Source organism: Oncorhynchus mykiss, chromosome 19 (genome assembly GCF_057628025.1).
Source record: "Oncorhynchus mykiss isolate SJ-2025 chromosome 19, ASM5762802v1, whole genome shotgun sequence".
Lineage (NCBI taxonomy): Eukaryota > Metazoa > Chordata > Actinopteri > Salmoniformes > Salmonidae > Oncorhynchus > Oncorhynchus mykiss.
Genome location: NC_143040.1, coordinates 28141134 through 28285312, shown reverse-complemented (window position 1 = coordinate 28285312; position 144179 = coordinate 28141134). Strand labels below are relative to the sequence as shown.

General features: G+C 43.4%; 6 protein-coding genes, 2 non-coding genes and 2 pseudogenes across 22 annotated transcripts; 3 read left to right on the top strand and 7 right to left on the bottom strand.

The window, feature by feature from the left end:
* Positions 1-12875: 12875 nt before the first annotated feature.
* LOC110497519 (uncharacterized) lies at positions 12876-16732 on the bottom strand. Its single transcript, XM_021573659.3, has 2 exons — positions 16314-16732; positions 12876-16059 (listed from the first exon to the last, which is right to left on the bottom strand). Exons 1-2 carry the CDS (start codon positions 16468-16470, stop codon positions 14747-14749), a joined length of 1470 nt encoding a protein of 489 aa, XP_021429334.2. The 5' UTR covers positions 16471-16732; the 3' UTR covers positions 12876-14746.
* Positions 16733-26280: 9548 nt separating this feature from the next.
* Positions 26281-33632, bottom strand: LOC110497521 (mannosyl-oligosaccharide glucosidase-like). The gene is given in 6 exon segments (XM_090210722.1): positions 26281-29875; positions 30793-30891; positions 30893-30981; positions 31232-31455; positions 33277-33535; positions 33538-33632. Coding segments are annotated over 6 exon segments (2526 nt in total). The 5' UTR covers positions 33631-33632; the 3' UTR covers positions 26281-28113.
* A 6349-nt stretch (positions 33633-39981) lies between these two features.
* Positions 39982-74838, bottom strand: LOC110497520 (programmed cell death protein 4). Its single transcript, XM_021573660.3, has 12 exons — positions 74493-74838; positions 74262-74361; positions 57068-57367; positions 56729-56826; positions 54582-54695; positions 54146-54367; positions 53760-53857; positions 52762-52876; positions 48131-48238; positions 43019-43129; positions 42449-42588; positions 39982-41771 (listed from the first exon to the last, which is right to left on the bottom strand). The coding sequence occupies exons 2-12, from the start codon at positions 74305-74307 to the stop codon at positions 41720-41722; spliced, it is 1404 nt and encodes a 467-aa protein (XP_021429335.1). The 5' UTR covers positions 74308-74361; positions 74493-74838; the 3' UTR covers positions 39982-41719.
* A 1270-nt stretch (positions 74839-76108) lies between these two features.
* Positions 76109-76200, bottom strand: trnar-ucu (transfer RNA arginine (anticodon UCU)). The gene is given in 2 exon segments: positions 76109-76144; positions 76164-76200. It is a non-coding gene; the product is annotated as a tRNA-Arg (tRNA).
* Positions 76201-77174: 974 nt separating this feature from the next.
* trnak-uuu (transfer RNA lysine (anticodon UUU)) lies at positions 77175-77247 on the top strand. Its single transcript has one exon. It is a non-coding gene; the product is annotated as a tRNA-Lys (tRNA).
* Positions 77248-78276: 1029 nt separating this feature from the next.
* LOC149975163 (D-dopachrome decarboxylase-A pseudogene) lies at positions 78277-78633 on the bottom strand (annotated as a pseudogene).
* Positions 78634-80233: 1600 nt separating this feature from the next.
* On the top strand, positions 80234-81063 carry LOC149975162 (uncharacterized; annotated as a pseudogene).
* A 4617-nt stretch (positions 81064-85680) lies between these two features.
* Positions 85681-110187, bottom strand: LOC110498679 (protein PAT1 homolog 1). 14 transcript variants are annotated; one of them, XM_090210729.1, is made up of 20 exons: positions 110031-110135; positions 108564-108666; positions 101698-102197; positions 101212-101292; positions 99174-99386; positions 98656-98763; positions 98299-98385; positions 97385-97480; positions 97101-97209; positions 95062-95285; positions 94709-94853; positions 93626-93743; positions 93307-93404; positions 90975-91034; positions 90387-90532; positions 87495-87654; positions 87208-87333; positions 86916-87007; positions 86458-86607; positions 85681-85972 (listed from the first exon to the last, which is right to left on the bottom strand). In XM_090210729.1, exons 10-20 carry the CDS (start codon positions 95190-95192, stop codon positions 85951-85953), a joined length of 1248 nt encoding a protein of 415 aa, XP_090066855.1. In that variant the 5' UTR covers positions 95193-95285; positions 97101-97209; positions 97385-97480; positions 98299-98385; positions 98656-98763; positions 99174-99386; positions 101212-101292; positions 101698-102197; positions 108564-108666; positions 110031-110135; the 3' UTR covers positions 85681-85950. The 14 variants fall into 14 exon arrangements, 11 of the variants coding, with proteins under 11 accessions (XP_090066855.1, XP_090066851.1, XP_090066854.1 ...); XM_090210725.1 differs by having other exon boundaries at positions 96260-97209; positions 110031-110117; XM_090210728.1 differs by lacking the exon at positions 97385-97480 and having other exon boundaries at positions 110031-110147.
* LOC149975161 (uncharacterized) lies at positions 110044-113988 on the top strand. The gene is made up of 3 exons (XM_090209693.1): positions 110044-110065; positions 111093-111589; positions 112254-113988. Exons 1-3 carry the CDS (start codon positions 110044-110046, stop codon positions 112494-112496), a joined length of 762 nt encoding a protein of 253 aa, XP_090065819.1. The 3' UTR covers positions 112497-113988.
* Positions 113989-120791: 6803 nt separating this feature from the next.
* Positions 120792-138417, bottom strand: LOC110497523 (SLAM family member 5). Of its 2 annotated transcripts, XM_036954431.2 has the most exons (6): positions 137884-138417; positions 127578-127892; positions 127109-127390; positions 126869-126985; positions 125158-125228; positions 120792-124400 (listed from the first exon to the last, which is right to left on the bottom strand). In XM_036954431.2, the coding sequence occupies exons 1-6, from the start codon at positions 137942-137944 to the stop codon at positions 124281-124283; spliced, it is 966 nt and encodes a 321-aa protein (XP_036810326.2). In that variant the 5' UTR covers positions 137945-138417; the 3' UTR covers positions 120792-124280. The 2 variants fall into 2 exon arrangements, with proteins under 2 accessions (XP_036810326.2, XP_036810327.2); XM_036954432.2 differs by lacking the exon at positions 125158-125228 and having other exon boundaries at positions 126865-126985.
* Positions 138418-144179: the final 5762 nt, after the last annotated feature.

Below are 144179 nucleotides of genomic sequence, written 5' to 3'. Positions count from 1 at the left end.
CAGACCACTGCATTTTTAGCATGAGCCATACTGTCGATGCTGCCATGGTAACAGAGTATGTCTTATCAAGTATGGCTCTTGTGTGAATTTTTTCCCCAGTGGAACTTATTTTGGGCCAGCTTTCAGTGGTGTAGGTATGACAACAGGCTGGTGAGTTGCATTCATTTGCATATTAATACTGCTAACAGCCATTGTGTGTTAGTTTAACCCTTGCCCGAGGGACCTCGTCAAATCACTGTCACATTACCTAGAACTTGGGCTATATAGAGAGGCTTTTACGTAAATGGTGTAAAACACTTGGAAACTATAAATAGGTGGTCGTTCAGATACAGATGGTGATATCAACACATTGTTTTCCTGTTCTGATTCAGTGAGGCTCGTGGAGGGTTCCTATTTATCACAAACCACGTTGAAGACCATGTCATCTTCACACCGTATATCTCACACAACACTATTTGACGTATGGTGTAATTACTTCATGGCAGAATTACGCAAATCCCAAAAGTGTACAGAAGCAGAGGGGAGACACAGCAGGAAGGGGCCGACATTGGGACTGAACCCTTGTCTCCAGTGGGGAGGAATGTACAGTGTATACGCTACCACTAGACCACAGGCTCTGCACCAGTATTTTCTGTGTTAATAATAACTACTTTTATCTCCACTGACAGTCTGACAGGCTCTCTGCCTATAGAGATGGGTGGCCTGTCGATATAGCGTGCATAGCATAACCACAAGGTTCAGATATTATTTGAACTTCAGTCACTTTGTAGCCCCCGCTTCGTCATCTCTGTGTACTTCGCGTTTCCTCCCTTGTTGAAAATAACGAGCAGGTTTGATGCAGGGCTACTATAGCCGATAATGAGAGGAGTGTTGCTGTTCAGACGACTTGAAAGCTCTTCAGTCTATCTGGTCCCACAAGCGGCGGCCATTATGGAGCCGGATAGAGCGGTTAAAGCCACCATGGAGTTCTAGTTGCAGACTTTATAGTGTGGGACAGCAGAAAGTGACCAAGGCTACAGCTGGGAACATGACCCCTTTTAAACTATACTGGAGGGATGGAGCCGTAATGCTCAAATTAGGTTATACTAGGAAATCCCACCTAATTTAAGTGGGCATTGTGTCAAGAAGCAGTGTGACTTGGTTGGATTGTGTTTCGGAGGACACACGGCTCTTGATCTTCGCCTCTCTCGAGTCCGTACGGGAATTGCAGCGATGAGACAAGACTGTAAACTACTAATTGGATACCACAAAAAAAGTGCTAAAAATATATGTATTTTTTTTAAGTAAAAAAAAAAACAGGCCTCCTGGGTGGCACAATGGTCTAAGGCACTGCATCACAGTGCTAGCTGTGCCACCAGAGACTCTGGGTTCGTGCCCAGGCTCTGTCGCAGCCGGCCGCGACCGGGAGGTCCATGGGGCGACACACAATTGGCCTAGCGTCGTCCGGGTTAGGGAGGGTTTGGCCGGTAGGGATATCCTTGTCTCATCGTGCACTAGTGACTCCTGTGGTGGGCCGGGCGCAGTGCATGCTGACCAGGTCGCTAGGGGCGCAGCGTTTACTCTGACACATTGATGCGGCTGGCTTCCGGGTTGGATAAGTGCTGTGTTAAGAAGCAGTGCGGCTTGGTTGGGTTGTGTATCGGAGGACGCATGACTTTCAACCTTCGTCTCTCCCGAGCCCGTACGGGAGTTGTAGCGATGAGACAAGATAGTAACTACTAAAAACAATTGGATACTATGAAAAAGGGGGGAAATTCAAAACAAAAAAAATCTAATTTGATAAAAGTCTGAGAAAAAAACAAAACAATGCAAGCTGTTGTCAATAAAGTGGTTGTCTTGTGTACACAGACTTTGCAGTGAGAGTGGGGGTTTTCATTCATAGGAGTATGTGTGCTTTTGCTATGTGGAGATGATCATAAAATACAAATGTATAGCTTGTAAAATAACACATCCACTCAAAGCCATGTCTAAAAGAGGTATATTGTGGTACTCTTAAAACTATATGGTAACATTTATTGTCACATATATAAATGATATGGTGACAACTTCTTAACAATCATAAAACAATGGTACGGCAGGTAGCCTAGTGGTTTGAGTGTTGGGCCAGGAACCGAAAGGTTGCTGGATCGTATCCCCGAGCTGACAAGGTAAAAATCTGTCATTCTGCTCCTGAACAAGGCACAGTTCCCTGGTAGGTCGTCATTGTAAATAAGAATTTGTTCTTAACTACTTGCCTAGTTAAATAAAATGACAAGCTCTGTTGTTTTCCCTTGGTGAGTGTGCCTCCATCCAGTGAGAACGACGAGTCCATAAATTCTTCAGCCATGTAGAGTAACAGGAAACAGCACGTTCGTCAGCTGTCAGATCAATCTATCCGTTTATCCTTATCATCCGCGTGTCGGGGGACACAACTGTCCTCTGTGGTGAATGAAAGAGGGATGAACAAATAAAGAGGAGGAGGGATGGTGATGGAGGGATCAGGGATCCCTCTCTATCTGTCTACGGGACGAGATGAAGGCCCCGGCGGTGACACGGTTAACGGTTAACCACCTCGTCCTGGGGACCATGTGATCTATCACCCCCCCAGAGCAGCGCAGGAAACTGGCTCCCCTGCCCCAGTGTCATGTACCTGGTTAATGATTAAACCCAGCATCCTGACACCAGCCGTCATTTTGGATCCATAACAATAGAGGGTTCCTGGACCTGGATGGATCTACTGTGGAGGAATGGAATTCTCTCGTTGTCTGTCTCCCCTTGGCACGCAATGGCTGTTCGGTTAATGGTTAATGGGGGTACGCATGAATCAATCGGATGGACTGTCAGAGGGCACAAATACACACACGGGATACTGAGGATCGACTCATCTGATTGTACACGGATCATCCAAATAGTTTGTTAACAGGAAGTGGACCCTATGCTTACAGTTGTACTTATAGTCATGAATCATCAACATGTCATTACGTCTCAGCCTTTCTAGGTTTTGTCACATCATGATCTGTTTCACCTGTCTTTGTGCTTGTCTCCACCCCCCTCCAGGTGTCGCTCATCTTCCCATTATCCTGTGTATTTATACCTGTGTTCTCTGTTTGTCTGTTGCCAGTTCATCTTGTCAGATCTTACCAGCGTTCTTTCCCGCCTTCCTGTTTCTCTAGTTCTGTTTGCTAGTTTTTTCTGCCTGCCCTGACCACGAGCCTGCCTGCAGTCCTGTATCTGCCTGACTCTGACCTGATCACAAACCTCTGCCTGCCCCGAACCCGAGCCTGCCTGCAGTCCTGTATCTGCCTGACTCTGACCTGATCACAAACCTCTACCTGTCCACAACCTGCCCCGTGTTTCTAATAAATCATCTGAGAACTGTACAATCCGCCTCCCGTGTCTGCATCTGAGTTGTGATAGGTTTTGTGAATTTAAAAAATTATTGGCCTGCACACGGACACTGTGAACTAGATTGTATAGTTTAACTATATTGCAAAGTTATATTGTACCAATGCCATGTATTATTTAAACTAGGGGGGAAGGATAATGCATATTCAACTTTGGCTCTTCAAACAGCCTTGTGGCTCTTTAAGTACAGTCCACGGTCTGTTATTCAACAGAAACATTACTTTTTTAACACATTTTAAAGCACACATTTAAAAATACACATTCTCCTTTTTAGAATTTAGAAACCGGTTTAATTGCCCCCTTTATATCATTTTCATTTTCACCTAAGTTTATCTCATAATCACCTTAGCCACAAAAGTAATTACCCAACCGAGCATTAATTCACATTGTCCCATGATCCATGGGAGTGCTATTAGAGCAGCCCAAGACAAGGGAATTAGCAGCTATAACAAGAGAAAGTGTTTTGATTTTCAAATGGCCAGCGATGCTCTGAGTCATTCATACGAAACCCCCATTTAAAAAGAACAAAGCAAATAACCGCTAAACGTCTCTTAAGGGGCTCAAAACACTCCAAGGGGATCACATCCAGCGACAGTTTCCGTCTGCGATACTGCCAAGGTCTGGGCTCTGGGTCAACTGAGGCCTTTTGAGGGGCCCCTGTGTGGCCCCAGCATGGCGTCACTACACTCAGAACAGAGAGAGACGTCACTCTCCCCTTCCTCCCCCAGGTGAGGGGGACAATCCATCACCCGCCCAAAGGCCACGGCACTGGGGGAGCGGGGAGGGAGGAGCAGCTCTATTATGCGTCATTGAGGGGAGGAGAGGAGTGAGGGGGTTGTGACTTTGTGTGATGCTATACTTTTAACCGGGGGGGGGGGGGGGGGGGGTAAAAGAGCAGGTACAAGCCAGGATGGAGGAACAGAACAGGGGATTCTCTAGCTAGCTACTACTACTCCACAACAGCCTGCTACTGTTCTCCTACGGAGGTGTGTGTGATGCTGGCAGAGGATGAGTCCTAAATGGCCCACAATTCCCTATATTATGCATTTGGTACACAGCCACAGTGTTTCCATATGGAGGTGTGTTTGTATGACGCTAGCTGAGACTGGAGCAAGCCACATGTGACGTTACACTATTGCCTGGGGGGCTGCAATGTGGTGTTTCGACTGGACAGGTTATAATGTGTGGTGTATCGATATGACAGACAGGTGACGTCATACTGTGTAGCCTACCTTCGCGCCCTGAGCACGATCAACTTCGATTACTCCGCTTTGTCTCAACGACTGATTGGGTCCCATCAACTCCTATCATAACTGAGTATGAGATTATGAAAAAAAAAAAAAAAAATCCCTATATCATGCACTACTTTTGACCAGGACCCGTAGGGCTCGGGTCAAAAGTAGTGCACTATGTAGGGAATATGGTGCCCGAGACACAACCAATGTAATTTGGCATGTTTGCCTCTGAGCAATTAGTAGATGACAATAATTCAGAGAAACATGTAATTCAACATAATCTAAGAATGGATCATTTGGTCCTTTGTAGTCGGTGGAGAACGCCAGCATAGTGGGTTCAATTACCAGGACCACCCATACAGTGCATTCGGAAAGTATTCGATCGGGTTCAAGTCCGGGCTCTGGCTGGGCCACTCAAGGACATTCAGAGACTTGTCCCGAAGCCACTCTTGCATTGTCTTGGCTTTGTGCTTAGGGTCGTTTTTCTGTTGGAAGGTGAACCTTCACCCAGTCTGAGGTCCTGAGCACTCTGGAGCAGGTTTTCATCAAGGATCTCTCTGTACTTTGCTCCGTTCATCTTTCCCTCGATCCTGACTAGTCCCCTAGTCCCTGCCGCTGAAAAACATCCCCACAGCATGATGCTGCCACTACCATGCTTCACCATAGGGATGGTACCAGGTTTTCTCCAGAAGTGACGCTTGGCATTCAGGCTAAAGAGTTCAATCTTGGTTTCATCAGACCAGAGAATCTTGTAGGTGCTTTTTGGCAAACTCCAAGCAGGCTGTCATGTGCCTTTTGCTGAGGAGTGGCTTCCGTCTAGCCACTACCATAAAGGTCTGATTGGTGGAATGCGGCAGAGGTGGTTGTCCTTCTTGAAGGTTCTCCCATCTCCACAGAGGAACTCTGGAGCTCTGTCAGTGTCCATTGGGTTCTTGGTCACCTCCCTGACAAAGGCCCTTCTCTCCCGATTGCTCAGTTTGGCCGGGCGGCCAGCTCTAGGAAGAGTCTTGGTGGTTCCAAACTTCTTCCATTTAAGAATGTGTGTTCTTGGGGACCACTGTGTTCTTGGGGACCTTCAATGCTGCAAAAATGTTTTCGTACCCTTCCCCAGATCTGTGCCTTGACACAATCCTGTCTCGGAGCTCTATGGACAATTCCTTCGACCTCATGGCTTGGTTTTTGCTCTGACATCCACTGTCAACTGTGGGACCTTATGTAGACAGGTGTGTGCCTTTCCAAATCATTTCCAATCAATTAAATTTACCACAGGTGGACTCCAATAAAGTTGTAGAAACATCTCAAGGATGATCAATGGAAACAGGATGCACCTGAGCTCAATTTCGAGTCTCATAGTTAAGGGTCTGAATTCTTAGGAAAATAAGGTATTTCTGTTTTGTTTTTTATACATTTGCACAACTTTCTAAAAACCTGCTTTCGCTTTGTCATTATGGGGTATTGTGTACAGCTTGATGAGGAACATGTTTTATTTAATCAATTTTAGAATAAGGCTGTAACATGAAAACGTCAAGGGGTCTGAATACCTTCTGAATACACTGTATATAAAAATATGTATGCACGCATGACTGTAAGTCGCTTTGGATAAAGCTGTCTACTAAATTGCATTTATTATCGTTATACTGTCAAGCCACAAAGGAGAATGACTATGTTTACATGGTTAGATTTTTCAAAGTCCCCCGGCTAATGGTTATAATTCACTGCTATAGCAACACAGTATTTGACATGCACACCATATCCCTTGCTAGATGATCGATGCTGTTACTACTGTAGTAGGTACGTTTTGCATACATTTCATGCTGCTCAGATGTGCGATGCTTGATTTGATGGTTAATTCAGATGCAGGAAACAGAGAGCTGCGTTGAGCCTGGTAAGCAAATGCAAATCCTCACCCTGCTCAAGCTGAAGGTTCAGTGTACTAGCAGAGCCCGCGTTCCGTTCAGCCCACTCATTTTATACTGCTATTCTTTATGGCTCAGGCTTCTCTCTCTCGCTCTCCCTCTCTTTCAGGCTCTCTGATTCCATCTTGCCCGTGACAGAGGGATTGTCATTAACACACATGCACATGCACGGACACACACACAAAAATGCCCACACGCACACACGCGCACACACACACACGCACGCACGCACACACACACACACACACCGAGTTTTCTCCAGGCCTCTGCCATTTGCAGTGATGCTCGGTGGGTGAGCCATCGTTAGAGGAGAGCGGTGCACCGGTGCCATCGCTTGGCCACAGTACATCTCCTTACCCAGTGTTCGTCTGAATCGCGACAGTACAGTAAGAGAGCAAACAGACGGCTCGTAGTGACACAGCTGTCACAAGACATGCCTCATTAATGCTCCTCAAATGTCCTCCACTAAAGTCATCACTCAATGCACACACTGATCTGCCGGGCCTGAACATACGTGGCGCTTTATTTTAGGAGAGGACGTTGTGTGATTGTGTTTGTAAGGCATGGATATTTGTAGATGTTTATTAAATTGGAGAACTTGAAACAGGCTGCCATAAAGCTGAATGCTTTGAGAGCCAGTTGGAAGAAATAAATGGGTCTCTGGCCAATAAAGTGTGGCTAAATGTAGTCGCATATCTATGACATGGTTGAAGTCCAACTCCAGCATTCTGGTACAACACTTCGCTATTGTAACTCGTTTCCACTAAGAACAATGTATTGCAAGGTGTGAACTACACAAACACACTGAAATTTCGACTCTTCAGACACTAGGAGTGCATTGCTGAATCAGCAGAGTGGTGGAGCCGATCCATCCATCACTGGGCGTGGCAGGAACCAGCCATCACAGGGGCCCCAGTGCACTACAGCTCAGCCCAATCTGGGGAAAACAGGGGAGGTATCCCGTAGAATCTATACACAATGACGGCCATCACAGACTGATCCATCACACTAGACTAGAGGAAGTTGAGCCGCTGAGAGTCGCTGAGCCTGTTGCTGTGCTTCCAGTGCCACCGGCTGGACCAGGTTAATGGTTAACCCATTGCATCCTGTCATCCATCTTGGATCTGCTGGATGCCATCCCATGCAGGCGGAGCCACTGTCAGGGCCATTGTTATGGCCAGGGGGGCTGATAAAGTTCCAATGCAAGCTAAGGCGACAATGAGAGAGAGTGGGAGGGGGGGGGGGTTGTTGTCGTAACAGAGTGCTCTTGTCTTGGGTTCTCGCTTTGGGGTTTTCCTGGTCATTTCTTTGTTTCTAGTCTCATTTAGTTCCGAATCAAAGATCTTCTTAGAAAACCTTACGTAATGACATGTCGATGACTCAGGGCTATCAATACAACTGTAGGCATTTATAATCCAAAGAGTATCAACTGTAATTGAATTTACTTAGATATTCCACAAAATCAATCGGTTTGACATCTGGCAAGAAGCCACAGGTATACACAGTGAGTAATCTCACATTTAGTCATTTAGCAGATGCTCTTATCCAGAGAGACAACTAGTGCAGTAGAGTACACCTAAGATATAATTTACATTGGGACAGTACATGATGGTACTGCACATTGGTCATGGGGTTGGTCATTGCCTGGTAATTCGTTCACATTTCCATTAGAGCTGTGAATCAATAAATTGGCAATAAATGAATCCCACCAGAAATACTAGGAAACTGCATTATCCCCCTGTGTTAACATGATGTGTGTCCAAAATGGCACCCTATTCCCTTTAATTGTTTGATTGATTGATTTGACCATTTTAAACACAATACAACCACACATGGGGCTCTGGTCAAAGGTAATGCATTATATAGGGCAGGGATGGGCTCCCCTTTTGAAGGCACTGGGATCAATTTCCACAAGAAAACTCAGTGACAGTCTCAATTTACTGTTGCAAGTTAGAATCGTAGAATGCACAAGGTGTAAGTTAGCTGGCCGCTAAACTATCAAAACGTGTTATCATGGTGGAATTACCGGCTGGGGGCCCCCACTGATTTTGTTAGTCAGTCTAACTCCGATATCATATTAAAAACTGCAACATTTCTCTCCACCCTATGGCAAAATGTGTAGAATTGCACGAAATGAACTCTGAAACTTGAAAAATTATGCTCTCAGCTGTCAAGAGGGAGGCCACTCAAATGTTTTGCATACAGACCTGGGAGCAACTGCGGTGAGTTCAGATTTTTTTCTGAGTTGCACATCCCTGATTTAGGGAATAGGGTGCCATTTGGGACTAAACAATGGTAAAAGTAGAGAAGACACTGCCTGTCAGGATCTTCAATAAATATTTTTCTCCAAGAATGCCTGTCATGGCAGATGCACAGCATACTAACGATCCAGGGTTATTATGACGGCCTTTGCTTTTTGACGGTTTGCATCAAGGACAGCGGTGAATTGTCCAGTAGTGATTGAATTGCCTTGAAGTAATTTACCTCACGCCAAGAAATATTCACCTTTCCATTGCCGTGCACCTTTGAATGAGTTACCAAGGAGATGTTGTGTGCGGGAATAGAACAGCAAACGAAGACTCCTTGACCCTTTGGTTTGACACGCAATTTGTCAGGGAAGAGATACGAGAAATGAGTACAGTGCGTTTCCCCTCCCATCCATCCGCTATAGTGCCTCGCCTGATCAGTCATATTAATGAAGAAATTTGGCGCCTCCGGAACAATGGGAAAGAATTAGACACTTGGAGAACAGGTTTGCATAACGAGCTCCTTCGCCGTTTTCAACAGTTTCTAGTCTTAATCACCTGGCACTCTCCAGAACACCTACACCCTTCTTCAGGATCAGATATGGGGACCACCGGACCGGGAAATGATCTGAGCCGCGGCATTAATCCGCTAAACCTGATTGCTATTACCGCGGTGTGATTATGCAGCTTGATTACCGAGCCCACCAGAAGGACCATGGCGCGCCTGCTTCTACGCGTTCTCTAGATGCGAATCAAATTACGCAGTGATTACCTTGTAACGGATCAATCGAGACGTGTCGGCCGGTGTGGTCATACACCATGTAGACGTGCGTCTGAAGAAGGGTGACTGTGATTATTAATGGATACTTGAGGAGGCCTGAACGCTGTAGACTTGAACCGTTAAATCGGACCCTGATGCGTAATATAAGCAAATGCATTCATAATACGTTTCAGAAGAGTGATTATTGGATTATTGCCGTAGACCGAAATGTTTGGAGTTCAAGCATAGACAATGGGGTTGTTTTGTGCTCTTGAGAGGCCCAGGGCAGTAACTACTTATACAGGCGTTTCAGCCCCACAGTAGTGGATAGCTTGCACAGCGGATGGAGTGCAACTTTTCATCCCTTATAGGCATTTTAGGAGTGAATGCTTTTTTATTATGGAGCTGTCTGTACCTAAATAATACCCTGACCTTAACCACACAGGGGTTATTATCTAACCTTAGCCCTTCTAGGTTATTGCATCCTTCAAGTCATGATGTTTGCAGATGTTGGATAAATGCCAAGAACAGAAGTGTGCTTGTGAGATGAAGTTGGGCTGCAACTAACCACATGTACATGGAATTCTTTGACGTTCCAATAGACCTAGTCCACAAGGCCAGAAAAGGGGGATGATAACCCTAACCCGAATTCGTAACATGGGTGTCAGAGGTGGGATGGCAGCCGTGGGGATAGGCGTGTACACGAGAGTGGCTTAGAATAGAGAAGCATGCGGACACGCTCTCCCAAAGGAAGGAGTAATGTAGCGAACTTAACCCAACACATACCAACCTCATTAACAAGGCGTAACTGGCATAAAGGATAAGGTGTTGGCTTGACAGTCGCTGGAACCGGGTTCAAGTCTTGGCTACCCCCGAATTCACTACAATATCTAATCCTTTAATAGGTTTCATTCCCAGCCCTGGCTCTTCGTGTAATCTTCAACCAAAACACGAATATGGTTCAGGCAGATAAATAGCCAGGTTGACTTCATATCCAGTTGAAATGCGATTCAATGGAAAACACAACCGGACTACGTTTTTTTTTTTGTCTCACTGGCCCCTTAGAAAGCGTCAATCACACAGACATTGTATATGAATTGAATTACTGAATCTCATTACCCATCACAGAACATTGACTTGAATGGGGATTTCCGTTCTAGTAATTTTACTTTTATGACTCTCCCTTTCTCCTGTGGTTGTTGCTTGTCAACACTATGCACTACGGAGCTGACGGCTGGGGTCTGATTGACACAATGAGTTGTCATCACCGTCGTGCAGGGCCTACCCCGGTGAAAACAGGTCTCCGCGGGGCTCGCCAGCTTTTTCCGACAGGGCTACTTAATGGCCTTCATATAATTATTAACAACCACCGTGCGGCTACAGCTCCATAAATGTCAACCTGAAAGTGGAGTTGATGCATTGCGGGCTGGACTCTCATCTCCATGAAATATACATGGTTTGAAACAACATTAACATATATCTGAGAGCAATTCGTGATCGGCTATTTAGGGGGGGTTTGGTAATCACAGCTGATATGGTTGAGGCTGCAGTCACGGGGTTCACAGGAGTCATGTTCTAGATCTGAATGCGGAAGAAGAATACCAGTTTGAGCTGCTCCATGCGGGATTCCATCAGTGGCACAGTTCAACAGCTCTTCAGACTTCAAGTGTCTGGATAATGAATCACTGTAACTGCACAGCTATGCAATTCAGATTTCAACCATCCTCCACTGGACATGTTGGCTACTTAAACAATGTGCTATACCACTGAATATCCCCCCCGTCCCCTCTGCTTTTGGAAGTGGTGAGGATGGATGGAAGATAACTGTTGCCATCCATAAGTGATGATGGACAGGAGTTGGTAATATACGTTGAGCTCCCTGTGGTGTGGGTCACATGTTTCACGCTGCCTGGTATGGTGCGTTGTGTTGTCAGAGAGACGGGGAGAACGCAGGCTCTTACACACTGGTGTGGGCAATGGGCAATGTTCTGCCAGGCAGCCACGTCACAGGCACACAGGGGGTTCTAAATTGCCTGCCTGCCGATACACTACCAACGACAGATTGCCTGGAGAGAGTCCAAGCGAGTTGCCTACAGAAGGAAGTGTGCTGAAGATCTCGACTGTCTCTCCAGTGTTATCCCGATATAACTCTCTCTTGTCTCCTCTCTTGGTAATCCCTACTCCCCTTCAGTGGGGAACACAACGGGCTGAGTTGCGTTAACCACCGTCAGGGAAGACCCTGCTCTACTCTGCTCAAATGTGGACCAACAGGCAGAAAGACCATGCATAGAATAGAATAGAATAGAATAGAATAAAATAATTTTTCTAAGTTGTTAATGCAGGCCTTTCACATGCCATTGTTGGGAATTAAACTTTCAGGGCACAACACTCAACACTATATGATGTGCCTGTGATACAGTATAAAGTATTGTATGCAAATAAGTTGGTTGTTAAAACCTCAAGTATAGCATAATTATGAGCATAATAATGGGCAATAACGACACATAGAAAATGCTTGTTTCTGTTCGGGAACAATCTTATCAAGTCTGATCTAACTCATGAGTGACCAATGAGATAACTGATTGCCAGCTCAAGAATACAACAGCCCGATGAGAGTGCAATCTGTCATTTGCATAGAAATAACATTAGACATTGAAATATGCTAGTCTCTTGCCTTCTTTTTTTTTTTAAACCTCTGACACATTGATTCAAATGGACCCAGTTGCATTTAGTAGACCTACTGCACACTGGTAAAGGAGCAGCACCACACAAAAGTCAAAGTACCATTGAATTAGCAGGATGTGATCTCTTGGAAATTGCATATCCTTTGTGCATATTAATTTTGATAAGTGAAATGAAGGATATGAATGATGAGCGAGTCAGATCAACAACTGTCAATAGGTAACATTCTCTCGACACAGCCACTATGAAAAGGAGGAGGTGAAATGGGACGATTGCAGTGCTACTGGGTCACAAAGTGCCAACTAGAGAGAAACAAACATCATTGATCTCTTATCTATCAGCATTGTGGGAATGAATGACAGGTCAGACAGAGGAGAGGCTAACCATGGAGACATGCAGTATTTCTATGGGTCCATTTGAGGCTAACAACATACAACAGGCCATAGACCTCCATGGAAATAGGAAGTATTGTTAAGGTCTCTTTCTGATGAAGGTCTGTTTTAGACTGAAACATCTGCAGCCGAGGTTATACCAAATAAATACCAATTATAATGGTGTCATCCCTCACCTAATGTGAGTATCTCATCTTTTGGTAGCTATAAACCTGTGATCTTTTTCCTGTCAGATGGAACATTATCACAACAATGAGTAATCGGGTATTCACTTTAATGAGTTGGAGTCCAAAGCCTTGTGAGTCAACATTACATAGAACTGTGATGTCAAATGTTAGGATTCCACTATCTGCTGGTGCTAGGATGCCCCGTTAAGAACGTGTATTTTTAGGAACAGCCGCAATAGTCATCCATATGAGTGTGCCACTTACATAAAGGAAGTTGTCAGCATAGGGAGGAAGGACTGAGGAATTTCTATGCATGGACAAATGACTCTTGCAATGTTTCCAGAAAACCACACATTTTATTCATAAACATTTGTCATAAAAATAACAACATCAATATTCAATTTATCGAAAGTATTTTCATATAAACTGTGTATATATACAAAATTCATTATATACCCAAGCAGTTAATATAACTTAAGGCGAGTTAAAAGTTTTTTTTTTTTACAGTACCCTGACTGATTGGTGACATTCTCGCCAAGTCATAACCATTGTTTTTTTTTTGCTAAAGTGAATAGCTTCCTCATCAGCAATGCCTTGTCAAGTCTTAAATCATCTCATCTGAAAAGTACATAAACTCGCAGCAATGTGTGCTACCTGATTACTCAACAGCAATGTTTTAGTGTTGTGCTGCTAGTCAATTCTGGCTTGACAGTACAATACAGTACATCGTACTGTACCTGAGCCATGTATAATGACTTACTAGTTTAACACTATAGTCCTCATCACGAACTGATTAGCAGTGGAATCAAATGAGATTTCGAGTCACTATTATAGGAACAGTTAGGTCATCTTTTACTTGTCTTAGAAATATATTTGATATCAAATGACAATCTCTCTAAAACACTGTTTGCTACCAGCCCTCCAAAAGTACACGTAAAACATTGTGAGTTTGTTTAAAAAAGCCTTTTACACTTTAACAATTCAAGGTTAAACAGTGGTCTTTTGAAATATGTATATACACAGCTATAAAAATACAAAGTACAGTCATACAAATATATTTATTTTCCATTTATGGTATAACTTCCACGATTTAATAATTCAACCAGTTTTCTTTAAATACAACACAAAGACCAATCAATAGAATACTAATAGCAAAGCAAAATAAATTCTCAAAACCTTGGCACAAATGGACTGCTTTGTGACTAAAGCCAAGAACAATGTGTTACATTCATGTCATTAAACGAAGTCTTTTTCACTTCCATTCGGTATGTGGAGGACTAAGTTATTTGTTGGCTATATTTAATAATACCACATGAACATAAACATGCATTTGAAGAACCACTATCTGACTGGTTGCAGTGTTCGTGTTATAAAAGCCTCGAAAGCAAAAAATATACGACTTTCTAGTGGATAGAGGATATCTCAAATTAGGTATATAAGTGCAATATAGCCCAGCAATTTCGATGCAGTTCGTTGTCTTAATGGTATATTTCTTCGTCGAGGTTTGACGTTGGAGCTGTCCAGACGAAAGGGTACTGAACTGGTGAAGACATTTGTTATGATGTCTTGGTGTTTGGTTTGAAATAATCAAATTGGTTGATTGTAACAGAGAAACACAATACGTGTCTGTTGAGCTGTCAACTCGGGAAGGTTTTACAATCAAGTCATGCATGATCTTGCATAGAGTCAGCAGCAGCAAGTAAACTAGGGTCGAAAGAGCAGACCCTTTTCACAATTCGCTCCCCGATATAGCACTATGCAAATCTAACTCGTAAAACATCCTTATTCTTAGACTCCCTATAGAGACTTTCACAGTCAAACCAATTTCACTCGACCTATTTGTCACACCGCAAACGTTGATACGTCGACCTGTAATCAGCAATGAACTGTTAAGCGTTTTATCTTCGACGGAAAGATTGTAATGTTGTGTGGACAGAGCTACTCGTGTGCGTAATGGGGTCTCTTCAAATTCCCTCGGGAAGAGTAAATGGCCACGCACTGATCACTTGTGGCTTCAGCTCCATTTTTTCTTTCTGTTTCAGGTGCACGCGACCGTGCCTTTTCCTCTCGTCGCTCCGAGCGAACCTTTTGCCGCATACGTCGCAGGAGAACGGCTTCTCTCCCGTGTGAGTCCGGGTGTGGGTGGTGAGGTGGTCGCTACGGCTGAAACTGCGCAGACAGATGCGGCACTGAAAGGGTTTGTGTCCCGTGTGGATGCGGATGTGCCTGTTGAGTTCATCCGAGCGGGAGAAGCGCCGGTCGCAGTTCTCCATGGGGCAGGTGAAGGGTTTCTCTTTGGCAGGCCCGGTAGAGGCGGCGGGGCTTTTCCTGACACGCGGTGCCTTTTGCGCGCGCGGCGTGTAACTTTGGGCAAAGGAGTCTGGCAACAAGGAGGAGTAAAGAATTGAGTCTATAGTACTGGGTAAAGCTGGCGAGGTAAGCTGGCAAGACGAATCGCACTGATTAGATAATGGCGGAAGTTCAATGTTGGGAAACATAGCTGGCTTGAGGAGGTTGTTGGTTGACTGGTCCATGACTGGCACTGGGTAGTTGGGGTAAAGAGAACTGCAGAAACTCTGAGAGCAGGTGTCAGAATAGCACCGCTCCTGCTTGATTCCACCTTCAACTTTGAACTCCATCTCTGGGTTAGGACACATGGGTGAAAATGAGTCCAAAAGTTCCTTTACATCCACTTGTTGGTCAGACGGGAAGTCACTGGACATCGGGAACGTTTCTGATGTTTGGAAGCTCGTTTCCAAATAGGCGTCCGATTTATTGAACGTGCCCCATTCGTAACAGCTGCTATCGAATTCATTCTTGACCACCACTGGAAAAGACGCAGCTTCTGACTGCGGAACGGTGGTGCTGTTTTGGTTTCGGACTTGAGCGGGGGAGCCGAAGCTCACGTGGGGAGAGGTTGAATCTTGAGCTTGGCCGCCGGACTGACCGTCGGGGTAGCTGGGGCATGTCTGCCCCGACGAGTACAGGGGCGGGGTGGCGCTGCAGGTGGATGATTGCCTCTGGACGCCCGCGTCGCCGAAGCTGCTGCTGTCCATGGTGCTCAGTTGAACTTCGGAGATCGGTAACGTAGAAATACCGACAATTTCTGTGATCATGTTGAGCAATGTCTCAGTGCTGCACGGGCCCCCCTGAGTCGCCTCGACATAGAATCTGCCTGAGTAGGCGAGGGAGGAGGAGGTGCCTTTGGGCCCCTCACAGGGATTAAAGGCGAAATCTGAGTTGGAGGCCTCAGTTTTCAGGGTTACAGGTGCTCCATCTGAAAAAGAAAGAGGGAAAGTTTGTCATTACAAAGGTTGATTGTATTCTGATAATTGCACATAAAGTAAAGTCGTTATGTAATCAATAAGCATAAATGCATAACATGTACGCTGCAAATGGACCAAATTAAATCCATGGGATGTTTTTAATAAATCACAATGTGCAACCACAAACAATCTTATTTAAACTGTCAATGCATGCATATTGATTTAGCATATTATGCAATGCAGCAAGAGGCTACTGCGAATTTACCAGGGGTATACTGGGCAGGTGCTCCTCTCTCTGCGTCCAAAAACATCTCCTGGGTATCTTTCCGAGCGCTATTTTCCACCCCCAGGGAAGAACCGTTACAATTCTCAAACTGTGGGTAGAAGGAATCTTTAGAGTTCAAATCCATGTTGTTCAGCATGATTGCGAGATTGATTTCAAGTCTGTCAATCCAGGTAAGTGTAGGTAGATAAAAATAAATAAAACAAAGCAGATGCAAATTATGCGTCCTTTTCCCTCGGATGCACGGGGTCGTCGATTATCCCCGAAAATGTGCAGATAGTCGTTTGAGGAAAAATGTGTCAATAAATAATTCGAAATGTCCTTTTTGTCCAGATGACTGCGTGCTGTATCGCTTTGTAGCTTTTCGGCTATCTGTTGCTGTGGCTATGTTTCACACCAGTGGCTTCCCTTGCCTCTCCTTATATACACTCTGGCGGGTCGCTAGAGCCCTCCCCACATTCATCGGCTCCAGTGAGAGGATTCCCTGCTGCGTGTAAACTTCATGCCCATACATGGACAGAGGATGTGACGGGCTTCCCCCAAAAAAGGAGAGTTACGATTCTGACGTTGCAACAAGTCTCTTGGATCTGCGAGAGAGACTGCCATTGATATACCATCGGGAATGTTTAATGTTATGCGTGATAATAAACGCTTGATTTGTCAAATCATGGTAACAAGATATCATGGCAGTGGCATGGCAAGTGTTCTTATGTTTAACTCGGTCGACTAATATACATGGTAGCTTGTAGACAGTCATTCTATGCCGTGTGGAGATGTCTAATGCCTTCTGCCACCAACCAACACACCAAGACACCAAACAACTTAATTTCTCATCAATTAAACATATGAAGTTTAGGAAGGCTTTAGGGCATAACACGTTGTGTATAGGCTACTAAGCCAGACGAATCAATTTCAATTGTCTGTATGATTCATAGAAGAGAGATTTTCCAAATCAAGTTAACTGTGATGTCGAGAAGGAAGAAGCAATCCCTCCCCCCAATTAGAACTTTCCATTGTGGCAGCTGAAGTTACTGCACACATCAATATTTAACTGGTTATGAAAGTTTGACCACGGTCTTGAAAAACATAAAAAAGTAACAGTTGTAGGCAGTTTACTTTGTAGTGCACTGCTTTTGACTGGAGCCCATTGGGAATAGGGTACTCTTTAGGATGCAACCTGTAGGCTAAGCTAAGCTATGCACTTGCTCACATCAAAAGATGACAGACCTTAAACTCAAAAGAGAGGCATTGGATTACCTGATAACAGAGGGGCAATGGGCCTAATCCTCGAAACATTTGATATTTTTGTTGTACACTTCATGACCAAAGGTATGTGGACACCTGCTCGTCGGACATCTCATTCCAAAATCATGGGCATTAATATGGATTTGGTACCCCCTTTGCTACAGACTCCACCCTTCCGGGAAGGCTTTCCACTAGATCTTGGAATATTGCTGCGGGGACTACCATTCAGTCATAAGAGCATTGGTGAGGTCGGGCACAGATATTGGGAGATTAGGCCTAGCTTGTAGTCGGCGTTCCAATTCATCCCAAAGGTGCTTGATGGGGTTGAGGTCAGGGCTCTGTGCGGAGTTTAGGTCTGGTCTCTGTGCAGGCCAATCAAGTTCTTCCACACCGATCTTGACAAACCATTTCTGTATGGACCTCACTTTGTGCATGGGGGCATTGTCATGCTGATACAGGAAAGGGCTTTTTGCCACAAAGTTGGAAGCACAGAATCATCAAGAACAAGGATGGGCAATTCCAGTCCTCGGGGGAATGATTGGTGTCATTCTAACACACCTGACTCCAATAATCAAATAATCACGATCTTCAGTTTAGAAAGGAATTTGATTAATCAGCTGTGTTTGCTAGGGTTGGAGAAAAAGTGTGACACCAATCATGCCCCCGAGGACTGGAGTTGCCCAACTCTGATCTAGAATGTCATTGTATGCTGTAGCGTTAGGAATTCCCTTCACTCGGACTGCCAGATGGTGAAGCGTGATTCATCACTCCAGAGAACGCATTGCCACTGCTCCAGAGTCCAATGGCGGCAAGCTTTACACCACTCCCGCTGACGCTTGGCGTTGAGCATAGTGATCTTAAGCTTGTGTGCAGCTGCTCGTCCATGGAAACCCATTTCATGATGCTCACGACTAACAGTTATAGGGCTGACATTGATTCCAGAGGAAGTTTGGAACTGGGTAGTGAGTGTTTCAACCGAGGAGAGACAATTTTTACGCGCTATGTGCTTCAGCACTCTGCGGTCCCGTTCTGTGAGCTTGTGCAGTCTACCACTTTGCGGCTGAGCCGTTGTTGATCTTAGATGTTTCCACTTCACAATAACAGCACTTACAGTTGACCGGTAGAAGGGCAGACATTTGACGAACTGACTTGTTGGGAAGGTGGCATCCTATGACGGTGCCACGTTGAAAGTCACTGAGCTCTTCAGTAAGGCCATTCTACTGCCAATGTTTGTCTATGGAGATTGCATGGCTCTGTGCTCAATTGTATACAACTGTCAGCAACGGGTGTGGCTGAAATAGCCGAATCCACTAATTTGAAGGGGTGTCCACATTCCTTTGTATATATAGTGTAGCTGCTGCTACTTCAAACTCGGTCAGTTCTAATGCCTGGCCCCACTGAGCACATGTGGGCGACAGAAAGGTAGGCCTGGATGCTGTTTTCTTTTATAAATGAAACTCAGGAAAAGTGCTTGCTGGTAATTGCTTCCTACACGCTGCTGCTGCTCAGCACTGAACTGTTTTCACTCATTCACTTCCATCGTTGTCTAATAGCAAGCGTGACCGCTGTGGTGGCGTTGTCACTGCTGCGAGCCTAAACTACAAAACACTAGGCTATCTAAAGGGTTGGCCTTTCAGGTATGCAGGGGAAATCGATCATACCCCGAAGTGTTCAGTGGTTGAGCCAACCTGTTCACACAGACGTTGACATTTCAAACAATAAAAAAGGCGTTTTATTTTCACTATCTGATGCTGGGTCCATAGAGGCGATGTAGCACATGTCCCTATGGGGAAAGTTGTTTAAATCGAGTGGACAAACTGTTATGTGCATGAGTCTTCTTTCCATGATATCAAAAACTCGATAAACACTGAGTGTACAAAACCTTCCAAATATTGAGTTTCATCTGGTTAGTCTATGTCATGGAAAGAGCAGGCGTTCTTAATGTTTTGTACACTCAATGTACACTTTCAGCAGCGGAAATCAGTCGTTGTGCTGTCCATGGTCCTGAAAGGACCCACACCATGTATAGCCACACTCCGTTGCGCTGATAGGGGTGATTTCAGGAACACGGACAGCGCCAGTGCTGATTTTAACACTGTCACCATATAAACGCAATGGAGGCTTGATTGCATCATATTCCCTGCTTAATTAATTTCACATGTAATCTATATTATTGCACAAGTGTATTGAAAACGATAGTCGAGGCTACTTACTGCAATATGATGACAATTGGTCATGGTATAGCCTACCTAAACGCGCTAAAGAGAGGGGGGGGGGGGGGGGGCTCTATGTAGAACTTATTTGAACTGTATTTCACATGGTTTGCTATCTCTGTTGTGTTCTCCTAGCTCACAAATGACACCGATTTGGAGAGCAAGAATGGATCTTCAAAATCGTTGCCATAACTGCATACGGAGAGAGGAGCACTACCCGTCCACTTTTTAAGTTATGATAATATCCTAATGCGCTACTGGTCGCGCCAGCCAGCGAGGGGTTTGACATTCTCTGGAACAAATCGTTTTCACCTTAGTGACGTGCCTCTAGCTGCTCTAATTCTAGGGCCTTGAAATGTTTCGTCTCTCGGATATGTCTTCAAGTAAACCCCTTGAAGTCTATTAAAACAGATCTGATCACACAGGGGTATCCATCCCAAATAGCACCATATAGTGCACTACTTTTGACCGGGCCCTGGGTCGAAGCTAGTGCACTCTAGTGAATAGGGTGCCATTTAGACCCACGGAGTTTAGAACGCTGTTAAGATAACTGCAGAGTGCGCGCTAACCTCTCCGCTCCCCGGCGAAATACCACAGGGCCAAGAAGCCTAATGGATTTGCGTAATGTCAGCACTTACCGAGATTATTGCACGGAGCCCAATTTAGTGCCTGTAAAAGTTTAATGAGACACAGGTGTTATTGTATTCTGTGTAAAAGAAGTCTCATTTCTCTTATGGAATTTGGTAGGCTAGTTTTAGGATTGGATGTTCGTTCTAGATCTTAGCATGGGTGTTGACATCAAAGAATGATGTTCAAAGTGTTTGCTAGTGCTAAAATATGAAAAATGGCTGGAATGAAAGGATATCGTCCCAGGCTCATGAGGCACACTTTGACTAAGGGTTGTCCCAAATGGCACCCTATTTCCTATATGGCACATGGTCAATAGTATTGCACTATGTTGGGAAAAGAGTGCCATTTGGGGCACAACCTAATGAATCCAGCTTTAATTAAGTAGAAGTACAACATAATTACTTCTACATCACTATTAATAGAGTTACAGATGTTGAAACACACTTCCTTTACCAGGACAATAATGACCTACATATTGAATAATGACCTTCGAAAACTGTCCTAGCCTGGTCAACTCCTATCGTCATTGTCAAGTTGGCGAGACAGCACAAACAGATCTGGGACCAGGCTATTTCCTTTACAGTGAACCATTTTTAACCAGAAGCCCTTGTCAAAAGTATTGCACTATGTAGGGAATAGGGTGCCAGTTGAGACATATCCTGGATGACCTGCAGTAAACATTGGGCTTATACCATTGCTGAAAGAGGACGCAAAGCAGGATGCTTGAGGGAAATTGCAGAGCATGCTGAAAGGCCTAAAATACCTATATAAGGATATAGGATAAGGGCTAAGGATATGCTCTCTCTTTGGCCAATTGAAGGTGCCAATTAACTCTCATCAAAGTAGAACATCTGTGGTCATTGGAAGCTCCCCGTGGGATATATACAGTTTAGATACAATTAATGTATGCAGAGCATAGAGAATCATTCTGAAACCATCCATATGGTAATGAAATGATATCATACTGTATAATGCAGGACTGCGTCCTAAAACAGCACCCTATTACGTATTTAGTCCCCTACTTTTGACCAGGGTCCATAGGGCTTGGTCAAAAGTAGTCCACTATAGGGAACAGACATAATCATTTATATCCCGTATCTAGGCTTGAGCTCAAGAGCAAGATAGGCTCTTTATTCACCGATACATCTGCATTTATATACACCTAGATACAACAGGTTTTTGGAGGCAATACCACAAAAAGAGAAGGAGAAATCCTATACGCAACCCATTTCTGACAAGAAAGTCCCCCACATTAAAAATATGAAATACCCCCTTAGGCAACGGATGAGAGAACATCTCCGTCTAAACCTGGATGGACGTACAATAGGGCTTCTGAAGAGAACTGAAAAAATGGATTGGGAGTGCTAACAACGGAGAAACCTCTGCCGGAAACACGACTCGCTATAAATACAAGATGCTCGCCTCGGCTGCCAAGTTTTTTCTCTCTCCCTTCTCTCTATCTCTCTCTCGTTGGGCCACGCAGTTACATATACCAACATTCAAAACGCCGGGCGACAGAGAGCGCATAGAGAAAGAGGGAGAGAGAGAGAGAGAGAAAGAGAGGAGCAGAAGCATGGCTTTTCTTTTGAAGGAGCAGCTCTTTCTCTGTTGGAGTGATGGGTTAGGGAAGCCCGGGTAACTAGGCCCCTGTCTGTTGGTCAGTGTGGCAGGTTTCCCTTGTGTTCTTAAAATACACCCCACCGCTCGCCCACCTCTGCCCCTGCCCGGCCGCCCCTTGCCTCTCTTCTCCCCTCTATTTTCCTCTCCGGCAGCGATGGGATTAAAGCCTGCACTTCTTTCTCCAATCAGTGACTGCAGATGGTGGCTCCAGCTCCAGCAGTTCACCCAGCCCTCCTCCTCCCCAAACACCCCGCACTCATCCGGGCCCCTACCCTACCCTGCACTCCTCTCACCACAGGATCCCCGCTCGAGTAGCACTCTGACAGGCCAACTTGCTGGTCCCATGCCAGCTACCTGCCGTTACCTAACTACTCAGATGCTTGGAAGTTAAAGCGGCGTAATGGAACGCAGAGTGAAATTATAAGAGTGAAATCATACCCTTTGTGGTCGATGTTGAGGGTCGGGGCAATACTTAGCTTGGTTGGAAGTTACTTAGGGTGAAATAGAACCTGAAGTGCTACGCTGTCGTCGTGATGTGAGTGACAGAGGGCCTTGAACAGTGAAAATTAGATGTACAGTAGGGTGATGATAATACAGTTGAAACCAAGCTTAGGAAAGCTGAATGATTTTCTCTGCAAGACGCAACAACTACCTCCAATGGCTACCCCACTTAAAAACCATCTGTACTATTCAAAATCAATAGGGACCAAAATTCTTCATATTGGTGACTGCCTTCGACTGCCATTTCTGAGATATTCTACAAGCATATATTAACTGTAACATTTGAAGCAGGCTTGCTTATTTGATACATTGACAATATGCAACAGGGAGAATGGGTTATGATGACAGTTCACGCTCTAAATAAAGAATATCTGATAGCACAAATGGTGATTCAATCACCTTTTCGATGCACAATCGAGAGAGAAAGAGAGACAGCTAGATAGAGCAATAGATAGCAAGAGAGAACACTGAATTCAAACAAATAACTTGCAGCTGTTCTGAGGCAACAAGACTGAGAGAAAGCTAAGCCTTGGTCGGCTAACAAAAGTAACTATGGTTACGGCCGCTCGGCATGGCACTAGCTTTCCACAGCTTCACTCCAGAAATAAAACTGTTGGGCTAAGAGCGAAGAGCAGGTAAAGACAAAAAGATCCTGGCCGAGCACTATTTATAGCGGCCAGGCTTTACATAACCAGCGCAGAGGGCAGTGTTGGTACTGTAGAGCTACTGGGTGGAGTGGCTGCTGCTGGGTGCTTCTGGTTGCTGGAATGCACTGCTGGTTTCTGAAAGGGGCAGAGGTGCTGGGCATGAGGGAGGGGAGAGGGCCACGGAGAGAGGCGAGAGCCAGTCCTGGGGAGAGGGAAGGAAGGGAGGGGGTGAGTGAGTGTGGTGGCATACCAGGGGAGCTCTACATTAAAAGATAAGAAAGTGAGGAGGGCATTTGTTGCTGGTGGTGATGAGGGGTGAGGGGAGGAGAGGGGGTACTACGCAGAAAGATGTTGTTTTGTTTTGCTGACGGACGGATGGATGGACACACACACACAAACGCTATACTCTTGCGTCTATCGTCATCCCATGCTCCCCTGGGAGAGGCAGTGATGTCAGCGGAGAGACGACACCAGAATGTCCACCCGCCGCTTGGCGTCAACATCAGCATTTACATCATTGGGCGACGCGTTAACGAGTGTTTGAGAGTTGGGAGTGAGAGAAATACATTAGCCGAGCTCAGAGGGGCCAGCTTAGCCACGGGGTGTGGAATCCACACACAGTCACACACACACACAAACAAAACCTAAACGTCATAGCGTGAGCTCATAGACAAAGCCAGAGGCGAGTTAGGTGATTCCCCCCACATTATCATATCACCCCAGGACAAAGCCCTTACAAGTCTCCCCTTGTTATCCATGAGAACGTTCTCTTTTGGCTCTAATGTCCATGCCAATGTGAAACAACGAACGAGGGTCTACGCAACTGCCTAGAGATACTCTTCATGACCACCACCAGATCTTACACAAATTGAACTATTAGCATAATTACCCATTTATATGGCTCTAATGTACTGCACTTCTCAATTGTAAGTGTAAAGCGATAGTCAAACTGAATTCAAAAATAGCTTTTCTCCAACGGCAGATTGGATTAATTGATTAATTGGAATGGTGCTTGATTTTGTATGGTGCCTGACGTCGGTCAGACTTAATCATATGCCTAACCAAATCAAATCAACATTTATTTACAGTGTATTTTACAACAACAAAAAATGTGTCACAATACTCATTACACACACAAAAATGAAAGAGGGAGAAGAAAGAAAGAAAAGAGACAAAGGGCAAAAGGTAAGGGAAAACAGTCAACTGTGACCATAATTTTTACCCTCAGCCCCATTAACCTAACTCTAACCTTTAACCCCAAACATATCCTTAACACCCCTATGTACAAATCTACCAGCTGTACAATGTTCAATTCCAAATGGACCCCTTATCCTACAGTAGACACTCCTGTAGATCTGAAAGGATTGGATAAGCAAAACTCCACCCAACCTATCAGAGGTTAAGGTAAAGCTATTTACCATATTGCTTATATTTACCCAAGCTTTCCATGTCGACAGGAATTCCTAAGGGGTAGGGGATAAGGGTCTATTTGGAATAAAGGAACACACTTGGTTATTAAATCAGCTCCCTCTAGCATAACTTTCTAGTCATTGCATTCTAGATAGCCGTGCTGAAAGAGTGGTTCTTAATTTCTATCTCCAACCAGCATTATTTTAATGATGCTCTCCATATGTAATTAGCTTTTTTAAAGGCAAACTTTATACAATAATTGAAATGTGAGATTTTGCCCAACACATAGCTTCCGTCTAAGAGGGGTATTGGGCAAATTCTCTAGAGGACGCTCACATGTTGTTTGGCTGTAAATCCATACAGAGAAAACGCACCAATGAATAGGCCAACACCACGGGCCTGACTCATCTGTTTATTATGCAGCCACATTAGTGAGCTCCGGTGCCATTTGGCTATTATCCCACTTCAGCGTGAAAAAAGGGGTCTTCGGAACAGGGTGAATGCTCTGTGAATGCTTTAGTCACACTGATGGGTCGCTCTCTTCAAAGGAATTAATGCATTTGTTTTCTGACTGACTGCCATTGCTTTGAGGGGAAGTGGAAATGTGGAATACATTTCCTCATTGTGTGTGAGTGAGTGAGTGAGTGAGTGAGAGAGAGAGAGAGCGAGAGAGAGAGCGTGGTGTGTGTATGGTTCTACCATATGTTACACTTACTCAGGCCCAAGGCCCATGATGACCAGATTTGCATTATCTGGTCAAGGGGTCAAATTCTAAGGCAACAATATATTACCCACGCACATTTACCCAGCAGTACAGCACTAAACCAGTGGTATTCAAAGTTGGGGTCACGTGGGAACTGCAGTGGTTTCACCAAAATGTAATGCAAATATATATACAATAATTAAGAGTACAGATTATTGTATGGGACAATATAGATATGTTTTTTAGAAAGATAATTTGAAAGATACAATGTTATTGAGTAAATGTACTTATTAGTTTCTTTTCACTTTGATAAGAGATGAAAATGCAATGAATTGAAGGTTATTTGTTGACATAAAAATCTAAATTTAGCTAATTTAAGGACGTGTCATTTGGGGTGGCGGTGGGGTCGCAACAAATTCATGAGGGAAAAAAAAAAATTGGGTTACCACTGTGCTCCGCTGAAAAAGTCTGAACACCACTGTGCTAAACCCTCTGTACTTGCGGCCTCTCCTGTGGAGCCTCTGACACACCAGAGCGGCAGGTAGCCTAGTGGTTAGAATGTTGGATTAGTAACCGAAAGGTTGCAAGATCGAATCCCTGAGCTGACAAGGTTAAATCTGTCATTCTGCCCCTGAACAAGGTACCCACTGTTCCTAGGCTGCCATTGAAAATAAGAATTTGTTCTTAACTGACTTATCTAGTTAAATAAAGGTAAAAAATAAACATCAACCCTCCCTACTGGACAACAGAGTGAGCTATCACTTCCACACTCAACTGTTGGTTGCTAAAATTCCCAGGGTTTCTAGATGAGAAATTACATTTGGAAGATTTCAGGAGTCGGGGGAATGTTACAGGAAATTTGGAAACCGATTCTACATTGGAACTGTTGTGGGCTAACGACAATGAACAATGAATGTCTCTGTAGATCAATAAAAAGGACAACTCACCATTGGCAGAATGTGAAATAAAGACAACAGCAGTTGTGCTTATGTTTTTTAATAAAACATTTCCAGTTGCCTATTTCCCAAAAGTGAGGCAAATTACATCAATACATAAAAGATGTCTACTTTATGTTGGTGATGATAGTTTAAAGATAAATACTGAATGTTGCATTGCTAGGTTTTTCACCTTTTACAGTCATTCTCTAACTAGCTACAAGCCCGCGCTGCTTCCTCCTGAGCATTGGCCTATTTATAGAACTGCAAACCTGACTGTGACAAGACAGACCTTGAACTACACATCTATTCAAAAGGCTGTAATAACATGAAAGCCAGAAAGATTTCGGTCCCAGGGTCACGCGGAAGCTGTAAACCAACATCAGTGCATTCAGGAGCCAGGCCCTCTGTAATGGTGTACACACACTGCTGTGTTAATAAAGATCTGAACTGAACACTATGCTCTTGTCTTGTTTGTATGCGTCTCGACTCTCTGCATGTCAACGCTTGAAAAGAAGTTGACACTGGCGATGCACTCCGAGCCTCTCCATTTTATCCAATTCAGCATTGGGCCCCTTCACAACGATGCCTCGCCATGGTAACCGGGCGCCGTAGAAACAATGACTCTCGGCGGATTGACGTCAGCGGCTGTCCTTCGCGTGTCGCAGTCTGACAAAGGACCAGGATCAGGCTCTGACAGTGGCTCTTTCTCAATTCATCTTTCCTCAATTCCTCGCATCATCTCTCCTCGCCTTTCTTAAAACCCATCGAAGGAGGAGCTCCCAGGGAAGGGGACCATCTCGTCCAGTATGGTTGAGAAGGAGGCTGGCTAGGAGAGAGGATGCAAGAAATCAAAGCAAGACAAATTGACCCAGTCACCGGTTACTGATCTGGAGGGTCACTCCTATCAGAAGTGTACATTATCAGCTGTAGTTTAATACATCTTAATAAGCACTGCTATAAAACTATACAAAAAATATATACTTTGATTGAATTTCTAATATTTCATGATTGGTTACCAAAATCAGAGGCTAGAGTAACAACACCACACAACAGTACATATTGAGAAAATAAGCGTCTTCCTAAAAGGCGATAATGACATCCTTCCCACAGATAAAAAGTAATCAGCACAAGGCTTTGACATATTTATTGTTCTTTCCACTGAAGATGTAACAAACCAACGCATTGAAGTTACTCGTGTTATTCCGTGCCACTCAGGATATCTGCTACCAGTGGAGATACATCTGTGACTTGTTTTGCATTGATAAAATTAACAGGAAACCGTTTGTTTGCAGCAAAACATCTGGCAAAAAAACTAAACTTATTTCTCAATTTTATACGGGTTTAAATGAGATTGTATGAGGGGACAAAGCAACCCGAAACAAAATGACCCTAGGGATCAAATATTTGTTAAGACGGAATATACTATTTCTCAATAGGTCCACCAATTGTAGGTATTATTTTGTTCAACAGAAAATGCATCCCCGGAGACTAAAAAAAGTTTGAATGATCGACTTTGAAAAAGTGCATTATTTCCTAGTACGGTAGTCTTGATATGATACTGTATGAATGATTTATGTCAAGACTATTCTTTACTACTACTATTGTTACTATAGTTCTTAAAAAGGTTTCTGCCATCAAACAGACTTCTCTCAGTCAGGCGGCACTTGGGGAGTTCATTGATAAGTATATGGGGTATTCAAAAATAACCTTTCATCTGTTCTTTGGGGTATGGGCTTTGCACAAACACTCACTGAGACAGCCAAAGGGGAAAAATTGGAACATTAGAGTTGGCCCATAGACTTAACATCTATTGACGTTAAAAATGGCACATTTTTTGAGAACATCTTACAAAAAGCGAGATGAGATTTTTCAGTGTCAATACTGCTCAGCCATTATCAAAACAGTTAGTGCCGACCAGCCAGTGAAGGGGTGGCTCCCTTGCCCACTGCCCGTGCTGTCATTGTACTGTTCCCAGATATACCCAGTATCTGCATACTGTCTGTAAACATTGTTCATGATATTAGTTCTGAGTTCCTGGTAGAGGGCTGCTGCCTTCTCCTGATATGGCCCCTCAGTCTTGCCATAGTGGTGCAGGGCCCTGACGACCAGGTAGTTGATGTTGATCCATATGGGGCCCCGCCAGTAGGGGGCGTCATGCTCCGTGTTACGCTTCATGTAGAGCGGGTCGGCCCTGGACAGAGAGCGAAGGCCGTAGGGCGTCCACAGCTTGTCCCCGTCCCTCATGTCTTTGAAGATGTGCTCTAGCTTGGGCGAGTCAGGCGTCAGGACGTGTAGCAGGAAGGGGAATAGGCTGATGTAGCCCAAAGCATTGACGAACTGCGGCTTGGGGGCCCGGCGGACCGAGCGCACCAGGCGCGCCACGGGAAACTGGTGCCTCGGCTGCCCCGGGGGCACGTACACCTTCTCCTGCTGCAGCGACACCGCCTGCGTGTGGTTTCCATAGTCGCTGAAAGAGCGAAGCTGGTTTGACCAGTGCAGCTCGTCCAGCAGTGCATTGTCGCTGAGCGTCTGGTGGGTGCGCTCATACTCCTGGTGTGGCTCTCCCAGCAGCCGGGCCACGCTGGTCATGGTGCCTGACGCCAGGGCCATCCAGCAGTGCAGGTCCACATGGCGCTCCTCGACTGACGGGTGCGAGGCCCGCGGGTAGTCATCCAGGCCGGACGTCAGAGTCTTGGGATTGAGAAAGAGGTTGGTGTCCTTGTCGCGGCCCCGCCAGCGGTAGGAGTTGGGCAGCGGGCCTGTCTGGGTGGTGTTGTACCACTCGAACCACGTCTGGAGCCGGGGGTAGAGCCTGCGGAGGAAGGGCAGGGTGGGCCGTGAGGACTCTGAGTCTGGATTGGCCTGGAGCTGCTCCACTAGCTTCTGCAGGGCCAAGAAGAGGGTGGGCGGGTTGGCGTTCTCATTGCGCTGCACCACAAACTCGGCAGGGACCTTGCTGCGTGCCTCATCGCCCAGGATCTGCTCCCGGGGAATCCATCCCTCCATATTGACCAGGTCCAACCAGTGGGCCGTGGCCTCCCGCGTCACCTGGGGGTCCCACTTGCTGAGCAGCAGCTGGTGGAAGCCTTCGTCCCACAGGAACCCCCGGGGGAAAAAGGAGCGCGAGGGCACAGCGGTTAACAGGGCACCCTCGGGGTAGAGCAGCGGGTATTCGTTGTACACCGACTGGACCACCGACTGGCCGTAGAAGTAACCCATCCCACCCAGCATGTTGCTCAGCGCCGCCTTGCTGAACTTCACCTGGGCATGGCCCAAGCCTTTGGCCTGGAGGCCGAACGTCTTCTCAAACTTGGCGTCGAACGCCGCCTTCCTCTCCTCCAGCTCCTCCGTCATGGCCGCCGCTGACAGCTGATTGGGACGGTTGCGGAAGCTACCAGACTCGAACAGGACCTCAATCTGGAAGGGCACCTGGACGGTGACCTGGTGCAGGACAAAGTCGCTCTCCTTTCTGGGGTCGGCTGGTTTCGGCTGGTGTGGGGGCTTGTAGGTGTCCACCGCGATGTACTGCCTCTTCCCGTCAGAGGGGGGGCTGTAGACGAATCTGCGGTTCAAGCTGTTCCTCACGATGTCCGTCAGCCTATCCAAGCCTGGCGACAAGGTCTGGAGGTAGTTGTAGCTGAGGAAAGAAGATGAAGGTGAACCACCCTGAAGGTAGTAGGAATCTCTCATGTTCTCGTCTTGCCAAAGCTTCCTCTCAGAATTGGAGCACGGCACCAATACCCTTGACCTGCCATCCCCATAGGGTTTTATACCCTTCAGAGTGCAATGGCCTCCTGGAAAGTGGCATGACCTTAAACCTACATCTGTGATTTCATACTACTTCAGCCAAGGGTGAGGCATAAAGAGTACAGCATACTGACCGATGGGTTATGTTGAATTGGCAGACACACTAAATGGCAGAAACAGTAAATGGCAGACACACTTGTGATAGGTTTGTTTGTTTGCTGTGTTCCTGCTCTTCCTCCCTTCTATTCAATGCTCTTTTCTAGCCTGCGTTATGGCTTGATTGTGCAACCTCCTCATGAAACGTTGCTGTCCCTTCGATATCTATGCATTGGAGTCTCTATTGACCTTGTCCTCACCACTGGAACAGATCAATGTCTGTCTGTTTTGTCCCTCAAAACGTTGAACAGAACCATTATATCAGAGCCAGAACAGCAGTTTGGCTGGCCATCTTCACCGCAGACACTGAGGACATATCCCATCTCTGCTTTGTTTCTCAATGCATTGCTGTAGCAGTTGTGTCTTTATTAATATGCAATGCTTTGTTTCATACTACATTATTTCTGTCACATATCATGTTTCTCTCTTGACAGGCTCACTGATTTTATTGAAAAAGATTGATTATGTGCCATTTCTATTTTTTCACTTAGAACATTTTCTTCAGATATTTAATATTGCTTGGTATTATTTAAATATGAATTAATAGGGAATATTGTGGCACATTTGTTACTAATTTGGGGTACATTCATTGAGTTCTATTGATTTTTGGGTATGAAAATACTAACGTTAGCAGTTTGGGAGTGTACCTACCTGGCATATTTGGCACTGGAGGACTCCCCGGCAACAGGCTTGCGGAAGGTGATCTTGAAGTTCCCCAGCTCCTCTGAGAACCCAGTGATGGAGCCCAGCCCTCTCCTCCACGTGGGCCTCCAGGGAACCCTGGGTGTCAGCAGCAGCATAGAACATCAGGGAGATGACCGGCGCGTCCGGAGCCGAACTCTGGGGGAAGGAAGAACTGGGTCATGTTCAATAAGAAGGAGAAAATGTTTTGAAACCTAGTGAAATGGGAGAGAAAAACTCTGCTCAGTATCATTCAAATAAAAAATAAAAAAAATCAATACCAGGAGACAATATGAATAGTTTCAAAAATCAAATGTCTTTCAATGTAAGACAAATAATCAGAACAAAATATGCCTGGTTAATTGCCAGGTGGGTTTAAAGGTGTGTGAATGTATCCCACCACACTCACATGCTGCTTGGCTGTGATCCTCCAGGTCCAGTCCCCTCCATGCTCACCGCCCATCCGCTTGACGAACTCCGTGGTAAGCGTAAAGTCGCTGTCATGGATCTCCTGCACACCAAAGCTGAGGCCATCATGCATCAGCCAGCCGTAGCCCTGCAGCCGGTCACCCTGCTCGCATGTGTGCCGGAGGTTCACATCCACCTCAGAGAACTGGCGCATCCACATCATCCCTGGGATGTAGAGAAATGGAAACACAGAAATTATTTATTTAAATCATTCCCCAAAATATTAAATGTTAAACATTATGTATATAATCCAGGGTTTCCATTAGAAAAATGTGCCTCTGGACATTTCATTTACGGGACATTTAAGAAATGTACCGGATCCATATGCATTGGGTGCGTAACCTGATTAGAGCGTCCACCCACAGTGCTCAGAATGAAAGAAATGGCATTTACTTTAAGGGAATTCATTTTAACAAAACATGCAATTCGAGGATGCAATAGCGTGTCCTTCCTACCGAATTCTGATGAAAAATTTGAACTGTCCACATTTACTTTTCCTCAGCCATCAAGACGAGTAACGAAAAACAAAATCACTAGCCTAGGTCAATCTACTATCCCCATAATAGAAAAATGGACATATTCTATTGGTCAGCTTGTCGTTCTGTGTGAGAAAGAAAGACTATTCCAAACAGACAGGGACAGTTGAGAGACGATAGATACCACATTCATACAACCAGTAGGCCCAGGCTGCAATCACAAAAAAACACAAAAAAGCAATGAGGCTCACGTTAAGTTTAAAATGTTGATCGAATATTATTTCTTCACATTATACGCGCAGCAATGTGCAAAGGGCAGTAGGCTACACACGCATGTTTGTTCCCTAATGCAATTAGCAGTTTCATGAGACAGAGATGAAAATATCCATTGGAAATGTTGAAAGAGTGGAGATCTAACCAGGGTTGTCAATATGACTAAGATTGTCCCGTTGCCAAAGGCACAATGAAAGAAATTTGGTTTCAATGGCATATGGAAGTCTTTGTAAAAAAAAAATCATAATAATAATTACCTGCAAGTTTGGTTGGATTTTGGCTAGGCTACTGTGAAGCAAGGTAAGACATGCCTCATACTATGTAGCAAAACGTTAAGGTTTCAAACTATATATTTTAAAAATGCATACTGCCTCCAGCTCATTGCAAAGCGGTGTGTGACGCGCTGAAGCCTGCCAAGTTGTCTATGCACTTGAATGGCGAATGGGAAGCTCGCTTGAATTACCAATTGGGAAATAAAAATATAGGGCTAGGTTTAGTCTTCCAAACGGTCATCCCGCCATGTTACAGCAAATGTTTACGGAAGACAGAGGGACCACGTGTGCTAACTAGCTATCTAGCATGCTCTGAATACCTGTGTGTAATGGAAGGCCACCAGAAACGTGTTGTCACCGAAAAATACTGTTGGCTGCAACTGTGATAAAGCCGGATAAAAGTGTACAGTATAATTTGCATTTGTAAAATGATTTTGATGTGAGATGAAAGTAAAGGGCTTTACGTTTCAGTAACTGAAAGGTTGCTAGACCAAACACCCCGAGATGACAAGGTCAAAATCTGTCGCTCTGCCACTGAACAAGGCAGTTAACCCACTGTTCGTAGGCCATCATTGTAAATAAGAATATGTTCTTAACGGACTTGCCTAGTTAAATAAAAAGGTTAAATAAAAATGTTTCTAGAAACATATCGCAATTAAGAATCAATTCACGTTTAGATAAGAGTTTTGGCCGCCAGAGCCAGTCTACCTCTGAAAATAACATAAGATCCTTGGACCTTAAGGAGTAACGGTAGGGTCCTAACATAAACCCTGATATAAACCACATATAATATGAGGATAACACAATAAGTCATACAACTTATTTCCATTGTGTTCCTCTGGTGTTTTCGCAAACAGGTCAGTAGCGCTTGCCACATAAAATACACAGTTATTTCCAGCTGACACTTTAGTCAATAGTATTAGCAAATATTTAAGGGTGAATGTAGAGAAACAACAGTCTTGTACCTGTGACAACAGATCTGGGGCTCCTGGTTTTCATCCCAAAGTAGACCTGGGGTCGGTAGGAGCCCCAAAACCTTTCAGGGGACACCTCAGCACTGCTGCTATTGGCATCAAGGACGGGCGGCGAGTGATGGAGAGTTACCACCCGTTTGGCCAGCGAGGAACGCATGTAAAGGGCATAGAAGAACCAGGTAAGGCTGAAGATGCAGAGGCCGATGGAGATATTGATGAAGATTTTGCCGATGTCAAGCTTTTTTTTTTTTTTTCCTTGCGTTGTAGGGTGGCAGGTTTCTCGTCTTTCCTTGTGAGAGGGGGGTCAGCCTCGCCGGACAACACTCTCTTCCTCTGCCTGCCCATCCTTCCAGCTGAGGAGGAAGAGAAGGATACTGTGGGTGAATCTCACATTTCTCTCCAATTCCTCACATCCTTCTCAACAAAGTGGGAAGCGAGGAGAGGACACGAGGAAAGGAATGCTCGCCACGTTTATAGGTAATATGAACATGTCTACACTATTTTAAAGCCATGTATAAGTTCTACCCAGTATGTTATCATATTTGGTTACCATAAAAAGAATGGCATGCCAGTGCTCTTAGTTTATAGAATAACAGGGACAAAGTCATTACCATATAAACATTAGCCTAGACCAGGGATGGGCAATTGGCGGCCCTTCATTTGAAGGCGGACCAATGGATGTGGGTACGCAGACCCACTGCGGCCCCTCATGATAAATTCAGGTTTTTTTGTGGGCCACACCCCCATCAAAGGTGTCCATCCCTGGCCTAGACCTTAACTGCTTTTAGCAACGCTATCATTTACACACTAGTGTTGCTTGGAATTAGCTTGCAAAAAAAATGAATATTCCGCATGAATTTAATTTAAAATTCAACCACAAAGGCCAGGGAGGTTTTCCAATGCCTCGCAAAGAAGGGCACCTATTGGTAGATGGGTAAAAAATAAATAAAAAGCAGACATTGAATGTCCCTTTGAGCATGGTAAAGTTATTCATTACAATTTGGATGATGTATCAATACACCCAGTCACTACAAAGACACAGGCGTCCTTCCTAACTCAGTCGCATGAGAGGAACGCAACCGCTTAGGGATTTTCCCTAAGGCCAATGGTGACTTGAGGTTAATGGCTGTGATAGGAGAAAACTGAGGATGGATCAACAACATTGTAGTTTCTCCACAATACTAACCTAATTGACATAGTGAAAAGGAAGCCTGTACAGAATAAAAATTATTCCAAAACATGCAACCTGTTTGCAACAAGGCAATAAAGTAATACAGCAAAAAAAAATGTGGCAAAGAAATTCACTTTTTGTCTTGTTAGGGGCAATTCCAATACAACACATTACTGAGTACACCCCTCATATTTTCAAGCATAGTGGTGGCCGCATAATGTTGTGGGTGTGCTTGTCATCATTAAGGACAGGGGAGTTTTTCCAGGATAAAACAATTTATGGAATGGAGCTAAGCACAGGCAAAATTCTGGTTCAGTCTGCTTTCCACCAGACAATGGGAGATTAATTTACCTTTCAGCAGGACAATAACCTAACAGACAAGGCCAAATCTACTCTAGTGTTGCTTACCAAGAAGACAGTGGCAGAGTTACAGTTTTGAATTAAATCTACTTGGAAATATGGCAAGACCTGAAAATGGTTGTCTAGCAATGATCAACAACCAATTTGACAAAGCTTGAGGAATTTTGAATAATAATAATTTATAACATTTCTAAAGCGTTTTCATAGAATTTCAAAGCGCTTCAAAACAAAAAAGCAATATATCATGACAGGTCAACCAATAGAGGCCAAGTCTTTGGAAGCTGCATCCTCCGAAGATGGAGAGGTTCATGGCTTGAGCAGAGGGAGCCAAAGAACGGTAGATGGAGTCTGCTGATGATCTTGTAGAGGGCAAGTCTGGGAACCAGCCTGAGTCTTATAGCCTCTGGACTTCTCTTCCACTCTGTAGCACCCACTTGTGACGCCTCAGCAGCTCTGGGCGTCAGAAAGCTCACCACAAAGTTCAGAACAGTAGCCAGTCGCCGCACTGTTGAATACCTGTAGCACCCATTCCTCTTACACTTCAGACGACTCCTCAAATTATGTTCTCAGAAGATCAGGAATTGGCAGCCAGATGAAACAAAAACGCAAAATCATAGGCAAATGTTGCACAATCCAGGTGTGAAACGCTCTTAGAGACTTACCCAGAAAGACTCGCAGCTGTAATCACCGCCAAAGGTATTGACTTATGGGTGTGAATACTTCTGTAAATTAGATATTTCTGTCTAAAATCATGTTTTTACTTTGTCATAGGGTTTTGTGTGTAGATGGGTGAGAAAAACAATCTATTTAATCTATTTTGAATTCAGGCTACAGCACAATAAAATGTGTATTTACATTTTATTTACTTAACTAGGCAAGTCAGTTAAGAACTAATTCTTATTTACAATGACGGCCTACCCCGGCCAAACCCAGACAACACTATGCCAATAGTGCGTCGCCCTTTGGGACTCCCAATCCCGGCCGGATGTGATACAGCCTGGATTCAAACCAGGGACTGTAGTGATGCCTCTTGCACTGAGATGCAGTGCCTAAGACTGCTGCGCCACTCGGGAGTCAAGGGGTATGAATACTTTCTCAAGGCACTGTATTATATGACAACATTGTGACGTTTTTGTTGGTTTCCGGCTGTTTGTGCACATTACATTTTTTCTCAAGGCAAGTCTAATTTCGGTAGCCGAAGTCTAGGCCCCTTCGTTGCTCATTTTGCAGACGGGGAGACAGAGCAGTCTTCTTGGTCAGGCTCTGTAGACGGGCACATCGCTCACCGCTCCCGAGTATACTACTCACCAATGTCCAGCCTCTTGACAAGGTAGACAATATTCGAGCATGGGTTGCCTTCCAGAAAGACATCGGAGATTGTAACATTCTCTGTTTCACGGAAACATGGCTCAGAGTCGGTACAGCCACCCGGTTTTGCACCGACAGAAACAAACATCTGTCTGGTAAGAAGAAGGGCGGGGGTGTATGCCTTATGCGTGGTGTGATCATAACAACATACAGGAGCTCACAAGTTCTTTTGTTCACCTGACCTAAAATTCCTTACAATCAAATGCCGACCGCATTATTTACCACGAGAACTCTCTTGGATTATAATCACAGCCGTGTATATTAGAGGTCGACCGATTATGATTTTTCAACGCCGATACCGATTATTGGATGACCAAAAAAAAAGTTTATGCCAATTTTTAAATTTGTAATAATGACAATTACAACAATACTGAATGAACATTTATTTTAACTTAATATAATACATCAATCAAATCAATTTAGCCTCAAATAAATAATGAAACATGTTCAATTTGGTTTAAATAATGCAAAAACAAAGTGTTGGAGAAGAAAGTAAAAGTGCAATATGTGCCATGTAAGAAAGCTAACGTTTAAGTTCCTTGCTCAGAACATGAGAACATATGAAAGCTGGTGGTTCCTTTTAACATGAGTCTTCAATATTCCCAGGTAAGAAGTTTTAGGTTGTAGTTATTATAGGACTATTTCTCTCTATGCCATTTGTATTTCATTAACCTTTGACTATTGGATGTTATAGGCACTTTAGTATTGCCAGTGTAATAGTATAGCTTTGTCCCTCTCCTCACTCTTACCTGGGCTCGAACCAGGAACACAACGACAACAGCCACCCTCGAAGCAGTGTTACCCATGTAGAGCAAGGGAAACAACCACTCCAAGTCTCAGAGCGAGTGTAGTTTGAAACGCTATTAGCACGCACCCCGCTAACTAGCAAGCCATTTCACATCGGTTACACCAACCAGCCTAATCTCGGGAGTTGATAGGCTTGAAGTCATTAACAGCTGCTGGCAAACGCACGAAAGTGCTGTTTGAATGAATGCTTACGAGCCTGCTGCTGCCTACCATCGCTCAGTCAGACTGCTCTATCAAATCATAGGCTTTGTTATAACATGATAACACACAGAAATACGAACCTTAGTTTCCAGATTCGGGCATAGTAATGACCTATCATCTCGAAAACAAGATGTTTATTCTTTCAGTGAAATACAGAACCGTTACGTATTTTATCTAGCCGGTGGCATCCATAAGTCTAAATATTCCTGTTACATTGAACAACCTTCAATGTTATGTCATAATTACGTAAAATTCGGACAAATTAGGCGGCCCAAACTGTTGCATATACACTGACTCTGCGTGCAATGAACGCAAGAGAAGTGACAGAATTTCACCCGGTTAATATTGCCTGCTAACCTGGATTTCTTTTAGCTAAATATGCAGGTTTAAAAATATATACTTCTGTGTATTGATTTTAAGAAAGGCATTGATGTTCATGGTTAGGTACACATTGGAGCAACGATACGCACCGCATCGATTATATACAACGCAGGACACGCTAGATAAATTAGTAATATCATCAACTATGTGTAGTTATCTAGTGATTATGATTGATAGATTGTTTTTTAATCGTCCATTCCGATTAAGGCTCTCCAGAGGGTTGTGAGGTCTGCACGACGCATCACCGGGGGCAAACTACCTGCCCTCCAGGACACCTACACCACCCAATGTCACAGGAAGGCCAAAAAGATCATAAAGGACAACAACCACCCGAGCCACTGCCTGTTCACCCCGCTATCATCCAGAAGGCGAGGTCAGTACAGGTGCATCAAAGCTCGAACCGAGAGACTGAAAAACAGCTTCTCTCTCAAGGCCATCAGACTGTTCATCAGCTATCACTAACATTGAGTGGCTGCTGCCAACATACTGACTCATATCTCTAGCCACTAATTAAAAATTGGATGTAATAAATTATCACTAGTCACTTTAAACAATGCCACTTCATATGTTTACATACCCTACATTACTCATCTCATATGTATATACTGTACTCTATACCATCTACTGCATCTTGCCTATGCTGCACGGTCATCACTCATCCATATATTTATATGTACATACATATTCATTCCTTTACACTTGTGTGTATAAAGTAGTTGTGAAATTGTTAGATTACTTGTTAGATATTACTGCACGGTCAGAACTAGAAGCACAAGCATTTCACTACACTCTCATTAACATCTGATAACCATGTGTATATGACCAATAACATTTTATTCGATTTTCTTGATGTTCAAGTGAAGGTCTTTAAACGGGAGTATGCTAGCACACTCGTTCGGAAACTCGTCTAGGTGCCAGCCGAACCAGCTTCTTCTCAGCAATGAGTCTGGATCTGAGTAGCTCCCCAATGATTTCCAGAACGCAAACACATTCTAACAGTTCTAATTTGTTGTTTTTTTGTTGAAAGCGATGGGTTGGGCTAGAGCCACACGTGGGTAAAGCAGCATTTTGAAATGATTAAATTGGCTTTGATACTCCAATTGCTAATGACTTGCTTTGAACAACACCCCTTTATGTTCACTTCACCAAGAACTACTGAATTATGTAGCAAACAGACCAGCAGAATAATTCAGTTTGAGTTGTCAGGCAAATCTCGCTGAGGAACTGCATGGGTCTACAACAGACCTACGTTTGGGAATTCTGTTTATTTATAACTGTTACATTCCATTAGATTATTTTTTTCATTCTGGAATTCCGCCTGCATTCGGACAAAGCCTACAGTCAATCAATTGAATTTCTCTCACTTTTAGCTTCCGGTGGACTATTCAGTCATTTTGTAAGCTAATTGACAACAACGCCAGTGTGTAAATACTAGCGTTTCTTAAAAGCAGTGAGCTAACTCGACCTCATCTTCAGCTTTTAGCCTGGCTAATTATAATGCACCTGCCAGGTAACATTGCTTGCAACTACAGAACTAGCTAGTAGTTTGCTACCTAGCTAGCAAATGTAATGTTGCCTCGTCGACTATGAAAAGTATTAACCCGCAAAGTTGCATAAAGAAATACCTTTTAAAACTATTACAACTTAACTTTTGTTTTAGCTACTGCGCTAGGCAAAGCATACATTTAAGCCTTTCGGCTAAAGCTAACTGGCTAATGAACGGTTAGCAAATCGGTGGCTGTCACGAAGCTATCGGGCAGACCTGTTTTAGCACGAGTTTGCAGAATTTTTAAAACTCGCTTTTCTGCCAATAATGCAGCACAAATCACCGATAAATGTACTATACATACATCCTGTAATATGGACAGTAAATGTAAAACTCACATTTCAAATGGACAGAATATCAGCGGCACATCATTCGCGCTAGTTCCTGATCCCCTCGCTCTCGTAAACCACTGACTGTGTAGTGTTGACGGCCCATTCATTGCGCCCATTCTGTTGCGAAATGTTTCTTACGCGGAAGAAAACGTAACACCTACCTGCATTAGTCGAATTTAAACTCGTTTGTTGCGAAACGGAACGCCGCAACTCTGATTACACCACAGCTCGAGTTGTCTGAAGCCACAACATTCAATCTATGCACACCATTTCATCAGTAGTTGACTACGACATTTGGGACTATACCATCCTAAATGGCGTTCACTAAACCAGAATATGCAGATAAAGTAAAATGTTTGTATTCGAATTGGGCCAGGTTGTACAATGCATTATAGTGTTGATCATTGTTTATCATTCAAGCCTATCAATTTGCTATCCAGTATGGAACGAGCATTTATTTGACTGTCATATGCCTAGCAGTAGCATGTAACATGTAATAGAACTGGTTATACAAAAATGTCCAAAGAATATTACACTGAAGAGAAATATGGAATTTTATTGAAATGATTGTATAATGAACTGCACGAGGAAAGGAGTTGGAAACAGTTTAAAGTAATAAAGATGGCTCTGTGGGGCTCGTGTGTAAAAACCCACATTTTCTTTTTGAAATGCATTCACAAATGCATTGAAATCCATAAACTGTAGTTGGGTGTGATTGTATATGTAACAACTGTATCTGCTATGAACTTTTCAAAACAAACGAAATGGATAATGGCAATCAGGAACGGGTGGTTCAGAGCTGATGACTAGGAGTAAACGCTGAAGTCAGGCGCCTCCTCTCAGCCCTAGGTGGCGATGACCACTCACTTCTAGCTCATTCTTAAAGCCATTCCCAAACCAGTTTATGTAAACAAAACAGGGGTGATGACACTCAACCTCACTAGTTATGTTACATAAAAAAAATTAAAAAATAACTGTTAACCCCCATCCAGAACCCTCACATTTCGATTGAGCTTATTACTTTACATATTGGTCAACAAAGGCAGGAAAAATCATTGCATTCTCATACGAGACCCTAGCTCAGCGATAAGACTTCTGTTTCCTTCACGCTCTCCTAGGGCCAGACCTGGGTTCAAATGTATTTTCAATTACTTATTGAGCATTTGATGTAGCCTGCCTGGAGTGCCTGAAAAGGTAGGGAGACTTAATTCATTGGTTTCATTGTGCCAGACAAGTCTAATCAAGCACAAAGTGTTTTATAAACCTTTTTAAACCCAGGTCTGCCTAAAACAGATTGTACAGGTTCCACTAGATGACATGTAACAGTTGGAGTATGAGAATGAAACATCACAATACAGACAAAAGGGTGTTCCAGTTTCTGTCAACAGCTCAGTGAAAGGAAGAGGGGTTCCAGAGACCCTGCGTATTTGTACTGTATATTCATTGAGACGCTAACCCTCCCATTCTGACACTCAATTAGTGTACTAGAAGGGAGAGGCCTTCCACTAAGGGGAAGGCAGGAAGGTCCTGATCTGGGCTCTAGTTATAAACCCGACAGGCTTTTGTGACTGCTGCTGTGCTGATAACAGTTTAAGAACCCTGCCTGTGGAGTGGACAGATAAATAACCCAACTGACTGAGCAAAATCACCATCAAAAATAAAAATTAAGAACCATATAACTTTGTCTTTGTGTAATTACAGAAACCTTTGGGCAAACAAATGCAGAGGTCCATGTCATTCCAAAGAGCGATTCAGTTCATAAAGAGCTTGCGATGCAGTATGCTGATGAAGAGTTGTCTTTTTTGACAAGTGCTTTGTTTTTTTTATTTATTTTTATGAGCGTTTTACATGCAAAGCGAAAAGAAAATTAACAAACAAAAAAAGCCCAAATAACCCGTGCCCAGCACAAGACAAAACATAATCCCTTTTTCACTTTCCATTGACCCTTAACCCCAGCTTAAGTGACTCCATTTGACCCCCCTCCCCCCCCTTATCTAGGGCCTTGACTCACTCAAAGAACAGACTGAAAAGAATGATCACCAAACCCAGAATTAAAAATAAAATCTTACAAAAATGACCGAAAAAGTAAAAAAATAAAGTAAAAGATTGCCCGTCTCCTCGGTCCTCCTTCACTTGATGTCATCGTTGGTGTGTGGGTGGTGATAACGAAGGGCCGGAGATAAAGCAGGGGAGTCTGACTGCGAGCCTGCCCAGCCTCAGGACTGCAGCTTGAGGGGCAGAGGGACGCCGAGCACACCCTCCTCCACACTAGTTCTTGATCAGGCCCCCGTCTCCCTCACTCACAAACCGCTTCCGCCCCCTGGTGGACAGACAGAACAGGCAATTCAGTACTTCAGGCTACCAATGAGTTGAGGATATCAGCCTTACAATGCAAAACACTTGGGGCCTAGTGAACAGCTATACATAAAGAAATTAACATACTCATATTGAGTGGGTTTACATGTACGCTAATAACTTGATATTACTCAGACTATGGCATCATTAATGTAAACACTTACCTTAATTGAAGTAAAGTATGCATACTCGGATTTGTCTAGTTTTATCAAAAACATGACTTTACTATAAAGCCCCTCCAGAATTTGGCAGAGATTGTGATATTTGCAGGTAAAAATGCTTTATTTTGAAGCAGCAATTCTGACTTCTTTGCATGACAAAGTGCAATAATTCTGTCCAATTGGTCAAAATGCACCGAAGAGGTTAAAGGTTTGTTGACGTGTGGCTTGATTGAATCATTATGCAGTAAATGTGCGTTGATTGGTTGAAATCACGAGCACTATTTTTGTATTGTGGTGATGGGTCAATGCTTTTAGTTTCATGCCGAAATCGTGCAGTGACAGGTCAAATTTGCAAGCCCTCGCGCATATAATATGCAAGGATTTGTTGATTTTTGCTAAAATAAATGCGATCGCAGAATCAGGAACTGACTATACCCAAGAGACAAAATGAGAGTTTGCACCACTCTACACTGGGACTGACCTGGAGGGACAGGAGTCTCTCAACTGTTTGGTGATAACAGACTCCTGGTAGCAGAGGTCCGTAAAGGACTCCATGATGGAGTGGGCGTGGGGCACGTCCAGGTTGATCTCTGGCAGCTCGTCGTACACACGCTGGAAGCCCTGGATGTTACAACAACTCAGAGTAAGCAAGTCATACAGTCAAAGAACACTTTGAATCATAAGAGATGATTGAATTCTGTCACTTGAGCTTGTCAGGTAACTAATATGCCTTGACAGTGACTCGAGAGAATATCACAATATATACTGTGGCTATAGTTAGAGGATATGGCCAAATACTGTAGCTATATCAGCAACAGTAAATATGCCTTGACTGAGTTGTTAGATGGGTCTACAGATGGGTTTAAATCCACAAGGTCTGATGTTGACAATTAATACTCGTTTAACATGAGTCATGCTATGTTAATAGTGCTGGAAAATAAAAACCTGCAGTCATTTCACTGGAAATAGTTTTTAGAAGTTGGAAGTTATTGTTTTGTGCTAGTGCTACCAGTGAATTTGGTGCTACTTTCTGGTGCGTAAGGGGACGTACCCGGTTCATCTGGTCTACTGTGACGAGGCCAATCTTCCAGAAGGCCTGGAGGAGCTTACACATCATCTTGACGGCCGTGTCCCCCTTGGACTCCAGCACCATGACAACAGCCTAGTGTCCAGCCAGGAGAGGAAGAAAATGCATTGGACTTCATGCTAATGTCTATGTACAAAATGATTGTAAAATGTGTGTCCCAAATGGCACCCTATTCCCTATATAGTGCACTACCTTTGTCCAGCGCACTATAAAGGGAATAAGGTGCCATTTGGAACACCGGTTATGTCATGCACACAGTGTATTAACTATTCCATTATGTGCATTGACAACTTGACCAAGATGAGACTGAAGAGTGGAGAAAGAATTATTTGACACAATAAAATGCGCTGTTAATTGAGCTATTTTCAGACCAGACTATTTTCAGAGAGATTTCAATCCCTTATTTAACCACATTGGGGCAGCATTGCTTTAATTCTCACCGTGAATGGATTTGGCATGAAATATTTTGAGTAACTGATAACATTTGCATTTAATTAGTATCTAGGATGTTGGTGGAAAAATGTTTGGTAATGATTCGCAAGATAAAATGTCAGACAAACAATTAATCAAACTTTCTTTACAGCAGCATGGACCATAATAAATATTAAGGTAACACACTACCGTTTAAAAGTTTAGGGTCACTTAGAAATGTCCTTGTTTTTGAAAGAAAAGCACACTTTTTCCAATAGAATAGCATCAAACTGATAAGAAATACAGTGTAGACATTGTTAATGTTGTAAATGACTATTGTAGCTGGAAACGTCAGATTTTTTTAAATGAAATATCTACATAGGCGTACAGGGGCCCATTATCAGCAACCATCACTCCTGTGTTCCAATGGCACATTGTGTTAGCTAATCCAAGTTTATCATTTCAAAAGGCTATTTGATCATTAGAAAAACCCTTTTGCAATTATGTTAGCACTGCTGAAAACTGTGTTCTGATTAAAGAAGCAATAAAACTGGCCTTCTTTAGACTAGTTCAGTATCTGAAGCGTCAGCATTTGTGGGTTCGGTTAGTCACAAATCGGCCAGAAACAAACAACTTTCTTCCGACACTCGTCAGTATTCTTGTTCTGAGAAACTATGGCTATTCCATGTGAGAATTTGCCAGGAAACACAAGACCTCGTACAACGCTGTGTTCTACTCCCTTCACAGAACCTCACAAACGGTCTCTAAGCAGAATAGAGAGAGTGGGAGGCCCCGGTGCACAACTGAGCAAGAAGACAAGCACATTAAAACCTGTTAAGGATATGGCAGACATACGCCCCCTTTGGAAAGATTGGGTACCCCTAGTAAACTGGAAAAAAAATCTGTCAAAAATTGCTAATATATGCAAATACAAATTATTATTGGATAGAAAACACTCTAAAGATTCTAAAACCGTTGGAATTATGTCTGTAAGTATAGCAGAACTCACAGGGCAGGCATTCTTCCAAACTAGTTTTTGTGGCCATGAAAGTTGGAGCAACTTTGACATCATGGCCCCCACCCTTCCCAACCAGTTATGATTCTGGGGACACTTTATATCTCTTCCGCTAGATGTCCTCTTTCATTAGAGCTTTGAATCGTTCAAATCCCGCGAGAATTGACCCTATGGGAGTGAAATTAGTGCGTGCCACGAGAGAATAGGCTGTGCGTATGGGCGCGAATTGGTCCCAGCCATTCCTTTGTTCCAGCACTCAAGAGAAGGGCAGACGATGGCCGATTGAATTGAAGTTTGTTTTGCGTGTCTAAAACATCATAAAGCTTGCTTCTGCACTTAGTTTGACCTGTTTAGTCGACATATAATATGTAATTTTGAAGTTTTGATGCGCAACTTTTCCGGACCAGAGGACGTTTTGGGTGCATTTCAGCTGATGTTATTAGCAGTAGCTAATACAAAGACGCAAGACTTGAAACCAAACGATGTATTGGGTAAGTATGAAGCCTTCCAGAACATTCTGAACGAAGACCATCGAAGGTAAGGGAATATTTATGCTTAAATCTGTGTTTCTGTTGACTCCAACATTACGTAGAAATGTAGCTTGGAACTGAGCGCTGTCTCAGCATATGGAATAGTGTGCGATTTCTGTAACGTTAAAAATAAATCTAACACAGCGGTTGCATAAAGAAGCAGTGTATCTTTCTAACTATATGTAGAACATGTATATTTAGTCAAAGTTTATGATGTCTATTTACGTTATCTTGCCGCGCTACATAGATTTCCTGCGGGCATTTTTGAGTAATTTCTGAACGTGAACTCACTGTAAATGGACATTTATGGATATAAATGGCATATTATTGAAAAAAAAAAAAATGTACTGTGTAACATGTCATATTACTGTCATCTGATGAAGATTTTCAAAAGGTTAGTGAGCGATTTATTTTTTAATCCTGCGTTTGTTGATTGCATGTTTTGGCTATTCAAATGAGCTGTGTCTGGTGGTGGTTTTACATATATATGTGCTATGTTTTCGCCGTAAAACATTTTAGAAATCTGACTTGCTGGCTAGATGAACAAGGTGTTTATCTTTCATTTGAGCTATTGGACTTGTTAATGTGTGGAGGTTAAATATTTTTAAGAATATTTTTGCGTTCCATGCGCCACCGTTTCAGCTGAACGTGGGAGGGTTGATCCCCAATTGGGAACCAGTATCGTAGACAGGTTAAAGTCTAGTTTGAGAAAAAGACACCAAACAATTCCTCAACTAGCAGCTTCGTTAAATAGTACCCGCAAAACACCAGTCTCGACGTCAACAGCGAAGAGGTGACTCCGGGATGCTGGCCTTCTAGGCAGAGTTCCTCTGTCCAGTGTCTGTGTTCTTTTGCCCATCTTAATCTTTTCTTGAGAATGCCGTTTTACGGGTACTATTTAATGAATCTGCCAGTTGAGGACTTGTGAGGCGTCTGTTTCTCAAACTAGACACTAATGTACATGTCCTCTTGCTCAGTTGTGCACCGGAACCTCACATTCCTCTGTCTATTCTGGTTAGAGCCAGTTTGCGCTGCACTGTGAAGGGAGTAGTACACAGCGTTGTATGAGATCTTCAGTTTCTTGGCAAATTCTCAAGGCAAATTCACCTTAGTTTCTCAGAACAAGAATAGACTGACGAGTTTCAGAAGAAAGGTCTTTGTTTCTGGCCATTTTGAGCCTATAATAGAACCCACAAATGCGGATGCTCCAGATACTCAACTAGTCTAATCAATTCGGATTAGCTACACAACGTTGGAACACAGGAGTGATGGTTGCTGATCATTGGCCTCTGTACGCCTATGTAAATATTCGACAACTATGATGTTATTTTAAAATGGACAAAAAAAATAGCTTTTCTTTCAAGAACACTGAAGTTTCTAGGTGACAACACATTTTTGAATGGTAGCGCAAGTCAAACCTATCGTCACGACGCCCCCTCTCTCTCCCTCCCACCACAGATTTATGACTCTCATGAATACCTAAAACTCTTTTCCCCACTTGGCCAAAATGAAGGTTGAGAATCCCTTTGTTACCACAGAAATATTTTGCAGTACGGTAACCTTCAAGGTCGAATAATGTTACAACATTTCTATATTCAAACCACTTGAAATGGTTGGTGGACACTTGTGTCAAGTTTGTTTAACTTGGTGAATCTCATGAAGGACATGAAACAGTCTTTTTGGTTGTGTACACTTTTCAATTATGGGGTTTGCATCTGAATGTTGTATAAAATAATTTAACTATTTGAGAAGATGTAATGCGATTTTAGCCTTCTAAACGAGATATGAAAACAATTAAGGTTTTAACTAGTCAGTGGCCACACCTCCGTGAGCACAGACATTATACCCAAACATCATGGAATCGCCCTCCAAGGCAAGTGCTTCTAAAGGACTCCCGACAAAATGTACATTAGATCAGAAAACACAGAGCTGTCGCTACATGTTGAAATGGTTGGCGATTTAAATATAGTCCAGATAACGCCGGGACAGTGTACCCACGTTGAAATGGCTACTACTCGAGACCAAAACACACCGGGTGGTTCAAATTTAAACTCTACCGAAGGACAAGACCAGAGAACGTGGAGAGCATTCCCACATTGTAGATGTCTTAGCCATTTCAATCTAAAGAACAATTATTCAGGCTGCAGCTGTTTAAGTACTTTAGTTTGGTAAACGCAACCGGTCGAGCGGTACTCTGACGTATCCATTATAACAAGCTACAACTCCGAAAGACTAATCTCTGGTGGACCAACCAGAGACTTTGTTGACAATCTATCCAGCAGACAGACCAGACCGGCAATCGCAGAGGGGGACAACAAAGGCGTAAATTTGTAAATTGCCATTTTCAAATGAGCAGTTGTTCAAAAAGTATAAGCATTTCCAGGAGTGTAGCGTATGTATGGGGTCCACTGCATTTCCCGCTCTGGAGCTGGCCACACCCCTTTCCTTTGTCTACCAAGCCATCATATAGGCTTAGCCCACTAGGGACTTTTCAGTGTATCATGTCAGAAACCAATGTAGAACTAATTGTGTGTTTACGTAATTCTCGATTAGTTAGTAAATAAATAATTAAGCCAATTTGCAAATTGCTGATTCATGTTAGGGTTTGTGACATTCAAGAATGAGACTGAGGTAGCAATACATTAATAGAACACTAAAATCGACAAGAAAATAGCTGAAGCGTTATAGTCGGGAAATTGAAGAAAAAAAAAATGAAAAAAAAAAAATGAAAAAAAAAAAACAAACTTTCCCATGGTGCCCAAACTTCCTAGTGAAATACTGTTCCGTGATTCCGTTTAAATCATGGAATAATTAGAGAATTGATTTGATAAATATAACAGTCTTCACATTTTAATGACAGTAAACACAACCACACTACAGTCTTATCAATACTGAATAGGCAAGTAAGATTACACCATATGTTGCCACTATTGAAAGTACAGTAGAGCCATCAATGATCTGCTACCAATATCCTTATGTGCTGACAACAAAGGCCATATTCAGTATGGAGAAACTCCATGTAGTTGTCCAATAAAATATGTTTGCTTTCTGTTGCAAAACATTTTGATACAGTGTGTCCTTCTAAACAGGACACAAAGCGCTTTCGGTATTTTTCTTTACCTCATAGACAAGCTCGTGGTGGAAGTGAGGGACTTCTAGGTCACGCAGACAGCGTTCCGCCTCCTTCACCTCTCCCGATACAAGGTACTCCTTCAGCAGCAAGTTCATCTGAAACGCATATCAATAAAGTATGAATCAATCAAATTCTCCATCATACCATCATTCACCGCCCATGGATAAAACACTGCCCAATACAGATTTTACCAGTAAGGTTTCAAACCTCAACGTATCCCACTGAGCTAAAGCCTATGTCCAATAGATAAAAGATGCATCTTATCTATAGTTTCAGACATTTCTCAGCAGTGACTACTGGACATTGTTGGACAGTTTATTTGGTAGTGCAAGATTTTTCCTGTTGAATACAGGAAGTCATGAATCGGGAGGAGGACTCCCAAGCGATCACTGGCTGGACAAGTTGGTCATTGAGCATCGTGATTGACTATTTGCTCAAACAATGTCTGCTTTGTGTGTGTAGTACTCAGCCCTCATGTTTTTGTTCAGTTATGAACCGTGAGTGCAACTGCAATTCCGCAAACCCTTGGTGACTCGGGCTTACCACAATTTTTTGGGGGCGATAAGAAATGTTGGTCGACCAACAGCCTATGTTGAGCATATAGCAAAAGAAAGAAGAAAAACAAAAGTCGCTGTGTACAAGACACCCGTCTGATTCTCGTCTGTCTGACTAGACTAATCTATTGTGGAGGCAGTGGGGATGGCACAGTCCATCAGACATGTGCTACTGAAGGACAATGGTGCAACACTAATATGTTATATATTTTCTCCTGCTTCAGATAAGAGGTCACTCACTGCCTTATACATACCTACACGTAGACTACAGTCACAAGACACAAGCCTCCTTATTGTACCTAGAACTTCTGAGCAAACAGCTGGAGGCAGGGCTTTCCATTTTTATGGAATGGTCTGTCTATTCATGTGAGAGACGCAGACTCGGTTTCTGAAGACTCATCTCTTCAGTAGGTCCTATGGTTGTGTGTCGTCTGGCCCAGGAGTGCAAAGGTGAACGGAAAGGCACTGGAGCAACGAACCGCCTTTGCCGTCTCTGCCTGGCCGGCTCCCCCCCTTCACTGGGATTCTCTGCATCGGACCATATTATGGGGGCTGGGTCACTGGCTTACGAGTGCTCTTCCATGCCGTCCCTAGGAGGGTTGCGTCACTTGACTGGGTAGAGTCACTGACATGATCTTCATGTCGTTTTGCACCCCCTCGGGGTCGTGCGGTGGTTGAGCTCTTCGTCAGCTATTGTCAGCCTTGTCTAGCACGTTGGTTGTCTGATATCCGTCTAGTGGTGTGGGAGCTGTGTGTAGTGGGTGGGGTGATATCCTGCCTGGTTGGCCCTGTCCAGGGTTGTCTATGCAGCCTCCAGTATCTATGCTGCAATAATCTGTGCCGGGGGGGCCAGGGTCAGTGTTTTATCTGGTGTAATTCTCCGGTCTCTTCCTCTAATTCGCTCTCTCCCTCCCATCCCGGAGGACCTGAGCTCTAGGACCATGCCTCAGGACTACCTGGCCTGATGATACCTGGCTGTCCCCAGTCCACCTGGTTGTGCTGCTGCTCCAGTTTCAACTGTTCTGCCTGCGGCTATGGAACGCTGACCAGTTCACCGGACATGCTACCTTGTCCCGGACGTGCTGTTTTCAATTCTCCCTCTCCTGCTGTCAAGACCTCAATGCTCAGCTATGAAAAGCCAACTGACATTTAGCCCTGTTGCACCCTCTACAACCCCTGTGATTATTATTATTTGACCCCTGCTGGTCACCTATGAACATCTTGAAGGCCATGTTCTCTTATAATCTCTACCCGGGATACCGCCAGAAGATGCCTGGCCAACCCTCAGAGCCTGGTTTCTGCCTTTCTTGGGAGTTTTTCCTAGCCCCCGTGCTTCTACATCAGCATTGTTTGCCGTTTTAGTCTGGGTTTCTGTATAAGCACTTTGACATCTGCTGATATAAAAAGGGCTTTATAAATACATTTGATTCATGATTTGAAACGCAATCAAGCATTTTCGTTTTAAAATAACAAAACGACCCTTGAATAATAAGCGTAAACAATCCTAAAACAAATGATTTCAGCAACAGAACCTTTGTCAGAAATGGCTGTAATTATTTTGCCGGTTCAGCAACATGGACAGTGCGATAAACACTTGATGTTCTGTGGTGGTCGCTGCAGCAGGGAGGAGAGACAGACAATGGGGCATTCTCTTTTTTCTGCGCAGCGCAAGTCTGAGCCCGGTACAATAAAATCACTTGTGGTCAGACTCCCTCTAGTTATCCATGTGTCATTTAATCAAAACAGTGCACTTAAAGCATCAGACAAGCTCAGTGCATATAGTACATTTGAATAAAACACAGGATGTGTCTATACATTTTAACCAATAGATTGGTCAATAGAACAGAGACTCAGTCAACCAAGGTTGTTGTTTTTTGTTGTTGTCGGGGGCTGCTTCTGTTTCTACAGCCCAAGCTGTAAACACTCTCCTATGGAATGCACTGGCAGGAGAGAACCCCTAGCACCCCCCAAACATACCTCAGCTGGAGCAGGCACACTGCCGACTACCCCTCTCCATGGTGAAGCAGTGAAATGGGGGCAGGGTTCCAGCGGTTGCCGCCACTGGGGGGGGGGGGGGGGTAACTGGTGCGCGATCTCACTGACGAGTGTGTGATGACCCTAGCGTGACCAGGGCTTCACCCCTGAGCAGTGAGCACGGTACTGCCAAACCATACCAATCCAGCCCTCTGGCAGACAGTGTTTAAGTGGTGGGGGTGGGTAATAGGCAGCCTTCCTAAAGCCCAGATTAAGAGACGCAAGACGGGCTGTGTCCCAAATGGCACCCTGATCCTATTCCTATTAAAGTGTACTACTTATTGGCTCTGGTTAAAAGTAGTGCACTATTGAGGAAATAGGGTGCCATTTGGGACAAAGCAAGATGCTCTGGAGGACTCCACTAGTCACTCCCAACACTGACTTATCAGTCCAATTCGGGTTGTGTGTGCGATGGTACAGTATTCAATCAACCCTAGCTTAATGTTTGTGCAGTCGTCACCGGCAGCTTTGTTTACAAAAGATACTGCCCACTGTGCACACACACACACACACCCCTGTATTCAATTCTGATCACTATGCACGGCCAAAAGCACTATATAACAGTAACAGCAGGGGAATAAGGGCACTTGTCTGACTCTTACACGCATATCCCTGAATGAGCCGGGTCTTGGAGCATGTTGTCAAATTACACCCTGAAAGGGTTATTTCCAGGTCTTGTGAAAGAACACTCCAGGGAACCTCACCACAGTACTAAATGCATATGTGAAAACGCCCTAGGGGGATACTGCTATTCACATTGCTCTCAACACCCATACTGACTTCAAATGTAGTCTCTGGCAGAGTGATTTGATCAAACCCAGAGGCTAAATCTGCTTCCCTAATGACCCTATGAAGTAACACTACTATTGACCAGGACCCATTGTGCTCTGGTCATAAGTAGTGCAGTATACAGGCGATAAGGTGCCATTTGGGACGCACCCTAATGAGCTCCTGTTCTGGCAGGCTGTGTGGGCCGTGCCCTCTGTAGCCCAGTGTAGACACACTCGATCAGGGCCCGAGGCCCAACAAGGACAGGCAGGAAGTCAAACCTGGTCGGGAGTCTGCAGGCTAGAGACTAACGTACGTTGGGTTACACAATACTCTTGCTCTGCTACATCGTCACACGCATGTGTGCAACCGTGCACATTCACACGCGAGGGTGCCAAATGATCCATTTAGTTCAGGGAGCAAAGACTCTTGACCACTCTAGAATATACAAATGCGTACACACTCACACCTCTCACGACTTGAAAACCTGCACTCAGGTGTGTGTGTGTGTGTGTGTGTCCCTGTGCATCTGTTTATGTACATACATGCACGCATGTGTCCCTATGCCTGTGTTCCTGTAAGTCTGAGCATCGGCCTCTTTGTTCCAGGCTTTGCAGTCAGAGCCAAGCTCTGAGGGACAGCGTTGTGCTGACACCAGCCTGGCAGGGCTCCCTACGGCTCTTTTCCCAGCATGAAGTTCTCTCCACCTTGTTGTGTTTACATACCACACAAGTACAGATCCAGGCCACCAGGCAGGCGATGTCCCAAATGGCACCCCATTTAGTGCACTACTTTATAGGGTGCCATTTGGGAAACAACCAGACAGAGCCCATCTCTCTGCACTGAGAGTCTGGGTTCAGGTGGAGGGAACAAAAAGGTAATCTCCACTGTGTGTAAATACAGTTGGCCCACAATGGAAGGCTGCAGAGAAATATAACAAAGCTCTCCGTTGATTGGTTGTGCGTGTTTCTAGCTCTGATAGATGGGTGTTAGCTGAATTGCCATTCAGACCTGGGTTCAAATAATATTAACAGAACCCAGGCCTGTTGCCATTTATCCATATTTTGTTCTCATTAGGTGTCTCCTGTCACTTCCAACAAGGCATCACATTTCATGCATGCAGAGAGAGAGAACATCCGGAATGGGAGGTTGCTTGTATACCTGTAATGTTTTGATGAGTCACACAATGATACAACACTGGCATGTGATGATAGGCTTGCTGGGTGCCAGGTCCCGCCTACTTGGCAGAGACGGCCTCTTACCTCTTTGACGAGGTGTTTGACAGGTCTGAGGCCGCCGCCCACACCCCACACGTTGTCTAGCCGCACCATCTCCCTCTTCATGGAGAGGAGCACCGCCGCGCGATCCAACGCAGCTCTGTGGGGAAGGGAATAACCGCAACAGTCATGATCGCAACCGTGACCACAACCACAGAGAGATGCAATGAGAAAAGGGGAATGTGTCAAGTCACAGCTAGATATTGAACATTGGTCACATGAATTCACAACAAAATGACTTTCTGAATAAAGTTGCCTAGTAAGACAGGGTATGTCAAAAATAAATATTTTTAAAAAAGGAAATGTCAGAAGTCAGCAGGTTAACTACAAAAGGGACTTTCCCCAACTCATCAGAATAAATATAACAGTATAATATCCATTGGAATTCACATTCTCAGGTTGGAGTAGTATATCTTTAACAGAAAATGGGAGATTCCAAACATTAGGTGAAATCACACAAGGGTCGTCATCAGTTCTGGAGGGGGATCATTCAGTTGCTTGGAGAATGACTACGCTTCCATGGTGAGAAGACGCAAACATTTACCCTGGCCCTTCATCAGGCGGTTGTTAAGTGCTTTAACTGACAACATCAGCAACAGAGATATGTAACCACTTCAGGCTGCTTTGATGTGAAGTGGGCTTTTCCACCATGTTCCTTGTTGGCAACAGATCCAAGATCAGTTTATTCCTTAATCCTTAGAGAATACTGATTGTGAGCAAAACTGACAGGGGCAACCTCATCTGAATTCTCCTCACCCTAAATGACCAACATTAACTAATGCTCCCTGCCTTTTGCACATGATTCATATCAGTGTCTAAATGTTGCTGTCCATTTGTCTGTGCCAGTCTGTTTGTCTGAAGCACTACTTCACTACTTTAGCCCTAAAAAAGTATTCTAAGGACTGAAAAAGTTGTTTGAATTTAAAAATCACCCCTCCACCAATCAACGCCCATCTTTTTTTATTATCCTAACCCTTGCTCACCTAGCGTGGTCACAGTCCACCTTGCCTTTGTAGCGGTCCAGGAATGCCATAGGTAGAGCGTGGTCGGCGATGGCTCGGGCAATAAACTGTCCCAGCATCTGTAGAGTTGGAGAGAATTACAAAGTCAAACTAGAGTAGATGATCGGTTATTCTCTTTAAATTAGAGGGTTGGGTTTAAAGCAGCATGACAAATTATAATTTGTCTGAAAGAAAAATTTACAATGATTGCATACCAAATGGCACCCTATTTATTCCTTATATAGTACACTACTTCAGACCAGAGAGCCATGGTCCCTTGTCAAAAGTAGTGTACTAAATAGGGAATAAAGTGCCATTTGTGATGTAGCCCAAGAATTTTTCTAACAAGTCCTTCCCCCATCCAGTACCTGTGGAGCCTCTGGCGTGTCCAGCATAAGGTCGGGCAGCTCTTTGAGGATCTTGTCGAAGGCGCGGGCCATGTCGGACTCCGAGAGCTCCTTGCCGACCAGGTCACGGAGCAGCCTGGAGGTGAGCTCCCGGTGGCTGGCCTTGCCCTCCAAAGACAGAGACACAGCCAGGCTGGAGAACTCGTACTTGTGGTGGCCCAGGTTCAGCTCCCTCAGCAGCATCTGGGAGTGGAAGAGGGGGTGGGGTGTACACAGAGAAACACACACACACAAAAGGCAGTTAACGTGAAGTAAAATGACATGAAAGTCACAACCCTGCATGGTTTTGAGATAAAACAGTAAAAGAAAATAAATGCACCGCCACCTAAAGACCTTCTCAAATAACCAACCCTCCATCCAACCTCTTCCTCTCTTCAGTGCAACGTCAAACACATACTTGGACTTCTTTTGTGTCCCCGTGCTCAAAGTACTCCTGTACGATGGGGTTGACGGTCTTCTCCAGTTCCCCCTCGTCCAGCTCTGGAACAACAGTGGCATACACGGTGTCTCCCTTTAAAATGAAACCACAGACATTGTAGGTCAGGAATAGCAATCTAATAACATCAACACGGCCGGCCCGCTCATTAGGCAGGATTAGGCTGTAATCTGAAATGCTACTGGTGCATTTGTTAAATTCAGTGCAGCCATTTTTATCTCAAAATCAAATTATTTCTGGGTAACAATTAAATACCTTACTGTGAGAGTTTAATTGTCCAAAATAAATAGCTTCTTAGCAAAGAGCAATTTCTCAAGCAAGAGTTTTGCTAGGTCTGTCGGAGTGGTTTGAGTGGGGAGGGGAAAATTAGATTTGGAACCCTTTCTTATTGGTCTATTAACTAATTTACAACATAGTGATATCACCATGGAAGGGCAAAATCCCACCTACACATTTGTTTTTGCTAAAAAAGGGGATAATCTTTTTTTTTTTTTACAGTAATATTCTAAACTATTGTGGAAATGTATATAAAACACAGGAAAATCACATTTGACTGCACTGGGCCTTTAAGGTATAGAGCAGGGGTCAATAACTGCCATCATATTTAGGCTGAATGGCCGGGATATGGCAAATGTAACAGCATGATAGCAGTTCTGTGCCAAGTGCTGCTGACATATACAGTCGGTGTTTAAGCAATTACTCAACTCAAGACTCCCTTTCCGGTTTTCTCTCCAGGTTTCAGAAGTATGCTTGACCTTCAAGAACAACCAAAAATGTTCAGACTACACCAATGACCTGTTCTGGTATTGTCCTGCAACTCCCTTCCTTGCAACTCCCTTCCTTAAAAAGTAACCATTGATCTTACTTGATTGAATTTGATTACACCATTTAACTTTCACAGACCCAGTTGTGATTGAGTGATTACTTCCAGGAAGGGAGGAGGATGGATACACACTTTCAAGTTTTGAAACAGGACCAATGTGACCCTTACCACTCCCTTTGCTAGTAGGGATCCCAGACAACACCACTACTGGGATATACTGGAGACCGGCATGTGTCTCAAGAGCATGGGACATCCCAAATGGCACCCTATTCCCTATATAGTGCACTACTTTTGACCAGGGCCAGGCCCATCGGGCTATATGCTTTTAGAGGTCAGTAGGGCTGCTCTCCAGTGTCGCCAACTCTGTCCTAGCTGCCACGGCACTACTGCTCCAGTACTGTTTTTAGGTTTCTCTCTCTCTCGCTCTCTCCAATAGCCTTGGAGGCACTTTCTCACTACACAGAATAGCAAACACCTTCAACATCCACGTTTAACTGATAAAGTTTTGAAAAAAAATCAAATAAATAAACCCTCGCCATCATAGATCATTCCTAAGGTGTATGGTGGAATATACGAAATGACTTGTCATAAATGGCCTATGACAGAACAAGCCTACCTTCATGATTTAAATGGAAGATATTTCACCCAGAAAATAATACAAATAAAATAGTCTATCCTGATCCCATTCAAAAAGATACAAGAGGATGTACGACTCATTAAGTGAGTCATAATTATGGCGATGGATGTTAACTACAGGGCTGTGCTCAGTCGGCACGAAAAGGAAGAAAGAAGTTCGAAACGGAGAGCTAATGGGGAGGTATCACCTGTCCAATAAGAAACGCTGGTTTTAGTTTTCAGTTACAAAATGTGTCCTGATGAGCATGACCCAGTTGTGGACTTTGTATGGACAATATCTGCTTGTCTGGGAACATGTGGCCCCTGCATTCACCGCCAATCCCAGCAGTCACCATAAGCATGTTCATTTTCCACAACCCATAAAGTGGTATGATCCAATACGGGCCGCGGCTTTGTGACGATTGGCCACTTCTGAACAAAGCTAGTCCAAAAACAGAGCTCAGCACAAAACAACTACAGAAAGAACCCAACCCTGGCCCCCCCATCTAAGCAACTGTTGTCTTTGTAGTAACAATTTGGGACATGGATTGTGGGAACACTGGTGTACATGAGAAGAGAGGGGTGCGTGCAGGGGCTCTATCGTATAGGTTGGGGAAGGAGAGAGCTCATGTCGTTTACACCCGCATACCTTGCCCGTGCCCCCTCTTACCTGTGCAATCTCGTCGTAGTTGGGGTCCTTGACATCTGGTTCCTCTACCTCGTACACCATACCTGCTGCTCCCCATACACCTTTACCCCCTGCGCCACCTGTAGTGTAAAGACCACATCAACATCAGAGCTAGTCAGTTAGCACTAGAGACACATTTAGAATAGATGGTTTTGTGAACCCAGGGAGATTACCTCAGCCATAAGCACTGCTCTATGATCAGTTTACCAGACTTCAATCCTAAAAAAAACCTATGGCCCCAGACAACCTGGTATTAGATCACCAGCGCTTACAGAATAGATGACTTCCATCTATCTCAACCATTATTAGCATAGCACAGACCTTTCTTAGGCAGGCCCCGGCCCTTGCCTGTCCTGGACTTGCGGTCGTTGGGGACGGGGACTTTGCCCTTGGGGCTGTGGGAATCGCCGTCGGCCAATTCACCCGACAGCGACTCTGAGAGCGACTCGCTGCGGGATGACGATTTGCGCACACGCCGCTTGGCCTTGGCCTTCAGCCGCGCCTCGTGGAGCGCCTTCTCCTGTGGCGTCCAGTTGCCATTCACCTCCGCCTCGAGCGCCGCCTCGTCCTCATCGCAATAGGGATGGTCCATATCCACATCGTCGTCAAAGGATAACACCCCTGCGATTGGATACAAGGACAGGCAGTGTGAGTTTAATCAATTTCATGTAAATATTAATAACATTGAACAAGCAGGACCGCACCCTGGTTGGCTTAAATACTTGTCTGCATTGTTTAATATAAAAAAAAATTAAACTATGTTTGCAGTTCTTCCAGTGGCCACAGGGGGACAAAGACTGCAGAATGCACCTTTGACAACACGAGGTATGAATTTGTTTGTGTATCCTACATTGTTAAGTTGCAAGTTATGGGGATGGATATTCAAAAGTTTGAGGTCTGTGGAAACATGTCAACTGCCAGCACTTCTACTACAAATGACAATCAGAATCCCCAAGCAGAAGGGTGTCCAGTCACAGTTATGAGATTATAATAATTAAAGGATTACAGAGAGCCAGTAAATCAAGGAAAATGCAAAACTTTCCAAGGGCTTGGAGGATGTTCAAAGACACTAATTTCCCTGACAGATAACATCACTGTAAGAATGACTTGCAGGGATGAGATAATTTGTTATTTTGGCACTATGGACAATGTCTAGTGTAAATTGAGACTGGTGGCTTTTTATGGACAGGACAGCTGTTATCCTTAAAATAATGTCCACAACATCTATAAGAATTGCAGAGAACACTTGTATGCAGTCTAACTGTGAAGTTAACTAAGCTAATCCCTTTCATTCAATGGTCACATGAACATCTAGTTTAATGGTTAGCCAATTATCATGCCCAAACTGGCCAGTTGACACAGGCTCATATGGTACTAAACTTCATTTTGCTTGGAGTTAAGAGCGCCTTGCAAGGCAACTGGTAGTTCAGAGTGACTGCCGTATCCTATCTGCATAGCTTAAAGCTGCAATATGTAACTTTTCGGGTAACACGACCAAATTCACATAGAAATGTGAGTTTTAGTTTCCACGGGGGCTGCTAGCTAAACATGCTAACAACAAAAACAAATTACAAAGATAGCCAATCTAGCGCAAAGGTATACATAGAGTCGAAGTCGGAAGTTTACATACACTTAGGTTGGAGTCATTAAAACTCATTTTTCAACCACTCAACCAATGTCTTGTTAAAATGATATCATGGCTTTAGAAGCTTCCGATAGGCTAATTGACATAACTTGAGTCAATTGGAGGTGTACCTGTGGATGTATTTCAAGGCCTACCTTCAAACTCAGTTCCTCTTTGCTTGACATGATGGGAAAATCAAAATACATTTGCCAAGACCTCAGAAAACAAATTGTAGACCTCCACAAGTCTGGTTCATCCTTGGGAGCAACTTCCAAACGCCTGAAGGTACCTCGTTCATCTGTACAAACAATAGTACGCAAGTATAAACACCATGGGACCACACAGTCGTCATACCGCTCAGGAAGGAGATGTGTTCTGTCTCCTAGAGATGAACGTACTTTGCTGCGAAAAGTGCAAATCAATCCCAGAACAACAGCAAGGGATCTTGTGAAGATGCTGGAGGAAACTGGTACAAAAGTATCTATATCCACAATAAAACGAGTCCTACATCGACATAACCTGAAAGGCCGCTCAGCAAGGAGGAAGCCACTGCTCCAAAACCGACATAAAAAAGCCAGTCTACGGTTTTCAACTGCACATGGGGACAAAGATCTTACTTTTTGGAGAAATGTCCTCTGGTCTGATGAAACAAAAATAGAACTGTTTGGCCATAACGACCATCGTCGTTATGGGGGGAGGCTTTCAAGCCGAACAACACCATCCCAACCGTGAAGCGCTGTGGGGGTGCTTTGCTGCAGGAGGGACTGGTGCACTTCACAAAATAGATGGCATCAAAAGGAAGGACAATTGTGGATATATTGAAGCATCATCAAGACATCAGTCAGGAAGTTAAAGCTTGGTCGCAAATGGGTCTTCCAAAATGGACAATGACCCCAAGCATACTTCCAAAGTTGTGGCAAAATGGCTTAAGGACAACAAAGTCAAGGTATTGGAGTGGCCATCACAAAGCCCTGACCTCAATCCCAGAGAACATTTTTGGGCAGAACTGAAAAAGCGTGTGCAAGCAAGGAGGCCTACAAACCTGACTCAGTTACACCAGCTCTGTCAGGAGGAATGGGCCAAAATCCACCCAACTTATTGTGGGAAGCTTGTGGAAGGCTGCCCGAAATGTTTGATCCAAGTTAAACCATTTAAAAAGCAATGCGTCCAAATACTAATTGAGTGTATGTAAACTTCTGACCCACTGGGAATGTGATAAGAAATAAGCTGAAATATATCACTACTATTATTCTGACACTTCACATTCTTAAAATAAAGTGGTGATCCTAACTGACCTAAGAATTTTTACTAGGATTAAATGTCAGGAGTTGTGAAAAACTGAGTTTAAATGTATTTGGCTAAGGTGTATGTAAACTTCCGACTTCAACTGTATAAGGTAGGAGCTTGTCATTTGTGGTAAGTTCACAAGCGAATGTGAATGAGAGATAACAAAGTTGAGATGCATGCTTGTCTGAAGGAAGCACAGTACAGGCTCTGGAGCAGCATGTGTACAAGCTGTGTCTGTGTGGAGTTACTAGGGCAACAGGCCTACCTGCTCTGAGAAGCATGGGGGCCAAGAACAGAGAAAACGAGGGGGAAAAAAACAAGACAGCAGCAGCTGTACAGATTCTCAAACAAGGCAGAAAGCTAACACTATATGATGCCCATCTCTTTATTTAATTTAGACAATTTACTTAGACAACTAGCCCCCAAAAATAGACTGCTGTGCCTCTCAGGAGAGTAGCAACATTTAAAACCTGTTAAGGATATGGCAGACATACGCCCCCTTTGGAGAGATTGGGTACCCCTAGTAAACTGGAAAAAAAATCTGTCAAAAATTGCTAATATATGCAAATAAAAATTATTATTGGATAGAAAACACTCTAAAGATTCTAAAACCGTTGGAATTATGTCTGTAAGTATAGCAGAACTCACAGGGCAGGCATTCTTCCAAACTAGTTTTTGTGGCCATGAAAGTTGGAGCAACTTTGACATCATGGCCCCCACCCTTCCCAACCAGTTATGATTCTGGGGACACTTTCTATCTCTTCCGCTAGATGTCCTCTTTCAGTAGAGCTTTGAATCGTTCAAATCCCGCGAGAATTGACCCTATGGGAGTGAAATTAGTGCGTGCCACGAGAGAATAGGCTGTGCGTATGGGCGTGAATTGGTCCCAGCCATTCCTTTGTTCCAGCACTCAAGAGAAGGGCAGACGATGGCCGATTGAATTGAAGTTTGTTTTGCGTGTCTAAAACATCATAAAGCTTGCTTCTGCACTTAGTTTGACCTGTTTAGTCGACATATAATATGTAATTTTGAAGTTTTGATGCGCAACTTTTCCGGACCAGAGGACGTTTTGGGTGCATTTCAGCTGATGTTATTAGCAGTAGCTAATACAAAGACGCAAGACTTGAAACCAAACGATGTATTGGGTAAGTATGAAGCCTTCCAGAACATTCTGAACGAAGACCATCGAAGGTAAGGGAATATTTATGCTTAAATCTGTGTTTCTGTTGACTCCAACATTACGTGGAAATGTAGCTTGGAACTGAGCGCTGTCTCAGCATATGGAATAGTGTGCGATTTCTGTAACGTTAAAAATAAATCTAACACAGCGGTTGCATAAAGAAGCAGTGTATCTTTCTAACTATATGTAGAACATGTATATTTAGTCAAAGTTTATGATGTCTATTTACGTTATCTTGCCGCGCTACATAGATTTCCTGCGGGCATTTTTGAGTAATTTCTGAACGTGAACTCACTGTAAATGGACATTTATGGATATAAGTGGCATATTATTGAAAAAAAAAATATGTACTGTGTAACATGTCATATTACTGTCATCTGATGAAGATTTTCAAAAGGTTAGTGAGCGATTTATTTTTTAATCCTGCGTTTGTTGATTGCATGTTTTGGCTATTCAAATGAGCTGTGTCTGGTGGTGGTTTTACATATATATATGTGCTATGTTTTCGCCGTAAAACATTTTAGAAATCTGACTTGCTGGCTAGATGAACAAGGTGTTTATCTTTCATTTGAGCTATTGGACTTGTTAATGTGTGGAGGTTAAATATTTTTAAGAATATTTTTGCGTTCCATGCGCCACCGTTTCAGCTGAACGTGGGAGGGTTGATCCCCAATTGGGAACCAGTATCGTAGACAGGTTAAGGCACTGCATCGCGGTGCTGAGGTGCCGACCGTGACCGGGAGCCATTTAAGGCAGCGCACAATTGTCCCAGCGTCGTCCGGGTTAGGAGGGGGTTTTGGCCAGGAGGATTTCCTTGGCTCATCGCACTCTAGCGACTTGTGGCGGGACAGGCGCCTGCAAGCTGACACCGCTCATCAGTTGAATGGTGTGGCTGGCTTCCAGGTTAAGCGAGCGGTGTTTTAAGAAGCCGCGGCGCTTGGCGGGTCATGCTTTGGAGGACGATGAGACCATAACTACCAATTGGATATCACAAAATTAAGGGGGAAAAATGCTTCTTATTGTAATTTCTAAGACTAATTTTGTGCTTCAGTTGCACTTCCTCACTGAGAATTCTATCAGCAGACAGTGCTCTGACTGATGTGTAGCTACATTTCTCAGGTAGAATGGCAGATTAATTTTAAGCAAAACATTAAGAAATATAGCTGGCTACATTCTTTCTAGGATAAACATTAGAAATGATGACCATGCATTATTTTAGCAAAGAAGACGTTTTTCCATTAAGCTTTTTCCATTTACTTGTGTGGCTGGCAGCCAAATAGCATTGCACTTCTGTCGAATGTGTTGTCGAATGTGTTGCTCGAATGTATTTTCGAGCACCGGTACACACTACCAAGTGCACTATTTTTCAGATGTTGCCCTACCGGAGTTACACAGTAATAGCGTCACTGATATTAGCTTCACGACATACATACATACATACATACATACAATGGAACGACGTTTGGGACTTTTTGTCAAAAAAGATACAGTATCACTGTCAAAGCTATACAAAAAAAGCCTGCAAATAAGCCAACACCAGTCACGAAAGATGTGTTTACAATACCCCGTTGGTAATAAAGCATTATTTGTTTGACCGCAACATCTGGGGTAGCTAGCTTTAGCTTGGTACCTAGCTAGCACCAATACAACCAGCCTGAAAACAATGACCAGTAGAAACTGCAGTCATTCAATATTCTTAGCAATGATTTAGGAATCCTTGAGAGTAAGTTTTAGCTAGGTTGCCACTTGTTGTTCGCCTATTGAAATTGAACTTCAGTTCATGAAAATAAAATAGCTAGCCAGCTACTTAACCCGGTTGCCCAAAGCTAACGGAGGGGGCACGGGCAAGGTATGCGTGTGTAAACAACACGAGCTCTCTCCTACCCCAACCTATTCAATAGAGCCTCTGCACACACCCCTCTCTTCTCATGTACACCAGTGTCCCCACAATCCATGTCCCAAATTGTTACTACAAAGACAACGTCCTGCCTATGCCGCTCTGTACCATCACTCAGTCATATATCTTTATGTACATATTCTTTATCCCTTTACACTTGTGTACAAGGTAGTCGTTTTGGAATTGTTAGCTAGATTACTCGTTGGTTATTACTGCATTGTCAGAACTTGAAGCACAAGCATTTCGCTACACTCGCATTAACATCTGCTAACCATGTGTATGTGACAAATCAAATTTGATTTGATTTGATTAACACGCGCACATGGACGCAGCGGTCTAACTATTTAACTGTACAAGAATGCTTAAAGGCTGCTAAAATGTAAAATATTGGTTTCCTTTTTTTTGGCAAGGAAAATATCAGATATCAGCCAAAAATGTCATATCAGTGCATCACTAGTCACAACAATGCCACAGATGTCTCAAGTTGAGGGAGCGTGCAATTGGCATGCTGACTGCAAGATGTCTACTAGAGCTGTTGCCAGAGAATTGAATGTTAATTTCTCTACTGTAAGCCGCCTCTAACGGCCTTACAACCGCAGACCATGTGTATGGCGTCGTGTGGGCGAGCAGTTTGCGGATGTCAGCATTGTGAACAGAGAGCCCCATGGAGGCGGTGAGGTGAGGTTATGGTATTGGCAGGCGTAAGCTACAGACAACGAACAGCAGCATTTTATCAATTGGCAATTTGAATGCTCAAAAATACCGTGACGAGATCCGTAGGCCCATTTTTTTAAAGATGCATATCTGTATTCCAAGTCAAGTGAAATCCATAGATTAGGGCCCAATGGATTTATTTCAGTTGACTGATTTCCTCATATGAACTCGGTAAAATATACATTTTAGTTATTTAGCAGATGCTCTTATCCAGAGTGACTTACAGGAGCAATTATGGTAAAGTTCCTTGCTCAAGGGCACATCAGATTTTTCACCTAGGCGGCTCAGGGATTTGAAGCAGCGACTTTGATTACTGGCCTACCCGTCAATACACAGCGGGACTCTTCTGCTCCCACTTTCTCCCATTGTGTGCTATTGGCAAACTAACACGTGACTGGCTCAACTGTTCTGGGGAACTACAGTAAGCTTCATGTAAAATAATGTGACAGGTGAAATGAAGAACGTGATCTTATCTCCTAGTTGACTGCAGGTGTTTAAAAAATAGCTACAAATATGATAATTTATTGATAAACTTCAAACAATAGTTTGTTTAAACTGTATTGAAGAAAAAAAACATTCATGGTCATTTCCAAATACGCCGCCCATGAATGGAAATGGCGGAGCGATTTGTGCATATTGAACCTTTAGACCAACAACCAAAGTGCTTCACTGTTCTGCCATGGCAAAATATGCCCATATATATATATATATATAGTGTGCTGTACTGTAGCTTTAAAAAAAAGGGGGGCGCCCATCTGAAGCCCATCATTTTTGTGACTTCTAAATGACGTGTAACCATTGATTCTTGACGAATATAACCTATTATAACCTAATATAACCTACCCTATTCCATCAGAATCCAAAACATATGCTTGTTTTGCTCCAATGTTCATAAACAAACATTGTATTGCAACAAAACATGATAAAAACTACTCCTTGCATCGATAGCCCAGTCTATACATTTGAGAGTGGTTCCATTTCTCCAGACCCATCCCTCTGCCTTTAGTCAAACAGAGCCAGGAAGATCTTTGTTATTGTTTAAATTGCCGCTTCTAGAAAATGATGCAACATCAACTTTATGATCGAATGGGGCCCTACAGAGTTTAAGAGTTTTACTAACCAAACTGCTTAGGCCCATAAAGCCATAAATCCCGAATCATAAAAAGTAGTCTTAATGGTAAATAGTACAGCTTTAGACTAGGCCTATACCTTTCTCTGTCAACAGTGTCAAGCCTCCGCCCTATTTTACGATAAAGTCATTTGGAGAGGGGGGGGGGGGGGGGGGGGGTTACATTCTAGTAATAATGACTAGCCAATGGTTTCGTCAATGATAGCGCTTCAATCTCTCCAGTTCTACCATCAACATGTAAGCTCAAACAGCAGAGCACGCTCAGGCGGTGTGGGACGTTACCAGCTGTTAGAAGCCCTCTTGGCTGCTCACACTACATAGCTTAATAAGGTGATTTAAAGAGGCCACACCGACAACATATGCAAAGTCCACACCGACAACATATGCAAAGTCCACACCGACAACATATGCGAACCAAAGCGTGCCTAATGGTCTACACTAAAGTCTAAAAACACCTTTCGAGCTACAATAAACAGACCAGGAGAAAGAGATAAAACGCATTATTCTGGTCACATTCTGAAGTCACATCGTCTTACTACCAGGACTACCCAAAGCATAGTTGGCCCGCTTCCATATGTTAAAAGTGTTCGCGCACAACTGTTTTGCAGGCACACGGTAGCGTGTGCACACAGAAGACTTAAAGGCCACTGCACTTACAACACCAGGGCCCACTAATCCCAATTTATTATGGAGAGTGATCACACAACACAAAAAAAACACAGAAAAATGCTGACGTGAGCGCTTTTCCCCCATCCTTCTAGAGTGCATCTCGACACTACCACTCAGCGTGGGTCTGACTGCATATGGCAGTGCTAGCCCAGAGCCAGTCAAATGACCCCTCAAGAAGAGAAGGAATTTCTTAGGGTGTAATGAATACCCCAGAGCCCTCCTACAAAGCCCACCGCCGAGCCCTAAGAGGAGACACGACCCTATAGATTACAGGGAAGAGGAGGGCGGCCCAACCACAGAGCAGATCCAGCATTGTCTGGAGACTGGAGTGGAGCCATCACCGGGAAACTACTTTTCCTGGCCATGAGTGCTGTGTGTGCCTGCATCTAAAATGGCACCCTGTTTCCCAAGCTGTTGCACTACTTTACGCCCAGTGGGCCAAGTTTAAAAGCAGTGCACTTTAGGATAAAGCCTGTGTGCCTGCTCTCCTAGAAGGGCTAGATGAGCCAGGCCCCCACGAGTAAGTCAACGAGCTAGCAGTCGGTGAGACGTTTTGTACATGGATCAAGTGAACAAGATTCCTACGGGGTGTAAAAGGTCCAACAGATGTCCAGTGTTTGTGCATACTGTACAGCAGAGTCCTCGCTATCCAATTCTAAACAAGCGTGGGCCGGCCTACCGTCGGTCAGAAACACTCCCTGGGACTGCAAAGCTGTAAAACAACTGACCAAGTCCCTCGTCGTCCTCCAACTCCCTTCAAATAGGAACACGCCAGACCAGTAAATTAGGGGAAGATCAATGTCAACCAGCCAAAAACAGGCCTGGTCAATTGGAAACAGGAAGAAAAGGAGACGAGAGCAGAGAGGAAACTAGGGTTCTGCCAAGACAAGCATTGTAAACCCCAAAAACTAAAAAAATGTGCTGCCTAACAAGCAAAGGTAACGTTATACCTCTCTGAGAAGCTAGTACTGGACACATGCCTTTTGACATGTGTAATGTCTGTAGCCTGAGGCCATGTAGGTTGTCACGGACTGTATAGGGAACTGAAAGTGCTAGAAACTAGTTTTTCTACTTCAGTGTTTTTTTTTTTTTTTTTAATGTTTTACAAGTGTGTCTAAAGAAGGATTTAATCTAACCAAACGACACCACATGTTGTAGCTGGGACCCTTTGGATGACAAAATCAGAGGCAGATTTTTAAAAAGTTAATATTTAAAATTGCTATTTGTGAATTTATGGAACCTGTGCCAGCGAAAAAATATTTTGATGTGGGGAGCCGTCCTCAAACAATCGCATGGCATGTTTTAGCTGTAAAGCCTACTGTAAAATTGGACAGTGCGGGTAGATTAACAAGAATTTAAGCTTTAAAACCGATATAAGACACTTGTATGTACAGAAATATTTAATATCCATAATTTTTATGATTATTTATTTGAATTGTGCACCCTCCAGTTTCACCGGAAGTTGTCCTGTTAGCGGGACGCCTTGCATTAAGAAGTTTTAAAAGAACTCCAGCACAGAGAAGAGAAAGCAGCCATGTCGGTAAAATTAAAATACTGTTAGACTTGGGGATTATGGTCTCGGACAGTGCCATTCGCTTGAGTTACGCTGAACGTGAAAGCCCAGGAAAATGAACAGGTATAGTAGGCTGCAATACTGTAAAGTAGGCCTAATGATTCAAAAAAATAAATAATTGCTTGAATAAAATTGACTGCTGGTCTTTACTGTATGCTGCAAATTGTTACATTGTATTCCATTTCCAGCGAGACTATTCAAGCTATCGACTCACTGATGGTTGAAGATGAGCGATCCGCAAAGGCAATGTTTAAAAGACCAAAAGTTATGGGTGGAGCTAGAATTTTGGCTGTCAGCAGTATTCAAATCGACCAATGTTAGCCTTTAAATGCTTTATTATCCTAATGTTCAAAGTGCATGTGGTCGACGGAGAAAATGCATTCGACTGTTTTGACTCGGTATACATTTCCCAAAATAGATTTCTTTCGGGAACATGTATACAGAGTATGTCCACATCCCTGTCAATCGATTTTATTGGTCAAACTACATGGTAATGTAAAAGTAAAAAAATGTTGTGAGCCAATATGTAAAAAAACAATATCAATAATCATAGTTGGTAACAGATCGGCTCTTGGAACTGCCACGAACATTAGTTAGGTTGGGCACTGATGTTGGGCGACTAGGCCTGGCTCGCAGTCAGCGTTTCCTTATTCATCCGGGTGTTCAATGCAGTGGAGGTCAGGGTTCTGTGCAGGCCAGTCAAGTTCTTCCACACCGATCTTGACAAACCATTTCTGTATGAACATCACTTTGTATACGGGGGGGGCATTGTCATGCTGAAACAGGAAAGGGCCTTCACCAAACTGTTGCCACAAAATGTCATTGTATATTGTAGCGTTCAGATTTCCCTTCATTGGAACTAAGGGTCGCAGACCATTATGACTCCTCCACCCAACTTTACAGTTGGCACTATGCAGTCGAGCAGGTAGCATTCTCCTGGCATCCGGCAAACCAAGAGTTGGCCGTCGGACTGTCAGATGGTGAAGCATGATTCATCACTCTAGACGAACAGTTTGTGTCCAAACTTTGCTTCAAGAGGCAGTTTGGAACTCGGTGGTGAGTGTTGCAATTGAGGACAGAACTATGCGCTATGCGGTCCCGTTCTGTGAGCTTGTTTGGCCTACCACTTTGCAGCTGAGCCGTTGTTGCTCCTAGACGTTTCCACTTCACAATAACAGCAGGGATGCCCACATTTCAAACATCTAGGGATAGCCTAATATTGGCCCAATGGCCTTCATAAAAAGTCATAATGGATATCAGTAAGAACCATGAACTTTAACCTGACGTATTTGGCAATTTATCAATCCATTGGTACGATATCGTCCACTTAATCTTTTAAAAGATATGTATGGCACTAGGAAAGATATTTGACAAAAACTGATCATTTATCTGTAGGCTACGTGCATAGCAATTTGTTTTAAACATCCATTTGTTTCCGTGTTCTTACCCAAACTGGGTGAAGCACCTGTTTATAATATCCCTCGATACACAGGGTTGATGATTCGCATCGGATAAGTACTATCAGAGGTCCTGGGAGTTTGCCGAAAAACAGTAGGTTTTTAGGACTGGGATAACCTTCCTGCCAAGTAAAAAGGACTGACATAGCAGATTTGGACGGGACTAAAATTACAGATGTGGTGATTTGTGCTCGTGCACATAATTACATTACCTGAACTACCCCAGTCGAACTTATCTAGTTCAAATAGGGCTTTATGAGTTGATTCCTAGCGGAAAAGGTTCCCTTTCTACTAAATGACTTGGTAACTCACAGTATTTAACTTTAAAAAGTACTTTTTTTTAGGAAAGAGTGGTCGGCGAGCAGGCAGCAGTCTAGCTGCGCGCAGGCAGCTCAAGATTATTTGATTGACAGTTCTGGTCGCCTAGTGATGGACATGTTCGTCCCGCTTCAGAAGCGATATTCCTTTACAGACAAGTAAAATGCCCATTCAGTGGTGCTTCGAAACTATCTCCAGTGAAGGTTGTGTCATTTAAAAAGCAGTAGAGTACCCTTGCAGACAAACAAACACGTAGTAGCTGAGGTGTATTCAAGTGTATTTGACTGTGGTAGATCACTAAGGCTGGGAAATGAAGTTGCCATGCATATGTAATAGGACCATTATTCCGCATTGTGAATTGACGTGGGATTTTTTTCTTTCTTTCCTTAGCATTTTAATGGAGGAAAAAGTATCAAATTGGCAGTTTAAATGTTAAGCAAAATGGTTCTTCATTTGTCACATCCCTAGTGTGTGTGTGTACACTGTTTAGGCCTGGCACTGGCTTGGAAGTGGTGAGAGGGTCAGCCCTGGGGGTCAGTGGAGCAAAGTTTTCAGAGAGCTGGGAGAATTGACCCAGTTCCACAGTTCTAATGGCTGCTTGGTGTGAGGTGGCAGTTCAGTAAGGTCACTCACAGCCAAAGAGATTGGCGTCAGCGGGGTAATGGGTAATGGATGCAAAGTAGAGTCTTATTTTTTTTTTTATTCTGTCAACTTTCTCGAAACGCCCCAAAATCCTGGTTGGAAGATTTCCTATTCCTTTCTGATTCTGTTAAGAAATCCAGGAATCCTCCAACCAGGATTTATAGAAAACCTGGGCATTTTGGTTAAGCTACCAAAGTTTTGCAACCCTAAAGCCAAGGCAAGGGAGGGGGCCTTCACATGTTGAAATGCAGTCCCAAACTGCTGTCTGAAAAGGGTGTGTTCGGTGTGGAGAATTTGTCTCCAAACCGGGTGTAAAGGGGAGGTGCTACTCCCTGGACCTACAAGACATACTGTTTTCTGTTGCTAAATGTCTTTATACAAGGGGCACTGCTGAACACGAACAAGCACTATGGGGCTTAATCCGGGACAATCAGACTTTTTGGGTGTGTTGTTACAGTTGGGTTAAGGAGGGAGAGAGAGAGAGAGGGGTGTGGTTGGTGGTTCTGTCCTGAGGGGGGGGGGGGTGTTCAACTGTCACTAAGGGGCGGACAGAAAGACAAGTTAGCTACAGAGCTGACTGGGAAGAATAAGCTTAACTGGGAAGATATTGGACGATTTCCCATTAGGTCTATTATTGAATTAGGCGGTTTTTTTAAAGTGTTGTTTTTGGCCTCCCTTAAATTGACACGTCCTTGTTTTAAGTAAATAATTGTTTGCACTAAAAGAGCCAATGAGCTACATCCCAAATAGCATAGGGTGATAGGGAATAGGGTGCCATATCTTACTGGCCATATATCAGTTCTCTGCTGGGTTTGTTTTTCGGTCCTTATTTGAAATTTAAAAAAAATCGGCTGAGCGGACCTTAAAAAATTTTTTTTAAACTTGCATTATGTGTAGTCAGTAGGCCATAAACAAATCCAGCTTGACATTTCAGTGTAGTGCACGCTCCATTATACTTATAAGCCTATATTCACCTATGGTCTACTATCTATATAACATTTTCTGGACAGGAAGTACCCTACAATGCTGCTAAAATAAACACTGTAGCCTATCATGTTAATACTCTATAGGCAAGTTGCTACTCCATTCAAAAGATGGGTTACATGCTACACTTGCATCAGATAATCAAAATTTAAGCAGGTATAATCAGAATGTCAACTCAAACAAGTATACAACAAATAATTAAAATGCAATTTCTTCCAGTTTTCTGCTAGGCTATATGTATGCCTATGCAAGACATGTCACCAGTGGAGTGGGCATTGCATCATTTCAGGGGTGAAATTATTTCACTGAGAGTTGTGTTTTCCTCAATAGACGCACATAGGCCTCTGTGGGAGGGTTTCTCCTCCAACCCACACACAAAGGAGTCTTTGACGGGGAGTGTTACCACCACCACAGCAGCTGAGCAATTTAATCAAGCACAACAGGCCTTCCTCGAGTAGACTAGCGCCAACACAGTTCATATGAAAGAGCAACAGCCCATATGTGCAGATGTATTCACCAGTATGGGAAACAACTATGACTCAAGCATGGAGTGTACCATTAAAGTGCACATTCCTTGCCTTACTTTGAAGAATCTCAAATATATTTTAGATTTGTTTAACACCATTTACTACATGATTCCAAATGTGTTAATTAATATAGTTGTGATGTCTTCACTGTTATTCTAAAGAAAAACCCTGGATTGAGTAGGTTTGCCTAAACTTTTGACTGGTACTGTATGTGGGACGCTGGGCTGAAGGGAGCTGTCGTTTTCATTATTCTCTTACATTACTTTCACATTTCCACAACCTTCAAAATGTTTCCTTTCAAATGGTATCAAGAATATGCATATCCTACCACATGAGAGACGAACACCACATTCAAGAGAGAGGGAAAAAGACAGCTCGTAAAAGTATGTCCGATCTACTTTGAAGAACTAGTAAAATGATTGTTAGACAGCTCTGCAGCATGCCTAGCTATATAGAAGGACTAAAGACAGTACAGTATGGGGAGCACAGAGAACGTTGTCTGGCTGTTTGGTTGCTACTGCCTGAGCAGAGATGAGATTACTTTTAGATATAAGAAAAACAATAAGTAAAAAAAAAAAGAAGTAATACACACAACTGAAATATTGTATTATGTCACAGTAATTTCAATTTTTGTAATTGATATTTCATAATGACTTTATTGTAAAAAAAAATATAATCTAAATGGCCTTAAAAAGCAATAATTTCTCAACATTACTTTTTTTTGGGGGGGGGGGGTGTATGTAGTTGGCAATAACGTAGGTATTTTCACATGTGACAGAAGGATGAAACTATGGGTTTAATTCTGCTGAACACTTGTTGGATTTAATGTTTATTAGTAAATATTTTCACTGAATTGTGGTTATTTTATTTTTTATCCTCAGATATTCCAAGTAGGAACTGTAAATGAGACAATTGCAACCTTATCGCCAAACCATAGTAATCTATATACTATAGACAAAAATGTCATCCATTTCACATTAAGCACATATATATACATATACACATATATATATATATACACATATATATATATATATATAGAGCTATACATGCCCACGTCACTAATCTTGTAAGACGTGATACTGCGTTAGTAACCAAGTGGGAATTTCACACCATAGATAAAACTTTAGATAGATTAAACCAAATTTGACATGGACATTGCCCTTAACCTTCGACCATTTTAAAGTGGGTGAAGGATCACATGATTCCATCCAGGTCATCAGCTAATGAATTATACACGCGAGTACATATTCCCAAAAAATGTAGCTGGCAGTAAATGGCTAACCTTGTTTGAACAGGTATAAAGGGCAGCACATCGGCAGTATGCACCCTTGCAGTTTTTTTGCCAACTCAGAAGTAGTAGATAAGAAATTATACTACTTCAAAATTGAGATTGCGTTACTGGCACTGCCCTTGCGCTCACAGACGCCACATTGGGACATATAAAGATGATATCTATCAGACTGTTTACCACATATGACTGGGGGAAAAAAAAAAAAAAAACATTTGAACAGCCCTCCAACTGGTACTTCCTTGTGGTTAACTCGTCTAGCGCCGCTGAGCTCCGACTTCCCCCACATGGTGACCTCTGATGTTACCTACTAAGGAAATTCTTGATAAAAGCAACTCAAAACATTATTTTTTAAAGCAATCTATTCATATGTTTTTTTTAACACTATAATTTGTTTACAGGCCTGATAGCCGTACTTTTAGTTTATGGTTGACACAGCTTGTTGGCCATTAGCTAATTGGGTGTTTCTCAAATGAGCTCAAAGCACACGAATGCATCCAACTGGTATTTTCGACTTCAAAATGGTACATTTCCACCTCCCACTTGGAGCTCAAGGATGATCGACTCGTTTCCCCACTAGTCTCTACCAGCTGGTGGGATGTTCAAATAGATTTTCCCAGTCGTATGTGGTAAACGTAGAGAATGATAAAGATATCATCTTTATATATGTCCCATTATGGCATCTGTGAGCACACAGGCAGCGCATTGAGGCCATCTCCATTTTGAAGCAGTAAATTTTTCTACTACTACGAGTTGGCAAACAAACTGAAAGGGTGCATACTGCCATTCAGAGTGTGTTGTTTGACCAGGTATAGAGCCAAGGATGGCAATTTACTGCCACCTACAGTTATGGAATATTTGCCTCACAAATATAATCTAATCTTATTAATAAAAAAAAAATAATTGTTGGTTAGGGGCTCCTAAGTAAGCATTTCACTGCAAGGTCTACAACTGTATTCAGTGCATGTGACATAACACTATTTGATATTGGCAGATCCCTCCTGATGACCCAGATGGAATCATGTGATCCTTGCTTCACCCATAGGAAGTCCCACCCAGTTGACTACTTAAAAAAAAAAAAAAAGGTGAATCCCTCAATGGCGATGTCCATGACGAAACTTGTTTTATCCATCTAGAGTCCTCTAACTCTATGGTGGTAAATTCCCACTGGTTATCAACTCCGCATGAGTAGTCAGTCATCGGTTACACAGGGTTGTGCATGTGTCTACTAATCTCAAGTTCTACTGGAGAAAAACATTTATTATGTAGAAGTCCATAGCCACATGTATGTCTTTGGTCAATTCAAGACATCATGCGACCATTTTGCTCAGTGGGGAAATTCATGGCAATGTGATAAAGGATGTTTTACGAATCCGTGCCATTCAACATTAGCATAAATGAATGATGGGCAATATGACACGTTGTCTTTAACCAATATGCATAAAAGTTGATTGATGTTCTTTGCAGTATTTTTTTATGTAGCCCAATAAAAATGGTATTGCACGTCTGGTAAGGGGGCGTGATGGTGTTTGACAACATAAATTCAGTTCGTCGTTTGACCGCATGTTTGTCAGGGTATATAGCGTTTAGTCAAATTACCGAGATTATGAATAAAAACACGATAGCACTGGCCATGAATGAAAGCAATGTTGCATGAATGTTTATGGACATTCCTTTAAAGCAGTAACATTAAATCACAAAACACCCTTTAAAATACAACTAACTACATTTGTAGGCAAATGTCCGTAATTGAAACATTTGACAGGTCAGTGTATAACTGTTAGTGGTTGATTGCGCAACACAGTATGTTGATTACATATTGCTATCTAAATGGCTAGCCAGATACGTTAGCCTTTCGCCAAAGAGGAAGGGACGTTAATGCACTGCAAAACAAGTCTCGAATGGGTTACATATTAGAGTGTGTCTTCACATGTGCCCAGCGAGACAATGGTCCATAAAAAAACAATGCATAGTCAAATATGTCGTCCAGCAATTTGTGAGTTGGCTGTCGAATTAACTTGCTAACTAGCTACATTGCCAACTGGTTCGCTCTAATACAAGTGCTCGAGCAATAGAGCACATGGTGGAGTGTGGCTGGAACTGCAGCCCAACCCTTTGAGACAATAGGCGAACTGGGCAAACATGTTTTCGTCGTTCAATCCAAACGATTTACTGCCTTGAATTAACCATGCAATTCGTGCATATGCTATTCAAATAACTCACCATCGTGCTTTTGAACGGTGGTCCATGTCTCCACTTCGGTCGCCATGGCGCTCTCTTGAACTGGTTGTTTACCGTTTGATAGCGATCCACACAGTTTGGCCTGTCACGAAAACAAATAGCAGAAACGTGCAAAACAGCGTGAACAAAACAATCAAACAAAATGTGCACCTAAAGGAAACATTGGTGTTATGCACATGCATGCCAAAACAATTTAAATACGTTAATCCTCACCCTCAAGCAGCTTGCTTGCTCGTGCTATATAACGTCAGCTATAATACCCAACAAATATGAAATGCCGTAGAAAAATGAATGTCAAATAAATTCGACACTTTTTTAAATGAAATTAATATATATCTACTACTCCTTTCAGAATAAATCTGACAAGAGCATGGGGGGAAACCGATGCGCAAAGAGAAAATAATCCGTGGACCTTTCCGCAGCAACCTAGAAAATAAACAAAGTCTGTTTTTAACTTTGGACCGTCTGTCTCAATGTCACGTGGTTAATACAGGGGCAAGTCCTTTTCTGTTCTGGCCAATCATTTGGGGTTAGTGTTATCCGAGATTCTTGGGAAGTCCCTACCTTAAACCCTACAATTAACCCCTACCGTTATCCCAATCATAACGGTACCAAACCCGAACTATTTTAAAACATTTAAACTTCAATGCGGTAGGGACGTCCCAAGGAACCGATATTGCAAGGACCAATCAATTCAATTTCAATGTAAGGGATTTATTGGCATGGGAAACATATGTTTACATTGCCAAAGTAAGTGAAATCGATAATAAACAATAACAAATTAACTGTAAGCATTTACACTTACTAAGGTTCCAAAATAATAGAGACATTTCAGATGTCATATTGTGTATATTTACAGTGTTGTAATGATGTGCAAATATTTCAAGTACAAAAGGGAAAATAAATAAACATAGGTTGTATGGCCCTCCTTAACCCGGACGACGCTAGGCCAATTGTGCGTCACCACATGGACCTCCGGGTCGCGCCGGCTGCGACAGAGCCTGGTCTCGAACCCAGAGTCTCTGGTGGCACAGCTAGCACTGCGATGTGGTGTCCTAGCCACCCGGGTCCCATTTTTTGCAGAATTCTGCATGAACATTCTAAATTTGGTGTTTGTCCCATTTTATGAATTCTTAGTTGGGGAGCGGACCCCAGACCTCATAACAATAAAGGGCAATGGGTTCAGATCCTAATTGGTATGTCGAATTCTATGTTCATTCTACACCACCTGCTTTGTACACTTTTTGTATGAATACTTCTTGCCATTGAACCCTATAGGCCTAAAATGGTCGCTTCCAGTGGTTATTATTGTCATGTGACCATTCCAAGATGGCGGCCCCCTTAGCCTACTTTATATTAGCATGCTAGTGTAATTAGCCGCATGCTAACATGAATGCTAACGTTCTAACTTATGCTTGCCTATGTATGGGTTTATACTGTTTATAATGTTAGGTTAGCTTGCACTGTTGATAACGCACTACTGTAGCATTCTAGCTATATTCGTTTAAGCTTTTCCTTTAAACTATGAGTCCACCTTACCGGGTGGTGCTCTCCTGTCACGGAGGTTTAAAGGAAAGGAAAAATGTATCATTAATTCCAATTAATTGAAATAGGCCTACCTTGGATATTGACGTGACAAACACATTTAAACCCTCGAAAGTAATTGTTATCTGGGTTATAATGGAGTGCCATAACTATTACTGTAATGTTATTTAAATATTTGCTATAAAAAATTGTTCTATCAACTTGATGTGAGAAACGCATAGACATGAAAATTGTTTGATACGCCAGACAGGTTTTGTGTTTGAAGTTATATACCGCAAAAGATGCGACTCCGGTGGGACTCGAACCCACAACCTTTGAATCACTCCTCAAGTGCTTGACTAGAAGTCCAATGCGCTATCCATTGCGCCACGGAGCCACCTGTTGATAGCTTTCGCACTAGCTAATATAACGTTGCGGAGTCCCAAAAAACCTTGCGTAGCTACAGCGCATTTGAGCTAGCTTCTCTATGTACACAGGTTACTAAATACGTCACAATGGTCACGTCATATGTGAAGGAAGATAAGTATAGATGTCGTGTACATTGTAAGTGAACAACGTATAATATACATTAGCCCTGATAATATTGCTGTAGTATGGATTGAATAACAAAACATTTGCTGGCTGATATCTGAAACCGCTTTAGTTTAGCGTTTTCTTGCCACGGACGCGTTGTGCAGTGGATTGAACATAAAGGGACGGCTCTTTCGCATTGTCAATAGAGCAAGAATCACATGCTGTTTAGTGAAACAAGCGAATATATTGTGCTAACTGTCATTGTAGCTAGCTATATGAGCATCCCCCAGTTAGTCGAGGACATTTCTGGTTGCGACAACCTAGTTATGATATCACTGTCTGCAACCAACAAGTAACCAATATTTGCACTCGCCAACCAATCCGAAGATTATCGCTCATCAATCGAGGTTGCTACACCAGGAATTAAATCATGGGGGGCATTTTCTATCAAGAACCAACATACTCGTCGAAGCCTACACTATATCGAATCCCAACACGGGTGCTGTATTTAGCCTTGAATGGTTTTTAATGCTTTCTTTTCATTACAGTGACAATCTGAGAGTAGAAAAGTAGCGGGCTTCATCCGACAATCCTCTCAGCCTGTAAATCTGTCATCATCATCCGTTACTTTTCATTATGAAAACCTGTCTCTTTTTGTCAAACCACTCACCCACCCTCTTCAATTCTTGGTTACTCCTTGGTTGCACTGGCGTCTCGGATTGGTTGCCAAACCTTGGTTGCAGACGGCGATATGATTGGTTATCGCAACTAGAAATGAGGTTGTAACAGAGTCTTAGAAATGTGTTGAAATTCCATAAATGGCTTGCTGAAGACAGAGCCCGGATAGCTCAGTCGGTAGAGCATCAGACTTTTAATCTGAGGGTCCAGGGTTCAAGTCCCTGTTCGGGCGATGTTTTTTTTTTTTTTTACCCTCTGAGTGGCTGAACGAGAATTTTGAATTCACCTTGATTGAAGACGACGCCTAAATTGCGTTCTTGTGTTTACACAAATTCGTTGTATTCAGAAGGTCCGTTTCTTGTATTTATCAGTTTTAAAGACCGCCATGCTATAGTCAATAATAAATACAGAGCAAGAGTCTACTTTGACTGGATTTGATCGGAATATCACTTTCAAGGCTGTCTGGTGAACGTTTCTGTGGGGCTAATTTATGCATTTCCCAAACGTGCCGCTAGGTGGGCTTTTACATTATTTTTTTTAAATAGAATTTAAGTACTTTTACTTCTAGTATGACTAATTGTACAGCAAAGCCTTTACAACATTTACTTGATACTTATATATTAAAAGGACTGAAATTCAAAAGGAATACATTATATGTACATTTACTAAGCACAGTCCTTCACTGTGCTTAGAGTGCATTTTAGTCCAATGCAAACACCATGTTATGTCCTTATCTACTTCTGTACTCTCAACAAATGCATAGGATAGTGTTTCACAGCTGCTATACATTGACATTTACCTGATTTCCATTGTACGTCAAGATTTACTGTTAATACTAGTCTATCATCTATGCTGGTCATTGTGATTCTTACTAACAAAACATAGCAGAAAAAAACCCATCTCAACCACATTACCAGATTGTTGGGATATGAAATGAATAGGTGAAATGACATAGTAATATCTTTGAATAAAGATTGGTTTACATTTCCTCTAATCAAACATGAATATATTCTTATATCATCTAGCTTGTCAAATGTGTGGTTCTGGTTTACTATCGCAGATGTAACACACATTAACGAGTTTCCAGGGCATAGATTCATGGGGTCAAATACCATAGTGATATAATTCAATTACAGGTCTTGGTCATATGGTATGTCATGTCCAGTTGAGTGGTGGAAAATCCACTGCCGGGGTTTGTTCTCTCCGAAGGTAACTGTTGTGGAACAGATGTGGGAAGTCATTCTGGTGCAGAAAGTTCCTCCTACAGGTAACTCATAACAGTTCCTTTCTTTCCAACCTGATGTGCCTCCAGTGGGTAGAACCTGATCACGACCCGGTCTTCAGTAAGTCCAAGTTCTCCTGTAAGGAAAGGGAAGATATTGGCACCGTGTTCCTTGTTCTTCTCGGCAGTGTCAGTGACACCGATGGCGGACACGGACAGTATCACGCAAGGAGCACAAGTTCCACCCATGAGCATTGGCAGTCCAGGTTTCACCACCAACATCATTCTCTCTTCGGGTTTCCCTAGAACAGCGGCTGTTTTGGAGCATGGCTTTTTCAAGAAATCCTCAGAAAACGTACTCTCAGGTAAATTACTTTCTAAATCAATGAACGGCATGATGGTTTTGTAAAGAGGCCGTTCTTTCAGATGAGAAGGCAAAGGGAGGTCAATTTGCCGGTCTGACATAGGCTTTTCAGTACACGACACACTGGCCTGACGTTAAACACAGATGCGCGCGAATTTCGGCTGTATAATATGGAACGCCGTTTGGGTCTTTAGTGTCAAAAAGATACACTTCAAATAACACTATTTGAGGCGTCAAATAACACTATTTGACACGTCACGTAAGCTTCTTTACCAATCTGCACCTGCATATGACCCCACGTCACATAATAATGTAACACTTTGTACGTAGTTATTACACATTGATTACACTCTCACTCTATTTCATACGTCACAACGATTCACCGATACGTATCGCTATGAGTCATAGATTTTGTCACTGGTGATAACATTTGCATAAAGGTTGTTTGGACTCCGCCCAAGTCTCAGGTACTGATGAAAGACGTTCACTCAACTTCTGTTCTCCCGAGGTAAAAAAAATTAAATGGCTGCCCAATTTCTGGAAGATCGTAAATCTACCATCTCTGATTTGCACCAGACTGCTGCTCACGGACAGAAGAGATGGATTTCAACCATCAATAGCCCGGTAACGTTAATGTTAGCTATCTATCTATCTATGTAGGTGTTGAGAGTGTGTGGTGTACAAGCTGCAAAACGTTTTTAGGAGTGTATTTTGTCATTAATTATCTATTGTATTTGTTTTATTTCAGTATCCTATCAAGCGTCTTTGGAGGGAAGGTGGTATCACATCACCAAGGAGCAGCTTGAGGTGCTCAGTTTGTCATATGACCGTCAGACAAATGGCAGATGCTCTCAATGTGTCGCACTCTGTGGTCAAGAATAAAGCAATTGTAACACAAGAGGGAGATGTCAACATCCTCTCTAGATTTGATCACATTCCTGATTGATGTATCTTTTTGAGTCATTTTCAGCTTTTCAGGTCCTACTCACTGTTGTCAGACGCTCAGCTGGATGAGAGGATCAAAGGGCTGATATCAATAAAAACAGAATGGCGTCCCTATAAGAGACCAAAAAAAAGGTTTTGTAAAACAAACGTATCTTGTTTTTTAGGTTGAGGATTGTTTTCCATGGTGCTGTGGATGGAGGATTGTTATCCATGGTGCTGTGGATGGAGGATTGTTATCCATGGTGCTGTGGATGGAGGATTGTTATCCATGGTGCTGTGGATGGAGGATTGTTACCCATGGTGCTGTGGATGGAGGATTGTTATCCATGGTGCTGTGGATGGAGGATTGTTTTCCATGGTGCTGTGGATGGAGGATTGTTATCCATGGTGCTGTGGATGGAGGATTGTTATCCATGGTGCTGTGGATGGAGGATTGTTATCCATGGTGCTGTGGATGGAGGATTGTTATCCATGGTGCTGTGGATGGAGGATTGTTATCCATGGTGCTGTGGATGGAGGATTGTTATCCATGGTGCTGTGGATGGAGGATTGTTATCCATGGTGCTGTGGATGGAGGATTGTTATCCATGGTGCTGTGGATGGAGGATTGTTATCCATGGTGCTGTGGATGGAGGATTGTTATCCATGGTGCTGTGGATGGAGGATTGTTATCCATGGTGCTGTGGATGGAGGATTGTTATCCATGGTGCTGTGGATGGAGGATTGTTATCCATGGTGCTGTGGATGGAGGATTGTTATCCATGGTGCTGTGGATGGTTACAGCAGACTTGTTGGGTTTCTGAAGGCCTCTCACAACAACCAGAGTGCCACAGTCATGGATGTCATTCGAAGCAGCCATCACCAGCTACGGAGTACCATCCCGGGTGAGATGTGACCCGGGTGGTGAAAACAACCGTATCTGTGCCTTCATGGAGCAATTCAGGGGTGGTGAGAGGGGAAGTGCCCTCAGAGGAAGGAGCACACAACCAGAGGATAGAGTGACTGTAGGGGGGGGACGTCTGGCATGGAGTCTCCAACGTTTACCATGACCTGTTCACCTTCTTGGAGACGGAGCAGATCATGGACATCAACAATGGGGTGGACCTGTGGGCACTGCACTTTGTGTTCCTGCCACAGGTGAACAGAGATCTTGCTGTGTTTGCCAGTCAGGGGAACCGCCATGGGCTGAGGACTGAACAACGGCAGTCACCTCTGCAGTTGTTCGTCTCGGGCTCCCTGGCAATGCAGAGGGCCAATCTGACAGCGGTAAGGGATTTGTTCGCCCCAAATTCAACCATCATCAGCTCTCAAGCCACCACCTCAGATACTCCCCCAACACCTCAGCGCCTCCTCCAACCACCACCTCGGATACTCCTCCGAACAACCACCGCCTAAGCTCCTCCTCCAACAACGATCACCTCAGCTCCTCCTCCAACAACCATCACCTCAGCACCTCCTCCAACCACTGGCTGCAGCTATTTATTGGTCGGGATGGGTGATTGTGCCACAAACCCAGTTCACCATCAGCAACACACAGATGGAGCTGTTGCGGACAATAATTAAATTGGAAGGCCCCAGAGGCAGCCTGGGAGTTGACATTCTACAGAGGGTTATGGCAGTTACATCTTCAGCGCCACTCGTTCCTACTCCAACCTGATTTATACTCCCCTACTGGGATGAGGGATTGGATCTTCAGCGCCACTCGTTCCTACTCCAACCTGATTTATACTCCCCTACTGGGATGAGGGATTGGACGCTATATCTTCAGCGCCACTCCTTCCTTTGAATCAGTTCATTTTTATAATACTATTATACATTTTATAATACTAACATTCCCCCTCTTTCACACACTGTATGATTTGGTCTCTAGAAAGGTGCGACAGACATCTACAACTCTAAACGGATGGGGACCAGAGTTTAGACACAGGTGGCCTTAACAAAAGTGACGTACTTCTCCATTCCGTTACGATTTTGTTTGCTGATATTTGGAGAGTGTCAGGTACTGTTAAGATATAAGGCCGATGGTTATTGTATTTCGCTCCATGGCGCTTTAGCACAGCATTCCATCTGCTGACACAATATTTGTCTTCCACTCAGTACAACACGACCCAGAAGAGGCCTACTGCAAGCACTGGATTGGAGCCTTCAGAGCGAGCATTCCTGCTGTGGGAGGACAACAGAACATTCTGAATGGACATTATTAAAACAGAACTTACATTTTTGTAATGCCCAATCAGGACTTTTATAAATTGTTAAAATAAACAATTGTGTGGAGAAAACCCGTATAGTTAAAAAAAAAAAAAAAACTATGAAGATAGGGATTCGGTGGTTCGGCCCCCGTTACATTTTATATCATTGTGATTAACAGCAACCGATTACAGTTACTAACATAACATTGTTGACACATTGTGGCAGCTCAAATGATGTGGTTGAAGATGGACTAGTGCAGGGCTCTCCAACCCTGTTCCTGGAGAGCTACTGTCTTGTAGGTTCACTCCAACCCTAATCTAGTGCACCTGATTTGAATAATTACCTGCTTAATAAGTTAATCAGGTTAGTTACAATTGAGGTTGGATTGAAAACCTACAGGAGGGCAGCTCTCCAGGAAAAGGGTTGGAGAGCTTTGGACTAATGGATTTAGTTCTTAGATCAATGCATTTGAAATTTGATAAGTCACTACGAAGGTGCAGTTCCCAGAAGTGGAGCTGTCACTTAATACTTAAAGTCTTATTTCATGTAGTTCTAATTAAATGATGGCTGAAGTTTATTGTTCTTAATGTAGGACATCAAATTATCAGATTTGGATGAGTTGGCTGCGATATGGCAGGAGTACTTCAGTCAATATCAGCAAAGGATATTGATTATGAGTGAAGTGTCAGTAAAGTGTTTCTAAAAAAACGAAACGCCAAGACAAGCAATATGGATTGTAATAATTTTATTTTAATGATCATTACGTGCACAATAACAGCCAATATGGAAATACAGTGCATTTGGAAAGTATTCAGACCCCCTTGACTTTTTCCACATTTTGTTACATTAGAGCCTTATTCTAAAATCTATTAAATAAATTAAAATGTAGCGTCATACCCAAGAAGACGGATGTAATCGCTGCTTCAGCAAAGTACTGAGTAAAGGGTCATAAATCTAATATATCCTCTCTTTTTTTTTTATATACATTTGCAAAAACGTAAACCTGTTTTTGCTTTGTCATTATGGGGTATTGTGTGTAGATTGATGAGGGGAAAAATTGTATCCGTTTTTTAATAAGGCTGTAACGTAATACAATGTTGAAAAAGTCAAGAGGTCTGAATACGTCCCGAATGCACCATACAAACAAGTAGATAAATGCTTAAATGTTGATGTGCTGTTACATTTTCAGACACTCAAATGCTACTGTAGTTTAGTGCTACTAGATACAATTATGTGTCGTAAAAATGTTTTTATGCAACACCGAAATGTGGGGAATTCACAATACCGGAGGTCATGAATTCCCTAAAGGCATTGTAGGTGCTATGAAGAGGGAGCCTTAGTGTCACCGCACACGTGTTTGCCTCTGGGTACTTTTTCTTCTGCTGCCCAGCGAGACGCCCTCGCGCTGTGTGGAGGAATTCGATGGTTGGAGTGTCCTCAAACCCAAGGGGTGGCATCACCGTTGCCCCAGTAGCAAACTCCAACACCATCGCCACTGTTAGAGGACATTCTCCATATGAGGAGCACACAGTAAAACATTTAAAATACACATTTAAAATCACAAAATTGGAATAATATGCAGTTACCGATAAACTTTAACAATTGACTAATTTCACCTTGCACCTCAGCCAGTTGAACCAGTGGCAGACGGTGTCGTTCTCCAAACACCGCCGGTAGTGCTCGAAGCTGTCCGGGTGGTTCCCCAATGCTTTGAGCAGCCCAAGAGAGTTGGGAACATATTTGAACCTGTCATGGTTTAGAGACAGTATGTATATTTAAAATAAGTTTAAGGACAATATAGAGATGTGTATTGATTTAGGGGGGTGGACTGATTAAAAATACTTATGTTAGAGGAGGTAATGACAAGTACTGCACAGATTTATGACAAGAGTTGACTTACTGCTCCAAGACCACCTGCATGCTCCCTTGGACAAATTGTTGAGCCACCAATTCAACCACACCATCTGTCCTCCATTGTCTTGACAACAACTCTTTTTTTGTAGGGAAACAAGTCTCCTCCTCCTGTCTGTCTTAAAGGCTTCATCTGGGGGAAATGTTTCCCCCAAAACCTCCAAGAAGCTGCTCTCCTCCTGACCATAGGGCACTTTGATCTGCCTCACAGGATACTCTAAAGATACTGAGATATGGAAACGTTATTTAAATCTATTAAAAAAGTATCCTAATATAAAACAGAAAAATAGTCCACGATCTGTAAATCAGTCAAAAAACCTACAATAAGTCTATTTTTAATCACAAGACAGATGCTTACTTACAAAGCAAGCACTGTGCATCGCACTGTGTCCTCATGTACTACATGGATATAGGGAAAATGTTTATTTTTATTTCACCTTTATTTAACCAGGTAGGCTAGTTGAGAACAAGTTCCCATTTGCAACTGCAACCTGGCCAAGATGAAGCAAAGCAGGTCGACAGTTACACATGGAATAAACAAACATACAATCAAGAATACAGTAGAAAAAAGTCTATATACAGTGTGTGCAAATGAGGTAGGATAAGAGAGGTAAGGCAATAAATAGGCCATGGTGACGAAGTAATTACAATATAGCAATTAAACACTGGAATGGTAGGATGTACAGAAGATGAATGTGCAAGTAGAGATACTGGGGTGCAAAGGAGCAAGATAAATAAATACAGTATGGGGATGAGGTAGATTGGATGTGCCATTTACAGATGAGCTATGTACAGGTGCAGTGATCTGTGAGCTGCTCTGACAGCTAGTGAGGGAGGTAAGAGTCCAGCTTCAGAGATTTTTGCAGTTCGTTCCAGTCATTGGCAGCAGAGAACTGGAAGGAGAGGTGGCCAAAGGAGGAATTGGCTTTGGGGGTGACCAGTGAGAAATGCGTGCTACGGGTGGGTACTGCTAAGGTGACCAGTGAGCTGAGATAAGGCAGGGCTTTACCTAACAGAGACTTGTAGATGACCTGGAGCCAGTGGGTTTGGCGACGAGTATGAAGCGATGGCCAGCCAACGAGAGTGTACAGGTCGCAGTGGTGGTTAATATATGGGGCTTTGGTGACAAAACAGATGGCACTGTGATAAAATGCATCCAATTTGTTGAGTAGAGTGGAGGATATTTTATAGATGACATCGCCGAAGTCAAGAATCGGTAGGATGGTCAGTTTTTACCTGAGTATGTTTGGCTGCATGAGTGAAGGATGCTTTGCTGCGAAATAGGAAGCCAATCCTAGATTTAATGTTGGATTGTGGAGATGCTTAATGTGAGTCTGGAAGGAGAGTTTACAGTCTAGCCAGACACCTAGGTATTTGTAGTTATCCACATATTCTAAATCAGAACCGTCCAGAGTAGTGATGCTGGATGGGCGGGCAGTGATCGGTTGAAGAGCATGCACTTAGTTTTACTTGCACCTATCCTAATGTACCTATCCTGTTCAGCTGCCAGATGGTAGGGTCAGCGATCAGGCATTTTACTGGTTGAAGTGTAATGCATATTAAGCAAGACATTCATACAAGCCTTAAAATCCAATTTACAATCCAAAAGTCATGTGAAATGCACTCATAAGTAACATGTAAATGTAGGCTTTTTTTTGTTGCTGCAGCTCTATGAGCACTCCCATGTTGCCACCAACTTGCAACTCCTCACTCTAGTGCGGCAATGTTTGCAAACACAGAAAGAGGTCTTATGGGTATCTTATTTCCAGCTTCTCTGATGGAACAGTATTTCTATTTATGGGAATCCTGCAACACAATCTTGACACGTGACAGGCAAGGTTATTGAATGATAAATGAATGATTCTAACACTATAATATATGAAATTCATCATACCCTTCTATTTAAAGCTATTTACAGTAGAGTGAGTGCACACATTTTCATGTGGCCTTTGCGGGAATCGAACCCACGACCCTTGTTGGTCGCTAGTCTTTAACAAATGAGATGAAGAGTGAAACAAACCAGCACAAACCGGTTGTATACAATAGAAATACTTTTAATTTGATGTTTTATCACAGGCATCAACGTTAACAAGAATAAAAAAAAGCAGATTTGTATTCTCTGTTTCATCGCTCACTCACGCGCATCCCCATACACACCTAATGGACACAAAGAAGAAAAAAAACGACGAGATTCTGCTGGATTAAAATCAGTTATCAACCCTAGTAGACAGCCTACTCCCCTGCGTACAATAGTGTGCGCACACACGCTTCAACTGAGGTTCTCTTGATGTCTGTAGTCACCTCTACCTGGACAATGCGGAGATCCTGAGAAAGAGAAAAGGAAGGATGGTTTATTGTGAGAAAGTAGTGAACAGATGGGAGTCCAACGTAAATGTCCAGTGGTCAAAGAAGAACGTGTGTGTACTAAATTTAATTCCTCCCATTCTATATTTGAGTATTTTAGAAGACGTTCTTATCCCAAGCGATTTAACTTGCTCGAGGGCACGTCAACAGATTGTCCCCCTAGTCGGCTCAGGGATTCGAACCAGGTACCTTTAGGTTACTGACCCAACGCTCTTAACCACAGCAGCCCTAGGTCACCCTGAAGTGTGTGACAGATTGGAAATTCCACCTCTGACTGGGATGCGAACTCACAACCCTCAGCACCTTAACACAATGTCCTCAAAAAGCACCAAGGCATTGTGCATGTGAACTTGTTTACCATCCATGCTTTTCAAATCATTGAAGGGGAGCCAGCACACTTCAGGGAGAATTTAAATTGGGCCAAGGACACGAGAGACTGTACTCACTGTAACTTCTCCTGCAGCAGCTCCAGCCTCTGTCGATCGACGTAGCGCGAAAAGAGAGAGAGCAGGTTGGGAGGGGTGAAGAGAGGAGGGGACAGGGACGAGGAGGGCACGTTGAGCAGCTCCCTGGTCACAGAGAACACCAACTCTGTCCTGCGAGAGCGAAGGAAAGCAAGAGGCGAAAGGACACAGACAAGGTGGAGAGTTAGACTGCAACCACAATAAAGTGTTTTCAACATCAAACAAAATATGTATAGTTTTGTCGTTGCTGTGTGTGTTTCCAGAACCTGCCGCTAGGTGGAGACATCGACCATGCATCACTAGCCATTACTGGTACCTTATTTCATTAGCTTCTGATGGAAAAAATACTAGCTAATATTGATGAATGTAAACATCTAACCGCCATTCTAAATGTTGCCAATCACAAAACACACATTTTTCTGACTAGTAAGAGTGCTCACCATCGATTGTCATCCATGAGTTGACAGGTGGGGTTGGAGCTCTGCATTCGCTCTCCTTCACTCAGGATCAGGTAAAGCAGTGTCACACCAAACTGGGAGGATGGGAGAGAAAAAGAAAGAGATGGTAGAAAATGAGAGACAGGGACAGGAAAAGTGAGCCCACTGACTTCATAACATCAATGCCATCATGGCCTTATCTATCGCCATTGAACCTGAACCAATATCACTGCTGGACAGAGGAAGGTAAGGTGCATTATTTTGCATCATTCTAACAGCAGGCCAGTGCAGGTACCTTATTTTGTAACACTCTGGACAGTTGACCCTCGCTGCCTTGCAGCTCCTGCAGCAAATCTGTGAGGGAGGCGCTAGATAGGGATGAGATCACCACGGCAATTGGCTCCACCAACCAGCACAGCACCTGGGGGAGAGCAATTATAGACCACTTATGAGCATTAAATTGTATGCATGTGTGTGCGTGTGTCTCTGTGTGTGTGGGCTTGAGTATCTCATAGAGAACATTGTTTTTTTGCAATAAAGACCTGAAGCTAACCAACTTTGTGTGTACGTGTGCCTCTCTACCTGGTCCTGTTTGTCTTTCTTGGCCAGGGCTGGCAGGTTCCGGGCAATCCCCATGACAACGGTGGCGGCCTGCAGCGGAGGCAGGAAAGGGATGAGCCTGGAGACAAGGCGCTTCCCCTTACGCACCGACATGATCAACAGACACTGCTCGTCACTCACTCTGCAGGATGTGGGGACAGATGGAGGAGAAGAGGCGAGTGAGTCTGCGGTGAATATTAGTGACGGGGGGAAGCAAAAGCTTTTCAGGGACAATTAGGGGGGGGGGGTTGACTACTTGAAAGTTAAACATTGAACATTAGTGACAGCCGGTTGGCTGAGGGAGCAGGGAAGCAGGAGGGTATGGGGAGGTCATGTTCACCCCTTCCTCTCCTCCCTCCCCCTAATTCCAAATCGTTCCCTAGCCCCTTCACCCGAGGCACTCATGTTGATCTGAAAGGGTGGGATCGGTATAAGCAATAGTAATTTCCACCATATTTCTTCCACCTATCACAGCCCTTCAGATCTACACAAGTGTCTAGGGAGGGGGAGCCCGGAGTCCATTTGGAATTCAGGGACCCACGTTCCTCTCCTCTCCCTCCCTTACCCAGGCGCCGACGTTAACGACGGCTCGCTTCATGTAAAAAAAATAATAAAAGGTGTGTTCAACATTTACATGCTCTGTCGCAGTCTACTGTCGAAAACCACACGCAAAATGATTGGCCGTTCATTCAAGGACCACCACACCCCCGCAAATCACAACTGCTTGAGCAGAATATGAGTCGATGCCGTCACACAGCACACGCGGGCTGTCCAGAGCAAAAAGAAGCGCTCGTCAACCCACTCGCTGCGCTTGATTTATTTTAAGAAAAGTGATTTACAAAAAGTAAACCTTCAATAGTGAACCTACTTGCTGGCTACTGTTGATAGACTTGAAAAAAGAAAGCCACAAAAACACACCTAGCATTCATCTTGACCGGCCTACTGGAGCCAGATATCTATTTTCTGGGACTCGTTCTTAAAAAGGGGAAGCTGACGATTTTGAAAATGTACAAAAAAAATATTCTCTCAAAATGACATACTTTAGAAACAACAATTATTGCAACTAATACAATGTAATGACTCACATTGGCTAAATTATATTACACAGCTTTTTCAAACCATAATAACAATATGTAGCTGAATATAGAGAGAAAGCATGCCAGCCTATAGGCCTTGCAGGATCTTAATGCATTTGAACTACCCCAAGTCTGGGGCCAACAGATTTTTGGCCGACTGGGCCAGTGACCAAAAAAAGGTTACCGTTGGACCTTGCTCACTTTGTCTTCCCACTCCTTCCCCTTGAGGGAGCTGTAGAGTGTGGGTCTTGTCCTCTCCCTCCTCCCCCTCACTTACCCCATCCTCTCCTCTCCATACCTCCACCTCACCTGTTGTCCCACTCCTTCTCCTTGAGGGAGCTGTAGAGTGTGGGTCTTGTCCTCTCCCTCCTCCCCCTCACTTACCCCATCCTCTCCTCTCCATCTCACCTGTCTTCCCACTCCTTCTCCTTGAGGGAGCTGTAGAGTGTGGGTCTTGTCCTCTACCTCCTCCCCCTCACTTACCCCATCCTCTCCATCCCCCCACCTCACCTGTCTTCCCACTCCTTCTCCTTGAGGGAGCTGTAGAGTGTGGGTCTTGTCCTCTCCCTCCTCCCCCTCACTTACCCCATCCTCTCCATCCCCCCACCTCACCTGTCTTCCCACTCCTTCTCCTTGAGGGAGCTGTAGAGTGTGGGTCTTGTCCTCTCCCTCACTTACCCCATCCTCTCCTCTCCATCCCACCTCACCTGTCTTCCCACTCCTTCTCCTTGAGGGAGCTGTAGAGTGTGGGTCTTGTCCTCTCCCTCCTCCCCCCCACTTACCCCATCCTCTCCATCCCTCCACCTCACCTGTCGTCCCACTCCTTCTCCTTGAGGGAGCTGTAGAGTGTGGGTCTTGTCCTCTCCCTCCTCCCCCTCACTTACCCCATCCTCTCCATCCCTCCATCTCACCTGTCTTCCCACTCCTTCTCCTTGAGGGAGCTGTAGAGTGTGGGTCTTGTCCTCTCCCTCCTCCCCCTCACTTACCCCATCCTCTCCATCCCCCCACCTCACCTGTCTTCCCACTCCTTCTCCTTGAGGGAGCTGTAGAGTGTGGGTCTTGTCCTCTCCCTCCTCCCCCTCACTTACCCCATCCTCTCCTCTCCATCCCCCCACCTCACCTGTCTTCCCACTCCTTCTCCTTGAGGGAGCTGTAGAGTGTGGGTCTTGTCCTCTCCCTCCTCCCCCTCACTTACCCCATCCTCTCCATCCCCCCACCTCACCTGTCTTCCCACTCCTTCTCCTTGAGGGAGCTGTAGAGTGTGGGTCTTGTCCTCTCCCTCCTCCCCCTCACTTACCCCATCCTCTCCATCCCCCCACCTCACCTGTCTTCCCACTCCTTCTCCTTGAGGGAGCTGTAGAGTGTGGGTCTTGTCCTCTCCCTCCCCCCCCACTTACCCCATCCTCTCCATCCCTCCACCTCACCTGTCGTCCCACTCCTTCTCCTTGAGGGAGCTGTAGAGTGTGGGTCTTGTCCTCTCCCTCCTCCCCCTCACTTACCCCATCCTCTCCTCCCCTCCATCTCACCTGTCTTCCCACTCCTTCTCCTTGAGGGAGCTGTAGAGTGTGGGTCTTGTCCTCTCCCTCCTCCCCCTCACTTACCCCATCCTCTCCATCTCCCCACCTCACCTGTCTTCCCACTCCTTCTCCTTGAGGGAGCTGTAGAGTGTGGGTCTTGTCCCTCCCTCACTTACCCCATCCCTCCATCTCACCTGTCGTCCCACTCCTTCTCCTTGAGGGAGCTGTAGAGTGTGGGTCTTGTCCTCCCCCATCCTCTCCTCTCCATCCCTCCATCTCACCTGTCGTCCCACTCCTTCTCCTTGAGGGAGCTGTAGAGCTGCAGCGTGTGGGTTTTGTGCTGCTCCAGCAGGGCCTCCCTCTGCTCCTCCGGCGTCTGCATGAAGCGCTTCTCAAAGTCCTGCACCTCCAGCAGCAGACTGTACATCTGATGGAGAAAGAGAGAGGGGGAGGGAGATCATGTTCGGGTCCCCAGTGTGCCAAGCTCTCACGGGTGTTTTATCGGGATGCGTGGTAATAGTGCAGAGTTTCATAGATAATGAGTAGATAGTAGTAAATGGTTACAAATGTGAAAAAATAGAATAAATGAATAAAGATATTGAACAATATATATGCTCCCAATAATTTAATAGGCAACACCAACGTTTAGGCACATAGTTACTGCTAGCTAGCTACGCAAGAAGGCACCAACACAAGATGGTTTCAAAGAGATAATGGAGTGTATACAGATATAATACATGTTAAGAGTGAGAGCACTGCAGAGATCAAAACAGGCAGAGGAAGTTAAAAAAAAATCAAGGTAATACAAATGAATGCAACCACAGAGCTGCAGAGACAACAAAGTAATCCTCCCCCTTCGTTCTCTTTACCTTCTCCACAGTGTAGAGGATCTGCCGTCTCTTATCCCACACCTGTTTCTCTCTCTTCTCCTGCGTGGGATAGAGGGAGCGGTTAGAGGAGTAGAATACTGTACTACCGCAGTGTTTCCCAACCGGGGGGTAGGCGGGCAGTCCCCGGGGGTTTGCGGGACATTTTTACAAAATGTGCAAAAAAATAAATATAGGCGAATATATATTTCAATCTTAATAGACAGGAAAACATTTACTGAGGTCACTAGGGTGAAAGTTTTCAAACTTTAGTTTCGGTGTGCATTGCTCGGTCTCCCTGGCCTCTGTCCGCCTGTTTATCCTCTGCTCACGCCCAAGTGCACGTGACCCTCTGCTCCCCACTAGTGGCTCACCATTACAGCTAGCTTTGAGTAGAAACTAGCTATGGATTCATGGCTGAAACGCACCGTTTCAAGCAGCAGTAGCAGCACTAGCGCCAGCTCAAGTGAACCCGTGGAAAAAAGAAAGAAAGATCAAAGTAACATAAATTTCATGAACAGTATGTCCTCTTCGGTTTCACCTCCTGGGAAGTCGAGAGAAACTAAAGAAAGTGACTAGTGTCAATCAAAGCATTCGAGGCTTCATATGCTATGTCGCTACTTGTGGCCAAGTAAAAAAAAAGCCATTCACTATAGCTGAGGAGTTCATTTTGCCTGCTGCTGTTATCCTCACTGAAACTATGACTGATAAGACAGCAGCTGATGCACTGAAGACTGTACCATTGTCAAATATCACGGTGTGCTGTACAATCGACGACATGGGCGTTGATATTATTGATCCAAGTAGTGGGAAAGTTCCATTTCAGTTCATTTGAACTGCAGTTGGACGAATGGACGGATGTCAGTTTTTAAACACAGTTGATTGCATTTTATGCGATACTGAGACACATTCGGTCCAGTGAGAAGCTTAACGGGGAGAACGACAGGTGAAGATGTGTTTTACGTTATTGACAGCTTTTTCCTCAGAACACAATCTGGATGGGAAATCCTGTGTTTGTGTGTGCACGGATGGTGCGGCATCGATGACTGGGAGAATGAAAGGATCAATTGCCCACATAAAGTAAACCCGGACGTTGAATGGAATCACTATCATTCAGATGGAGGCATTGGCCAGCAAGAAAATGAGTCCCGAGTTCCATTATGATTTTTTTTTAAAGGCAGTGAAAGGGATTCCCTCTATCCAGTCCAGGCCTCCGAATCACCAACTTGTTTTGAAAGGCTCTGTGATGACAGTGGGACTGAGTTCCAGCAGCTACTGCTTCACACCGACATCCGTTGGCTACCCAGAGGGAAAACGCCTCCGCGTTTTTGAGCTGCGAAACAAAGTGATTTTCTGTCTGAGCACTCGCACCCCCACTGTACTACAATACCTACTAAAATAAAACCGTTATTATGGGTAGGTTTGATGGGGTAAACTTTGGGTCATGATAGGGGCTGCACCAAATGTATGATGTATTATAATAATTTATTATGCTTATGTTGTATTAATAGAAGGGGAAGGGCTATTAGACCCTCCCCCCACTACATTTATAGGGTCCTAGACTACAGATTAACACAGACACACTATAAGGTTTAATATTGTTCCACAATTCTTTTTTAGTCTCTATAAGAAACGGTCTGAGAGATGTGTGTTATTGCAGTCAAAACAGGGTGTCTGTGAGAAAGCGCCTCAAGGCCAAAAGAGATTCATCGAGACAGAACTCTGCAGGGAAGTGAAAGAGATGAGACTAGTCAGACATACCACTATAAAGCAACTTGGGGATTGGAAAATTACTGCTGAGCCCTTAGAAAGCACTGGAACTAGTGTCTCTCCTGCAAGTTTGTAAAACTTAATATGCATGGGCTTGGTCTCATGAGTAGAAGGTATTGACCTAGGCAGTTACATCACTAGGGGTTGACTGCAAGCATATTAAAAGCAACTTGGACTTTTCCTATTTAGCAGAACTCAGGAGACACATCAGTTGGGTGTTTGATCTTAGACTTCTGTCGAGAGCTGTATTTTGATTAAAATTGTTATGATTTATAAGTGCACATTTAGATTATTTCTTATTTAAGTAAATAACAGAGCCCAGAAAAAAAGGAACCAACAAGTTCCTGAAAATTATTAATGTTGTCCTGTCTCCATATCAATGCAGGAAGGATAGACCAAACAACTGACAGTAACAACTGGAGTAGCGAGACAAAAGCAATATAATAATAACAGAGCATGATAAGGAACGGGGAACATACGTCAGAGACAAAAACAGCAGGAGATAGAATGGCAGGACTCATGAGACACAGGAGTCTGGAGAGATTGTGGTGTGTGTAGTACGTACCTCGTCATCAGTGCGACTAGTCACCACCGTGTCGATCATCTTCCTGGGGTTGTTGACGCTGGACACAGTTAGCTTACCCAGCGAGCCTGCAAACTGCACTGTGGGGGGGGGGTAGATCTCGGTTAAAATAGTATTGGTTCTCATTTTAATACTTGTTTGAGCTTGCCTGGTGCAAAGGAACCAGCGCAATAGTCCCCAAAGTGCAAACCCTGCCCATTTGGTATACCAGGTAGTGTGCCAAACATTATTTGAACTCAGGTCTGGATTTCATAATTGATCATGTATCATCCTAGTTTTATAATAATCATTCATGCGTTACCTGGTCTGTAGGTGTGTTCCAGCTTGGCCACCTGGGGGGTGATGAGTTTGGTGGTGTGCTCCTTCCTCACACCGTCTCGGTCTCGCTCCTGCCTCTTCTCCAACTTCTCAAAGTAATTCTGCCAGGCAACACAACATTGGCATCCATTTATTTACATATTTCTGCATCTAATCCACCATAAACAGAGACAACTACAGAAAATAAAAAAGTTTCCTAATCATATAAAAATGTATCAGGATAATTAAATTAAAAGGTGGAACTCTGACAACAAAGGTCAAAGGACAGCAAGACCTATCGGTCCCTAGAAGCAGGTGAACAGGGATTAGATTGAGGTAGACCGCCAAGTGGAACTAATAAAGGATCTGAAGGACAGGACTGGAACAGCTGTTTCCCTGGTGGACATTATGATCTTGTTTATGACATGCTCCCTCCTTATCCCATTCTGAATTGGTCTGACTAGCCTGGTAACGATCAGATAGAAACAACGTAAGGACTCGTGTAAGCTCAATAAATTACATTTCTATTTCATCTCATTCTAGGTTGGTCAGAAGGTGATGGATTGTTCAGATATAAACATTGTGTAAAGCCGGCATGCATCTTTGCAAGAGGTTGCGTCAGGTTTATAACTGACATTTCTATCTGCTTGTTCAGAACGTCACGCCCTCCAGCACATAACCCTGCACTGACCTGGGTCATGTTTATTAGGGAACACCGTAGCAAAACATTTTGCAGCGGAAAATGACGAGCGTTAATTGGACCAAGTCCAGGTAGCCATTCCCCATTTCAATCCATTTTCTTGCGCAGTTAAATAGCGCTTGGCACACCGCCTGGTGTACCAAATGGGCAGTGTTTGCACTTTGGAGACTATTGCATTGGTTCCTTTGCACCTAGTGAATACAATCCGGGGTAATGTTCATTAGGGTACGCAGAAGAAAAAAACGTTAAAAGATTTTGCACCAGAAAACAAAAAAACAGGCGTTTCTTTTAGGACCAACTACTCACTCCCTATTTCAGTCCATTTTGTTCCGTTTGGTACCTAATGAACAGGGCCATGGCTTTTTCCATTGACTTGGCTGTACTGACCTGGTAGTAGTAGTCATCCAGGTAGGGATCAGTGCTCTGCAGCTGCATCATCTGGATCTTGGCCACCCACTCCTTCTCCCTCTGGCTCATCAAGTTACTGTAGGGGTCCCTGCTCCGCCAGTCCCCAACACGCCCGCCACGCTCACTGGGGAGAAAGACGATAGGTGAGGCAAAGTGAGAAAGAGGCTCCACAGCTGCTTCAGATGCAGGTTAGCTGAACGTAAAGCATTAGCAATTCAAGGAAATTCGTGAGGCAGTTTATGGCAACAGCACTGTGGATAGATATGGAGGAGACATGCGGATGCTGGGACAACTCAAATGATTTATACATACACACACTTCAATCTACATACCCTCCTCTACTCTGCATCCTCTGGGTGAGCATGCGGCGGTGCTGGGGGTGCAGGTGCGTGGTGTTGTGCCGGATGATGGGACAAGGGACGTGGTTGTGGTTGGGAGGGGGCCCGCCGGGGTGGGGACCCATCCTGTGGGGAGGGGGCTGGCCGAAGAAGGGCCTGAAGCCTCCGCCACCAGGCAGCAACGGGGGACCCTGACAGCCCCTGGGGAAGCCAGCAACCTGAGAGGGGGAGAAGGAAAGAAAAAAAATATATATATATATATTTTAGAGGAAAGGAAGGGAGGCTAGCATTGAATGTGTGTCATGGAAATTTAAGGACTCGAACTCAATGTAAATGAATCCATTTTATCATCGTCACGTCCAGGGAAGTTCAATCCAAGCTTGATGAAAATTCTGAAAAGGAGGGGTTCCCTTTCAGTCCTTATATACTTCTCCACAAACAAGTTATATAAGCATGATTTACATTACTCATTATTAACGTTGGTTCCTGCATGCGACTGACGAGGCTCCTCTCAAAGTTAGGACCTTGAAACTGAGAAGGATCCCAGAGCAACGTTCTGGGATTACTGCCAATTGGTCTGAGGTGGTCACAGTCACCTGCACGAACCAAGAGAGTGAGAGGTGTGTACTATTCAAGGATGTCTTCAGACAAAATGTTCCCTCGTGTGTTTATGCAAACACCCATTCCACATAATAGTATGTATAGGTATGTTGCACATGTGAATCATTTTTGTTCATAGGGAGTGAGCATGCGGTGTATTCCCTACGCACCAATCAGAAGCAAAAGGTCTGAAACAGGGAGGGACTAAATTACCTTAGATTTTTATTTATTTTAAACAATACGTTTATTGATTTTTTTAACAAGACTTAAATAAGCAGAAATATTACATGGGAAAAAATAACAGCAAAAACCACATCAAAAGTTAATAGCAATACAAAATAAATACATTCTGAAACATTAAGACAAAACAGAAGTGTTACAGAAGCATAAAACCACCAAAATTACATTTTACAGCAGTCTGATCTAATGGGATAGAACATATTTGGGACACATTTCAGATGAAACACAGCGCAACAAGCCAACCGGATATCTCTCACCACCACCCCACATGCACACAAAGCATAGAACACTACCCAGAGTTCCCTTCATTAGCCAATACGTTGCAACACTTTTTGGTACGGTGTGCACTTACGAATGAATACACCCCAGGTGGCCAAATTTGTGAGTGAGACGGCTCAAGGCGAGTGCATTCAGGTGTACGGATGAGAACACAGGTGAGCGTTGAGTCCAGTGACGATTTGTAGCGTGTCATCTTGGTGGGACAAACTCAAAAAAATGTTTTTAGATGCATACCAGCATATCCACTACACAACACATTCAATGGACTATAACTTTGACAGACGGTGTCCAAAACTGATAGAGGTGTCAGGTGTTTGACCGCTTTATAACTGTTACACCTGGCTATCAGTGGAGCCTTGTCTTGCAGCGAAAGTTGGTTCAGTCTCATTTATTTCCTTTAAAATAAAACAAAGCTGATATGGCTGAATTGCTTAAAACAAATGTGGTTTCTAATGACAATTGAGATGTACAAACTGTGGCATAAGGGGACGACGAGCGAATAAAAGGCAATCCGTAATTTCGATTAATACAAATGAGCGAGCTAGGACGGACAAAGTCGATTATAACCATTTGTTCAGAAACGTATAGCAACAGAATTCAGAACATGGGCATTTCTTACAATATTCTCCCTGTACACCAAGTCAGAACCACAGGATAAAGGAGGCATAGAAGCAGACAATGAAAGCATTTACAATATTCAATGACATTTATCTGAAACAGGCTCGGGGCTACATGTGCCCCAGCAAGTCAGAACAGTAGGCTAAATTATGAGGGGGAAAAGGGACCAAATTATTAGGGTGAGGCACATGGGCTACTAACATACACTTAGTATTACTTTCTTAACTACAGTATACATATCTCCCTGTTATATTACATCATTTATGCAGCAGCATACAATACATTTTTGGACTCACCTTGTTGTTCTGTGCTCACTTGAACTGGAAGGTGGCGCGGCGGTCCTTGGTGGGCAAATTTTGTCACCAAAGTCTGGCATTCTCTGGATTCATGGTGCTTTCGAGACAACTGAGAACTCGGAAAAAAACAAGGTTGAATCATGATGTTAGTGATCTTCAGGTCGGAGCTCTAGAAAGAGGCCGAGTTCCCGACTTGAAATTCTGAGTTGGATGACCGCTCAAAATGTATTTTCCCAGTCGGAGGTCGTTTTCTCCCCCAGAGTTCCCAGTTGTCGTTAACTCACTGAAGTCAGATTGTTCCCTGTTCCGAGTTTCCAGTTGTTTTGAAAGCGGCAGAAGTCATGTTGAATTGACAGCATGGCCAATGTTGAACGTTTATCCTTTGAAGGTTGGAAAAGAGACCCTTAAACCCAGACTTTGACCACACATCCACTCCACTGAATAGCAGGCTAATGATTGCTTTGCAATGCTTGCAGTTAGCCACTGATTCCTTACAAGCCACTCATTGTTGAATTTGGATTTCCAACTTGTTGTGTAATGTTTATGTCCAATGGCCGTTGAGAACCGATACGTTTTATCTACAATTTCTCTTCATATATGACAAGGATTGAAAAGGATTTGACAGTAGATTGTCGACTTGATTCATGATGACTGCTAGCTTGCTAGCTAAGATTTTGAAAGTATGTTGTTGACATGATCAGTCCAATCAAAGCTACTGTAGATATAACGTAATTTTATCTGTGGCCAATGACCTTGAACCTTCTTGGATGGGCACTTCTAATGTAACTCTATGGCAGCACCCAAGCGCCTTGAATTTTCGAGCTTTCCCCATAGATTTTGTAGTAGTGTCCCCATGAGTGACAGAACACTGAGCCAATCACAGAGCAACTAGAGAACATTACCAACCCCTACGCTCCATATTTTCCGCTGGCTGCCCCACCACAGCAAGCACCAAGTTATGCTGAAACACCTGCATTTTGGTGTTGCCTTACTCAAGAAAGCAAAAAAGGAGACCATGTTTGTACACAGCTTTATTAACTCAATTACTTTTTATAAAAATATTTTTTTTTACATTGTTTGTAAACTGATATGTGACATTGTTTGTAAACTGATATGTGACACATATTAATGCCAAAATAACATGCTAAACTCTGCCCCACCTGACCTGAATGACAGGTTGCCACTGGTTGAGTCTCACCTGAGAGTTGAGCATCTGGGCGCGTTGGATCTGGGACAGAACGGGGCCCACGCCGGCCGGGAACGGAGGACGACACAGAGGAGAGTTCTAACAGAGAGAGAGAACCCAACTCAGAACCAACACTGACCTGGAAACTGCATCTGCAGTGAGCTAACCAAGCTAGCTGCTATGGAATAATCAATATTTTGTGTTTATATATCCACCCTCACGGAAGTAACTGACCATGAGAAGTCAACACTCATTCAACAATTGGTCAAAAACACCACAACAGACCAACAAAATAAACACACTTTACATTCCACAACTTCACATGTCCCACCTAATAAAGTAAGGGAAGGCCGGAGAGGTAGGACTCACAGCGATGTTTAAGAGGGTGTTGGGAGAGATGCGCTCAGGGAAGGAAGGGGGGTAGCGGTGTTGGTGGTGGACCGGGGCTCGCACATGAACGGCAGTGGGGTGGTGGATCTGCAACACACAAAGGAGAGAGAGCGAGAGGGTTTCAATACAACTCATTAGCCTATAACTGTACACAGAGAGAGGGTTAACTCCAGCTTTGCAACAGATAGGAAGAGAGTAGAGGCAGAAACAGGAGGATAACACCAAGCAGTTACTAATAGTCTAATACAGTGGTTTCAAACTCCAGGCCCATGGGCTAACGTAGTGACTCGGGGCCAGATGTGGCCCATGAACTGGAAGTTTGAACAGTAGTTACTATGAACCGTAGTTACTTCTGCAGAATAATGCCATGTTATACAAAACTACACTGACAAGGGCATACACAGTTCACAAGAAATAGCCAAAATTACACAAACTATTACACAACTATTACACAACTATTTAAAATATATGTGGGAGGGCAGAATTCTCCCACTGACCTGCTGATGATGATGATGATTCATAGCATGACTAATCGGTTGCTTGGGCGGAGTCCCGATAGGCACAGCCCTCACAGGTGGGCTACCAATCACGGGAGAGGACGAGCGAGGCGGGGGGGCCCTTTCTGACAAGTCCCGCCCATCCTCGCTCATCATTGGCGGAGGCCGATTGGGCAGCCCCACTTCTTTGATGATAGACATAAGTGGACTGTCCTGGAAAGAAGAAACAGAGTTTAACTTTTGGATCAATAAAGTCTACAATCAATAATTAATACAATTGGTTTAAACAAGATCTGTTAAGTCATTCAGAGGGCAAATGCGCCAGCTACAGTGGGGCAAAAAAGTATTTAGTCAGCCACCAAATGTGCAAGTTCTCCCACTTAAAAAGATGAGGCCTGTAATTTTCATCATAGGTACACTTCAACTATGACAGACAAAATTAGAAAAAAAATCCAGAAAATCACATTGTAGGATTTTTAATGATGGTGGAAAATAAGTATTTGGTCAATAACAAAAGTTTCTCAATACTTTGTTATATACCCTTTGTTGGCAATGACAGAGGTCAAACGTTTTCTGTAAGTCTTCACAAGGTTTTCACACACTGTTGCTGGTATTTTGGCCCATTCCTCCATGCAGATCTCCTCTAGAGCAGTGATGTTTTGGGGATGTTGCTGAGCAACACGGACTTTCAACTCCCTCCAAAGATTTTCTATGGGGTTGAGATCTGGAGACTGGCTAGGCCACTCCAGGACCTTGAAATGCTTCTTATGAAGCCACTCCTTCGTTGCCCGGGCGGTGTGTTTGGGATCATTGTCATGCTGAAAGACCCAGCCACGTTTCATCTTAAATGCCCTTGCTGATGGAAGGAGGTTTTCACTCAAAATCTCACGATACATGGCCCCACTCATTCTTTCCTTTACACGGATCAGTCGTCCTGGTCCCTTTGCAGAAAAACAGCCCCAAAGCATGATGTTTCCACCCCCATGCTTCACAGTAGGTAAGGTGTTCTTTGGATGCAACTCAGCATTCTTTGTCCTCCAAACACGGCGAGTTAAGTTTACCAAAAAGTTATATTTTGGTTTCATCTGACATTCTCCCAATCTTCTTCTGGATCATCCAAATGCTCTCTAGCAAACTTCAGACGGGCCTGGACATGTACTGGCTTACGCAGGGGGACACGTCTGGCACTGCAGGATTTGAGTCCCTAGCGGCGTAGTGTGTTACTGATGGTAGGCTTTGTTACTTTGGTCCCAGCTCTCTGCAGGTCATTCACTAGGTCCCCCAGTGTGGTTCTGGGATTTTTGCTCACCGTTCTTGTGATCATTTTGACCCCACGGGGTGAGATCTTGTGTGGAGCCCCAGATCGAGGGAGATTATCAGTGGTCTTATATGTCTTCCATTTCCTAATAATTGCTCCCACAGTTGATTTCTTCAAACCAAGCTGCTTACCTATTGCAGATTCAGTCTTCCCAGCCTGGTGCAGGTCTACAATTTTGTTTCTGGTGTCCTTTGACAGCTCTTTGGTCTTGGCCATAGTGGAGTTTGGAGTGTGACTGTTTGAGGTTGTGGACAGGTGTCTTTTATACTGATAACAAGTTCAAACAGGTGCCATTAATACAGGTAACGAGTGGAGGACAGAGGAGCCTCTTAAAGAAGAAGTTACAGGTCTGTGAGAGCCAGAAATCTTGCTTGTTTGTAGGTGACCAAATACTTATTTTCCACCATAATTTGCAAATAAATTCATAAAAAATCCTACAATGTGATTTTCTGGATTTTTCCCCCTCATTTTGTCTGTCATAGTTGAAGGGTACCTATGATGAAAATTACAGGCCTCTCATTTTAAGTGGAAGAACTTGCACAATTGGTGGCTGACTAAATACTTTTTTGCCCCACTGTATGTTGTTTTTCATGTAAAGTACTGGGCCACATTCAGCAAGGCACAACGTTACAACTTAACCGAAAAGCAGTGTTCTTATTTGACAAATTCAGGAAGTACATCCCCCGTTACAGCCCGTTTCAAAGCAGGCAGGTGTCTTACCTCCATTTGAGTGATTAGTCCCGGGGTGATGCTCACAGGCCCGAATCCCAAGTTGTTCTCCCAGATATTGTGAGAGTTCATCTGAAAGAAAGAGGCAGAGGAAGAGAAAGAGTGTCAGAAGGCACCGCTCCCCTAGTGATGCATAATAATCGTCCCTCATTGAACGAGCTGATAGGTTTTGGAGAAGGAAACTATAACGTTGTTCTGCAGCATTTAGAGCTACAGAATACTAGATCAGTGGTTCTCAAACCTCTCCTTTGTGACCCCCAGACATTTCAAAATGATGTTGTAGCTCTGAACCAGCTCACCTTATTCACCTAGTCAAGAGTTTGCTATTTAGTTGACAAGTTGAGTCAGGTGTGCCCAACTCTGGCATAGATCAAATACATGGAATGGCTGGGGGTACCCAGGAGAGGTTTGAGAACCACTGCACAAGATACAATGATCTGCAGCATTACTACAGTATAACATACTAGACTGTCTCACCTGTTGCATGGGGGCCGCCCCTCGTCGTAGAAGGTGCTGATGCTGCTGGTAGCTAAGCAGGGAGAGGTGCGGTGGGCCGGGGGGTAGCCCAGACGGGGTCAGCTGGTGGTGGGGAGGGAGCTGGGAGGGGTGGTGATGCTGCTGGGGAATGGAAGGGGGAGGAGGGAGACCAGTGGATCGGTCATCAGGCCCGGCTGGACCACCCACACTGGCGATGGCCGGGTCCGCCCCGAGAATCAACATGGCTAGGGACTCGGCTAGGACGCCTCCCCCCCTCTCCTCCAGGCCCGGAGGGGGCATCGAAGAGAGGGAGTGATGTGGTGGTGGGAGGGAAGACGGATGGGGGACGCGACTGGCGGGAGGAGGAAGGTGAACAGTGGAGGTGTTTCCTCCTCCCATTCCCCCCATCCCTAGTGTCCCTAGTCCTAAACCTCCAAGTAAATCGTTCTTTTGTTCTTCGAGCTCGGCTAGCCGCTTGTGCTCCTCCTGCCAGTCATCGTCTGTAGGAGGTAATACATCATTCCATTATCACAGGTGTCATCCATCCAAGTAATAAAGACTGAATGACAAATGGGGGATATTAACTGTGAATGTTAACATTAGCGATGAGGTAAAGGCCGATACTTATAATTAACCTACGGTGCCAGTGTTTCTCTGCTTTAGGCAATTCCTTTGTCATTGGCTAATTTGGCACGACAGAGATTTTACCATGACCACAGCATTGAAGCTAGCTAAAGCAGAAACAGACTTGAATACCCTGCGTGTATTGTATGCAGAAAAGGCTTGGATATATGTTGGATATAGTGTGCGCAGTGCAGATTTGCATAGTGTAAATTATGCTTTTGTGGAATGTACTACGTGCTGTAGCCTATTGCCTGTTCCTGAGTAGTTTATGAAGAAAATGTGAAACAATGCATCCGTTTGATGCTTTCCATTCAAGTCATGTATAGCTGTACTTTATATGGCCTAAAATAAGTTCATATGGGCAAATTATGTATGTATAGTAAAAACATCCAGATGGTCATTGGCAAACTTCAGACGGGCCTGGACATGTGCTGGCTTGAGCAGGGGGACCTTGCGTGAGCTGCAGGATTTTAATCCATGACGGCGTAGTGTGTTATTAATGGTTTTCTTTGAGACTGTGGTCCCAGCTCTCTTCAGGTCATTGACCAGGTCCTGCCGTGTAGTTCTGAGCTGATCCCTCACCTTCCTCATGATCATTGAGGCCCCACAAGGTGAGATCTTGCATGGAGCCCCAGACCGAGGATGATTGACCATCATCTTGAACTTCTTCCATTTTCTAATAATTGTGCCAACAGCTGTTGCCTTCTCACCAAGCTGCTTGCCTATTGTCCTGTAGCCCATCCCAATCTTGTGCAGGTCTACAATTGAACCCTGATGTCCTTACACAGCTCTCTGGTCTTGGCCATTGTGGAGAGGTTGGAGTCTGTTTGATTGAGTGTGTGTGGGGACAGGTGTCTTTTATACAGGTAACAAGTTCAAACAGGTGGAGTTAATACAGGTAATGAGTGGAGAACAGGAGGGCTTCTTAAAGAAAAACTAACAGGTCTGTGAGAGCTGGAAATCTTACTGGTCGGTAGGTGATCAAATACTTATGTCATGCAATAAAATCCAAATTAATTACTTAAATCATACAATGTGATTTTCTGGATTTTTGTTTTAGATTCCGTCTCTTGAAGTGTACCTATGATAAAAAATTACAGACCTCTACATGCTTTGTAAGTTGGAAAACCTGCAAAATCGGAAGTGTATCAAATACTTGTTCTCCCCACTGTATATAGGGCAGCAGCCTCTAATGTGCTAGTGATGGCTATTTAACAGACCACACCACGCTATGGAGAGCCCTACGGTTGTGTGCAGTGCAGTTGCCATACCAGGCGGTGATACAGCCTGACAGAATGCTCTCAATTGTGCATCTGTAAAGGTTTGAGGGTTTCAGGTGAAAAGGCGCTGTTGCGCCTTCTTCACCACACTGGGTTGGTGGACCATTTCAGTTTGTCAGTGATGTGTTCACAGAGCAAGTTGAAGCTTTCCACCTTCTTCACTGCAGTCCTGTCAATGTGACTCGGGGGGTGCTCCATCTGCTGTTTCCTGAAGTTCTTTGTTTTATTGACGTTGGGTGAGAGGTTATTTTCCTGGCACCATACTCCCAGGGCCCTCACCTCCTCCCTGTAGGCTGTCTCGTTATTGTTCGTAATCAGGCCTACTACGGTTGTGTCATCTGCAAACTTGATGATTGAGTTGGAGGCGTGCATGGCCACGCAGTGATGGGTTAACAGGGAGTACAGGAGGGGGCTATGCACGCACCCTTGTGCGGCCCCGGTGTTGAGGATAAGCGAAGTGGAGGTGTTTCCTACCTTCACCACCTGGGGGGACAACCCATCAGGAAGTCCAGGACCCAGTTGCACAGGGTGGGGACAGACCCAGGGCCTCGAGCTTAATGATGAGCTTGGAGGGTACTATGGCATTGAATGCTGAGCTTTCGTCAATGAACAGCATTCTTACATTGGTATTCCTCTTGTCCAGATGGGATAGGGCAGTGTGATTGCGTCGTCTGTGGATCTATTAGGGCGGTAAGCAACTTGATGTGGATCTAGGGTGGAAGGTAAGGTGGATGTGATATGATCCTTGACTAGCCTCTCAAAGCACTTCATGATGACAGGAGTGAGTGCTACGGGACGGTAATCATTTAGTTCAGTTACTTTTGCTTTCTTGGGTACAGGAACAATGGTGGCCAACTTGAAGCAGACTGGGATAAGGAGATTGAATATGTCCGTAAACACTCCAGACAGCTGGTCTGCGCATGCTCTGAGGACGCGGCTAGGGATGTCGTCTGGGCCGGAAGCCTTGCGAGGGTTAACACGCTTAAATGTGGTACTCACGTCTGCCACGGAGAAGGAGCCCACAGTCCATGGTAGCGGGCCGCATCGGTGGCAGTGTGTTATCGTCAAAGCAGGCGAAGAAAGGAAGACGGTGTCCACAACGTGGCTGGTTTTCCCTTTGTAGTTGGTGAAAATCTGTCGACCCTGCCACATACGTCTCGTGTCTGAGCCATTGAATTGTGACACAACTTTGTCTCTACACTCACATGTCGCTTGTTTGATTGCCTACGGCAAGAATAACTATGCTGTTTGTATTCGGCCATATTACCAGTCACCTTGCCATGTATAAATGTGATGGTTCGCACGAATGCTGCCATTTATCCATGGTTTCTGGTTAGGGTAGGTTTTAATAGTCACAGTGGGTACAACATCTCCTATACACTTTCTGATGAACTCAGTCACGTGGCCGTGTATTCGTCAATGTTATTCTCGGAGGCTACACTGAACATATTCCCAGTCCACGTGATCAAAACAATTTTGAAGCGTGGATTCCGATTGGTCAGACCAGCGTTGAATAGTCAGTAGCAGTCAGCATTTGATTGTGAGGTATTCTTGGCCGGGAGCACAAAAGAACTTGAGTTCCTGTATGCTGTTATCACAATCACACCATGAGTAGTTAATCATGAAACATATAAACCCGTCCTCCTTCCAGGAGCAATATTTATTCCTGTCTGCACGATGAACTGACAACCCAACTGGCTGTAGGACTCAGACAGTATATCCCGAGAGAGCCATGTTTCCGTGAAACAGAGGATGTTACCATCCTTGATGTCTCTCTGGAAGGAAATCCTCGCCCTGAGCTCGTTAACTTCATTATCCAGAGAGTGAACATTAGTGAGTAATATACTTGGAAGCGGTGGTCGGTGTGCACGCATCCTGAGCCGGACTAGAAGTCCACTCCGAGTACCTCTCCTCCACAGGCAGTGTTTTGGGTCAGCCTCTGGAATCATTTCAATTACCCGTTGGGGTGTGAACAAAGGATACGATTAGAGAAATTCCTGGTCGTAATGCTGGTGAGTTACAGCCACACTGATATCCAAAAGTTCTTCACAGCTGTATGTAATAGCACAAAACAATTCTGGCCTAATAATGTAAGAAATGACACAAAAAAACTAAATACTGCAAAGTTTCCTAAGAGCTAGAAGCACAGCAGCCCTATCTGTCGGCGCCATTTTAACATCTGATATGTCATAGTTTTGATGTATTCGCTATTATTCAACAATGTAAAAATTAAATAAAACCCTTGAATGAGTAGGTGTTATGAGGATTCTGTGTTATGCACTATAGCCTGTTACCATATATGTGATTGAATATTATCTGCTGTTGGCTTGTGTGGATGTATGTATGTGTTATGCAACATAGCTGACTTGAAACATTGTTAACAGTTTCAGGGCCATGGGCCTTTCTCATGACGGAAAAATACAGAGTAGCATGAAGACAGGAACTGTGCAATGAGTTGGGAGGGGGCACATTCAGAGCGTAGGGGTTGCGAGAACAAGCGGTCTTTTGTTAGATAACAGGAGCCAGGTGCGAGATAACGGTATCGAGCATGAGCGCATAGATATTCTTCACAGCAAGTTACATCTATCAACTGGAGCGCCCGGGGGCTGGTACCAGCACGTACGACAACAATCAATAATAGGCTGGGTGAGTCTAAACCACACCCAGTCTCTACTGTGATAGACATTGTCCCAACCCATCTGTTGGCCTATCACAGTATAAGAATACTGTTTACATACATCTTGTCAGTTCTCTGTTTGCCCTGCGAGGTGGGAAAATATACGAAAATTGCATTTACCACGTATTGCTTAGCTAATAAAAAATACATAGTATACAATCGGTGACTCATTGTCATATTTATCCTGATACCAGATTCGAATTGACGCAATTCTAACAGTGTCCAAACTTTTGACTGGTACTGTATATCTTTTTTTTATGGCACAAGACACCTGTCTGATTCACACCTGTCTCAGTGGAGAAATGTAATTCGGAAGCCGTGGGGATGGCACACCAGTACCACCATTTGTAGATTTTCCATGAATTCCCATAATTCTAATCTACAATGTTTGTTTGGTTACGGTAATATATGTTAATGCGTTCAATACATTATTATTACAATCTTTTACCATTCTCATTGTAGGAGTGGTCACATTGTTTTGCAGACTGCACAATCTAGGCTACACTTGTGAGGAACAAGTTGGTTTGTTTCATTCCATTTAGGAGTTGTTAATGTATACATTGTCATTTGTTTGTAGCGCTCCTGTCAATGTTCAGTAAGGACGCGCACCTGATTATTCATAGAAGTAGGCCCAGGCTCCCTAGCCTGTCCATAAATGTAGGCCTATAAATGTGCCCATTTGGAGATCTGATAACATTTCTGATTGTCTTAACTCACCACCACTGTTGAACTTCAAAGCAATTTTCTCTTCACTTCAAACAGCAAGTAAACAGTCTGTTTTTACATCCATTGAGAATGACAATAGTTCCCCAGCTCTCTCCTTTTGATAGCCACTCAGCATGAAAGGGGGAATAAAATGTCATGCTCTGATCTGGTGGAAATCATAAAATAGGCCTACCTGATTACTTCTTATCCCCTGCACAAAACAGCCTACAGCTATGTCTGTCTGGAGCAGGAAAGTGAGGGTACAGAATATTTTATGCATTGTTGCATGTTTGCTCATGCCAGCTTCAAGAGACCCAAGTTATTAATAGTTGATACAATGTTTCAAGTTTGTGGCAGACAGGCCATACCTAACCATTGGGATTTATAGAATATTCTCTACCTGCTGGCTGCAATGTTTTGATTTGTTGGCTCTTGTAGGATATTTTTACATAGTTTGCAACGGCTATAGAATTTACTTCTAGAATTTTGATTTACCACATAATGACTGAGATATGAAGACTTTATTATAAATTAAACTGTTCCACGAAAATGTGCATATAAAAATCATAACTGGCACGCAGATCGGTAGAAATGGTAAGATAAATTGGCACTCCAAATGGAATTGGCTGCCGATGCCTGGTGTAGCTTATTAGGAGCGTAACAGCAGAATCCGTGAAGGCCAGACGCAGCGGGAGGGAGAGAGAGTCGGGAACAGGTTCGCTTCCTTTGCGTATCTAAATGATTTAATCAGTGTGCTCAAAACATCAGACAAGCTCAGTAGCCTACACATAGTTGATTTCATCGATTGATCGAAATAACAGAAATTTGTTTTAGTTGAGACAGTCCTTCAAAACAGAAAACGTTACAGTGCGTGAACTTTCTATTCTTTATGGGATCGTTTCTCAAAAGCAGCTTCAGCCTAGGCGAAACAGCTTTCGAGAACTCATGGGGGTGGGTGCTCAGATGCTCCATGTGAACCACAATCCTGACGCTTTGTTTTAACGTAATCCTTGCTTGCCCTTTAAGAAACCGTTGGCACTTAACTTTAGTACCAGCGAGAAATAATCTTTCAAATGCAAAAGCTACACTTACTGTAAGCAGTTTAGCAAAGTTGCATCTGGCTGTAAAACAGCCTCCCGCCGAGGTACCAAACATCCTCTCACCTTGCGCTTGCATTTCCATTTTTCCGGTCAGAAGCAGGTGTTACTCAAAACACAGCTGGGCGCAACTTTGCTAAACTGCGTACAGATAGTGCATCTTTTGTATTTTACATTTTTCCCCCCATGTTCATTTGAAAGTTACGCTTCAAATGTTTCCAAAACTGTAAAGTGTGCGAGTTGTATTTGCGATTATACAGAGGGCATTTCCCTCACAAGGCTAAAGGGGACATCCAATGGCCCAAGTTTGTCATTTTAGATTTGTCCATTTTATTTTTTATTTTCAGTTTAGTTTGTTAGTTTTCAGGCCCTGTTTGATAGTATTTATTTCATTTTAGTTGTATAAAATATGAATATTTTGTTATATTATTCAGTTTAATGTGTTTTGTCAGTCAGTTGGTGAAAGACGGGCAAGTGACTCACCGATGGCCCCATCTCCGAAGGTGTCGTCATTAAACTGGTCAATCTCATCTTCTTCTTCTACCAGCCCCTCCTCCTTCTCCAGGGTACAATCTTCATCAAGGGACTGGAGGGAGAGAGAACAGAGAGAGATGAGAGAGAGTAAGGAGGGAGGGATGAGAGAGAGTAAGGAGGGAGGGAGGGATGAGAGAGAGTAACGAGGGAGGGAGGGATGAGAGAGAGTAACGAGGGAGGGATGAGAGAGAGTTACGAGGGAGGGATGAGAGACAGTTACGAGGGAGGGATGAGAGACAGTAAGGAGGGAGGGATGAGAGGGATAGGAGAAAGAAGGTATGAGAGAGAGATATGGAAGGATGACGGAAAGGAGCTATGGGAGAGAAAGAGAAGCAACAAGAGATATATTGATTGTTGTTGAAGGGAGGGGAGGTGATGAGGTCAAGAAATTAAGAACTAAGTCTACAATGTTGTTTTTCCTCATGCAAAATTTTGTTTTTCAACAAATGTCAAAAATATTTTTTTTAGATAATTATAGTCGAGGCAGGTTTCTTAGCAAGCTCCTCAAGCAAAAATTATTGACTTCATCCGCAGATGAGGCTCTGGGTACAATAGGAACGAAATTACAGATTTCCCTCAATTTGATAGCGAATGATTAGAACCCTATATATATAATATTGTGAGTGTTTCGTGAACCCACGTGGATGGGGGAGGTCAATGCTGCCAGCTAGTTTCCTCTGCAACTAGATTGATTGGTGCCGCTAGTTTTGAAGTAACTAGCCCAAAGATATAACGTTACTGTTAAGACATTAACGTCTATGAAAATGTTAACGTTAGTTTAGAAGATAAATCGGAGAAGAACAGTCCAGCATTTCACAGGCAGAGTGATCCAAATCACCTTGGCTTTTATCAATCGACTCACTTGTCAACAATACACTGTATTTCCATTTCAAAGAAAATCAGCATAGCAATTATACTTCTGAACCTTATAATGTACTGTCAAACATGAGCCACCTAGCTAGCGACTTAGCTAGCCATCTTATCACCTATCAAGACAATGTTTCCCAGACAAAATAGCGAACCAGAAAAGCTAGCTAACGTTAGCAGCGGAAGGATGCGCAAACTAGCTAGTTAGGGTACATCACACGGGATCCACGTCGATAGTATCGAACTTGGAACATTTCCTAATACAAATCCAGCATTCTTTAGTACTTTTCTTTTAAGGTAAAATGTTGAGCCCGACAGCCATGTCCATACTCCGTTCACTGGACACCCAGGCCGGTGACAGTGGGGGACAAGGTGCCGGGGACAATTAGCCAGGGAAAGCTTGGTAGGCCGCACGGAGGAATTTTGTCAACGGAGTCGATAAGTAAAAGGCAAAATCCTCCAGAAAATGGCCACATTTCAACTCGTCTTGAGGGAACGCTAGCTAAAATGTGTAGAGAAATTGCCAGAGGTAATCTAAACACTGCTCACCTGAAAACGGAACATGTATCTTCGATCCGTGAAAGGTACAATTCACCAAAGTGTCTCTGGTGGAAGGCGGCGCGCAAATTACGCAGCATTGGGGTTCGCGTGATCGCGGCCAAGTCTATGTGCACGAGTACGCATTTGGAGAGAGACTGCGACGCACGATTTACCACAACGTTGAAGTGCATGCAGTGTATTATTATTACATGTGACAAGGTGCATGGGAAGGTCCATTGACATACATTTGAATCTTGCCTTCAAAGTAACCTGAAACACTATTGTGCACGCACAGTACTCTACAGTAAAGCTAATGCAGACATGAAAAACCACATAGTCCTGAGCAGGGTTCTAATGACAATTTTCCGTGTGGTTTCCTCAGCCTGATGTACCCTTCCATGGTCGTCCCTCCCTCTCACCTAGGCAACAATCAGTCCATTGCATAAGTCTGTCTATGTGAATAATCAGACTAGGCACCACATCTTCAAAAAGTAGTGAAGAGGCAGCCTCTTGTGTCTGTGTATGTCTATACAGTGTCCCTCACAGACCAAAATCAGTGTTGATACTCATTTTCGGTGCAGGTACTGTTCATATTTAGGTGCTGGAGCGCCACAATACCTTTGAGCAAATATTCTATAAGAGGAACAGGAGCTCAAGCGGTGGTAAATTTGAGGTCCTGGTTCTCAGCTCTGGTGAGCTCCCCAAGTCAAGCACTGTCTGTGTGTGTGTGTGTGTGTGTGTGTGTGTGTGTGTGTGTGTGTGTGTGTGTGTGTGTGTGTGTGTGTGTGTGTGTGTGTGTGTCCTTGCTTGCGTGTGCATAGGGTTTACCTATGCAACAGTGTGTTATGAACATGACTATATGTATGTAAATCTTGATGGAGCAAACACATTTTTTTTTAGATGCATGCCTGCAAAGCCAATACACAACGCTAAACAATACATTAATTGCACTATAACAGCGACAAGCGGTGCCCACAAACTGTTAGGGCCTTCATAAAGCTGTCCCAACAGCAGAGCTTTCTTTCCAGCAAAATTGAGTGAATCCTTACCACTGCTACACCTGGCTATCAGCGGGGCCTTGTCTGGCAGCGAAACAATTCATTCAGCCTCATTTACAACTCCTCTACTGGTTCGCCACTGAATGCGTGGAATTCAATCAACACGGCAACATGCTGTTACCGTGCAATCTTGAGGAAGAGGACTTCGGCTTCCACTACTTTGGCAACTATGAGAAGATTCTCCCGGTCCTCACGGGCCGCAGGGAATGCTACTTCGAGGTGGGCAACCTGAACACAGAGACCTATCGCAAAGCCGAGGACCTACCGGACTACGTGAGACAGGACAACGTGAGACAGGACTGCCAGGACGACCAGAGCCAATACAACAAGGACCGCATCATCATCAGGCTGAAGCAGGGGGACGTGCAGTACGTGATGGCCACCTATATCATCGAGCACAAGGAGGGCGGCCGCTGGGGGGAGTTTGACGCCAAACGCACCCACCTTGTAAATCCGGATTTGATACGGATGATTCGGGATGCTGAGCTTGCGAAATTCCTGGACCAGACGGTGAGAGAGCGCCTCCTCAAAACTTTCAAGGTCTTCATCTTGTTTGTGGTCTTCCTGGTGATCGCTTCTATAATTTTGAGCATATTAGGGGAGTTGTAGAGAGAGGAGTCCGATGTTAGCCACTGTGCGTTTATAGGTTAAGTCCAGGGGAGCAACTTTCACTGGGCACATTCTGAAATTGCATTTTTAGTAAATAAAATAGTTGTATTATTTTTATAAATAGTAAAATAGTTATGTTACAAATGGTATGTTATTAGGCCTATTTGTAATAGATGATATATTATCTGTTTAAAAACATGAATTTACATGAATGACTCCTTTCTTTCTGTGATTATTTTCAGTACAAATCAAAGAAGAAAGGAAGACAAAAGAGCCAACATGTCTTGTCGTTGTTTCAGGTAGTCTGGTGGTAGCCTAGTGGTTAGAGCGTTGGGCCAGTAATGCTGGATCAAATCCCCGAGCTGAGAAGGTCAAAATATGTAAATCTGAGCAAGGCAGTTAACCCACTGTTCCCTGGATGCCATGGATGTTGATTATGGCAGCCACCCACACCTCTCAGATTCAGAGGGATTGGGTTAAATGTGGAAGACACATTTCAGTTGAATGCATTCAGATGTACAACATTATAGCAAAAAATGTAATCTCTCTTGTTGTTTATTTATAGCAAAAAATGGATGTCATCTCGTTGGAGTTTGACTCCGAACACTCAAAACGATCTCGTCCAGACCAGACAACTTGGGACAATTCGGTCCGGACCCTTTTGGATCCGGAGCAGGACGCGACCACGTCCCCGTCAGGACTATCGCTGAGAAAACGGTGTTCCAGATCCTGCAAAGTCTTTAGCGTCATCCTAGTGGTTTCACTGGTCATCACTTTGACCGTTTTGGCAATTTTAGGGAAGTTGTAGAAATAGTAGTCAATTGTAGCCCTTGTGCTGCTGTGTGTCCATCGGGGTTGGGGTCACGAAGTAAACTGAAATACAAACCCCAACCCTGAGGTCCATCGATCATTTCTCAGGGGTAAATGAAATATTATTATGTTTCATGATTATTTTAACTCAATTCTTATAGCACATTACTCTTGCATTTGTCTTTCTGCACTCGCACTTGTTTTTCTCACTGGCACGGATTGTCCTTGCAATGACTGTGATATGTGGTTGTCTTTACCTTCCTTAGTTGAATGTGTAGCAATATTGACGTTACTCATATTGATGTTACACAGGAAACGGAAACCTGTTGTTGCTTACTTTATTAATGTGCTGGTTGACAACATGCCTCGTAAAGTTTGCTTAACTATATATCTTTGTCTGTCATGACTACAACACAAAGCATATTGAAACAGGATGCATTGACTGTAAGTCAATAAGTCACTTTGGATAGGAGTGTCGGCTAAATGGCTAAAATGTGAAATGTAATGTTACCTTTTTTATCTTTTTTTTATCAATAAGATATTATCAGATTTGTTATGTGACGATTTAGAATAAAATGCAAAGAAGACAAGTTTAATAATTTGTCTTTATTTCAACTGGAACAGGTAGGTGTGATTTACGGATTCTTACTGAGAGTTATCATGACTTGAGTGACACAACACACACAGTCTCTCTCTCTCTCTCTCACACACACACACACACACACACATAAATATCGTTGATCATAAATAAGAATCTGTAAACCAGAACTACAATAATTGGAGCTACTCTAAAGAGTCCAAAGACATGGAAGATTCCGTAGGGTGCTAGTTATGAAGTTGGGAGATTGGGAACCTGACTGGCCAAGTGAAAACCAACTCCTATAAATTGCTAGGTGGCTAGTAGTATCACAGAGAAACAACAACAAAAAAGTAACAATTTAAACTATATATACAGTACCAGTCAGAAGTTGACACACCTACACATTCAAGGTCCCTTTTTTATTTTTACTATTTTCTACACGGTTGAAGACATCAAATTGATGAAATAGCACATACACATCATGTAGTAACCACATCAAAATATATCTTCTATTTTAGATTCTTCAAAGTAGCCACCCTTTGCCTTGATGACATCTTTGCACGCTCTTGGCATTCTCTCAACCAGCTTCTTGAGGAATGATTTTCCAACAGTCTTGAAGGAGTTCTCACATATGTTGAGCACTTGTTGGCTGCTTTTCCTTCACTCTGCAGTCCAACTCATCCCAAACCATCTCGATTGGGTTGAGGTTGGGTGATTGTGGAGGCAGCAGTCTCCACACAGTCTCCTCTGAACAGTTGATGTTGAGATGTGTCTGTTACTTGAACTCTGTGAAGAATTTCTTTGGGCTGCAATCTGAGGTGCAGTTAACTCTAATGAACTTATCCTCTGCAGCAGAGGTAACTCTGGGTCTTCCTTTCCTGTGGCGGTCCTCACTCACTCCCTGAACTTGCTTCCCGACTCAACGCACTTCGTTACATATACTTGTTTCTTTTTTGAAGCGTATTGATTCTTGTACTAATATCATGTTGAAATAATTTTCTGCTGAACTGGTTCTTAGGTTCTGGAGAGGAGGAGAACCTTATAATGCCGGTGGGGACAAGGATTCTGTGGTCTTCAACAGGTTTATTGATCTGTCTGTGCCCTTGGCAACTATTCAGTTAGGGAATGACCAGCTGTCACGACTTCAGCCGAACTCGTTTCCTCTCCCTGTTCGGGCGGCGTTCGGCGGTCGACATCACCGGCTTTCTAGCCACCGCCGATCCACTTTTCATTTTCCATTTGTTCTGTCTTTGTCTTATCACACCTGGCTTCACTCACCAATCACTTGTTTATTATTTAACCCTCTGTTCCCCATGTGGTATTCGTGAGTGATTGTTATTTGTTACGTGGACGATTGTCAGGCGTTGCACTTTTGTTTTAGACCGTGTTTTTGGCACTTGTATGTGCTGTCATTTGGTAACCGGTATTAAAGTGCGCCTGTGTATTATACTCAGCTCTCCTGCACTTGACTTCGCCTCCCATATACACGCATTACATCAGCCTTGCTCAGGGACACTCAAGGGGTATGTGAGAGCACACCTAACGTGTCATAACATAATGAATTACGTCCACAATAGGAGAATAATGTCTGAATTCCATTTTGAGTTAGTTGTATTGTCACAAATGGTTGTAGTGTAATTTTAAATTAAATAAAACAGTTCTAAATAGCAATGATTGTAGTTATAATTTGTAATGAATTTATATAGTATAGAGTTGCTTATACAGAACCATTGTATTATAATAGTGCCACTCTGATCTGAAAGCTAATGTAGTGAATTGACATGCAGGGTCAAATCTAATCATCTGGCAGTAAATTGCAAACAAGGCAAGTGCCATGCTTCAATTTGGGTTTGTTTCTTTGTCAGACAGGATGATAATTATAGGCTACTTAGTAATTCATTTTGGCTCTGTCATGGAAACTCTGACCAGAAAGGAAGAGTGCAGATTCTCCAAAACTTATTTTATTGTAAGATTTATAAATCTGGAGCGGTTAACAATCACTCAATGTTCAGAGTTAAAAGCCCAACGAAATTGAGTTGGGTCTCAGCTTTTCTAGAAAGTACAACTCCCTTTTAGGTGGTGTGACAACCAGAGAGAAAATTAGCCGTTGGGAAATAATTGGTTGGTGACCTAAATGTACAGCCAAAGGACTATGGAACTGAGAGGCTGCAATTGGCCTGTGGTGAGGTCTTGCTGAAAAATGTCACGCCAAATCCCAGTGCTCATTGTCACAACACTGTTTCTCAAAGGAATCTAAACCGTTTGTCTTGCTCGTCTCTCACAGCTTAGTTCAGTGTACTGCTAAATAACAGGATATTGAGTCAGTAAATTAGACAAAGGGGAAGTGTTCTAGCAGAGGGAGCAAGTCTCATTATTACATAATCTGACTTTAGTTGAATCTCCTTAGGGTTAGGCCCCTTTTCTCAATTTCTCAAAAACAAATTCCTTTTAAATTGGAACCAAATAATGTCATGGAAATGGTAGTAGAGAAGGACAGAGTTACTGTCTGTGTGTGGTTGAAGACCACAGCATTAGTTCTTCTTGGTATCAGAACAGTTCTCTGCGTATTCTGTAAAACGCTGTCCACGTAGCATCTGTTGAGGTCTAAAAGGGTTGCTCTCCTGAACCTCCTTTTCGATCGATCAAAGATTGTAGTAGGTTGGAGTAGTAGGTTTCTCCTTTTGTTTGTGTAGGTGAGAAAGTGGTACATTTTCTCCAGGTACATCTTACACCCTGCGATGAGCGGCCTACACAACCTGTGGAATGTGGAACTTTTGGAGCTTTCGATTCCGTGTTCATTCACATCGCTCTCGCTGAATATGAGGCTTACTCTCTCCAGTTGTAGAAAACCCAGCTTCCATAGCTTATGAACAACCTCTCTGATTGATTCTGAGTGTTCACCATTTTGATTGTTCTTCAACCCGATCTGAACAAGCAAAAACTGAGTGTATATTTGCATCAGAGTGTCTATCTCTACACACTCTTTCCCCAACAGTGATTTCTAAAATGGCCACCAACATCTCACAGCACAACGGTGTCTGGCACAGGACGCAGAGGGGTATCGCTCTCTGACGTCATGGACGAGTGGAAGTGGTTGATGAGGTCACACATTTTTGCCTAAATCATGAAGAGATACAGTATGAATACATGCCTACAAGAGAAACATTCTGAAGGAAACAATCTATCGTCTCCAGTGAACTTAGCTCTAACTGTTGTGTGTACAGTGAGATGAGCTACAGAAGCAATGTCAAAAGGAAGTAGATTCAGTATATACAGTGCAATCGGAAAGTATTCAGACACCTTGACTTTTTCCACATTTTGTTACGTTACAGCTTTATTCTAAAATTGACTAAATATTTTTTTTCCCTCATCAATCTACACACAATACCCCATAATGACAAAGCAAAAACTGGATTTGAGAAATTATTGCACATTTAAAAAAAATATATAATATCACATTTACGTAAGTATTCAGACCCTTTACTCAGTACTTTGTTGAAGCACCTTTGGCAGTGATTACAGCCTCTAGTCTTCTTGGTTATGACACTACAAGCTTGGGACACCTGTATTTGGGGAGTTTCTCACATTCTTCTCGCAGATCCTCTCAAAGCTCAGTCAGGTTGGATGGTGAGCACTCCTGCACAGCTATTTTCAGGCCTCTCCAGAGATGTTCGATCGGGTTCAAGTCTGGGCTCTGGCTGGGCCACTCAAGGACATTCAGAGACTTGTCCTGAAGCCACTCCTGTGTTGTCTTGGCTGTGTGCTTAGAGTCGCTGTCCTGTTGGAAGGTGAACCTTCACCCCCAGTCAGAGGTCCTGAGCGGTCTGCAGCAGGTTCTCATCAAGGATCTCTCTGTATTTTGCTCCGTTCATCTTTCCATCGATCCTGACTAGTCTCCCAGTCCCTGACACTGAAATAAATCCCCACAGCATGAAGCTGCCACCAACGTCCTCCAGACGTGACGCTTGGCAATCCAGCCAAAGTGTTCAATCTTGGTTTCAACAGACCAGAGAATCTTGTTTCTCATGGTCTGAGAGTCCTTTAGATGCCTTTTGGCAAACTCCAAGCGGGCTGTCGTGTGAGTTTTACTGAGGAGTGACTTCCATCTGGCCACTCTACCATAAACGCCTGATTGGTAGAGTGCTGCAGAGATGGTTGTCCTTCTGGAAGGTTCTCCCATCTCCACAGAGGAACTGTCGAGCTCTGTCAGAGTGACCATCGGGTTCTTGGTTACTTCCCTGGCCAAGGCCTTCTCCCCCGATTAATACGTTTGGCTGGGCGGCCAGCTCTAGGAAGAGTCATGGTGGTTCCAAACTTCTTCCATTTAAGAATGATGGAGGCCACTCTGTTCTTTCAATATTACAGAAATGTTTCGGTACACTTCCCCAGATCTGTGCCTCGACACAATCCTGTCTCGCAGCTCTACGGACAATTCCTTCGACCTCATTCCTTCAACCTTTTGCTCTGACATGCACTGTCAACTGTGAGACCTTATATAGACAGGCGTGTGCCTTTCCAAATCATTTCCAATCAATTGAATTTACCACATGTGGACTCCAATCAAGTTGTAGAAACATCTCAAGGATGACCAATAGAAACAGTATGCACCTGATCTCAATTTTGAGTCTCATAGGGTCTGAATAAAATGTAAATAAGGTATTTCTGGGTTTTTTCCTTCTAAAAACCTGTTTTCGCTTTGTCATTATGGGGTATTGTGTGAGAATTATTATTGTAGGGCCAGGCATATGAAAATCATGAAGAGATTCAGTACTTACATTCACTCCTCTGAGTAAGGGTTGTACGTTCTCCCTCGGTGTGTGGCAGGGTCTCCCCCTTTTGGCCAGAATCCGCCATTCCAGTCTGAGCCAGGCTAATGTCACAATCTGTACGGTACACTTGTGATTTCTTCCCAGAAGAGATTCACAGCAGGGTTGGGCTCAATTCAGCATGCTCTCTGTTTTGGCTGTTAAATGTACTAAAATGGGAATACAATGGAAGTTTCAACTTTCAAATGGTACCTCAAAGATGTTTGGAGGGCCACACACCTATCAGACAACGCTGATTTGAACGGGAATATCAGTTCAAAAAAATAATAATACTGTCAATCTTCAATAGCAAACAGGGTTGGGCTCAATTCAGAATTGAATTGAGAATGCCTCAAATTCCAAATAAATTCTTGAATTTGAATTGAATTCGAATCAAAGTAGTAAACAGGATCAGGAATTTATTGGAAATATAATTTAATTCAGTTAAATTAAAATGCCTCTACTATTCTATATTATTATTATTACCATATTATCTTTTTTTAAACTTTTATTTAACTAGGCAAGTCAGTTAAGAACAAATTCTAATTTGCAATGACGGCCTACCAAAGGACAAAAGGCCTCCTGTGGGGACTGAGGCAGGGATTAAAAATAGAAATATAGGGCAAAACACACATCATGACAAGAAAGACACCACACCACTACATCAAGAGAGACCTAAGATGACAACATAGTATGGCAGCAACACATGACAATACAGCATGGTCGCAACACATGGCAGCAGCACAACATGGTGCAAACATTATTGGGCACAGACAACAGCACAAAGGCAAGAAGGTAGAGACAATAGTCGATTACGCTAAGTAGCCACAACTGTCAGTAAGAGTGTCCATGATTGAGTCTTTGAATGAAGAGATGGAGATAAAACTGTCCAGTTTGAGTGTTTGTTTGTAGCTCGTTCCAGTCGCTAGCTGCAGCGAACTGAAAAGAGGAGCGATCCAGGGACGTGTGTGCTTTGTGGACCTTTAACAGAATGTGACTGGCAGAACGGGTGTTGTATTATTATTAGGTGTAGTAGTTTATACATATTAGGTGTAGTAGTCTACACAAATATACTTCTACATAAAACATCAAACATGCCATTATATACAGTACAAGCATATAAAATATTGTTGAAACAATACATTTTCATGACAAACCCTTAAAATGACAAAACCTGCATGCAAATATTCAAAGTTATTATATTTAATTCATCACTGATATTTCATTCAATATTGGAAAAATGCTACAGTTCCCTGAAAACATTAGTTTAACCCAGGTCTTCAAAAAGAAGCCAAACGAATTTGGTGGAAGTATAATTAATTGGCTATTCTAAGCACTAAGGTTAAAAGGGTATGTGACATTTTTTTCCAGAGAAAAGTGATATATTCTTTGGTATCTGGAAGAGTGACCAGATACCAAAGAGTGACCTTTAATAACTTAATGGAATTTATTTTAATTGCAACAGGGTTTACTCCACCCACAAAATCTGTCCACGAAAATAAGCCCACGAAGTTAGAACATTTTGTGTTGAGGTCAATGAGTTTTGAATTTGGTCAACAAAAAATGTAATTATTAATTTGCTACGTGAGACTTATATGATCTAATAGAAGTTTCGTAATGGTTAGGTTGTTATGAATGCACCTGGCATTTCGGCAAACAACAAAAAAACGACTTTATATCAGAGTTGTGCTTGTTGTCATAGAGATAGATAGAGGACTCATCTTGGATATATGTTGTTTTAGCGTGGCCAATAGCATTGAGGGGTTCAACCATTTTAAGGTAGTCAACTGGGTGGGGATTCTTATGAGATGGGACTAAGCAGCTAATGAAGAAGAAGACTGGCTAATTTAAAATGGAAATAGCTTCAATGAGTCTACCCATGCTGTCACAGATTCTATAATGGCACAGATACAAAGAAGAGTCCTCTGTCTATCTCTATGTTGGGGTTTTATTGGTAATTGCAGAAAAGGGCTGTCCCAGGATGCCTGGCCCTAACTGGACTCAGGGGCGGTCCTCTGATTTAGTTTAACTCAAAAGGGAATTGGAGTTTCTATCATTAAACAGTCCAAAATCACATTACACAATTTTACAAACAGTATCATACTCACTCATTCATCTTATACAACAATTAGATGTAAACCTAATATCTGAGGCTATTATATAAACAGCGTTATGGCAATGTGGCCACACCGTCTCCCATGAGCTTCCCCAAGTTGTGACAAACTTTATGTAATACATGTATCACTAGCCACTATCACTAGCCACTTTTACTAAGCCACTTTGTTTACATACTCATCTCATATGTATATACTGTACTCAATACCATCTACTGTATCTTGCCTATGCTGCTCTGTACCATCACTCATTCATATATCTTTATGTATATATTCTTTATCCCCTTACACTTGTCTATAAGGTAGTAGTTTTGGAATTGTTAGCTAGATTACTTGTTGGTTATTACTGCATTGTCGGAACTAGAAGCACAAGCATTTCGCTACACTCGCATTAACATCTGCTAACCATGTGTATGTGACAAATAAAATGTTATTTTATTTGATTTGATTTGAAACGGACCACTTCGTAGCTGGATTCTTCACCGATCTTTTATACCTTGTCCAGAACATGACATTTGTTCGGAGTTCTGTGAGGTGGAAGAAATTCCTTTGTTCTCTATGAAAATTCACTCTGTCTCTTATACTGTGTGGCCATGAGGCAGGGTCTTCTCAGGAATTTACGACCTCTCTCTGACCACAGCAGCCTAGTTGAAGGAGGCAGGGGGAGGCAGGGAGAGGCAGGGAGAGGGGGATGGGCTTGCTGTACCCAAAGAGGGCAACGTCATGACACCTGTTTTAATTGTTACTCACAATAACGTTACAATAAATGGCACAAATGGCACAAACATGCGGGATCACAGTCCAAAGCATAGAAAGGTTAGATTTAATTTTGGTTGCACATGATTTAAGCTACACTTACACAATTTACAGTACGCTGTCTCAGAACAAAACTTTGTGCAATATGTACAGTATGCTGAAATATAAAAACATTCAACCACTAGATGGGGGGAAAGGATTGGAGGAAAAGGCCAACGTTTTCTCAAAAAAATGCTTGAAATTGTATAGGATTTTTAAATACAAATGAGTAAATCACTGTTACCAGTCATTATCGTTTACAAATGTACAGCTGCCTGGCATGCAAAGTGACATGACAAAAGGTCACACACACTTAAAGTCTCTAAAATAGAGAATCCACCAAACAACTACAGTGATCCCTCCTATTTGACCCTAGAAGTAGGCTACATTAAAACCACAATCTGAAGTTGTGTTTCTGGAGAAATGTCTCTGGAGAAATGTTTCCCCTCTCAAACTCATAGAGACAGCTTTGGCTTCAAGGAATGACAGTCTACACAGGTATTCTGAAGCAATACATACTTTGTTTACAAAGATCTAAATGACAACAAAAACAAAAATGGAGAATAGAGTAATCAAATTTTGGGTTGTGATAGGGTATGTAAAACATGTATATATTGCAAGCATGGTTATAGATGTATTGATGACTGTTAAACATCAGGAAATTTACACAATGTATGACTTTAAAGGAAAGCCTTTGACTTAATATATTGAAGCTCAGTACAACATGTTTATTTTTATCGGTTTGAATAAGTCACAAGGTTATTTTAAAATAGTGAAAAGTGAATTATATCTTCATATTCAGTCTCAGTAACTACTCAGAAATTGAGTGGCATAAAATTGAAATGGCCTACAGTGCAACAACTCACTATGGTATCAACAGATTTTCTATTTTTGGGTGACAGTGATCTTTGCAGGCACAGATCCATTCAAAGGTTGCACTAATGTAGGTGGACCAAAAAATGCTCTGATAGAAGGAGAGTGTATGGTGTCTGCAGGAGTTGCAGCAGGAGTCTGCAGGAGGGAGTGATTGTATTTTGAAGGGATGATGTGCTACATATGTTGTGCTGCTATTTTTATTGACTAGGCCAAAGCTTTTGGTACTGTAGAACATTCCATTCTTGTGGGCCTGTTAAGGAGTATTCGTGTCTCTGAGGGGGTCTTTGGCCTGGTTTACTAACTACCTCTCTCAAAGAGTGCAGTGTATAAAGTCACAACATCTGCTGTCTCAGCCACTGCCTGTCACCAAGGGAGTACCCCAAGGCTCGATCCTAGGCCCCACGCTCTTCTCAATTTACATCAACAACATAGCTCAGGCAGGAGGAAGCCCTCTCATCCATGTATATGCAGATGATACAGTATTTTACTAAGCTGGCCCCTCCCCGGATTTTGTGTTAAATGCTCTACACCAAAGTTTTCTTAGTGTCCAACAAGCTTTCTCTATGGAACGCCGTTTGGGTCTTTACGTGTCAAATAAGCTTGTTGACAAATTGGGACCTGAATATGACTGCACGTCACATAATAATTGAGCGCGTTCATACATTTCTTTACGTAGTTATTACACATTGATTACACTATCACTCGTATTTAATATGTCACAACGATTAATCGATACATATCGCTATGATGCTGGCAAAGTTGTCTCGCTCACCTGTCCTTCCCCAAGCTCTGGACAGTGCTGGTCGTAAAAAGGTTAGCTAGCTGATGGATTTGATGCAAACAATGTTCTTCCCCCAAAACACAGCAAAACGACAAGTTGTATTGGGTTAGGGTTAGGGTTAGATACCAAAGAAGTTGAGGTTGGTTTCCTCTATCGTAATCACTCCTCTTTCACCCCAGCTGCCAAACTAACCCTGATTAAGATGACCATCCTACCCATGCTAGATTACAGAGACTTAATTTATAGATCGGCAGGTAAGGGTGCTCTCGAGCGGCTAGATGTTCTTTACCACCGGCCATCAGATTTAACACCAATGCTCCTTATAGGACACATCACTGCACTATACTCCTCTGTAAACTGGTCATCTCTGTATACCCATGACCCACTGGTTGATGCTTATTTATAAAACCCTCTTAGGCCTCACTTCCCCCTATCTGAGATACCTACTGCAGCCCTCATCCTCCACATACCACCCATTCTGCCAGTCACATTCTGTTAAAGGTCCCCAAAGCACACACATCCCCATCACTTTTCAGTTTGCTGCAGCTAGCGACTGGAACGAGCTGCAAAAACACTCAAACTGGGCAGTTTTATCTCTTCATTCAAAGATTCAATCATGGACACTCTTACTGACAGTTGTGGCTGCTTTGTGTGATGTATTGTTGTCTCTACCTTCTTGCTTTTGTGCTGCTGTCTGTGCCCAATAATATTGGTACCATGTTTTGTGCTGCTACCATGTTGTGCTGCTGCCACGTTGTGTTGCTACCATGTTGTTGTCATGTGGCGTTGCTACCATGTTGTGTTGTCATGTGATGCTGCCATGCTATGTCGTCTTAGGTCTCTCTTTATGTAGTGGTGTGGTGTCTCACTTGTCATGATGTGTGTTTTGTCCTATACTTTTATTTTTAATCACAGGCCCCGTCCCCGCAGGAGGCCTTTTGCCTTTTGGTAGGCCGTCATTGTGAATTAGAATGTGTTCTTAACTGACTTGCCTAGTTAAATCAAGGTTAAATGAAAACATAAAAAAACACCTAGATCAGGATAACCAATAGATGGTCCATCATAATAAACAAAATGAGCTAATTAAGAGTTACAATTTAGCCCAGACCTCCATCTTGTGAAAAACGCTAAGAAGAGGAAAATGTCGCTGAAGATCAAACGGCAAATCTACCCTCAAAAATGTTTCAATACAACATAAATGGTGAAAGGAAAAAATACATCTATGGAACTTTTGTTTTCCAAAAGCAGCCTAACAGCCATTGCTTCTAAGAAGTAGGTGTCTTTATCTCAAACGCCTGCTCTTTTTATAATACGTACACAGCTGCTATCCTCTGGCAAGCGAAACAATAACCAGCTGTAAAAAGATACAGGGGAGGGACCTACATTTAAACAACAGAACAGTCAGTACTGAAAATAAGCTTTGGCCCAGCAGTAGCATAGCAAACACACTAGGGAATTGGATTAAAAGACAGGTTCCATTTGTTTTAACCTATAAATTGGGATTTGGGACAAAAGGCACTTGAAAAGAAGGATTATACAGATCCTGCTACTAACTTAATGCGTAGTTATTGAATTGGTCCATACCAGTGGATGTCATCAAGACCCCTGTTTGGCAGAAGGTCTGTGAGAACGACCTACAAAGAAAGCCTGAAATTATAACATCAGCGCAAAAGTTTCAGGGGTTCTCCCATAACAACTGTGCCTCTAAAAGGTTTTCTGGGCGAATATTTTTTTACTTTCAGTTTGTTTCAACATCCTCTTCATGATATGCCGTCCTCTCCAGGATGTGAATTATCATGTCGGTTTTTCAGTGACTTCCCATTTCGCTCCTTCATGCTGTGTCAACATCCCCGCTGGCAGCCATGCGATGTGATTGGAGTGTATCATAAACTGATGTCAGTTTTGGTTTGTCTCTAAGTGAATCCAGTTCTGGTACACCTGTTCGCTCCTCCTAGGCAGGGAGAGGGAGGGAGGTAGGGGAGGGAAGGACGGAGAGGGACAGGGAAAGGGAGTGGGAGGGAGGTACGGGAGGGAGTGGGAGGGAAGTAGGTGTAGGGAGTGGGAGGGAAGTAGGTGTAGGGAGTGGGAGGGAGGGAGGGAAGTAGGTGTAGGGAGTGGGAGGGAGGGAGGGAAGTAGGTGTGGGGAGTGGGAGGGAGGGAGGGAGGGAGGGAGGGAGGGAGGGAGGGAGGGAGGGAGGGAGGGAGGGAGGGAGGGAGGGAGGGAGGGACAGAGAAGGACAGGACAGAGAGAGGGGAGATTAAAGGGGTAGGAAAGGAACAAACCGAAAAAATTATCTTATGCTTTATTAGAAACAGGACATGCTCTCTTGTCTATCCTGTTTGTTCTGCAGTAAGTAACTCAACAGTCAACACAACACACCTAGGACCATTCCTAAAGCTAGTGGGAGGAACCACGAGGCCAAGCTTTAAAAGCCCACAGACTTTGCAAATACTGACAAAGACTATGTGAAGATCAAAGGCATTACTGTATACCATTTGTGCTGTGTGGCTTCTCATTGTGCAACCCAACCATTTCATATGGTCAAAACTGGTTGCAATGACTTCAGGCTGCGTATCACGCTCATGTGGTCTGTGCAACTCAAGACCACATTAATCCACTGGCGCAGAGCTAAAGCCTACAGCTGTCGCCATGAGGGCTGCAAATGCTGCTGTCTTGTCTCTCAGCCTGTAGCATTTTTTTTACTAACCTGATTATCTGCTTGTTTTTTAGGAGTTATCGTTGCATACACGATGTCCACTTGCACTTTTTGAGATGAATCTATGAAGAGAAATAAAGAAAAGTAAATATTGGCCTAAGTTGAGGAGTGACTAACTGACAGAGACATACAGATGCTCACCGCCCAGGACAGGTTCTGTAAAAACTCAGGACTCATTTGGTACTATGGGTACCGGTCTACTATGGGTACCGGTCTACTATGGGTACCCGTCTACTATGGGGTACAGGTCTACTATGGGTACCCGTCTACTATGGGGTACCGGTCTACTATGGGTACCGGTCTACTATGGGTACCGGTCTACTAAGGGTACCCGTCTACTATGGGTACCGGTCTACTATGGGTACCGGTCTACTATGGGTACCCGTCTACTATGGGTACCCGTCTACTATGGGTACCCGTCTACTATGGGTACCCGTCTACTATGGGTACCCGTCTACTATGGGTACCGGCCTACTATGGGTACCCGTCTACTTTGGGTACCGGTCTACGATGGGTACCGGTCTATTATGGGTACCGGTCTACTATGGGTACCGGTCTACTATGGGTACCCGTCTACCATGGGTACCGGTCTACCATGGGTACCGGTCTATTATGGGTACCGGTCTACTATGGGTACCGGTCTACTATGGGTACCGGCCTACTATGGGTACCCGTCTACTTTGGGTACCGGTCTACGATGGGTACCGGTCTATTATGGGTACCGGTCTATTATGGGTACCGGTCTACTATGGGTACCGGTCTACTATGGGTACCCGTCTACTATGGGTACCGGTCTACTATGGGTACCGGTCTATTATGGGTACCGGTCTACTATGGGTACCGGTCTACTATGGGTACCCGTCTACTATGGGTACCGGTCTACTATGGGTACCGGTCTACTATGGGTACCCGTCTACTATGGGTACCCGTCTACTATGGGTACCCGTCTACTATGGGTACCCGTCTACTTTGGGTACCGGTCTACGATGGGTACCGGTCTATTATGGGTACCGGTCTATTATGGGTACCGGTCTACTATGGGTACCGGTCTACTATGGGTACCCGTCTACTATGGGTACCGGTCTACTATGGGTACCGGTCTATTATGGGTACCCGTCTACTATGGGTACCCGTCTACTATGGGTACCGGTCTACTATGGGTACCGGTCTATTATGGGTACCGGTCTACTATGGGTACCGGTCTACTATGGGTACCGGTCTACTATGGGTACCGGTCTACTATGGGTACCCGTCTACTATGGGACCGGTCTCTGTACCGGTATGGGTACAGGGTACTATGGGTACCGGTCTACTATGGGTACCGGTCTCTGTGCTTGCAGTCTTTTTGGTGTCAGAAAAGCTAAGCTATTCAGGTAATCATTGTCAGAGAGAGAGAGTGTGTGTGTGTGTGTGTGTGTGTGTGTGTGTGTGTGTGTGTGTGCGCGTGCGTGCGTGCGTGTATGCGCCTTCTGCTTTTTCAACATTTAGAGAAACTGTCTGGAATAATGACACTGTCGGGACAAGCAGAGGAAGTGTGGAAGATGTGCCACTTTATTTGACCTGCATCCTGTGTTCAAGCAAACATTTCCTACCTTTTCCAAAACACCACCCTTGATTTTAAAAAAGAATAATAAAAAAATAGATGAAAAAAGGCTAAGCACTTTGGGGGGTGACCTCACACCTGTAAAAGATAAATACCTGCCTTTTGGTTGTCCATTTCTTCTCTTCTTCAGATAGATTGCAAGTCCAACCAGCCCCAAGGCAACCAAAACGCAGAATACAGCAATAATAAGAATACCCCGACCCCTCTCCTCACTGTCTGAAATAAATGACACAAGGAAATTATTTTTAGTAAAATATGTTTTGAATGAGCTCAACGACACTTCACTTTCACTTGGTAATTGCTATTTTCTGGATGGCTTTAATTCAAAATTGCTCTTACCTGCATCATTAGGATGACCATCTTTGCTGCAACATTTTGGGACAGGAACTGTTTCATTACTGATAGGGTTAGTAGCCACACAGCTGTAAGTGGAGTTGTAGTTCTTTCCCTCTATCTCCAAACGGAGAGATAGATCGGTGGTGAGATCAGGACTGCTCGTCTGGTTTAGTATGTCCCCTCCCCTGTACAAGGTCAAGGTCACCTCTTTTTCGTTGTCCACAGAACACACCACACAACAGGAGCTGCTGTCACATTCTGTCACCTGAGGTTTGGAAACAACATCTGGAAGAAAAATTTGGAATAAATTGGAAATGGAACCTATATCTAATGTTTTTGTAATATACAGCACGCACGCACGCACGCACACACACACACACACACACACACACACACACACACACACACACACACACACACACACACACACACACACACACACACACACACACACACACACACACACACTTACTGTATACAGTGAGCTCAAATTTGTTTTTTTCCCCTCCATCTGTATTCTCCACAGTATAAACCCCAGCATCGTCTATCTTAAGGTCTGACAGAGTGAAGTATCTTGTAACACTGTTCAAGTGGATACGATTTTCAAATCTCTTCTCAAAGGTGATTTTGCCTTCTTTACCAGGGTACACATTTGCAATACTGCCAAGGTCTCCGTAAAGTAAATTGCCAGACTTGATCACCCTCTCTGGAAAAGAGAAAGACTGTCCCACGATGCCATTCACCCGCTGAGTCTCAGACTGGACTTTTGGTTGGGAAGCACAGAGTACTGTGGAAAGAGAGGTACTCAATATCAACACAACGACTGCATTCCAGGGGGGCTGTAAAACACTCGCACACTAAATCTCACAACACCTGGATAAGTGTTTAACATGTCAGTAACTGCATCCATATGATATAGTGATCTGATGCCAGACTGCACTGAAGATGACAATGACATACAATCATTAGTACATTTTTTTGCTGCAATGTCGTCGCCTGGAATGACACTACTGACTTGAGTATCACAGTCCTTCTTGGTCATTTACAGGCCTAATGTGATGGTTGGGGTCAGGAAATAATTATTAGGACTAGTAGTTTAATATTTTGTCAGAGATTAAGTTCACATGGAAATGGATTCTCTGAGTGAGGGAAGTTCTTCCCCAATTGCCTGTTTGTTTTTTCTCCTAAATAAAAGTCAAGGATATCACTGAAAAAGCACACGACTTTACAGAGATATTTCATTACCACCTAACATAATTTTCCACGGCAGCCTCTAAAATAGCCTAGATTGCATTCTTTGAATTTCAGGGTCAGAGGAACATTGCAGCATGACAGAGGACTAATGTGGACTATGTGTTATTTGTTGAAACAAGGCTTTGTGTTGACAACACAGAAAAAGAGATGAGGGGCATGATGGTTGTCCTACTAGCAGTAGGGAAGAGGGAGGAATTCTGTACATATGGACACTGCAAAAATATTCGGATTATAAGCAGCTGTAGATTGTTGAAAAGTGTCTGCTAAATTACTCAAATGTAATTTTCTTCTAAACAGAAGTAACGTATATCAATAATCAGTGGTGGGAAAAGTACCCAATTGTCATACGTGAGTTAAAGTAAAGATACCTTAATTAAAAATGATTCAAGTAAAAGTGAAAGTCACCCAGTGAAATACTACTGGAGTAAAAGTCTAAAAGTACTTGGTTTTAAATATACTTAAGTATCAAAAGTAAAAGTATAAGTCATTTCAAACCAGATTGTCTTGTTTTTTGAAATTTACGGATAGCTAGGGGCATACTCCAACGCTCACACATCATTTACAAACTAAACATTTGTGTTTAGTGAGTCCACCAGATCAGAGGCAGTAGGGATGTCCAGGTATTTTCTCTTAATAAGTGTGTGAATTGGACAATTTTTTTGTCCTGCTAAGCATTCAAAATGTAATGAGTACTTTTGGGTGCCAGGGAAACGTATGGAGTAAAAAGTATATTTTCTTTAGGAATGTAGTGGAGAAAAAGTAAAAGTTGTCAAAAAGATAAATAGTAAAGTAAAGTACAGACCCCCCCCTCAAAAAAACTGCTAAATTAACCCTTGTGTAGTCTTAACATTCTGTATACTCCCCTTAAGGGTACGCCTTCACTAAACCCCTAAAATAAAGCAGCTTAATTGAATTTTAAACCCTAAATCTATTTTGCATGAAGAAACAACCTGTCATTCATGACAAACTTTGTGAATATCTGAGTTTTCCCTCTTCACAATGTAGAAATACTGCATTTAATCAGTTGGCACCACTCGTTTTTTTATTACAAAACACCTGTCATAGTTGTTTTCCTTACTAAAGTAGAGGTTTGTTATTATTATTATTATTATTATTGCTAAAGGTACTGCATAGGTGTAAACATATTTTTTTTAGCAAGAGATAGCACACGTATAGCCTAAGATAGTAACAGAAACATGCAGAAAGTGGTTTTGAAAGCATTTTATTGAAGAGAAACAATAACAGTCTTGAACTTTTTTGGCAACAAAATTATATATTCTTACATACTGTACAATGAGGAATTCAAGTACAAAATACTAGTCTACTCCCATATTTTTAAACCATTGCCCCCACCCACAAGGTGTATAAACAACAACAATAAATACGAACAAAATAAGATAATTACAAAACAAAAACTTGAAGAACATAAATCAATTTACATCACTTTGCAGATGTACAGTGCCTTGCGAAAGTATTCGGCCCCCTTGAACTTTGCGACCTTTTGCCACATTTCAGGCTTCAAACATAAAGATATAAAACTGTATTTTTTGTGAAGAATCAACAACAAGTGGGACACAATCATGAAGTGGAATGACATTTATTGGATATTTCAAACTTTTTTAACAAATCAAAAACTGAAAAATTGGGCGTGCAAAATTATTCAGCCCCCTTAAGTTAATACTTTGTAGCGCCACCTTTTGCTGCGATTACAGCTGTAAGTCGCTTGGGGTATGTCTCTATCAGTTTTGCACATCGAGAGACTGAAATTTTTTCCCATTCCTCCTTGCAAAACAGCTCGAGCTCAGTGAGGTTGGATGGAGAGCATTTGTGAACAGCAGTTCTCAGTTCTTTCCAAAGATTCTCGATTGGATTCAGGTCTGGACTTTGACTTGGCCATAATAACACCTGGATATGTTTATTTTTGAACCATTCCATTGTAGATGTTGCTTTATGTTTTGGATCATTGTCTTGTTGGAAAACAAATCTCCGTCCCAGTCTCAGGTCTTTTGCAGACTCCATCAGGTTTTCTTCCAGAATGGTCCTTTATTTGGCTCCATCCATCTTCCCATCAATTTTAACCATCTTCCCTGACCCTGCTGAAGAAAAGCAGGCCCAAACCATGATGCTGCCACCACCATGTTTGACAGTGGGGATGGTGTGTTCAGCTGTGTTGCTTTTACGCCAAACATAACGTTTTGCATTGTTGCCAAAAAGTTCAATTTTGGTTTCATCTGACCAGTGTGTCTCCCAGGTGGCTTGTGGCAAACTTTAAACAACACTTTTTATGGATATCTTTAAGAAATGGCTTTCTTTTTGCCACTCTTCCATAAAGGCCAGATTTGTGCAATTTACGACTGATTGTTGTCCTATGGACAGAGTCTCCCACCTCAGCTGTAGATCTCTGCAGTTCATCCAGAGTGATCATGGGCCTCTTGGCTGCATCTCTGATCAGTCTTCTCCTTGTATGAGCTGAAAGTTTAGAGGGACGGCCAGGTCTTGGTAGATTTGCAGTGGTCTGATACTCCTTCCATTTCAATATTATCGCTTGCACAGTGCTACTTTGGATGTTTAAAGCTTGGGAAATCATTTTGTATCCAAATCCGGCTTTAAACTTCTTCACAACAGTATCTCGGACCTGCCTGGTGTGTTCCTTGTTCTTCATGATGCTCTCTGCGCTTTTAACGGACCTCTGAGACTATCACAGTGCAGGTGCATTTATACGGAGACTTGATTACACACAGGTGGATTGTATTTATCATCATTAGTCATTTAGGTCAACATTGGATCATTCAGAGATCCTCACTGAACTTCTGGAGAGAGTTTGCTGCACTGAGAGTAAAGGGGCTGAATAATTTTGCACGCCCAATTTTTCAGTTTTTGATTTGTTAAAAAAGTTTGAAATATCCAATAAATGTCATTCCAATTCATGATTGTGTCCCACTTGTTGTTGATTCTTCACAAAAAAATACAGTTTTATATCTTTATGTTTGAAGCCTGAAATGTGGCAAAAGGTCGCAAAGTTCAAGGGGGGCGAATACTTTCGCAAGGCACTGTATTTCTAACATGTGTAGCACATAGTATTTGTTTTACAGTCCTTTTTTTTGGGGGGGGGGGGGGCAGAATTTGGCATTTCCTCCTTTTGCCTGCCCCAGCTTTAGCCTCTGGCGGATCAGGACAATATTCAGCCCCCTGAACAGCTTTCACAAGCGCTGCAGAGGCTGCTGTGCGGGGGAGGCGCTCCCTTCTTTGAATGTGTGGGGTTACAAGTGCCTTTCCCAGCTGCTCCAGGAACACCCTCCTCTTGTTCTGCTTATCAGCCATCCAGGTAGGGTTGATCTTGTTCCACATCACGAAGGCATTGTATGAGGACACATCAATGATGTTATGGAAGAAGACCAGGGGCCAGCGGGTGGTCATCCTCCTGCAGCTGTACATTCAAATCATATTAATATGTGACCGTGTCTCTGCTTGTGAACACAGACTCGTTTCCTCAGTCTGTCACATTGTGTGTTCGGCCTTTTTCTGTCATGTTAGTGGTTTGACCACACTGAGAAGCAGCACCACACAGTCTTCCCTGCATACAGGAGTCCTGTCTCACATGCTGGCCTATGTGGTAAAATATGTTTGCACTGAAATTAATACTTTTCACTGCAGCGAACAGAATAGTTGTCAGTAATGCTAAAGGTCTACTTGTGACTCTTATAATTCTTACAATTGTCAGATCAATGTAGACCTGATAGGGGTCTTTGGATTTCTAAAAGTGAAAGTGAAATTGTACTGGGAAAAGGAAGGCTATTTTGCTTAGGTGGGTAGGCCCAGGAGTGTAACTACATTATTTTTCTACAACATTGTTTTTACATTTTACACGGTCCACTTTGACCTGCCAACCTCCCAGCCTGCCACACCCTACCCTGCCTCACCAACCTCCCAGCAGTCTGACCATGTTCAGCCGAACACCTCCCGAGGACAGGATCCAGTTCAACCCAGGATACCTCCCAAACCTCCAGTTCTGATAGACTCTAATAGGAAGTATCTGGAAGATAGGAGCATTTCCCCAGATACCAGATGCCTAAATGCTGGTTTACCACAACTGAAAACTAGTGCACTACAACTGCTCTATCAAGTCAAGCTGGAAAATCCTGACAACCTTGTCATACATACTGGGACAAATGACCCGCGCACAAAAGGTGAAAGAGTGGCTGAGGAAGTGAGAAAGGTGGCAGAGAAAGCACACACCCTGGTCCCAAGGAGAAACGTGATTCTATCCACCCTTCTACCAAGGAAAGATCTCCCCCGGCAAATTATCCAAAATGTCTACCAAGAAATCACCATGGAGCTGGTCCTCACTACCAAATGTCAGCGTCTCTCACCACCACACCCTGACATGTGAACACTTATATGACCATGTGCAACTGGACCATGAGGGAGTCAGAATCTTTGCCAAGGACCTGAAGAACGCCACGTTAGGCAGAGTTCCACAATCAAACCAGGTCAGCCACCAAGCCCCACCTCCCCGCATCTCCAAGGAGAGAGAGGAGGCCAATCTCATCTCAGCTGATCCAGACACAGACATCTCCAGCCCCTACCAAAACAAATCACATTTTATTTGTCACATGCGCCGAAAACAACAGGTGTAGACCTTGAAGTGAAATGCTTACTTACAAGCCCTTAATCAACAATGCAGTTTTAAGAAAAATAAATGTTAAGAAAGTATTTACTTGAATAAAAAACATGAGCTGGCGCACACCCAGAGAAAATAATTTTATGTAGAGGTGCTGACTAACGGCGAATAAACCAAAAGCTATAAAAAAAAATTAAGTAACAAAGTATTTACTAAAATAAACCGAAGAAAAAAAGAAAAATAAGAAAATAGAAAAATAGAAAATAATTGAAGAGCAACAATAAAATAACAGTAGCGAGGTTATATACAGGGGGTACCAGTACAGAGTCAATGTGCAGGGCACAGGTTTGTCGAGGTAATTTAGGTAATATGTACATGTGAGTACAGGTAAAGTGACTATGCATAGATAATAAACAGAGAGTTGCTGCAGTGTAAAATAGGGGTTGGGGGGGGGGGGGGGGGGGGTTCAGGAGTCTTATGGCATGGGGCAAGAAGCTGTTAAGAAGCCTTTTGGACCTAGACTTGGCACTTCGGTACTGCTTGCTGTGCGGTAGCACAGATAACAGTCTATGACTAGGGTGGCTGAATTTTTTGTGCCTTCCTCTGACACTGCCTGGTATAGAGGTCCTGGATGGCAGAATGCTTGGCCCCAGTGATGTACTGGGCCATATGCACTACCCTCTGTAGTGCCTTGCGTTCGGAGACTGAGCATCTCAACCTGCTCCACTTCAGCCCCGTCGATGAGAATGGAGGCATGCTTGGTCCTCCTTTTCCTGTAGTCCACAATCATCTCCTTTGTCTTGCTCACGATGAGGGAGAGGTTGTTATCCTGGGACCACACTGCCTGGTCTCTGACCTCCTCCCTATAGGCTGTCTCATTGTTGTCGGTGATCAGGCCTACCACTGTTGTGTCATTGGCAAACTTAATGATGGTGTTGGAGTTGTGCCTGGCCATGCAGTCCTGGGTAACAGGGAGTACAGGAGGGGACTGAGCATGCACCCCTGAGGGTCCCCAGTGTTGAGGATCAGTGTGGCGGATGTGTTGTTACCTACCCTTACCACCTGGGGGCAGCCTGTCAGGAAGTCCCGAATCCAGTTGCAGAGGGAGGTGTTTAGTCCCAGGGTCTTTAGCTTAGTGATGAGCTTTGAGGGCACTATGGTGTTGATTGAAGTTTTCCCCACTTCTAGTTTTATATGAAGAAGTGTATTGCTGTTGTTGGGTTGTTTATTTGTTTTTGTCTTGCTTCAATACAAATCTCACCAGATTGGGTCTGCTGGATGGTTGGGATTTTTCCTTAAGGATTTGCCATCATCTCCCTCACCATGTAACTCTGCAGTGAGGTTGCCAAGATGATAGGGGAGTATAAGCCAATTCTCTTTGACATTTGTCTTAGACATTTGTATTATCAATTTTGGCATTAGTAATAATTTGTCATGCAGTGAATAATGAATGAGTCATTTAGTGAATAGTTTGTCTGGATTTCCTGAATCAGAAATGACCTGAACTAAAATGTTGTCCTGGTTTGTCCTCTATCGAGGTGATTGCGAAGGTGACAACAGATGGTATCTAGATGCACGGAAGGGATAATTTGGCTGAGAACGGTATGAACCTGAAGTAAGGGCGATAATGGCGTTCACGATGATCCTTCACCACCTGAAACCTGAGTCCGAGCCAGCAACCTGTACACAGCAGCCAGTTGAGGCTATCAACTGCCTTTTTTTCTCATGCCTTTTCTCTCAGGAGTGCGACATGAGTCCACGTGGAGTGAGCATGGAGAGAGATCCCGTCCAAACTTCTTTCATGCTTCTGGTGTACTGGTCGGAAAAATGGACATAATGTACCGTAAAGGATGGTGGATGGCGGCTCAGGTGAGAGATTTGTCTGCTGGGAAAATCGGATTATTCCCCAGATATTGAAATTGGGACATTATCAAGGGCCATCCACTTTGAACATATGTGCCATTGGGAAGACGAATTGTAAAGCTCTCTGAAGAAGGAAATTAAGACACGCCAGAAGGATGAGTGGCGTGAAGGAGGGGGGTCGTCAAACGTGCCTGTAATTGATTTAGATTTGTCAAATTGTTTATTTGGGATATCAGGTCGATTGTGGAGGTCTGCACACTGCGGATGTTATTGTAATTTAGACGAAGAATGCATTGAGATCTGTCATTACCACAAATGGGGGCCGAAAGAAGTTATTGCTAGAATTATAAGATGAATATACTGTATGTCAACATAAATGTACATTCTGCAAGTGTCGGTGTGTGCTAAGTTGAGGTTCTTCGAGTGATTCTAAATTTGTGTTGGATAATTCATTAATGGATTGGGTTCAAATTATGATTTGGAAAGGCGAGAAGGAGTGACAGAGCGATGCCCTAAAATGAGAGGAGAGCCACTAGAATGTATCTTGGGCTAACCTTGCCCCAATCTCATTCTTATCAGCGTTGGTATGAAACTGTTACAACGTGTGTGCTCTCTTCCCTGTGAAAGTCAATAGGATTTCTAGGTGGGATGGACCATGCACTGTTTGCATTATACTAACACACAGGCCCACTGTCTTTTGCTAGGCCAGATAATACTCTACTCCCACCCATTTCAATATCAGGAGTGGTGACAGCCCCTTGGTTTATTAAAGGACAAGTTTAGAATGCCCTAGCTCTTAAACTACAGGCTTGGTGTATTGACTCGTCTCAGGGACTGTCACTGCAACCCGATTGTGGTGAGAGCTATGTAAAACTATGTAAACAATGGTTAAGCATCGAGAGATTTAGTCACCTCTGAGTCTACAGATCCCTTGTGTGTGTATTTTAGAATGTAAATCCCAGTTGGAGTTCCTGATCGATATGTGTACTTGGTGTATTGAGTTGGTTGGAGCCTCTCCACCGTGCAGATAACAAATAATTATTAATTTCATATTGACTTCAAGGTGTCCCTGGTGGTCATTTCCATGACTTGGTGTTGAATTTCCACGACAACGTGATCATGTCACATAGTATGTATAGGAGATACGAAAGAGCAAAATACTAATCCTTGTTTAATTAAGAAGATATATTTTTAAAAGTTCTCTCCTCAAGGGTTTTTACGTGACATGTTCTGGTCTTGATTTAGCCACTGTCTCCTGTAAAAATGTATCCTCCATATTTATTTTTCTGGCAGATAAACACGCGCCTTTTAAACAATTCAGAGTGAAAGATAGCTCAGAAGAAAACCAAGGGTTGGATCTATCTGAGCTCAATCAGGTGAAAAATCCGGCCTGGTCCAAGGCAAGGAAACGGACCCTGTTAATTTTCTAGACCATTGAGAAACATATCTACAATATCATTTAAGGAATCTAAATTAAGCTACTTTTTAAGCTTTATCTCTGACTCGGCTGGTGATCCTTAAAAAGTTGGGAGAACAGTAAATGCACTCAAGCGTACAAATTCCTCTTCCTCCCTGTCTAAGCAAGTTATGTCTGACTGTGGCATTTTAGCACTCAACACTCTATTCTCTACCAGAAAGTTGGTTGGCCCTCTGATATCACATAGGTTGACATATTGCTATGTTTTCATTTATAAATCCCTTTTTACAAAAAGTCCCACTGTACCTAACATCATTACTAAACTTCAGACATACGAGTTACCGCACCCGGTCTCAGGGATGGTTAACCCAGGAAATTCCTTTGGTCTCTACTGAGTTAGCTAAAACAGCTTTAAGCTTTTTTGCACCTTATTTGTGGAACAATCTTCAAAATGTTCTGAAATGTTATGGTGCATCTAGGGCAATTCAGAAAGCTGATTGAGGAACTTTTTATTGATGAATGTCTTTATTTTTTATGACTGTGTTTTTCTAATCTTTCTGCTTGCATTTTGTATTTTTCTTTTGATGTGTGTATTTTCTGTAATTTAATTTAATTCAGGGTAAAGACAGCCATTGACCACATAATCACAGGAAACCACCAACCTTTCCTGTTTAGAGAAGAACAATCTAATGTGCCAATCGAATGTAGCTTAAATAAAGTACATCACTGAGTTTGAATGTTCATTTTACCTCATGACTTTTAGATGTTGACATATCCGTGAAATTATTTCTTCATTTTGGGGATGAAGCCATGTCCATTGCCCTTCAATGATTCAACATGGTTGAGGGAAGTCCCAACATGGTTGAGGGAAGTCCCAACATGGTTGAGGGAAGTCCTAACACCATAAAGGTGTGTATTTTATTCTCATATCTATAGTCATTAGGCACTGTGAGTCTTAACACAGTGAGCCTGTGAGCTCTGTCAGTTGGGAAAACATGCAAATAGTCATGCAAATTAGTTCCACATGACTTGCTACAGTCTCAATCTCAAATATTAGGAAAGGTTGTCAGCCTGTTGTTTCCAAAAGATCATTCATCTGTCATATAAAGGAGTCTATGCATCAAAGTATTGGCATACTCTGTAGTTGGTGTTGAGACTTTTATAGCCTCCACCTCTTTCTTCCCATGAAAGAGCTCAGTTATACAACCTACTCTCTGTCGTTATCTATCCCTTACTGTAAATATTTATCAAACGCTCGGACAGGATACAGGAGGGTATGTCTCTAGAGAGAGAGGAATGTTATTTTGAGTCTTAGCGACAGGCTAAGTTTCAATGTGGCACTGTTTAAATTATTTAGCCTTTACACATTTTACCATATTTAATAAGGGGGGGGGGTGGGAAGGGGGGGTTGGGGAATGCAATTTGGGGAATTCACATTTGGTCTGCGCTTCATGCACTACAGCTGGTAGCCTAGGCTCCCTTATCAGGAGCCACAAACAAACGTACAAAAATACATTTCTAAAGTTACTAATTCAAACATTGAACATTTAAAACAAGTCAAGTTTAGGCTACTTATCTATTATCTCCCACATACACAGCAAATCAGTAACAAAAGAAACATACCATCAATGATGAAATATAGCAGCATTAACATCAGGCTGGCAAGCCTTCTCCATCCAAACATTGTTCTAAAGCTCGAGCTGTTCAGTCGTGTCCACTGTGAACAACCTGACAGGTGTGACGTTTTTGTTGTACAGATGTATTCTATTGCAAACGTTTCTAAAGAGAAGCAAACTAAATGGGGAGGGACCGACCTGAATTTGTCCAATAGAACCTGTCGTTTCAGTTGCAACTGTTTGGACTAATGATTACACCCCGATCTCATCACCATCCCTCCGGTACTAGAGAGAGAAGACTGGTTGCCAATCCTGTCAGTAATCACAACATTACCATCAACATCACAACACCCTGTGGAGATGGAGGCCTTGGAGAAGACGCATGTGTGAGAAATCATATAATCCATTATTGCCATCAGCTCATTAGACTATAATACTCATCGCTCTTGAGACGGGGAGTGGTTAGGAGATTTGTTGCGTAGTGATGAACCAGAGTACTGTACTGTAGGTGGTTAAAGACTACCTTCTAGTGGAATAAATGTAGAATTTCATTGTCGACTGTTTACAGTTTGCATCATCTTGTATGGTAGCCTTCTATGTTCTATTATGGTATATACGCTGAGTGTACAAAACATTAGGAAAACCTGCTCTTTTCATGACATAGACTGACCAGGTGAATCCAGGTGAAAGCTATAATCCCTTATTGATATCATGGCCACCTGTTAAATCCACTGCAATCAGTGTAGATGAAGGGGAGGAGACGGGTTAAAGAAGGATTTTTAAGCTTTGAGACAATTGAGACATGGATTGTGTATGTGTGCCATTCAGAGGGTAAATGAGTAAGACAAAAGATGTATGTGCCTTTTAATTGGGTACGGTTGTAGGTGCCACTCGCACCGGTTTGAGTGTGTCAACAACTGCATTGCTGCCAGGTTTTTAATAACACTCACCAGTTTCCCAGTGTGTATCAAGAATGGTCCACCACCCAAAAGACATACAGCCAACTTGACGCAATTGTGGGAAGCGTTAGAGTCGACATGGGCCAGCATCCCTGTGGAACGCTTCGACACCTTGTGGAGTCCATGCCCCTGCGAATTAATGCTGTTCTGATGGCAGGGGCAACTCAATATTAGGAAGGTGTTCCTAATGTTTTGTACACTTAGTGCCTTCAGAAAGTATTCATATCCATTGACTTATTCCACATTTTGTTGTGTTACAGTCCAAATTCTCACCCCTCTACACACAATACCCCATAATTACAAAGTGAAATAATGTTTTTTGAAATGTTAGCACATGAATTGAAAGTGAAATACAGAAATATCTTATTTACATATTCACACTCCTGAGTCAATATTTTGGAGAAGCATCTGTGGCAGCGATTACAGCTGTGTCTTTCTGGGCAAGTCTCTAAAGGCTTTGCAGACCTGGATTGTACAATATTTGCACATTATTCTTATTTTTCAAGCTCTGTCAAGTTGGTTGTTGATCATTGCTAGACGGCCTTTTTTCAAGTCGATTTAAGTCAGAACTGTAGCTAGGCCACTCATGGAACATCCACTGTCATCTTGGTAAGCAACTCCAGTGTATATTTGGCCTTTTGTTTTAGGTTATTGTCCTGCTGAAAGGTGAATTTGTCTCCCATTCTGTTTAAAATCAGACTGAACCAGGTTTTCCTCTAGGATTTTGCCTGTGCTTAGCTCTATTCTGTTTATTTTTTATCCTAAACAACTCCCAAAATCTTTGCCAATGACAAGCATACCCATAACATGATGTAGGCACCACCATAATTTAAAATATGAAGTGATGTACTGTGTTGGATTTGTCCTAAACATAACACTTTGCATTCAGGATATAAAGTTAATTTCTTAACCACATGTTTTGCAATTTTACTTTAGTGCCGAATTGCAAACAAGATTCATGTTTTGGAATATTTGTATTCCATGCATGTCAGAGAAAAAAAACAAGCCATAAGGTTGAAATAATTATCCGTAGCGCTCCGAGACAGGATTGTGTCATGGCACAGATCTGAGGAAGGGTACCAGATCCGCAGCATTGAATGTCCCCAAGAACATAGTGGCCTCCATCATTCTTAAATGGAAGACATTTGGAACCACCAAGACTCTTCCTAGAGCTGTCTGCCCGGCCAAACTGAGCAATCGGGGGAGAAGGGCCTCGGTCAGGGAGGTAGGTGACCAAGAACCCGATGGTTACTCTGACAGAGCTCCAGAGTTCCTCTGTGGAGATGGGAGATCCTTCCAGAAGGATAACCATCTCCGCAGCACTCCACCTATCAGGCCTTTATGGTAGAGTGGCCAGACGGAAGCCAAAAGGCACCTAAAGGACTCTCAGACCATGAGAAACAAGATTCTCTGGTCTGTTGAAACCAAGATTGAACTCTTTGGCCTGAATGCCAAGTGTCACGTCTGGAGGAAACCAGGCACCACTCATCACCTGGCCAATATAATCTCTACAGTGAAGCATGGTGGTGGCAGCATCATGCTGTGGGGATGTTTTTGAGGCAGGGACTGCGAGACTGGTCAGGATCGAGGGAAAGATGAATAGAGAAAAGTACAAAGAGATCCTTGATGAAAACGTACTCCAGAGAGCTCAGGAACTCAGACTGGGGCGAAGGGTTACCTTCCAACAGGTCAATGACCCTAAGCACACAGCCAAGACAACGCAGGAGTGGCTTCGGGACAAGTCTCTGAATGTCCTTGAGAGGCCCAGCCAGAGGCCAGAATTGAACCCGATCGAACATCTTTGGAGAGACATGAAAATAGCTGTGCAGCGACGCTCCCCATCGAACCTGACAGAGCTTGAGAGGATCTGCAGAGGAGAATGGGACAAACTTCCCAAATACAGGTGCGCCAAGCTTTTAGCATCACACTCAACAAGACTCGAGGCTGTAATCCCTGCCAAAGGTGCTTCACCAAAGTTGTCAACAGTGTGCGCAACTGGTTAACTGAAGTCAGGTGCAGGAGAGCAGAGATGAGTGAACAGGCACACTTTATTAGGCAGAAGGAAAACAGTCGGACGCAACTGCGTAACGACACTCCCGCCAAAGGCAAAAGCAAATAGCGCACTCGTCACACAAATAATGTACAGCATACAATACCACGGGTTCCAAACAAGACCCGGCAAAAAAACAGCCTGAAGCGTCACACATGACACGTAATGAACATTTACAGTGCCTTGCGAAAGTATTCGGCCCCCTTGAACTTTGCGACCTTTTGTCACATTTCAGGCTTCAAACATAAAGATATAAAACTGTATTTTTTTGTGAAGAATCAACAACAAGTGGGACACAATCATGAAGTGGAACGACATTTATTGGATATTTCAAACTTTTTTAACAAATCAAAAACTGAGAAATTGGGCGTGCAAAATTATTCAGCCCCTTTACTTTCAGTGCAGCAAACTCTCTCCAGAAGTTCAGTGAGGATCTCTGAATGATCCAATGTTGACCTAAATGACTAATGATGATAAATACAATCCACCTGTGTGTAATCAAGTCTCCGTATAAATGCACCTGCACTGTGATAGTCTCAGAGGTCCGTTAAAAGCGCAGAGAGCATCATGAAGAACAAGGAACACACCAGGCAGGTCCGAGATACTGTTGTGAAGAAGTTTAAAGCCGGATTTGGATACAAAATTATTTCCCAAGCTTTAAACATCCCAAGTAGCACTGTGCAAGCGATAATATTGAAATGGAAGGAGTATCAGACCACTGCAAATCTACCAAGACCTGGCCGTCCCTCTAAACTTTCAGCTCATACAAGGAGAAGACTGATCAGAGATGCAGCCAAGAGGCCCATGATCACTCTGGATGAACTGCAGAGATCTACAGCTGAGGTGGGAGACTCTGTCCATAGGACAACAATCAGTCGTATATTGCACAAATCTGGCCTTTATGGAAGAGTGGCAAGAAAGCCATTTCTTAAAGATATCCATAAAAAGTGTTGTTTAAAGTTTGCCACAAGCCACCTGGGAGACACACCAAACATGTGGAAGAAGGTGCTCTGGTCAGATGAAACCAAAATTGAACTTTTTGGCAACAATGCAAAACGTTATGTTTGGCGTAAAAGCAACACAGCTTATCACACTGAACACACCATGCCTACTGTCAAACATGGTGGTGGCAGCATCATGGTTTGGTCCTGCTTTTCTTCAGCAGGGACAGGGAAGATGGTTAAAATTGATGGGAAGATGGATGGAGCCAAATACAGGACCATTCTGGAAGAAAACCTGATGGGAGTCTGCAAAAGACCTGAGACTGGGACGGAGATTTGTCTTCCAACAAGACAATGATCCAAAACATAAAGCAAAATCTACAATGGAATGGTTAAAAAATAAACATATCCAGGTGTTAGAATGGCCAAGTCAAAGTCCAGACCTGAATCCAATCGAGAATCTGTGGAAAGAACTGAAAACTGCTGTTCACAAATGCTCTCCATCCAACCTCACTGAGCTCAAGCTGTTTTGCAAGGAGGACTGGGAAAAAATGTCAGTCCCTCGATGTGCAAAACTGATAGAGACTTACCCCAAGCGACTTACAGCTGTAATCGCAGCAAAAGGTGGCGCTACAAAGTATTAACTTAAGGGGGCTGAATAATTTTGCACGCCCAATTTTTCAGTTTTTGATTTGTTAAAAAAGTTTGAAATATCCAATAAATGTCGTTCCACTTCATGATTGTGTCCCACTTGTTGTTGATTCTTCACAAAAAAATACAGTTTTATATCTTTATGTTTGAAGCCTGAAATGTGGCAAAAGGTCACAAAGTTCAAGGGGGCCGAATACTTTCGCAAGGCACTGTACACACACAGACATGGGGGAACAGAAGATCCTATATACGTATCGTGATGAGAGGATGTAAAATAGGTCTGCGGAAAAACAAGACAAAATAAATGGAACGTGAAAGGTGGAGTGGCGATGGCTAGAAGACCGGTGACGTCGACCGCCGAGCGCTGCCCGAACAAGGAGCGGAGCCGACATCGGCTGGAGTTGTGACAAAAGTACTGAGTAGCGGGTCTGACTGCTTATGTAAATGTAAAGTCATTTTTTTTATTCAATAAAAATGTATCATATCTTATTTGCATATAACTGTACCGGTCTCGGTTTCTCTCATTCCCTTCATACGTTAACCCTGATGTGTTGCAACGTCCTCTCACTGTCTACTGCGTTTATTTTCAGCAAACTTAACATGTGTAAATATTTGTATGAACTTAACAAGATTCAACAACTGAGACAAACTGAACAAGTTCCACAGACATGTGACTAACAGAAATTGAATAATGTGTCCCTGAACAAAGGGGTGGGGGGATCAAAAGTAACAGTCAATATCTGGTGTGGCCACCAGTTGCATTAAGTACTGCAGTGCATCTCCTCCTCATGGACTGCACCAGATTTGACAGTTTTTGCTGTGAGATGTTACCCCACTCTTCCACCAAGGCACCTGCAAGTTCCCAGACATTTCTGGGGGGAATGGCCCTAGCCCTCACCCTCCGATCCAACAGGTCCTAAATGTGCTCAATGGGATTGAGATCCGGGCTCCTCGCTGGTGCCGGTCTACAATTTTGTTTCTGGTGTCCTTTGACAGCTCTTTGGTCTAAGCCATAGTGGAGTTTGGAGTGTGACTGTTTGAGGTTGTGGACAGGTGTCTTTTATACTGATAACAAGTTCAAACAGGTGCCATTAATACAGGTAACGAGTGGAGGACAGAGGAGCCTCTTAAAGAAGAAGTTACAGGTCTGTGAGAGCCAGAAATCTTGCTTGTTTGTAGGTGACCAAATACTTATTTTCCACCATAATTTGCAAATAAATTCATAAAACATCCTACAATGTGATTTTCTGGATTTTTTTTCTCTCATTTTGTCTGTCATATTTGAAGTGTACCTATGATGAAAATTACAGGCCTCTCTCATCTTTTTAAGTGGAAGAACTTGCACAATTGGTGGCTGACTAAATACTTTTTTGCCCTACTGTACATGTAACAAAATTAACGAGTGTCAACATACATCGATTCCATCAACCCCCTACATCACCCCCATATTGTCTGTGTGTTTGTTAGTGCGTGTGTGTGTGTGCATGTACATTCCTCTATGTCAGCGTGTGGTTATCGCTTATTTGTTCTCTCTGAGGTCAGTATCCTATATGGGTCAGTCGCTGTCGTTCTCCTTAGAGGAAGGTACCACATCTCCCATATATCTCTGCACAGCGTGTCAAGCAAGAGAGCTGACGCCACAAGCCATGCTCTCAGTCCACTGCTCCCACATTTAACAGACACTCTTATCAAGGGTGACTTA

Coding starts and splice junctions, on each gene's coding strand:
- LOC110497519 (XM_021573659.3), bottom strand. CDS start 16,470: ATGCTGAACAACATGGATTTGAACTCTAAAGATTCCTTCTACCCACAG. Junction 16,060..16,313: donor ACCTGCCCAGTATACCCCTG/GTAAATTCGCAG, acceptor TTTCTTTTTCAG/ATGGAGCACCTGTAACCCTG.
- LOC110497520 (XM_021573660.3), bottom strand. CDS start 74,307: ATGGCGACCGAAGTGGAGACATGGACCACCGTTCAAAAGCACGATG. Junction 56,827..57,067: donor CCGGGGCCTGCCTAAGAAAG/GTCTGTGCTATG, acceptor TTTACACTACAG/GTGGCGCAGGGGGTAAAGGT. Junction 41,772..42,448: donor AGAGACTCCTGTCCCTCCAG/GTCAGTCCCAGT, acceptor TCTGTCCACCAG/GGGGCGGAAGCGGTTTGTGA.
- LOC149975161 (XM_090209693.1), top strand. CDS start 110,044: ATGTATCTTCGATCCGTGAAAG. Junction 110,066..111,092: donor GTATCTTCGATCCGTGAAAG/GTACAATTCACC, acceptor CCTGGCTATCAG/CGGGGCCTTGTCTGGCAGCG. Junction 111,590..112,253: donor CGAAATTCCTGGACCAGACG/GTGAGAGAGCGC, acceptor GTTTATTTATAG/CAAAAAATGGATGTCATCTC.
- LOC110498679 (XM_036954435.2), bottom strand. Junction 95,286..98,298: donor CCCAGATGCTCAACTCTCAG/GTGAGACTCAAC, acceptor TCCCCCTCTCAG/GTTGCTGGCTTCCCCAGGGG. Junction 87,334..87,494: donor AGAAAGACAAACAGGACCAG/GTAGAGAGGCAC, acceptor GCTCTCCCCCAG/GTGCTGTGCTGGTTGGTGGA.
- LOC110497523 (XM_036954431.2), bottom strand. CDS start 137,944: ATGTTTGGATGGAGAAGGCTTGCCAGCCTGATGTTAATGCTGCTATAT. Junction 127,893..137,883: donor GCTATATTTCATCATTGATG/GTATGTTTCTTT, acceptor CTCTTTCCACAG/TACTCTGTGCTTCCCAACCA. Junction 125,229..126,868: donor AAGAAATGGACAACCAAAAG/GCAGGTATTTAT, acceptor TTCTCTTCATAG/ATTCATCTCAAAAAGTGCAA.